A 143,142-nucleotide genomic window follows, 5' to 3' on the forward strand; every position below is an offset into this window, starting at 1 on the left:
CATAATTAGTTATCGACCTATATTCGTGACCAAAGAACCTCGACCTATATTCGTGACCAAAGAGAGCAAAAGTAGCGAGCTAATGGAGTTCTGTTGTCACGGCCGCCGTTTCAAGCAGCGCCGGCTACACTAGTACTATATTTTTGTATGGCCGCAGTAAATACACAAAAAAATAAACGAAAAATTAGTGTTCGCCAGCCTAATAAAAATGTTCGGAACTACCGTATAAACGCGTGTAAGGGCCCGCGCCAGTGTATGCGCCGCTCTCCGTTTTCCCGAATGAAATGTTTAAAAAAAAATAAATCCTTGTAAGTGCCGCACCCGAACTTTCCATGACCCTGCGGAAATACCCTTCTAAAAGCACGCGCCGTGTCCTCTGCGATCAGCTTCGGCTCCGAGCAACGGTGCGCTTGATCGCGGAGGCCACGTAGCGCGCAGGAGCTTCCAAGTGCCTTCTATGGATGGCACCGCCCGAAGTCGCGGCATTCATCATCATCATTCGGGTGCACTCAGCAATTCGCTGTGTTAGCTGTGAGCACCCGCATTGCTCTTTCGCTCATTTCTGTGGTCTTATCGGGGTAGACAGCTTAGGAAGCAGTATATTTTGGCGTTTAAATAGGTACCAAAGCCAGTGTATTATAGTTTATAGAGGGGTCGTGATCAAAACAAAAGCTCCGGCATGCGCCTCACACGAGCACTCTCGTTAGAGTGCTCTTTATGACCGTCTTGACTCTGCTTTGCATTCGCGATCCACATGGTATCTCTTCAAATCCCTCCTTGGCACTAAGCCTCTCCCACTCTAGCTAAAGCCCTCACTCAAGGGACTCCCTCCGAAGTTTTAAGGCGGAAGCCTTTAATGTCTCATCGCTGTAAGCAGCAGTTGTCGACAGAAAATGTCACGCTTTTCAATTGGTGGAAACGGTCGTGACGTCACAGTGCGCGAATTTCAAACGGGGCCAACTGCACTTTGGCTAGTAACCATACAACCAATTGAAGGGATCGTATAGTGATGCTCCAAGTAAGTGGGACTGAGCTTAGTTAATTGCTTAATTACCCAATTAGCCTAATTAGCTTTACTAGTCAGGCCATATAAATAAATAAAAGTGATTACGAAATTGGTCGAGCTCAGGAATCGAACCCCGGTCTTCGGCGTGAGAGACGAGCACGCTATCCACTCCGCCATGCCAGCTCGATGGTTTGGAATGAACAAAGGCGCGTCTAGTGAATACGCTGTCTTCACATACTGCCATCCTCCTCCCTTCCCTTCCGGCGAGGTTTAGGTGTCCACCGAGATATGAGAGACAGATACATTTCCTTTCCTCAAAAACCAATTTACCGACGAGTGAGGCGTAGAACCGAATGGGCGATGGCGTTCTATGGACTCCTTGGCAGCGTTGCAAGACGCTGTCGCGTTCCACTCTTAGGGGCGAAGCTTAACATCTTAACCACACATCAGTGACCACACATTAGGTCAAAAAAGTGCCCCCCTGAATTTTGACGGGTGTCCACCGAGATATGTGAGACAGTTACTGCGTAATTTCCTTTCCTCAAATACAATTTTCATTTTCTTCATTACGGCTCCTCTTTATCTATCTTCTTTCACTCCCACCTCCCTTCCTGTACGGTGCGGTTCAGGTGTCCACCGAGATGACAGAGAATTACTGCGCCACTTCCTTTCCTCAAAAACCATTGCGTTCAAAGGGCAAGGCATCGCGCCGAACGGGTGGTGGCGTTCCGTGGACTCCCTGGCAGCGCTACAACGCGCTGTCGCGTTCCACTCCTAAAGGCGAAGCTTGAGCGTCATTAATTAGCAGTTAATTAGTATTCAGGCATTAATCAGTAATTAACAATTAATTAGTGCTTTGGCATCACTTAGTAATTAGTACTCAAATATATGTGACGCCACCAGTGCCACAGAAACAGCGAAGGTGGTGCGGAAAACGCTTCCGCCTCTACCCACTTTAGACAGTCAAAGTGCCCCCTGAATTTTTTTGATCAGCTCGCCTCTCTCTACCTCCCTCCCCTTCTGGCACCCTCCTACCCGATGTACTCGGGCGGACCTAACACCGATATGGACCACTCCTTCATTCACTCTCCGAGAGCTCGAATCGGCTCTGGCTGCTAATGCTACACGCTCGGCTCCCGGTGGGGATGCCATTACATATACCACACTTCGCAACCTTCCTGATTGCGCCAAAGAATTCCTCCTTCAAACCTACAATGAGGCCTGGAACAGCGGCTGCCTGCCGAGCTCCTGGACCTCCTCCCTCATTTCTATGATTCCAAAGCCGGGCAAACCTCCCTCTCTCTCTAACCTCCGCCCAATCTCCCTGACATCGTGTGTTGGTAAGACCCTTGAGCGAATGGCCTTGACTCGCCTCTCTAATTTTCTCGAGGCGAGGGAGTTCTTCCCCCATTCTCTCACCGGCTTCCGACGCCGCGTCTGTGCACAGGACATGTTTCTGATTCTCCAGCACACCTTTCTGTCACCTACCCCCACTCAAATTCACGCACTTGCGACTGTCGATGTTCGCAAGGCCTTCGACAGTGTTTGCCACGACCACATCCTTTCCCAACTCGACTGTGGCCCCCGCATGTACTCTTATATCCGTTCATTTCTCTCTAAACGTGTGGCTCGCTTTCGAGTAGACACCCATCTGTCCGACCCCCACCACCTCACCCGTGGCACTCCTCAAGGTGCTTTTCTCTCTCCTACCCTTTTCAATCTTACTATGGCCCCTCTCGCCTCCCAGCTAGCTGAAATTCCCGACCTGCATCATATATTTTACGCCGATGACATCACCCTGTGGTGTGCGTCGGGCTCTCCCGGTCACGTACAGGACACCCTGCAACGTGGCCTAGATCTCATTGACTCCTTTCTCACCACCGCTGGCCTCTCTCCTGCTCCTGAAAAATCCGAGCTTCTCCTTCTCAACCATTCCTCCTACCAGCGCTCACACAACCACTTCGTCTCTCTCCACCTTTCTGGCTCTCCCATTTCTGTCGTCACACAGTGCAAAGTTCTTGGCTTTCCTTTGCATGCGGCCAAGAACGTGCAAGCCCTCCACCACGCTGTCACCACCTGCCACTCCGTAACTCACCTCCTGCGGCGCGTGGTCACTCGGCTTACAGGTCTCCACGAGGCTCATGCGTGCCGAGTTGCCCACGCGCTGGCCCTCAACAAGGTCTTGTACTTTGCACCCTACATTTCCTTCAATCAGACTCAACTTAACACTCTCGAGACTGCCCTTGTGGGCCTCTACAAAGCAGCTCTCAACCTCCCTATCACTACCTCTACCGCTAAAATCTCTGCCACAGGCCCCTTTCATCCTCTCCGTTCTCTTCTCTCTCTCCATCGTGACTCGCAGCTTGCCCGGCTTTCTCTCACCCGTCAGGGTCAGTGGTTACTGACTCAAGCGGGTATCTCGCCCATTCCCATCGCCCCTTTTACCTCTCCTATTCCAACCCCGGCTCCCAATCTTCGTATCCTCCCCCTCCCGACCAACATGTCCCCCGTCCTGCACGCCGGCCGTCGTCATGCGGCCGCGCAGCACCATTCCCCTCTCTTTGATACCCAGGGTGTAGCCTACACGGATGCCCCTTCGTGGCTCCTCGAGGTTCCTGCGGCTACGCCCTGTACCATCCCCACCTCCCATCTCCTGAAATCCACACCAGCGGGCCGTATCTACACCCTCCGGATGCACTGTCCCTCGAGGTCCTCGCCATTGCGCATGCCCTTCAGTCATTTGCTCTCCTTCCCTCTCTTCAAGAGTACACAGTCTATTCAGACTCACAATCCGCTATATACCACATACAGAAACGCACCCTAACCCCTTCTCTCCAACAGGAGGTCGAACGAGCGGTCTCCGCATTTCAGCCTTCCATCGTTTTCCTCCGCTGGGTCCCTGGGCATTCAGGGATTGACGGCAATGAGCTGGCTCATCAGCTCGCCCGCGACACACTTTTCCGGGCACCGTTGATCCCCTGGCCCAAGCCCTCGGAGGGCGGTTGGAGACTCACCCTTCGCTGCACCATAAAAGAGGTCTACCTCGAGCTCCGCCTAGACAAACGCCTTTACCCTCCCCCACATCCATCGCTCACGGTGCCGGAGGCTCGCCTTCTTCGGCACATCCAAATGAATGCAGTTATCACCCCGTCTCGCCTCTTTCTCTATCGCTATTATATATTCTAGGCACTATACTATCGCTATCGATCAGATCCTTCCGGTCGACTTATATTCGAATAACTTTTTTTTTATTTCTCGGCGAGCCCAATCTATAGGGGTCGACCTATATGCGAGTAAATACGGTACCTAGATGTGCGAGTTTGTTTTTCCTGTACTGCGTGCGCCTCTATTGGCAAGGCGTGATCACGTGACTGAAAAGCATCAATACCCTGCAGAAGGGTTGAAATGCGGGCCAGTTGGTGCATTGTAAACGAAAAAAAAAAACCAGTCACACAAGACGAGGGACAAGAGTGTACACACCACAACGACTGGAACCCTGGTAGGGTCCCTAGAAATACTTCTAGGGACCCTAACCCTGGGGAGCAGCCAACTCCTTTGTATCGTTTAGCACTAGACCTTTGCTGGCAGTCCATTCGTACACCTACCGTTCTCATGCTTTGCGACATTTCATTTTGTCCGAGTGCACATGTTCACTAAAAATGATGTTTTCTTATTAATAACACGAAATTTTCGCCGATTATTAAAAGGGAAATGTTTGTGATTTGTGCCGTTTAAAAGAGACGGCGCCACCACATTTTTTCTTCTTCCCTTTTTCTCTGTATCCGGGCGCAACACTTTTTTTTTTTTTAGACAGGAGCTTTCCCTTATAAACTGGATGCTTGGGGGAGCAATATGGCGGATCTATGCGCAACTCTGGGTACTACACAGCAATTCTTGCACGTACTGTAGTCCGAAGTTCATCGGACTTGCGAGGAAACTAAGCCCCAGTCACGTGTTTTTTCGCGTGAACTTACCAGACAGAAATAATTCACGATAACATGTTATACTTAATCACCTGAAATGTGTTCCTTATCGCTATCACGTTAAATTTCGATCTACCGGAATTTAGTAGTCTGGTTCAACTATCAGGCTGGGTCACATTTTTCGTTTTTTTTCTTTAGTCCCAATATAATCTATGTAGCTCGCGGTATATATTCAGGTCAGCCAACACACAATACACAGTTTGCTGTGCAAGTTTTTATTTTTCTGCACAAAAAAAAAAAACTTACAATGGTGAGGAAGCTCCCCGAGAAAGAACCCATTCCAAAATTACTCAAAAGTGCCTTTACATGAGATACAAGATGATGCCATAAATGCTTTTGCTACAGGCACACATCTGGCATTGACAGAAAAGCTTCATTCTTCACCACACAAACATATAAACACAATCTTCCACTCAAGACAAAGCAATACTAACACATGCAAATATAAACAAGTGCACAGCGGATGTTGTCGCTTTATTTTTCCAGCCATGATTGAATAGAGCGGTCAAAATGAATTGGAAGTCCGTATACTTCACATGATTTGTTCGGCAAAAAAATCTGCACCACACTTCTGCTTCCCCACTTAAAGACTGGCACAAGCCCAGTATCCTTTCGGGTACACGGAAAGCGACAGTATTCGTCAAAAGTTTTCAGCCCATCGTTCACCAAGACAGAGCTCAGCCGAGCCGAGACAATACAATCGGCGGTACTTGCCGGCACTGAGCATGTCCCGGGTGAAAAAAAACACGACTTTGTTGCTCACAAAGACGTCTCTCTCGTGACAGCACGACAGGTATGCCTCCTCTCCCGGCGCAACTTTGGTGCCAACAAATCCAGCTGCACAAACTACAGCCATCAAGGCCTGCAAACTTTTGACAAAGACTGAACCACAAAACCATCTCAAAATGCTGGACAAGAAAGGGCGCGCAAAAAACTAACTGACACGATTCTACCGCAGCGGACACCACTGCCCTGCAATTTAAGCTCTGAAATTTGATGGCAAGATAAGACTGTACGCGAGGATAAAAAAAATTATACAAAAATGAAGTTTACACAATGTGTACATGACAATGTTGCACCTCCCTTGCCGCAAAGACAAATCGGCACCATTTCGCACACGTGTATGCGGAGACATCGAAATTCTCCCATGATTGTGATGAAATTTGCAGAGAAAATGAAAAACAGACAATTCATGTGCTGGCAGAGACTGCTGCCCTGCATTCTTGCAGCAGGAAAGTGGGAAGGGGTGGGGGGCAAGGGAAGACCATGTGCATGAGCCCCTCACTCAGTTATCATCGGGACTCTGCTGCCGCTTGTTGGGAGGCGGCGAGTTGGAGACTGAGCGGCGCTGCTGGGGCGAGTTGCTCCTGCTCCTGGAACGCGAGCGGTTGCGAGGGCTGTCAGATCGGCTCTTCCTGCGGATCGGCGTCTTGGACGCTGACCGGGAGCGAGAGCGGGACCTTGAGCGAGAGCGGGAACGGGAGTCCGAGGATGAACGACGAGACCTTGAGCGGGAACGCGAGCGGGACCGAGACCTTGAGCGGGACCTGAAAGCAGACAGAAGGCCGGCGCTTGCATCCAAGCTTGGCACTGGGATTCCTTGGCCAATGTGCGAGCAGGCAAAGGAACATTCGCACACTTTTGTTGCTGCATGGGCCCCAAGCACCTCCTCCCAAGATGCCCCCCCCCCCCCCCCCCCCCCCCACCACATACCTTTTCCTCTCCCCTAGCCTGGTATGATGAGCAAACGCAAGTGACCCCAAAAATGAACTTATTAAAGGATTTAATAAACGTTTATTAAACGTTCTTTATCTCTCTCTCTCTCTCCCTGTTATTTGCTACACTGGCCTTTTCAACAATCGTGCAGTAACGAGCAGCTGATCAACATTACAGGGTAGCAGTCAACAGTCCCACTTCACGAGCCAACTTGCTACTAGTGCCATCATTTATTTTTTAACTGCACAAGCCACCATTCAAGGCTAGTGAGAAACACAGTAGCTAATGCCCCACAAGGGAGCCCCTCCAAACAATGGCACAGGCCTATTGTCGCGCATCGCTGTGAACCGCCTCGCTGCAGTTGAGTCACATGACAACAAGTCACTATATTTTGGTACAAGGGCTGTCCTTGAGGGGCATCTGCTGCTTTGTTCTCCTTTGATAGGTTCCATGAAAACTGCCCTGAAAACACAGCCGGCCATTAACAGTTCAACTTCAGTTGGAACGCTAAACTACTGACCACTTGCATCACAATTAAAGCTGCTGACGCAACAGAAGGTTATCAGTATGGTTCCACATTACACAGCGACCAATGCACTCAAGAAGAACCCTGAGCTTGTGGACCCACCGGTTATTTGAAGGTCGGTTCTTCTTGGCTTCGTACAGCTTGATCCGGCGGCCGCTCAGGTCTGTGTTGTCCAGCTTGTTGAGGGCGTTTCTCATATCCGCATAGTTGGAGAACTCAACAATCCTGCACACAGTAAGGAGGAGGGTATGAACTCGTTATTACATTCATCTCTTCTCGTTACTCAGAGAGAAAGAAGAAGCCTGCAAGTGTCCAATGACCTATCACCGCAGACTTCCTAACCTCACCTGCGCATCTGGCATTCTGCCACCTACATTTTCCCCTCCTCTTGTAATCCAGTAACCCCAAGGGACCGTCTACAAACTGTTCTTCGCATCACATGCTCTGCTAATGTCCATTTCCAATCTTGTTATCCCTGCCAGCATGCCCTGAACTCGCATCTTTTCACCTATCGTCACACTGATCTCATCCCTGGTTTATGGAGATTTAATGTCTGAAAGCTACTCAAGCTATGAAGAACACCGTATTGAAGGACTCCGGAAGCTTCAACCACCTAGGGGTCCTTTAACGAGCACAGATATTGTACAGGACACGAGCCTCGCGAATTTCGCCTCCGTTGAAATGCGACTGCCATGGCCAGGATTGAACCCGCATCTTTCAGGTCAGCAGCCGAGCACCATAACCCAACTGAACCACAGCGGCATTTACATCTCTGATGTTACTCTCAACATTTTTCTTTTCATAGCAAGCTGCATTCTCCATAACTTAGTTCCAAGCTTTTTTCATAACCTGCCACTTTTCTGCCTTATAGGCAAATACTGGTAAGATGCAGCTGTTTTACAATTTCCTCCTGCGGGATACTGTAAGGTGCCTTTTATTATAACAAGGCAAGACTCCGGAATATATTAACGACCTCAAGAGTACCTGCCAAGTTCACTCCACCTCATTCTTGTTTTCCCAGTTGTTGAGCAAAGCAGAAATTTGGGCAAGTTGGTATGTATTCATTTTTGAAACAGCGCTACAAAGACAGGACGTAGAAACTGAGGGGTAAAGACAAACAGGCGCTGACTAACAACTGGGTTTATTGAAAAAAACACAAATATATAGACAGAGTTAGGAAAGATTAATCGCCACCATAGTCAACTCATGCCACATGTGACGCCAGATACCCAATCTCCCCTTCGGAAAGGGCGACCGATGGGCAACTAATGCACATTGCGCCCTTCTCACATATAAGAAAAGCTTCAATAACTTCTCGTGTCATCTTATCACTATGGCGGAACACGATGTTGGTGTTCTTATAGTCGGGGGTACATTTGCATTTCTTGCAACGGAATGCACATTTAGCGAGAGGGTCTCCTTCTGATTTTCTTTTTTTCGTAATCTTTTTCATGTTTACATTTGCACTTCCTGCAGTGGACCGCCACGTGTGACAGGGGGTCTTTTTTTCTGGTGTTCTCATGTTCCATGAGTCGCTTGTTGATGCATCTTCCTGTTTGGCCAATATATGTGGCGCCACACGAGAAGGGAATTTGGTATACTACCCCTACCTCGCAAGGTACATTTGTGTGTTTTTTTTTTTCAATAAACCCAGTTGTTAGTCAGCGCCTGTCTGTCTTTACCCCACAGTTTCCACGTCCTGTCTTTGTAGCGCTGTTTCAAAAATGAATACCTCCCAGTTGTTCACTTTGCGACAAGCTACCAATGTGCCACCCACGCCGAAAACCGGTACCCTAAAAGCATCCGGTATGTAGCCCTGAAAAACAAGTGAAGTTCTCATTGAACACACAGCGCAGCTGCCCGAGACGTACCCCTGGTTGGGCCGGTTGCTGTGCGCGTCCGTGAAGGTCACCTCACCCGCCTGGCGCATGTAGTCTTTCAGGTCCTACGAGAGAGAGGGGGGAAGGGGGCCACCACGGAAGGAAATGGCAGAAGGAGGAGGAGGGAGGGAGGGCAGGCAGGGCAAGAGACTCACTTCAGCACAGGACCACACAAGTAAGACCGCATGCTTCTACGCCGAGACCGATAGGTGGAAAGGCTAGTTAGAACAAGGCTAAAATGCGCTGAGCTGTGCTCTCCGGACATTCTACGCTAACCAGTTACGTCCGGACATTTCAACATGCAATACTAAATACCGCTACGGTGTGACCAGCGACTTTGTCCAGCCTGGACACAATCCTTGCTGCAAGCATACCTTTTGACGCCCACTAAATCGGCTACAGCCTGACTGCACAAAGTATACAAGCACGTCTCCGTGTTGACAGCAGGCTGAAAACAATTAAGTGTGCATAGAACCAAACTACAGGTAAAAAAAGCTTGTTGTGAGGTTATAACGAAACTAGTAATATGAACGTCAAGAGAATGCATCAGATGACAGTGTCATCTATGCACTTCGAGGAATTTATTAGCATGGCATGTAGAGGGGCCGGTGTACAACAGTATACAGCATAGCAAGGAACCCTTGGCGCTAAAGAAACACCGTTTCTACTGAGGTAGTACTGCAAGGCTTATTCTTCAGCAGCAGTGGCACTAAACGGCAGAGAGGAAGCAATCACGAAACCAAAACCAGCGAACTACAGCTGAAGAACTGACTACGCGTTGCCAGACACAGTAATCTACACTGCAAGTCTCTCAAAATTAACGTTCCGATAATTAACCGAGCATAAATAGCACTGACGGCACACAAGGCCCAAGGGGCACACGGACGGTGTACTGCCAGGGGTAAATAATTTTTTTTTTTAAAAAGCAGCGTTCTCTTTTTCTCAGTGGATCAAGCTGTTTCTGGATTACCTCCGCTTTACCTTTAAAAGAGGAACCTCTCTTGGCCAGAGAGTAACTCGGGGGCTGCACTGTACCTAGCTTTTGCTGGGACGCCGATCACTGTAGCTGCCCCAATTCCCAAACTAGGCTATTAACCACTTTTTTTTTTTACCTTTCATGTAATATTACCAAGCAGGAAGACAAAGGCTACGATTAAAACCGCTTTTTCCGTCCCGACATCAAGAAGCATCATAGCCTTAGTGGCATGTATTCTCTCTCGGGCTTTGTAGAGCTTAATGCCTAGCTTTGCACACAAAGCATTCAAGGCGTACACCTGATGCACTGGCATATTGAGGTATAATAGAATGAACTTCCTGAAAGAAAAAAAAAATGTACTGAGATTTCGCTTTCTCCTAATCCAAAAAAATGAACTCCAAGATTGAAAACCAATTCATTACGTTGCCATAGCACAGTTTAGTCAAGGACGGCGCACCTACATGCCCATACGCTTTCTCATACCGATGCTTCATAATACGAAAAAAATCTAGCTTCAATTCAAGGCACGCATTGGTACGCTACAATACAGAAAACTGTGCAAGAAAGGAACAGAGAAAAGAAGCGAACGATACGAGTGTTCGGCTTTCACTCCTTCCTCGGCTGAGCTCCTGCACAGTTTTCCGCATTGACGTGCGTACCCAGTGGTGTCCTTGACGGCGCGCCTCAACTAAGCCGCTTTTGGCCCCCGGCCTGCAAAAGCCACGGCCCAGCGCAGCCCCACGCACAAAGAGAGCACAGCCCTCGCCGCCGCAGACCGTGGCGGTCGCCGGCGAAGAGGGAGGCGCAGGCGTCCAGTGGGCGATTTACCTTTTGTGGGGGGGAGAGGGGGCGCCGGGGGTGGTCACGATCCTCAGACCACCCCCACACCGACCAGACCAAGAGAGCACACCCATTGAGAGAGAGACCACCCTTGCGCACAGAGACCACCCAAGACAGACACCGCCAGCGAGAGGAGGACGAGACAGCGCCGCCGCCCGCAAGACGGCGTGCTACGGCCGGTTGTCAAGCCACAGAGAGAGGGGGGCGCTTCCTTCCTTCCTTCCTTCGCACATCCATCCATCCATTGAGTGGATCCGTGAGGAGGACGCCCTTTTCCTGACCCCTAGACCAAGACGGGGAGGGAGGCGGGGCAAAGACACCACCCGGTGCTTGCCACGCCTAAGCGCCGCTTGAGAGTAACGGAGTAGCCGCCTTATCCCTGGGCCGAGCGCAGAGTAGCCACTCGGGGGCTTGCGGTGGGTAGCCGCATCCACAAACCACCTTCGCTGGTGCGTGTGCTAGACACAACCTCCTCGCCTCAGTCAGACGGCGACCTTCTTTATGGTGGGGGGAGGGGGGTGTTGGTGGGAGAGAGTGATGCAGCAGAGAGAGAGAGAAACAAGGTTGTCACTCAAGAGGGCAAAGAGAGCTGGAACACGGTGCAGCACACCTCTCGGCAAACGACACATCAAGAGTTGCCGCCGATTTCAGGTCCTATCAGGTCACTACAAACGAGTGTCCATAAATTGTGAACATCTGTGTTCATGTCACACCCGAGTGGCTTGTCCGAAAGCCTAGGCCTGACCAGAGGGACTGCGTCGTGCTCCAGCTCACCACAGCAAATAATGAGAAGCTCCCGCCATCTCCACCAGCTGAAGCTCCCAACGATTTTGTGACCAATTGCCGAGGTGTAGCCGCCATTTTAAAAATAACAAAGATACATGCGCAGAATCTCCAGCAAACCATGTGTGGCTGTAAAGTTGTCACTTTAATAATGTCCCCTTAGTACAGCTGTTACATTTAAGACTCCTCTTGCAAGCAACTCACTAGATAATAGTACTTTGGAGTGAAGTAAGCCACAAACAAAAAAAGCGTTCGCAAAATAGACCCTTCCAAACACTGCCCCCCCACCCCCTTTTTATTTTTCTGCAGCAGAATAGCACATTTCAAAGACTTTCGCCAAGACTGGAGACTGTTTTCACCAAGGCAGAGAACTTTGGAGGTGGGAACTAGAGAGTTCTTCAATTACCAACAACGTCCCATCATCACCACCATCCTGACTGTGCCCACTGCAGGGCAAATGCCTCTCCCATGTCTCTCCAATTAACCCCGTCCTTGGCCAGTTGCGGCCACCATATCTCCGCAAACTTTTTAATCCCGTACGCCGACCTAACTTTCGGCCGCCCCCTGCTACGCTTGCTTTCTCTTGGAATCCACTCTGTTACCCTTGAGGACCGCCAGTTATCTTGCCTTCGCATTACATGCCCTGCTTGAGCCCATTTCTGCTTCCTATCTCTTAACGTTACACCTATCATTTTTCTTTCCACAGCTCGCTGTGTTGTCCTCAACTTAAGCTGGACCTTTTCAAAATGGCGAGAAAATGCCAGTTTTCCCATCTCCCTTCCAAACGGACCAAGCTTTCCAATGGGATAAAATAACAGCCACGTACCGGGCCTCTAAGCCACTGTGCTCACCCGACAAACAACACAGCCACACACCACGTTTGCCGCAAACCTCTGCAGGCATTCAAAGTTTGGCAGCTGCGAACATTTTTCCCCCCTCCTTGCTTACCACGGCACCCAAAGTTTAAAATTTTTTTGACAGTTTAGAATGTGCGTTGGGATGCATGCAGTAACAAGAGAATGATGAACATGCATGATTCCCGGTGGCATGACAGCGCGAGTGTTGAGACAGCGCGTGGCTCCTACTATTTTACCTGCCAGCTGACGTGGCTGCTCAGGTTCTCGACGACCAGCTGGTAGTTTGTTCTCACAGGAGGCCCAAACCTACTGTTGGCACAAAGAAAGAAAAGAAGGAAGGAAGAAAGCATAGATGTAAGCGTCTCCCAATGTTACAAAAGTGCCCCACAAACTTGCTTCACCCAGGCAAATTTGTTAAAAAACCTGTAGGTAAACCCAAATTTTATTGTGTGTTCTTTTGAACGATGCGCAACAGATTAGTAGACAGGGTTTCAACAGGTGAAATTAGGTCAAATGTTTAGGGGAATCCCCCTAGGTGGAGTAAATTTGTAATAAGGGAGTAATTACTCATTGGCATCTACTCCCTTAATTACTCCCTTATTACAAATTTACTCCACCTAGGGGGATTCCCCTAAACATTTGACCAACACTGTTCCCACTTCAAGTTATTGATCAATTCGCTCTCGCCCTACCATAAGCTTGCCGTCCCGGTTAGCCCAGTTGGTAGAGCGACTGCTCCGGTGTAGCGGTGGTCCCGGGTTCGAACCCCGGACCAGGACAAATTTTCCTTTAACTACGAAGTTTCTGAGAAAGCTGTATAGCTTTCCTTTGTAGCCGTATGGCTGCGCTTGGGTGGATGCCAATGAGTAATTACTCCCTTATTAGGTGAAATTAGCCCATGTGCAGTAAATAACCTACGACTGAATTTGTTCTGCCTTATCTTAGTTTCAGTTTCAGCGACCAAATGGTGGATGTGACGGCACAAGTGGATTTAACATCATGACAGGCATATAAAGACTGCTATAAAAGCACAGCTTTATCAGTTCAGTTCACTCCTACCCTTATGCTACCCTGCCCCAAGAGCTCAGATGACAGCGAGTGAACAAACAGCAGTTATTCTCCGTTTCTGAATGCCTCACAGGATCTCACACTTGTGACATCACAGCCACCGTTCAGCTGCTGAAACCAAAACTGAAATTACGCAGAAGAAGAAACTAAAATCTGAACTGTAAAGAGTCGACTGCACCAGACAAGACCTTTCAAAAGAGCTGCCCCCACCAAAAGTGCCTCAGACAGTCCATACTCCATTTCATACACAGCGTTTAACACTGCGAAAGCTAGTCACTCACAACCGAAAAGTATTTTGAGATAAGTAATACAGGCATCTTTCATCGCGACCAAGCTCAAGTGCCACTATTCGCAACATCCTCCACTTCCATATTTCCTTTTGCCTCGCTTTCGTTCTTTCGAGGGCTCGAGAATAGTGACTTGCAGTGCATAGTGACATAGCTGCATAGATGAAAAAAATTTGTTCACCTTCAATAACTACAACCAAAGGGCTCAGTAGCTAACACCTGGCTGCCTTGCCCATAATTTGCAAGCCAAGCACGCCCTTTTACACCGCTCCACGTTTCCGTATCAAAACCTTCACCGAGGATTAGGGAAGTACCATTTATATGCAATGCAGTGATTTTTTTTTTTTTTGCAGGCGCATTAGTGAAACGGAGTATAACCCTTCCAGTCAGAGGTTAAGCCTCAATAGATCGCAGTGTGGTGGCTGCTCTACTACTTACAGCACCACGACAGGTACCCAAGTCGTCGTCGTAGACGGGAAGCGCGATGGCTCGTCGCGCTCAACCCAGCACTAATCTTACCCGCTTTCACCACAAGCACACACGATGTCGTTGCAGAGCTTAGACAAGTTTTCTGACTTAAAGGCTATAGAGAGATGGCTGCCGTGATGATAGCTACTTGGCAACACCGCTCTAGACTACACTAGCCAGGACTAACCTCTCTCTGGGTGCATTGAAACGTCCGGGAGGAGACCTCCAGTCTCGTGAGCCTGGTGCAACGATCCTGCCCCCAGGGCCGCGCCGACTTCCGTGCGCCAGTTCCACAGAAACCCTGCACAAAACGAAAGCGCATGAGACACAAGAGGCTGCGAATCGTGGGATTAAGTCAGCCCCACCATTCTAAATGCAAAGACAGCAACACTTGTAGGTGCAAAAAATATGCCGTTATGTACCTTCCCAGTGGCTGAGCGGATATGATGTTCCGAGGACGTCGAATAAAATCCTGCATTTCGATGGGGTGAGACGCAAACATGCCCTTCACTATAACGCCCTCTCACGGCCCATATGCAACCTTGGGACATCACATCGCACGTATCAGCAGTAAAAAGAAATTCCAGGGGTGCATTTCAGTCCGCTTAGGTGCAGTAATGTGAAAGAATTTTTCTTGATGATGCCGATTATGTTGCCGCGTGCTCATTTCTTTATGCCTTTGCCTTTTCTAAGTCTCGCTTTCGCTCTGAATTCGGTTCGATCACATCCGAAGACATGGGTCCCGTTGCTAAAGCGTCTAGCAAGCACACCACAGTAATACTTATTCACTCAAATTGATTAACAAATTAACCAATTTGGTTAATTACCCAGCAATGTGGGAATTTGCTAATTGAATTAACTAGGTCATTTATATCACCTCAATTGAATGCAATCAAATTATGTTTATTTACTCACGTCATTAACCAATTCGTCAATTTCGTTTCATTACCAATGAATCTATGATGCAATTTGATTAATAAATTCATAACTCAATACCCATTCATTCTAATTATATATTTAGTCCACTATCCTATTTATTACCCCTCTAATGGATGATTTACAGTCTGTGCGGATACGCTCTGACAACAAGTCCTATACACGCCACTCATGAGACAAGATATGCTTTTGCATTGTGTCACGTACTGTTTCAAATCAGAACTGTTAAAAATATTACTCAGAGAGATTTCAACACTAAAGTACAACTACACAAAATTTTCTTTTATTATCTCACTGATTTTTATATGAGTAGTTCAGACATGGTTGATTTGGTTTTATGGGGTTTAACATCCCAAAGCGGCTCAGGCTATGAGGGACGCTGTAGTGGACGGCTCTGGATAAGTTCAACCACCAGCGGGTTCTTTAACCTGCACCGACATCGCACAGTACATGTGCTCTAGAATTTCACCTCCTTCAAAATATGACTGCCGCTATCGGGATTGAACCCTCATCTTTCAGCTCAGCAGCCTAGCACCATAACCACTGAGCGCCCACGGCGGCCCAGACATTCCCGAGTACTTTGTTGGAAATTTCAGGACACACAACGGGCGGAAGGAAAGACGACTGAAGACGCGCAAACAATGTTCAGTGACAATGCAATGCCGAATACGCCCTGTTGCGGGCATCCCTACCACTTCTGGCAATTCGCAGTGCGCTTTTACTGTGCTGCTCTGTGCTGTGTACAGAAACCGTGGCCTCGATACTGCCCCAAGAATTCACCAGCCAGAATGTGGCGGCAAGCTTGACATCAGTATTCGTTGAGCTTCACAGAAGTCATTCACTACACAGAGACGTCTCATCAACCCCCCTCCACCCTCCACAACACAAAGGAATGCAAGTGCTTGCTTCCTGGCATACCTTTCTCCAAGCAGCTCCTTTCCGTTAAGGTCTTTGATGGCATCATCTGCATCCCTGTGGTCTTCAAACTCCTGCAAATGGCAAATCACTTAGCAGAGCCCATGGACTTGGCAAATATTGCCCCAGCAATGCACAGCCTCCAATGTTCATGCCTACTGGCCGACACTACAGGATGTTACAACAAACTGGCAAACCGATGATGTGGTCACTGTCCACAATAGAACAAAATTTAACTTATGGCACTGCACTACATATTTTCTATTTAAATATCCTGTATTTGTACATAATGTATATTACCACCCCACCCCACCCCTTCTTACTATTGCTTCTCCTTTTCTTTCCCTGCCCCTGTCCTTTTATTCCCGCTAGCCAAAGCTCAGGTTTCAATGGCAGCTGACGGGGCTCGCAACATCTGTTCCTCCCACACACACATATATATATATATATATATATATATATATATATATATACTGCAGACTAGGACTAGGATATAAAATACTGCAGACTAGGACACGCGACTGTCAACAACCCTCAGTTGGTCTCACTGGGCTAGGGAACATCCTCCTTTTTAAAAGCTTGGTTACCTTTAGCTGGGACCCAGTGAGACCAACTGAGGGTTGTTGACAGTCGCGTGTCCTAGTCTGCAGTATTTTTTATTATGCAAACGTGATTAATTAGCAGATACTAATTAGCTAACTTTTTAATTAATGCCTTCAGGAAGAAAGTGTCAAAGCAGGAGTTGTAGATCCCATAAAAAAAATAACTGACTGCCGTGTTTGCAGCCAAGTACCACTGATACAGCTTCTTTTATTTGCCTTAAAAGAAAGCCCGCGAAATACAAAAAGAACCACGTGATAGGGAAGCAGTTGCAGCTCTCCCAAACGACCGGTCAAGCAACGACATCCGTTTATGTTTGCAACGCTGTCCCGAAAAGGGTTCGGCGTTTTGGGGGTGGTGGCTAGATATGCGCCAGGAACTGTTTGAGTCATTGAAAGTGAGCGGGCACTGCTTTTCGAGGAAGTGAAGCGCGGCTCGCATGGAGCGCTTTTTAACGCGAAACCTCGCCTCGAGTGAGAGGCTTGTGGCCGTGCCGCGAACTTGAACCGTCACGAGCTGAAAAGACGGTCGCCCTGGCGCCGATGCGAGAGTTGCTGGCGTATATCTCGCAACGATCGCAAACCGCCGAACCCTATTCGGGACAGCGTTGCAAAGATAAGCGAATGTCGTTGCTTGGCCAGTCGTTTGGGAGCGCTGAAACCGGTTTCCTATCCCGTGGTTCTTTTTGTATTCGCGGGCTTTCTTTTAAGCCAAATAAAAGAAGCTCTATCAGTGGTACTTGGCTGCAAACACGGCAACTGGTTATTTTGCTATGGGATCTACAATTCCTGCATTGACACTTTCTTCCTGAAGGCAATAATTAAAAAGTTAGCTAATTAGTCTCAGCTAATTAATCATGTTTGCCTAAAAAAAAAAATACTGCAGACTAGGACACGCGACTGGCAACAACCCTCAGTTGGTCTCACTGGGGCTAGGGCACTTCGTCTTTTTTAAAAGCTTGGTTACATTTCGCTTGGACACCCTGTGTATATATATATATATATATATATATATATATATATATATATATATATATTCTAACTTGGACAAGATTTAAAAAAACATAAGCATTCTTCAGAATTGAAATCACATGGATGTTGTCAGGGGTTACCTAAAGTTACAGAACCATTTTTTCGCTCGTCCTATTTGAATAATTAGTAGAGATAAATAAATTAACTTTTTAAATATAGCTTCAAACGTTCAGGCGTCTATAGGAAAGTTGTGGAGCTCCAGAAATAATGTGCAACCCAGGCACTTACTGTGGCCGTTTTTATTAGAGAAAAACGAAAGCCCGCCGAGTTTAAAAAATACCCTATGACAGCGCGCTTGGATGTGCCGCGATTATAGCGCTTTCATCCGTGCTTTCTAAAAAACATCGCTCACTTTGTGCCTTTCATACTGCCCAAGACAGAGCGCTTTGTGCTGGGTTCCAAGATAAGCGCCAGTGGGTTCGGGCGACAGTTGAAAAAAAAGCGTGGCTCCCGTTCTTCAGCGTAATTCACACGACATTATCAAGCTTGTTATATGCATCTGCTTGCTGGGATCTTGCTCCCAAATTCGGACTCATGAGATTGTCATCGTTCCTCCGCATGCATTCTGCAAATGTGAGAAGGCAATTATCGCCACAGAAACGGGAGCCGCGCTTTCTTTCAACTGCCACCCGAACCCACTGGCGCTTATCTTGGAACCAAGCACAACGCTAAGCTCTGTCTTGGTCAGCACGAAAGGCGCGAAACGAGTGCTGGTTTTTACAAAGCACGAATGAGAGCGCTGTAATCGCGGCGCATTCGGGTGCACGGAGTGCACTGTCACGTAGTACTTTTTAAACTCCGCGGGCTTTCATTCTTCCTGAATAAAAACAGCCACGCTAAGTCTATCTCATTGGAAGTGCCTGGGTTGGACAATATTTGTGGAGCTCCACAACTTTCCTATAGACGCCTGAACGTTTCAAGTTATATTTAGAAAGTTAATTTATTTATCTTGACTAATTATTCAAATAGGATGAGCGAAAAAAATGGTTCTGTAACTTTAGATAAACCCTAATAACATCCACGTGATTTCAATTGTGAAGAACGCTTAGGTTTTTTTCAAATCTTGGTCCAAGTAGATGGGACACCCTGTGTATATATATATATATATATATATATATAGATATATATATATATATATATATATATAAATAGCCACTAGCAACATCGCAATATCCCCCATGTGGCTAAGAGAAAGAAGGCAGGACGGCATCTGCCATAACGGCCTCCCACAAAAATGTCCACAGCAAGCTGTAGTCCACACCATGCAAACTTCAGAATGAACTGCTTAAAACATCAAACCGAAGATACAGAAGGATCAGAGCAGATCGGCAGCGCATGCGCAAAGCCGCGTCCAACATGCGCAATGGCGCTGAAGAATTCCCCGTAAAATTCAACTCTCCAATCTCGATAAGCGCAGCAAACCGGTAACCCCGGAAAAAAGCGGAGCTTCTTACCACAAAGCCGAAGCCATTCTTGAGATGTATGTCTCCGACGCGCCCGTAGCCTTTGAAGAATCGGTCCACGTCCCTCTCTCGGACTTGATAGCTGAGATGCCCGATAAACACCCGGGTCGTCATGGCTTCCTAATCTTGAAATCGAAAGAGTAAAAGGCGGGGCGAAGTGGCGCCCAATCAGCCGTAAAGGAAGTAAAAAAGCGATGTGGCACAGCCAAAGAGCCAACTGAGTCGCTGAGCGTTCAACCGAACCACAGGCGAAGTCTGGTTGCTCTCGCGCGGTTAGGCCACCTACTATTTCAGGAACGCGCGCAAACAACACCTGTGGCCTTCGCTTTGAGTGCTTTGTGAGCCGCAAGTCCGTTTACCTCAAGCGAACGGGGCTCGCAATGAAAACAGGACGAGATTTTCCTTTTCACTTTTTTGTTTGTTTCTTTTGTTCCAGCTATTCCGCAGCTGCCGCGCTGTTTGTCAGGTCCGCTGCTTTATTTGGCGCGCCCACCCAATCTAGATAAAGTACTAGCATCCCAACGTATGAAAATGTAGATACTATAACGGTGCACAGAGAAGAATCGCCATACTATTAACGATCGTCGTGAACGAAATCCAGTCAACTCTGAAATACAACACAAGCACACACTAGCGCCATTAAAGGGCACCGTCAGCGCGACATGCACACATATGCTCACTGTAGACAAACAATAAAACGAGAAGAGGGATGCTCTGCTCGAAGCATGCAGTCTTATTAAATGCGGATTCCACGGCGCAAACAAGAGGCCGATCTGATCCCGTGTGAGCACGAAGGCACATAAGCGTGAACCCGGCTTCATAAAAATCTGTGATAAGAGCGGCGTCCCTACTAGGCCTTTCACATTTGCGCGTTCCGCTTTCCACAGGGCCGCTATACTCGTAAAAAGCTGACTAGCCTCAAAACGAGCCAATGAACAGTTAGCGTTGCAGTACAGACGTGCTTCCACTTACCAGATGCGCGCAGAAGGAAATGGTTACGTCGCGGTTAGTTTCTCATAGGATCTCTCGTACACAACCAACCGCAGCAGCTTCTTCGCCGAAACTGGCTCGACACAAACAAGTACCGACGAGTGACGTCACCCAGCAGAATTGTCCCCGCTGTTGCCAGCTGCTGCAAGGTCTATTGAAATAGGTCGCGAAGCCGGAGCCCGAATGCGGTCCAGAACCAAGTGCTAGCGACATCAAATTATGGGTGGAACTAAAGCGCCAAAATGAAATGAGTGGACAAACAACTAGAAGAGGAAAATAATTAGGACATATTTTGTGTTTCAAAAGCATTCAAAAACAATTGCAGTGATTCCTTTTTAAAATATTTTAGTTGTGTGCATTTTGTTAGAAAGTATAGCGCTTGCTTAGTAAAAATTTATGACAGCGTTCGCTCAGAGTAGCGGCAATGGCAGCGGGACGATGCCAAGGTTGACGGTGCTCTGATGCAATACCCTGGTCATATCTTTTGACCATTCTGCTTGCTTTTGTTTGAAATTCGATTCTGCTAGCCCTACTTTTTCCTCGTTGCTTGTTGCTCGAGTTCTTGGTGTGCATCGTTCGTGTACAGTTTCCGCTTTTGCCTTTTGCCAGCGCTTCTGTTTAGTTTCGTTCCGCTGGGTGCGGTTCTGTCGCTTTTGCCCCCAAAGGGCATCGTCTGTGGCCATGGCGCCGCCGTACGCAAAAAAGAGGTGTGCGGTTGCACGATGTGCGAGCGATAACCTGTCTGGCGGCGTCACATTTCATCGCTTCAGCGCGACACCTGCGACATTCAGCGCGACACCTGAGGTGAGGACGAAGGAAAAAGGCACAACGAGAACTGACTACCTAAAAATAGCGTTGGTGGTCGGCACTCGTGTCTTCTTTCTTCGTTCTCGTGTCGGGTGTCGCGCTGAAGCGTCGCGGCGTTCAGCAGTTTATTTTTCCCGCCAAGCAACACCTGACGCTGACGTCACGTATATGACGTCACTAAAACACGTGACTTTGACGTCGCGTTTTTGTTTTAATTATGACGTCAGTTTTTAGTTGTCCACGCATTTCGAAGACGGCGCTGGCTGCGCACCACAAGCCGCCATGTTTTGAACGTATGGGCTTCTATGGAGCCTACGCTACCATAGTACATCTACCTTGGCTGCTGCGCCGTAGTACAGGATGTGCGCGCAATGGGCCTGCGACGCACGGTGAAAGATATAGCTTTACACCGTGCTGCGACGTATGCAGCGAACCAACATTTACATGACTGTTTATTCAATGCATGAACGGCGCAAGGCTGAAACAATGCACACGTATGACTCTAGACATGCAGTTTCTATTATTCATTTGTCAGAACAACGTTCTTTTCTCTTGCATAGAACCGGTAGAATGTGGCTGTAAAACAACATAAAAATTAAAACCTTTTGGGGTTTCACCGTTTATCCATTAATTATAGAGAAAGTACTTTCTGTTTGCTTTAATGTTTCAACCACCACCACGACCGCAGTGAAAGCAGCTATATTTTCAGTTCAGCCGCCGCGGTGGCTCAGTGGTTATAGCGTTCGGCTGCTGGCCCGAAAGACGCGGGTTCGATCCCGGCCGCGGCGGTCGAATTTCGATGGAGGCGAAATTCTAAAGGCCCGTGTACTGTGCGATGTCAGTGCAGGTGGTCGAAATTTCCTGAGCCTTTCACTACAGCGTCCCTCATAGCCTGAGTAGCATTGGGACGTTAAACCCCAATAAACCAACCAATATTTTCACATCAATAAAGAAGCAATCAGTTTACACGCTGAGGTTTCAAGTATACATTTACCTGCTCCTGGTAAATATTGTATAGTTTAGCTCAACTGCACGTGCCATATGTAAAAAAAATCTCATAAAATTTTATCATTAGTACCGAGTGAGACATGACAAATGCAGCACATTCGACATGTCCGAAGGAAGGCTCTGGGTCAGGCAGGCCGCAGTACGACAGTGGTAAGGAGGGTTATTTCCTTGGGGGTTATGAGGAAAGAAATAGTGTGGTGAGGGATGAAAGGAGCTAGGGATAATAATGTGACCGCAGGACAGGCTACAGGCTCACGTACCGTCTTGGATGAGGATTAGGGCTCTTGCCTTACAAAAATTTAAAGCGTATAAGGGGCGCCATAAGTGCTCCACTACAAGGTGAACAAACAAGCACCTTTACTTGGTGCGAGCAGTGCGGTTGCGATGAAACGATCGGGCACCTCCTCTGTGACTGTCGTCGTTTTGAGCGAGAGCGCGGTTTCCTGACTGCTACTCTCTACCGCTTGGACTCGCGTCCTCTAGCAGAGTCCAACGTTCTGGGGCCTTGGACTCAACCTTCCTCACAAAGGAAAATGGTGAAAACACTCCTAAGATTCTTAAATGACTCGGAGTTGTATTCCAGTCTATAACCTTGAAGTTTTCAGTGCGCGCCCTCTGTCCCCTTGACATAGTGGTCGATGGACACTTGAAAAACTCCTTTTTTCCCCTTTGTTCTCCTCCCCAAGTGTAGGGTAGTCTACTGTGCATCGCCTGGTTAACCTCCCTTTCCTCTCGCTACCCAGAAAAAAAAAAAGGTAAAAGTGTGCATTTCACCCACAGGGCAGATAGAGAACTAGTAAAATTAATTTTTGATGCCACAAAGATACGACTATATCACAAAAGTCCAGCCGCGGCAGCAACCTCCTGCGCAGCGGCCCAGGAACTGGCGACCAGGCAAGCGGTGGAACAGCAAATTTTGCTCATCGATCATTCCCTTTCAAATTGCTGCTATACCAGTACTACACTGCGTACCTTTCCTCAAACACCTCACAGCCCTGAAAAAAACCAGTACATTATGCACCCCATACCTCAGTTTCCCTGGCACATAAGATGTGCACACCCAGAGCTACCCTTGTCCACGTTCAACCACAAAACCCCCCTTCCCCTTGTCTTCAGGAGAGGCAGGCCACTGCAGGACTTGCAAACCCTCTGTGCACGCCTTTGTGTGGACCCTTTCCCACCCGGGCAGAACTCTTCATAAAGAGAGTCATCCATAATAACGAATTGTGAAGATAAACAAAGGATGCCGAGAAAACGCATCATAAGAATTATGATTAAGGTCACCTCTAGACATATTTACAAACACCAATCCTTGAGTGATATTGAGGATGGATTTTATTACAGGAAGATAAATGAAATTATACAGCCACAAGGTTACTATATACAGAATCGAGGACTTTGTGTGCATGTCCCGACATGAATGGGTGAGACAATGGCAAGGGGCAGCATAATCCATTGTGCGCCGCGCTCTCAACTGTGCAGAGCTACTTCAGCTGTCATTGGAGTTGTCGTCGTTGTTCTTGACTGGAGACTTGGACCGCGAACGAGAACGCGACCTAGATCGGGAGCGTGACGCCGAATGATGGCGGTTGTTGGTCTCGGGGGACTTGCTGCGGCTCCTTGACTTGCTCTTAGACTTGGATTTTGACTTTGAACGGGATCTGGACCGCGAACGACTAGCAGACCGGCTCGAGGCGCGTCGCTTGGGAGGCGGGCTCCTGGAGCGAGAGCGCGAGCGCGACTGTGATCGCGAACGCCGTTTCACGGGTGTGCGCGAGTGGCTTCGTCGCTTGGGACTCCTGGACCTGTGTAGGAAAAACAGCAAATTCCCGAGTTACAACACAAGCTTCCAAGACCGGCATTAATGATAGCCTACTGCTAACACTGTGGAAAGAATTCTTTCAGTTCGTTGGCACCAATATCCGCAGCACGTAGTTGGACCCGAAAGAAAGTCATCACTGAATTCTGCATACCACAGTTGAGACAGGCACAAACACTTGCCACTGCAGACTTGCATCGCAATGCCAATCACAATTTACTATATCCTTGATGAATGAGAAGTCTGCTCAGCCAGTCTGAGGAAGTTGACTTTAAGGGGGGACACTGGTCTTGAAAAATTTTTTTTTTATTAATGAAGTCACAGTTACGAAATCTCCAGGGAATATGTATTTTTTTGTGCTGACTCTAAATATGTCATTTAATTTTATGTAAAACAATTCCTTGAGCACTTATGCACTTTTTATGTTAGTATTTTGCGGAGAGTTTTGAAGAAAATTTGCTGCGGGAAACTCGCTGAAATGTATGCCATTGGGTTCTCTTAACACCAAGGAATACAATAAGGGTGAAATTGTCTTCCTGCTTATCATAGAACTTAAGTTATAGAATTTTGAAGTTGCCGCTTCAGAAATGAGAAGGAAAGTGTGTATTCCTGTGTCTGAAGTGGCAGCTTCAGTACCCTATAACTCAAGTTCTATGAGAGCCAGGATGATAATTTTACCCTTATTGCATTCCTTGGTGTGAAGAGAACCCAATGGCATACATTTCAGTGAGTTTCCTGCAGCAAATTTTCTTCAAAACTCTCCGCAAAATACTTGCGTAAAAAGTGCATAAGTGCTCAAGCAATTGTTTTACATGAAATTAAATGACATATCTAGAATCAGTGCACAAAAATACATGTGCCCTGAAAATTTCATAACTATGACCAGATTAATAAAATTCTTTTCAAGACCAGTGTCCCCCCTTAAGGAGCAGCCTGCAAGCTTGTCAGCATGAAACACACACCTGGAGCGACTGCGTCCTCGGCGAGTGCCGCTTCGAGATCTGGAGCGTGATCGTGACCTGCGCTTGGCAGGGCTTCGGGATCGGCTGCGACGGCGGCTACGCGAACGTGACCGAGATGCACTTCGACGGCGACGTGCAGAACGAGAGCGGGAACGTGACCGAGAACGAGACCGGCTGCGCCTGTAAGCCAAAAACAAGAACGCGTACACTCAGTGAGCAATAGCAGCTAGGCCGGAAGCAAAATTTGCCCAAGAGCAACACCCACGATTTGCGCAGCCTCTTCTCTTCGATGAGGCGGATGCGCCGTCCACTCAAGTCTGTGTTGTCCAATTTCTCCAAAGCATTCTTCATGTCGGAGTATGTCGCAAACTCCACCACCCTGGAGGAGAAGGAACCACACAGAGCTCAGACCGAGCACCGACAACACAATTATCTGCGCGGGAGAAGAGACACCTACCCTTCGTTGCGACGCAGGCGATGTGCATCAGCATAGGTCACCTCGCCAGCCTGCCGCATGTAATCTTTCAAGTCCTTTGTGACGAGAGAGAAAAAAAACGGGAAAGAAAAAAGTATGGTTACACAATGCCTAACAAAAGAAGCCTTCACACACTACTCCACCCAAAAACGACGTTAGAACCCTCATGGGTGCACCAGGCAGCAAGAAGACTTGCAGCACACACTTTATAAAGAACGCAACCACTGCAACCTGGCGGACATTGGCTGCATGCACAACCAAGTGCTGTGACTGCTCTGATATGCATTAAAAGCAGCTTGACGCCCAACGTTATGAGCCTACACCTTGCCAATGCCCCCGTTTTGCCAGAGTAATCAATTGTTGTTGTTTATGGGGTTTAACGTCCCAAAGCGACTCAGGCTATGAGAGACGCCGTAGTGGAGGGCTGCGGAAATTTCGACCACCTGGGGTTCTTTAACGTGCACTGACATCGCACAGTACACGGGCCTCTTGAATTTCTCCTCCAAAGAAATTCTAGCCGCCGCGGCCGGGATCGAACCCGCGTCTTTTGGGTCAGCAGCCGAGCACCATAACCGCTGAGCCACCGCGGCGGCCCCAGAGTAATCAATGAAACAGCACCCAGCCTTGTGAATGCAGCCTATGGCAGCAGGAAAGCTAGATGCACACTGGCTTCAGTTGAACGGAAGGCTGCATATTTGCCGCTGTGGGCAATCTGGAACGCCATCCAGGTCCGAGCCAGGGAGAGAGCTGCAAGAGACGACGACGACGAAGCTGCCCCGACGACGGCCACGCAGAGAGAAGGCGGAGGCTGTTCGCGGCACAAAGTGGAAGACGTGTTGTGTAAAGTGAGGCGTCGTGCGTGATTTACCTGGCTCCGCCCCAAGACCCAGGCCCAGACAACCAAGGTGGGGGTGGGGGCGCAGCCAAGAACCGAGCCAAGCCCTTCACGAGGGGAAACACCACCAGGGCCGCAGCAGGCCTAAAGGCTCCATCATCCACGGTGGGGAGGTGGTCCATGGGCCGGGCCCCCGCGCAGTCGCCCCATCACGAGAAAGCCCCTCATGGCGGAGAGAGAAGGCCGTTGCGAGCGCTGCCTTCATCGTCATCTCTCTAGGTAGGCAGGCGTTGCCCTCTCATCTCTCTTAGGGAGCAGGCGAGCATCTCTCTCTCTCGCAGGCCTTAGTGGGGGAAGCCTCGGGTCCCTCCAAGCGGTTGGTCCACCGCAAACCTTAGGGTCGCCACGCCACGCTCTCTAGTGGGTCCTCCACACCAGGGGGGGCACAAGGAGGAGAAGCCATCATCGCAAGGGGGGACGTAAAGGAAGGAAGCCTGCCGCACCAATCCGCGGGTAGGCGGCGCGCAAAGGCTCGCTCCCCCTCTGAGCAGTGCGAGAACAGAACACACACACGGCCCGTTATTTTGTGGCGAAACTTACGAGCTACCCACACAGATCCTACCTTCCATTACTGCCCGTATGAAACCAAAACCAACCAATGAAGTAGCAAGTATTATTCAGACGGAATTCCCCCTGCCTGTTGCACGAGGTTGTACTGTCAGCTCTTTAATGCAAGCTCACAAGCCTTGACAAGGCAATGCATCCTCATTAGAGCCTAGCGTGCTCTAGCAGCAAACTTCGACATTACGTCACTTGAACTGCACTAGACCAAATTACTAAAATTATCGATGCCGTGAGAAGCCCCGAGATGGGACAAAGGGAACGTCTTTGTCCAGTCTTAAAAGTGCTGTTACACTGTCTCCGTCGATATCTACCAATCAGCCTGCATCATCCCTCGTCTAGCACCATACATTCAGTTCAGCCGTGTTTCAATACTTTGCTCACCGCAGCAAGGACTCTAGCAAAGTAGAACTGTAACTGCTAAGCACCAGACGCTAAGCTGTCTTCGCAGGATGAGCTCCAAGTAGTAGTTATAAGATGGATACATTCACCTATAATAATCATTCGTCCAGCGCAAAAGCGAAAGCTGCCAGTTCGAAGCGTAACATTGGTAGCCTAACAGCCAGTGCTAAAAAGGATTAAAGCAGGCAAGACAGACAGGGAGCGGTACTGAACCTCTCACGAAGACAACCGTACAATAAAACTACCAGAGCCAACAGAATGCCTTACCTGCCAGCTCACACGGCTGCTCAGATTCTCGACAGTCAGCTGGTACTCTGTTCTTGTCGGTGGGCCATACCTGGGGAAGGGCAGGACAAACAAGGATTGCAGAGAAAGCAAAAACACACATGCTTTGCCAGGTTACCGCAAGGAGTTATCACGAATCATGGCTTGCATGCTCTTAATAGCAAGATGATCTCAAAGCCTTGCTCCTATTGGTCAGCCCTGACCACTCCTAAATGTGGTCAGGGCCAATCAACACAGTGTAGTCACAGTGAGCGCCATCTGGCTGTTTTCCCAATGCGCTTGTCGCCAACCGGTAACTTCTTACGTCAATGCAGCAGAGGCCAGGCAGGAAAGAGATGACTGTCCTTTGTTCCCGTGCTGTGGGCAGTGGGGTGATTAAGTTAAAGGTGCACTGAAGAGGAATCTGAACTTGTCTTTTTGCCGCGGGAACTCGATCTACACGTTCCTAGCATTCTTAGAAACTGCGACCTATTGCCCTGTGTGGCCAATTTCCCTAATGAAATCGAATTAACGCCCGGCTCCCGCCTTTCTTTTTTTAATTCTCCCTCGTACGGTGGGTGGAGTCAACCAACGCGGGGAGTGCCTTTCAGCCAGCTCCGTGGAGGCTTTGCTTTCGCTTCATTTTGTTTTTTAGGTTTCCGCGAATTAACAGTTTCATTTGCAGATAATATAACCGCAAAATAAGCCCGCAGCAATAAAAATACGCGCAAACTATTTGCTTCTACGGACTACTACGTATTACTCCGCCGATGGCAGAGCGGCAAGCCACCACGGGACTGGGTGAAAGGCACTCCCCGCGTTGGTTGACTCCGCTCACCGTATGAGGGAGAATTAAAAAAAAAGGCGGGAGCCGGGCGTTAATTCGATTTAACTAAAAAAATCGGCCACACAGGGCAAAAAATCGAAGTTTCTAAGAATGCTAGGAACGTGTAGATCGAGTTCTCGCGGCAAAAAGACGAGTTCAGATTCCTCTTCAGTGCACCTTTAAAGGGGGGAGTTGGAGAGAGGAAGCGGTGTAACTGGTGCCCCCTTCTCGCCACAAGGATGAAGCATCGTTAGCTGATGGCGCCTGTGATGTCATGTGAAAACTACACATCTATACACCGTTCCAACCTGGGCGCTGCCATATTGTTCCCTGGACTGCAGTGGGCCCTCCGCTAGCACGGTGGAAGCGGCGGCGGAACCGGTTTCCAGCAGTCCAGAGAGGAGGCGTTTCGCCGCTTCCACCATGCTAGTGCGAGGTGCCCACTGCAGTCCAGGGAACAATATGGCAGCGCCCAGGGAGCCCTTCCTGGAAAGGTCTATAGGGAAATAACTAGAAGAATAAGAATGTGGAGCACATATGGCAGGTTCTCTCAGATCATGAATGGTAGCTTACCAATATCCCTCAAGAGAAAAGTATACAACAGCTGTATCCTACCGGTACTCACCTATGGGGCAGAAACGTGGAGGCTAACAAAGAGGGTTCAGCTTAAGTTAAGAACAACGCAGCGAGCTATGGAAAGGAAAATGATAGGTGCAACATTAAGAGATCGGAAGAGGGCGGAGTGGGTGAGGGAACAAACGCGGGTTAATGACATCTTAGTTGAAATCAAGAGGAAGAAATGGGCTTGGGCAGGGCATGTAATGCGAAGGCAAGATAACCGCTGGTCCTTAAGGGTAACGGAGTGGATTCCAAGAGAAAGCAAACATAGCAGGGGACGGCAGAAAGTTAGGTGGGCGGATGAGATTAAGAAGTTTGCGGGGATACATTGGCGGCAACTGACAAAGGACAGGGTTAATTGGAGAGACATGGGAGAGGCCTTTGCCCTGCAGTGGGTGTAGTCAGGCTGATGATGATGATGGGAACCAGGTTTTGAGACTTTAGCAAGAACACAGAATATACACAAACCGGCGCCTTGGAGGAGACCTCGATGCAGCACGCGACCGATAGTAGTCTGCTCCACGTCGGATTCCTCGAGCCAGCTCCACAGAGACCCTGCACAGCAGAACAAGTCAACACCATTATATACAGCAAACCAGTGCCACTAGAACACAGCACGAACCTTCGTACAGCAATTTGTTTTGCAGCAGAACTGCAGTCAACCAAATGTGACAGAACTCAACCGTTAGTTTGAAAATACTACTACTACTACTGCTACTAACACCTATCAAGAACGCGATGCATTACTGCAGACGATAAGAAAATGGAGGACAGACTAGACTGCGTATATGACTGCTCCACCTCGATGCATTACTCATCTGCTTCACTTACCGATCGCCAAGCAGCTCCTTTCCGTTCAACTCGTACACTGCATCATCTGCATCTCTGTGGTCATCAAATTCCTGGAAGAGGAAAAAAGCAACGCAGCCAGTAAGAAACAAAGCCTTCACATGCTGCACCTGAATGCTCAGACACTACAGAACCAAACTACACAATAGATGTTATAGTTGTACAACTGCCAAATGTATCCTGGCTGCAACAAATGGCTGGACCAGAGTCATTTAAAACACCTCATTCATCTATATTTCTTTATTAATTTACTGCTTTCTGTATGTTTAGCCTATGCAATGTGGCAAACTATAGCCAGTGAGTGCAGTGCCTGTAATGTTGCACCAGTTCCCATTAATTTGCAATTATACCGTCTCACCGAGCCACCATATGGTGGCACGAGCTTCTACCCCGCCCCACAAGGTTTACTTCTTCAGCACTATTCATAGATACTATTGCATATAACTTTTCACGAGAGATAATACTTGGGTCGATTGAAAATTCGCCCCCTTTATGCAAAGCTGGTCAAGAGGTGTCGTTACGGTATTACCCCACTTGGGAAAGAGCACAGGAGAGGGTCAGAGGGCGAGACAGACCGCCGTGCAGGCACCGGCCATCCACGTGCTCAGCGATGCTAGTCGCAAGGCGTCGACATCGAGGCCCAGGCAGTATAGACGCTTTACAGCGCCGTATCATGGGGGCTGCCATCTTTGATCACGTGATCACGCCGCCATTACTCGCCTCCTGACCGCTCGGCCCGCGCCTCGTCGCGAAGGCTGCTGCGTCTGACGGTTCGGTTCCGACAGGCAGTGTTTCGGTTGATACTGTTGTAAAGGAGGGGTAAGACGACACTATAGTTTGGCCAAAGCTTTGAGAACCCTAATTTGATCACGAATTCAGGCGTGAAAACGCGATAGGACTTCATGTCGCCTAGAGCCGCTGAGCTCTCCGCCTCTTCGAGCCAACGGACGGATCGCCTGAATGCTTGTCTTTGCATGCGCTGAAGGCTCTGCTTAATGTTTTTTTTATTGTTATTATATAAAACGGCAAGGTTGAATGTTCCTGCGGCCTTACAGGTCATTGTCCTATCGAGTACCTGCATGCAGACACTGCTGTAAAACGCTCACATGCACATAGTATGCATTTGTTTACAACCTGTTAACGGTGCTTATTAAGCCTGAAATATTTCCTACTGGTTGGATAAACATAGAAAGGCGACAAATATAAATAGACACACAAAGGTTGACGATCATGGTAGCAGTACCATCAAGCAGCCGTCACAAGCTGGCGTGCAATCATTTCGAAGGAGTCCGCGATATAATTGTTATAACGCGCGCATGGCAACACGTTCACGCTAGACGAATTTCATAATAACGTCAGCCTCGTATAAAAAATTTTGGTACGCTCGACGCTCGATATGCGGGCATGGAAACGCTCGTGGTCTCTTTGGTTGTAATTAATCAGCTTCACTCTGAGCGTGCGGAGTCACTTTTAGTGACTGTCTCACATGGACCGCGAGCAAGTGACAACCGCCCAGCACAGCAGCCGTAAACCAAATGCTGTAATCCGAATACGCTCCACGGAAACCGCGCTACTTGGAGCGAAATTGAACAGTAGCGCCAAGACGGCGTGTAATACACGGATTGACGGTAAGCGTTGTCGCATGGCAGTGCGGTGCATAATAAACAGCAGCAGCATGTAGGAGCGCAAGTCGTCTTTTTTTTTCGTTCCTAATTCGGCTTCGGGCGCTCCTTTTACTAATGGCCAAACACCATCACTAACGATCAATGGGGTCTCAGCACAGTGCACAACAACTGAATGCACGCCGTCATGGTTTCGGTGGCGGAACAGCTTCTTCATGCGGCTGTGTTGTGCACTTACCCTCGCATTTTTTTCAAGATCAAAACCTTTCTTTATTAGCTATCTAGCGCTGGCGAACGTGTTTGTTGCGTTCGCCAGCTCGGAAACGGTGCGTGTCGAACGGGCGTGAACATTGCCATTACCTACTTGTGCAGTTCGGTTCCGTGAAGCTCGCAAACGGCCACATCCCGCACCTTTAACTCTCTGTCGCAATTCTTGCAATCCACAACATTGCACGTGTTTCCTCTGCCTTTTCACATCGTAGAAAGAACACATTCGGCAACCACCCGCGAAATTTCCACTGCTGCGACGAGGCGTACACGCCGGCGACTTACGAGGCCAGTAATGGTGCCGTGTTCCCAGCGCACGTGTGGCGCCATCTGGTCTCAAACGGAAGAACTGCGCGCTGTAAACGGTCTATACCACAAGGGCTGCTCTGCTATTGCGAACGTCGTCGAAACCCAATACTCACCACAAAGCCGAAGCCATTCTTGATGCTGATCTCGCGGATGCGACCGAAGCCCTTGAAGAAGCGCTCCAAGTCACGCTCCCGGACCTCGTAGTTGAGACGCCCGACGTAAACGCGTGACGTCATCTCCGTCTGCGCATGATACAAAAGGGAGGGGAACAGGCAGCGTCACTTTTCGGTACGCAAAGGCACAGGAAACGCTCTTGGTTCGAAGTATTGAGAATTCATCAGTAGAACGTTTTCCGCAGCAAGCAGTTGGTCCCGAAAGATGGACATCACGGAATTCTCAATCGCAAGACGCAGATCGGCGCAGAAAAGCACTAGAACACGTTGTACGGAAGCCGACCACACAACACGCCGCCCATGCAGTTTGCCAAAGGAAACACGAGTGCTAATTCTTATCGAACTATTCTCTCTCAAATCCGGCATGACCAGAAGCTTATTTTATCTGCATTTTTTACCCCCGATCTCAAAGATCTGGCTCTAACGACATATCAGTCCAAACAGGATACGCGCCTACAGGCAGACAAAGGCCTCACCTCACTTCTGTGTTACCGATGTCTCGAACTATAAAAATTGAGATCTTGGTTGCTTACAACTACTATTAGCCTATTTCGAAGGATGAATCTAAGCCGGTACAAAGTGGGCGCCAAAATGAACTCGGAACAAGACATTTCCTAATAGGCCTAGCCTGAACACGCGACATTAGTGCTACAGCCTGTTGCGCGGGGTTTTAGCGTTAAGTGAACGGCGTCGTACTCACCCTAACCGTTGTTCCTGCTGTATGCTGCGCTTGAATGCGAGATTTGAGCCTTCTCGATGAAGTATTTTTTCCCTATTAATGAACCGTGCTCGAAGCACGATTCCACGGAAGGTCACCTTCCCCAAGGACTGCAACCTTCACTACGCCTTGACAAAACAACGGGGTCTCCACGCCTGGCTTCACGAGGCGCACATTTTTGTTGCAAGTATACTCTCGCCCCCAATCTTTTCCAAGCGCAGGAAGCGCAGTGGGCGCAAGTTTTAAGTTAAACTTGCAATTTAACAATCAAAAATGACAAAAATAATAAAATTTATGTTAAATATTTTGGCTTGACAGCTTTATTGCACTAAAATAAAATTAGTCATTTGCAGAGTGCAGTACAGTCTTAACAGATTGCGCAATTTCTCTACACCAAGAAAAAGAAATGAAAACAAGAATAAAAACCTTGATGCTAGGCTATAAACTACATTAAAAATTTTCCTGAGGAACTGTAGAAGTTGTGTACTTTTAATGTGACACTACTACATTGTGCATTATGTGTTCGAGGCTACACCAAAGGTTGCTGCTGAGCGCTACCTGTTAAAAGTGCGTCTGCTCAAAAGGAAAATTTAATTGACAGTGTAAAGCTTTTATAGAGCAATAATAATAGTGCTTGCTTGAATGCGTAAACATCTGCATTAAAGCCAAGTCGGGGAACGACCATTTTTGAATTTTTGCAGGGTTCGAGGCTAGAATGGATATGGCGTGTGCTCGGTCCGCTGCTGCGAAGGCGAGGGGAGTCATGGGACCCTTTTTGCCCCGCATCTGCGAATCAGCCGCAGCATTCGAAGATCGCCATTTTGTGCGCAACGCCAGTCGTCGGTCGCGATTCCATGGCTCCTTGGGCGGCATCCCGGCTCCGAGGCAGCAAGTAAGGCCTCGCTCGGCGCTCGGACCCCGACCCCGGGGCGGCGAAACTAAACCGCGATTATCGGCACACTCAAAACCGGGCACCCCCCCACTACCTTGGCGCTTCGATTTCGGCGCCGGGCTCGCCGAAACGTTACAAACGCTTCGCGCGGCCTGGCTCGCTTTTTGCTGCCCGTCGATTGCCCCAGAGCTCTCGGTCGGCGCGGGTTTGGCGTCGAAAGGGGCTCGCTTCGGCCGCGCCGTAGGCTTAGACGACGCGAATCTAACGCGTTCGGCTCACGTACTACAGCCTCTAGTCGAGTTTCTCTTGTTGTGAACATGGTGAGGGGAAACTGAACATGTGCTCTCTCGAGAATGCTGTGTGGTATGGTTGCGTGGGCCGAGCGAGCCCGTAAGCAAAGCCAGCCCAACCCCTCCTTAACGTTTCTCCTTGCTTTCTCTTTTCTTCTCTTTACCTCCGGTGCCGCTCCGTTTTGCCTGCCGTGTTTAGCAAAGCCGGTTGTGCGGTGTTGTACTATTCTGAGGGTCACCTTTGGAGAGCCGGCGAGACATATCTGCGGCACGGATCGTTGCTGTGGCGAGGTCTCGAAGGTTTCCGGCAAATGCCGGCTGCTCTATCCGGGCGTGTTTTTATTTTCTTGCTCGCTCACATCACGCTGTGTGTGCTGAATCGCCTTTCGGAGCTCGAGCGTAAGGGGCTCCCACGTTGCTGGTGTGGGTCTGTCGGGGGATTTCCCCGCAGTTTCCTCCTGTCGATCGGCGGAAAATGCAGTCTTGTGGGTGCTGCTGTCCCGACGTCGCGGCTGTTAAAGTCAGCCTGACGGTAAACCGGCAATCAGTGACATGACGCGACGGCCGGCGTGGTACTTTCTGTTAGCTCGGCCTTACAGGCGTGTTTAGAGGATACGTCGGAAAGTTCTGAGCTGGCGCGTTGTCGGTCTGCACTTTTCAACGTGCGTCTTAGCAAATACAACACCTAGTACGTTTATCTGAATTAAAACTTGAAACACAGCCTGGAGTTGATGATGGTTTAGCATTGACAGTTAACACCTTCTTGTCCTGAAAAGATGAATGAAAAAGTGATCTCACTGTTACATTTGATTGTCCGGCTTAGGAAATGTTACTTTTACTAGATTTTCTTGTTGTAATCACTCGGTGTTTACGGGGGGATGAAAGCCATGTCTTCAGTGGCACTTAGTGAACAGTTTGTAGTTGCACGTCTAACCGTGTGCTGTTATTTTAAAGAGCAAGTGGTACAGGTGTTTTCTTCTAAGCTAATCGCACACAGCAGGCACGTCTAAAAGCGAATTCATCTGCTGTTGACGTTAGAAGAGCCTCAACCACGAACGGCGTCTAAAATGCAGTGTGGGGTTGGCGTAGTGTCTCCCTGAGTGTTCATACCTGCTGCTGTTGGTGCTGTTCACAATTGCGGAATTATTACATCACACTTGTTGAATTACGTGTGGTGTAAACTTCTCTGATGTGACTACTAAAAGCTCAGTGCATTTTGTGTTGCTTTAGCATAAGACTGATTCACACACAAGCAGCTGAACAAATTGAGTAATTGAGCCGTGAAAAATCTCCATTTTGTTGGAACCTTGTTGCTAGAGGTGCTGCGACAACTTGAAACAAGTTCTTGTGCCGTGGCAGCTGGAATAGCTAGCGTTTTCGCTTGCATATGAAACAGGCTTAATACTAGTTTACAAAACTTCGCTTAGCACCGTTGCTGTTTATTCAGTCTAAACCATTTTGCTATCTGCTGCCCAACAATTTTAATAGGCTGTTGTTTTTTGTCAGTATGATTTTTAAAATGCGTTTATGACATCTCTTTTCGGGTAGCAAAGATAGCGTTAATGCTGGCAGGAAAAGACACAAGACCTGTAGGCACATCATAGTGGAGCGCTTTGTAGTAATTTAAACCATTTGGAATACTTTGCACCGGACTGCAAATTTAGGCACACAGACCTGTTTACATTTCACCTACATCGAAATGCTGCCGCGGTGGCTCAGTGGCTATGGTGCTCGCTGCTGTCCCGAAAGACGCGGGTTCGATCCCGGCTGCGGCGATTGAATTTCTTTGGAGGAGAAATTCTAGAGGACAGTGTACTGTGCGATGTCAGTGCACGTTAAAGAACCCCAGGTGGTCGAAATCTCCGGAGCCCTCCACTACGGCGTCTCTCTTAGCCTTAGTCGCTTTGGGACGTTAAACCCCATAAACCAAACCAAACCAAACCTACATCAAAATAACGAACTTACAAATTCATGTTCAACAACCGAAGGCTGTAGAAATGGTTTCGAGGGAGTGATTCTTGCTCATTGGCATCCACTCAAGTGTAGCCATTCAACTACAAAAGAAAACGCCCTAAAACACGTTGGAATAGCCACGTTTTTGACACTGAAAACTGGCAAAACCGAATGGCAGTGTCTAACTAGTTCAAGGCTGTCTTAGCAAGCCAACTTTCTATGACACGTCTTACATTGGTATAATGCCATTGCCTACTGTGGCAGTTATCAGTGCAGTACAGAGAAAGTGTGGCACTTTTCGAGAGTGAAATTCAAATAGGAATGTATAGCATAATATTTTATTTCTAGCTAAGAACAACATCAGTTTGCAGCAGACATTATTTGCATGAATAATGCATGTACTGCACATAATTTCTCAATGTATCTATGACTTGTTTACTGTGTAACGAAAACTGGCACATGCTCAAGGATTGCACATAGTGAAGTACATAGGGTCATGGTCATAGCTACGGGTCACCTGTCTAGATAAACAGAAATGTTGAGGTCTGATAACAGGCTCTGCTTTTCCTGGTCTTAGTGCACTGTATTCAGGCAAGTGTGAAACACTGAGAGTACTAGTTTGAAAGCATAAATCTATTAGTGTACTAAGCTGTTTGGTAACATAGCAGTATCTGTCATTCTCCTGTAACTAAAAATAAGGAAAGCTAACTTGTGCCCTGTCCTTCTTTTTTTGTGAATTGAACTAATATATGAATCCCCCCCCCCCCTTTTTCTTAGTAATCAATAAGGTACTCCTGATGGATTATAATTACTCATGGTGATTAGGAAGTTTGGAATAATATCCAGCATAGATTTTCGCCTTCATTTATTGTATAAAATTAAGTACATGTCGTTTTTACTATACTCCGTTTCGTGCATCCGGTGCAAAGATGTCAAAGCTAGTGCTCTTGTTTGTGCTGCCTGCATACGCAATCAAAAAGTGGTGTGTTCATGTTGAGGGAAAAATAATTAATGCCTCGGCTGCAGGCTTATTCCATGGTACATTTGTCACGTGCTTGATTAAATGTGCTCTTATTGCTGATGACACGCTGGCGCTTTCTCATGCCTTAGACCACTCGGCCACAAAACAAGCACTGAGTGACACGCCTCCCTTTATTTTTTCATTCCGGACCTTTCACAGCGTTGCATCTGATTTATGAAGCGGAGTATAGTTACTGCTGTTTATCCTGACATCTGATGCACAGGTCATTTGGGAGTTGTGTAGCCAGAACTTCACTGGCAGTTTTCCAAGAACAACAGAGATTCTTGGCATCTCATTTAGTTTGAGAAACTCGGTCTCAGAGAGGAGTGAGTTGGAGGCCCTTATGGTTCCGTTCAAAACAACTCAAAGGAGGATACATAGCAGTATTGGCGGAATAGCACTTGAAAATCGTTTTATCCTGTGGTGTGCGTGCAGTGCACGAATTCATTGCCTTCCCCCATCGTGATCCTTTGCATCTGAAAATGTGCACTTAAGAAATACACGCAATGCATTGTGGGTGCGGTTATAGTTAGCTGAAGTTTGCTATGTGTACTGTCATATTTCATCCTTGATCATGTGTTCACTCTAGTCTGTGCCCCGCTTTGTATGCCTTTTACCTTTCAATGACTGGAAGAGGTTCGAGCAGTTTGCTGTTATAGAGTGGTCATAACCTTGATGAGTGGTCATAACTCGCGCATGAGTGGTCATAACCTGTGCATGCCAAGGGGGTTCTAAAGTTCTGGAAGAAGCCTTTGTTTTTCTGTGGACTTGAACCTGGCCGATGATGGTGACAGTCTGTCAGATACAGCACTGCATTACTCGACCACTGGTATGCTTTATCACACGCTTATTCTGAGGTCTTACTTGAGATCGCTGCATAAACGATCCTTTTGCTGGTGTCTTGAATGTACTTCGTGGTCTCGACAAAGGATGAGAAAGCGTAAAAAAGAAGAACGTTGGGGGACAGAAGGCTAGAATAGAGCATGGTTGTTAGCCCTAGGTTATCTGCGTAGCATTTTTTTTTTTTGTGCTGATTTGCCTTTGTTGAGACTATGAGCGAGCCATTTAACTGGTTACTTCAATAAATATCAGATAGGAGTTATGAACTCTGATCAATTCGTCATTACATTACATATATGTGAAAAGCTTTTTGATTTTTAAGAAAGATAGATTACTGCACACTTAAAATTGGCAAAGGTATTATTTTTGATTTAGTAAGAAAGATATGATTACTATGCTCTTATAATTAGCAAATAGTGATCATTTGTGTGCAACTAGGAGCAATAAAATTGTACACATATACTCAAGTGCATATAGTGAACTAATATCAGAATTCAGAATTGTCTTGTTACCTGCCAAAGAAGTAGTAAGCCACAGAAATCATAAGTTGTTTCACTATTAAGGTTAGTAGGCCGCCGCGGTGGCTCAGTGATTATGGTGCTCGGCTGCTGACCCGAAAGACGCGGGTTCTATCCCGGCCGCGGCGGTTGAATTCCTTTGGAGGAGAAATTCTGGAGGCCCGTGTACTGTGCGATGTCAGTGCACGTTAAAGAACCCCGGGTGGTCGAAATTTCCGGAGCCCTCCACTACGGCGTCTCTCATAGCCTTAGTCGCTTTGGGACATTAAACCCCCATAAACCAAACCAAACCTATTAAGGTTAGCTGAAATGTTGATACTAGTTGGGAGAGTTTTGTTACTGTGGGTAGGGGGCGTGGTATGTACGCTTATGCCATGTTGCGCACATTATTGTCATGGGTAGGCTCTAGTGCAGGCGGTAAACTGAGCGGTGCAGGTTTTAATGACCACTCTTCTCGTGGTTTTTGTTAACTGCGTGCTTTTGCAACATCTACTCGTGTATGGAATGCACTCCCTACTTTGGCTTTCAAAGAGCACAATTTTCCCTATTACCTCACATAAGATGTATTGGGAAAAAACGTGCACTCATTCTGTATGCTTGCATGTTTACTTAAGTATTTACTTATATGGTAATAATTGTTGTGTTCTCTCGTTCTACGCTATAAGCACAGGAGGTCGGGCTCAAGGTTGCATAACTCTGGGACGTTCTCTACATTATTGTTCAGTAATTTATTAGCATTTTGTAAAGTAAAGGATATAAAATTTGAACTTATTTCGTGTTTATGTCTGTCTCTGCAGGCTGAGCCATGGCCACTAGTCGAGGCACAGTGGTTGGCAGCAGTAGCAGTGGCGGCGGGGACGAGCCGTCGACTTCGGAAGAGCGGCCCACTAAGCTGGCCAAGCCACTACACCTGCAGCGGATTGAGCGGGCCGTTCGGCTCGACAACTTCATCAACTTCATCCACAACTACTTCTCGACGCCACTCAACGACGGCGAGGAGGAGGACGACACGGAGGCCGAGAGCCTCTCGGACATCGATGAGGATGGCGACGTGCTCAACGGCGGCAGTGCTGCTCCGTCGGACGCCGTTGACCGGCGCGCCGAGAAGATGAAGCTGTACAACTTCGACAACGTGCGCAAGAGCCGGCGCTGGCTCAAGAACGTGCTGCTGAGTGACACATCTTCCTCGGAGGAGGACAACTCGCCCACTGAGGACGACCTCCAGGACTGGCTCCGCTTTCACAAGCTGCGGCAGATGGCACGCGCTGAGCTCAACACGGACCCAGAGGTGAGAAGCTCCTGTCTTCATCTCTCTACTAGCTTTGTGCAAACATGCCTTCGTCTTTTTTTGCTGCGTTCATGGACTTATGTATTGAGAGACCCGTGAACAAGCCGTTTAAAAATGCCGGTTCTTTGGCATTATCATCAGCTAAATTATGTCTGTTGCCTGCCAAAAGGTCTCTCCCAACGCTCTGTATTTTTTCTTGTCCCGTGCCAATCGTGGCTGCACTCTCCGAGCTTTTAAAACTTCCTTGTGTCGCTCGGCTTCCAGTAGCCCGCGCCAAACTTTGCCTTTCCTTTAGTACCTACTCTATTACTTCAAGAAACCATCAGTTTTCTGTCATCTGTAGTGCATGTACCATCAGAGTCCATTTTTTCCCTCTTGGATTTCCACTACAATGTCATTAACTCACTTCATGGTGAACCTTGTAGAGCTGGTGTTTCAAGTGTTAAAGGAACACAGACACCTAACTTTTGGGTGCGTGTTTTCTTCTTTTTAATGATGCGTAAGGCATTATTATACATTTATTACCACATGTGGTATTCTCCTGCGAGTGCTAAATAATTTACAGTCAGATTTATTTGTCGTGTTGTTTCGGGTTCAATTTCAGCAGCCGAACTATGAGTGTGACGTCAGAGTGTGGTTATAGGTCATGTGAGGCATGAAAAAAACTGTAGTACAATCGCTGCTTCCACATTCGTTGTCATTCCGGCTCTAGAGGAAGGCTGGTTTCAGCACTGCAGTGAATTAAACGATGAAGCAGCAATTATATCGAAGTTCTTCCATGCCTCACGTGATTTATAACCACACTTTGGCATTACAGCTATCGTTTGGCTGTTGAAAACTGAAACCGAAACAGCATGACAGAAAAACGTGATTATAAATTATTTAGCGGCCGTAGGCGAATACCACATCGTGATTCATGCATAGTAGTATCTTCGGCATCATTATAGAGAAGAAAACATGCCACCAAAATTAGGTGTCTATACGTCTTTAATGTAAAGGGGCATTCAAGTTGGAAGTAAATAACAAAACAAAACTGTTGTCTGCCGGTTTTCTTCTTAGCCCTGTTCCTGAGCTGTTATTGTGCTTGAGATGATAACTGGCTGGTAACTGCTTTGATAGAGCTTCTCTCTCTCTGCTTGTTTTTAGCACACTAGCTTTTATAGTGGCCATTCCCCACATTTAGCCGTTGCATGTTTTTCGGTGCTTCGCTTCACCACTGCACCACTGTGCCACGAGTGGTCGCAAGATTGCCAGGGGTGTATGAATGGAGAGAATGACTAATTCCGCATATACGGACATTTACCCGTTATCGCTATCCGAACAACTGCCATCCGAGAACACTGGATGTGAACACCGGAACCGAAGTGGTAGCGCACCTAGTTCACATTTGGTCTAACTATGCTTATCGATAGTCATTTTTTTGTTTGTTTTCCCCTCTCGCAGCTGCGCCAGTACCAGTACTACGGGGTGGGCATGCTATCCCAGCACGACCCCTTCCCCGAACACCAGAAGGTGCTGCTCGGCAGCAAGAAGAAGGCCAGGGAGAAGCGGGCCATGGAGCGCAAGAAAGGTGGGAGGAGCAGGGATGCCGCTTCCGTGGACCTTTGCCCGTCCTGTTTTAGAATTAGACCGTCTTTGCCAGTTGCTGAACTCATTGAAAGGTGTGAACACTTGTTTGCATGGAAGACGAAAAAATTCTCCACCAAGACTGCCTAAGTGTTTGACTTAAAGGTGCACTGAAGAGGAATCTGAACTTGTCTTTTTGCCACGGGAACTCGATCTACACGTTCCGAGCATTCTTAGAAGCTTCGATTTACTGCCCTGTGTGGCCGATTTCCCCAATTAAATCGAATTAACGTCCGGCTCCCGCTTTTTTTTTAAAATTCTGCCTCGTACGGTGGGCGGAGTCGACCAATGCGTGGAGCGCCTTTCACCCAGTCCTGTGGCGGCTTGCCGCTCTGCCTTCGGCGGAGTAATACGTAGTAGTCCGTAGTAGCTAATAGTTCGCGCGTATTTTTATTTCTTCGGGCTTATTTTGCGGCTATATTATCTGCGAATGAAATTATTTATTCATGGAAACCTAAAAAACTAAATAAAGTGAAAGCAAAGCCTCCATGGGACTGGGTGAAAGGCGCTCCACGCGTTGGTCGACTCCGCCCACCGTACGGGGCAGAATTTAAAAAAAAAGGCGGGAGCCGGACGTTAATTCATTTTAATTGGAGAAATCGGCCTCACAGGGCAATAAGTCACTGTTTCTAAGAATGCTAGGAACGTGTAGATCGAGTTCCCGCGGCAAAAAGACATGTTCAGAATCCTCTTCAGTGCACCTTTAAGAGCGTTAGATACGGGAGCTTCAAGTGTTTGCATCGGTGTGCTCAGAAAACGTGGAGGAGACCAAATCCAAACAGGCGCGGATGTTTCCTTTCCGAAAACATCCCTTCTACGCCACAAGCAGCGCCATCTACCTCATCAATTTCACACTACTATTGCGATTTACAGCCACCTTCGCTATGTCCGGTATATTTTCTCGTTATGTCAGTTAATAAATTTTGTAAACATGTGCATCACAACACGACGAATAAATCATTTAACACCATCCGGAACCCGCTGCGACAAACGGTTTGGCCGATACGGCTGTAATAGCCGTCTGAAGGTACTTGGAATGCACGGTGTGGGGGAGAAAAGGTCGTTGTTGCGAATCCCACACATATTTTGGGTTTCATCTCGATTAGTAATTTTATCCTCAGGCACATGCCAAGTCATTTGACACCACTTAGAACATACTGCGTCAAACGGGTGGCCCCCAAATTTTATGCAAATGATGGTCTGGGGGGTCCCACTTCGATGGCCACTATACTGGCAAATATATAACGGATCGAAAGTACAGGTATCAACTGAGGCGCTACATGCCCACTGTTGCTATATGATATAGTGTGGTCAAGGGGTAACTGTTTGGTCAATTTGACCTTCATTGCAGACAGACGCGACCTTGACAAACGTAAGTAGTAAGAGCTCACGCTCTTAAAACACATTCAATATACTCTCTGCAAGTAGCTGCCGGTGAACATTGTTGTATGTGCACGTGCGCATGTAGTGTAGCATTCAAATTGTTTTATGTTCAGAAAGCAGTCGCTTGCAAATGGGGAGAGGATTAGGTCGGAGGAACACAAAAGCACTCTGGACGAAGTACTTTGCGGAGGAAGAGGTCTTGCGTGTTCTTCCCACCTGCTCCTGTCCTCGCTTGCAAGCAAGTGCTTTCTGAACGGAAGATGAAATACCAACAAGCCCAGCCCCACGTAGCTAAATTGCTACATGTGTTGTAATTGCTGCATGCATTCTGGGGAATCCTTTTCTGTGCTGCTGGCTCAGAAACCATGGATTCTTTGTAGTCGTTGTGCTTCTTTGCTGATCAGGCTTAAAACAGATTAAGCTGTGCGCTTATAGAAATTATAATTGGATTTTGATTGTGGCCTGAATATGTTGGCACTTGCTGTTTGTTTTTAGTAGGAGTCATCGTTCCGTTCTGGTAGCCCATCGTGGGCTGCCTAATTCTCGTATAGTCAGCTGCAAGTGTTTGAGTAGGCTACATCCTGCAGAAAGGCTGATTTTTTTCTCTCAAATGCTTGTGCTGAAGTATTGAATGCACAATGTCGCCCTCAAAGAACTGCAGGAGAGTTGCATGAGTTAGGGAGCAGACACGAATGAGCGATATCCGCGCCGAAGTCAAGGACGAAGTGGACGTGGTTAAGGCATGTGATGCGGAGAAGAGATAACTGGGACACTGGGGGCCAATTAAAGTTGGCCTGTATCGGTAGATTACCACGTTGAAGTGGACGTGGTTAAGGCATGTGATGCGAAGAAGAGATAACTGGGACACTGGGGGCCATTTCAAGTTGGCCTGTATCGGTAGATTACCACGTTGTAAATGATTTTCAGTGAAGACGTAGATTTTATGACCTAGAAAAGGTGAAAAATGAAATGCAGGTGTTGCCATCCCTGGACGATTTAGCAAGCTAACTGCACTCGACACAGCTTTTTGGGCGTGGATCCCAGAGAGCAGGCTTCACTGCCATTGGCTTAAAAACATTGGTCGTGGAGTGGTTTCTGGTACAGATGTCACGAGTGTGAGTCGCATGGCGGGGAAATCTTTCAATTAGATTTTCTGAGCAATGAATGAGTCCTTTGATTGAAGACAAACGTCGGCAAGCACGAATGAGCCATAGAATCTGTTGTTACCAAGAACAGAAAATGAATGGAGCATTTTTTTGTGGTTCCTTAAGGTAGTGTCGTGTGTTCACGAAGAAGCAGTGCGTAGTTGTGTGCAGCAGGGATTCAGTTATGGCACCGAGACAAAGGAAATCGATGGGGATAGGGTGGCTGCAGCTGCAGGCATGCTCGAATAGTGGTTTCTTGGCGGTCAAGAACTTTGCCCATAGTTGTAGCAGCCAGGGTAACAGTGACAACCTGGACCTTGCAGCCGATGCAATATCAGTTCGTAGCATTGTGTCAGGGCTGTGGAACAAATGGATGTTTTTTTTTGCTAGAATTTTGTGTTTCGTAAAATTTTCCAGCTAGCTTTTCTTGCAAACAAAAAAAGTTGCATTTAACTTTTACTTTTTTTGTATTGCAGCCAAGCTGAAAAGGATTAAGATTGAGCCGGATTATGACGACGACTCGTTCAACCAGGTGAGTGTTGGGCCATCGCATTTGGTCGTTGCGGTGGTTCCGGTCGCTTGCTGTGCCATGAAGCAGTCTGTAGGGTTCAGCTTAAGTTAAAGGGGCCCAGAAACACAATCTTAGTTAACTGTTTTGCCTGTTGATTGCATACAGTGAGTTATAATGGTGCTATTAGCGTCGGTAATACCGCATACATTCCGTTTTTTAATATCTTAATGTCCTCCCAAAAACAACTTCATGGCTCTGATGGTGTCGCCACACAGTGGCGGGTTTTTAGCAGCGGATATGACATCACCTGGCGCAAGCTTGATGACCGGACAAACAGTAAATATACTGCAAATTGTGTGAATAAATAGAGACACATTTTGTCACCTGTCTGCATTTTATATTAGATCAACAAAAACAACTTGCTTGTCTTAGATAAAAGCCCTGCAAAGCAATTGAAATAAAAATACACCACCAGGGTACTCTGGCGTGGAAACAACGCTGCCAGTCTCAGCAAGAACGAGTTACAGAGAGCAGGCAACCATGGAGTACAGACTTCCGCGCCGTGCTCTGGCTGGCTGTTTTGATTGGTTGCGCCAGGTGCCGTCATTGGGAGAGCGAAATAGGAGTGGGAAGCCCCGCCAAAATCGAGTTGAGGGCAGCGTTTTGTTTGCTTGTATTTTGAAATTTCTTCACTGACTAACTCCCGTTCCTGTGCATCGATTCCTGTAATTCTTTTTAAGTCAGCATCTGTGTGACATAAAGAACCCACCTGAAGTATAGCCGGTATTCCCCCAGGCAGTGTTTCGCAGCCCCTTTAAGAACAACGCAGCAAGCTATGGAAAGAAAACTGATAGGTGTAACGTTGAGAGACCAGAAGCAGGCATAGTGGGTGAGGAAACAAACGCAGGTTAATGACGTCGTAGTCGAAAGCAAGATGAAGAAATGGGCTTGGGCAGGGCATGTAATGCTAAAGGAATGTAACCGCTGGTCCTTAAAGGTGCTCTGAAGAGGATTCTGAACTTGTCTTTTTGCCGTGGGAACTCTATCTGCACGTTCCTAGCATTCTTAGAAACTGCGACTTATTGCCCTGTGTGGCCATTTCCCTAATTAAATCGAATTAACGTCCGGCTCCCGCCTTTATTTTTTGGATTCTCCCCGTACGGTGGGCGGAGTCAACCAACGCGTGAAGTGCCTTTCAGCCAGCTCCGTGGAGGCTTTGCATTCGCTTTATTTTGTTTTTTAGGTTTCCATGAATAAATATTTTCATTTGGAGATAATATAGCCGCAAAATAAGCTCGCAGAAATAAAAATACGCGTGGACTATTTGCTACTACGCACTACTACGTATTACTCCGCCGATGGCAGCCGCCACGGGACTGGGTGAAAGGCACTCACTCCACGCATTGGTCGACTCCGCCCACCGTACAGGGGAGAATTAAAAAAAAAAGGCAGGAGCCGGACGTTAATTCGATTTAATTAGGGAAATCGGCCACGCAGGGCAATCAATCGAAGTTTCTAAGAAAGCTTGGAACGTGTAGATCGAGTTCCCGCGGCAAAAAGACAAGTTCAGATTCCTCTTCACTGCATTTTTAAGGGTAACGGAGTGGATTCCAAGAGACTGCAAGCGTAGTAGGGGGCGGCAGAAAGTTAGGTGGGCAGATGAGATTAAAAGTTTGCGGGGGTACGGTGGCTACAGCCAGCAAAGGACAGGGTTAATTGGAGAGACAGGGGAGAGTCCTTTGCCCTGCAGTGGGTGTAGGCGGGCTGATGATGGTGATAATGTAGGTAAGGTGCCTCTCAGCCTTTCTCTGAAAGCTTTCTCTCTTCTGCCTGCTAGCCACAGGTGCAGTGTTATGATGGTGTCACCCTCACATTGTTGCAGATTAAGTGCTTTGGCTGCAGCAAACCCGCTGCAGTGGCTCGGTGGCTCGATGGCGTTCAGCTGCTGAGTGCGAGGCTGTAGGACCAAATCTGGCTACGGTGGCCACATTTCGATGTAGGCAAAGCTCTTAAAATGCCCATATGCTATGTGATGTCAGTGCACAGTAAAGAACCATGGATGGGGATCGTCAAAATCAGTTCAGGTCTCTGCATTATGGATGGTGCCACGCATTCGGGTGCCTACTATCAGTGTGACAAGTACTGTGCTTTTCCTTTGCACATAAAACGTTCACATTTGCGTTTTATGTTGTGGCATCACCACACGTGTAGTGCCCACCAAGAGCTCGCTCTAATCCTTTCGTTTCTTGTCATGGCAGGACAACTCTGAGGGTGAAGGTGGCAGCTTCGACGACTCTCGGCGGAGCCCGGACAGCATGTGTGGGGACGGACCGTCAGGACCGAACAGTGTGGCCGGTAGTGGGAGCTCACGGGCCCATGGTGGAGGCCGCAAGAAGAGTGCAGCCGCCCACGAGGCGTCCATGAACCTCAAACGACGGCGGCTCTGGGTTGCTCTCGCCAAGAAGGAGATCGCCAGGGTGAGTTGGGGGTCAGTCATGTTGGAATGCTAAAGGCAGACTGAAGAGCAATCGGTGCTGTGGCTCAGTGGTTAGGGCACTGGGCTACTGAGCTGGAGTACCCGGGTTCGATCCTGGCTGCGGTGACCACATTTCGATGAAGGCGAAATGGCCGCCCATGCAAGTTAACGATCACAGGTGGTGGAAATTGTTGGAGCTCTCCAGTACGACACTTTTTTCTTCCTTTCTTCTCTCACTACCTCCTTTATCCCTTCTCTAACAGGGCAGTTCAGGTGTCCACCGAGATGTGAGACAGATACTGTGCCATTTCCTTTCCTCAAAAACCAAAACCAAAAAACAAAACTGACCAACCAAAGAGGGTTTCATGCATTGTTTATGTACTTCAGGAAGCAATAGTTAGCAATTTCTGGATCCAGGCTTTCAAATAAGGGTCTGCGAAGCCTTCGGTCATGGTCGGTGTCAGATGACAAATGTTTTAGAGACACGGAAAGCACAAGCAGAAAAACACAGAAAATAAGGAGAACAAATCTACTTTTGTATTCTTTAGTAGTTCTTTTCATGATTCATTCTTTTGGCCTTCCACTGCTGTTAGTTGCAGTTGCGACTTGTGGCACTATGACTTACAGCAAAACATTTTCACTACCACGACTAAGTCTAAGGATTCGCTGGCTCCGATATCAAAGGGAGCACTTACCAATGGCACTAACAAACGAACAGCTAAAAGAATTGCCATGAAATGCAATCCAGTAGTAAAAAGACGAGTTCAGAATCCTCTTTAGTGCACCTTTAAAGGTCTTTTTGCGCCCGCTCTTTTTGTCATGCTTCACAGTCACAAAAAAGCCAGTGCCTGTGCTGGCTTGAAAGCAGACAACTTATCCTGTCTTTCTCTTGCAGGGCCAGAAGCAGAAGGTGAATGCCCACAAGGAGATGCTGACGAATGCCAAGAAGGTTGGTGTGCCTTTTGTCCCATGTAGGATGTCCAGTGGCCCTGGAAGCTGGGAGTTGTTCAGAAGGGCATCAAGATGTTTTAACATGCTAGTTGGTTATGAAGCATCATGAAGTGAACAGCGCAATCTGAGACACACATACAGTGATAGGAAGAATGAGTTGATAGTGCTGTGTTTGTTCTCATTCTTTGTCTCTCTCTGTGTGTGTCATGTCAGATTGCTCTGTTCACTTCATGATGTTAGAAGGTTAGAAGTGTGGTCTTTTGAAATGCCAAGGGTACCCACCTATGGGGCGAAAACAAAAAGGGTTCTTAAGGACCGCAGCGAGCTATGGAAAGAAAAATGATAGATATAAAACAAAAATGATAGCTGTAAAATGATGGAGATTGGAAGCTTGCGGAGTGGGTGAGGGAACAAACGCGGGTTAATGACATCCTAGTTGAAATCAAGAGGAAGAAGTGGGCTTGGGCAGGGCATGCAATGCGAAGGCACGATAACTGACAGTTCTTAAGGGTAACGGAGTGGATTCCAAGAGACTGCAAGCATAGCAGGGGGCGGCAGGAAGTTAGGTGGGTGGATGAGATTAAGAAGTTTGCGGGGATATGGTGGCCGCAACTGGCAAGGGACAGGGTTAATTGGAGAGACATGGGAGAGGCCTTTGCCCTGCAATGGGCGTAGTCAGGCTGCTGCTGATGGTGATGAAGGCAGTGCCCATGCTGATCAGTTCACCCGTGATGTCATAAAATGCGTCCTCGTCTGTTCACAGCTGGCGGTGGCGTGCCAGCGAGAGGTCCGTCGCTCAACGCTGGGCCAGCAGAAGACCGGCCGGGATGTGGCGGGGGGCCGGGGCCGGCGGCTGGCCCGGGAGATGGCGCTCTACTGGAAGCGCTACGAGAAGGTGGAGAAGGAGCATCGGCGGAGGGCCGAGCGGGAGGCCCAGGAGCAGCTGCGCATGGACATTGAGCTCCGTGAGGCCAAGCGGCAGCAGCGCAAGCTCAACTTCCTCATCACACAGGTGGGCGAGCGGAATTGGTAGGTGGCACAGTCAAAGGGGATTTTGCGCTCACCTTTTTACTGCGGGAATTCGGTCTACTTGCTCCAAGCATTCTGAGAAACTTCGGATTAGTGCTCTGTGCGGCTGATTTTCTTATTAAACCTGGTTAAAAGTCCTGTCTCCCACCTTTTTTTTTTGAACTCTCCTTTGAAAAGAGGAGTCGGCTAACGCGTGGAGTGCCTTTCACCCAGTTGCATGGTGGCTTGCAGTCTGCCATTGGCGGAGCGACATATAGTAATACGTGGAGTGATCTGTGAAAGCAAAGAGTACACATGTATTTTAATTTCCGTAGGCCTAATTTGCAGCTATGTTGTCTGCGGCTGAAACTATTTAGTTGCGGAAATGTGACAAACAAAAACGAAAGCAAGGCCACTATGCGACTTGCTGGAAGGCTCTACATGCGTTGCTTGACTACTACTCTAAGAGGTCAGTTAAGAAAAAGGGTGGGAGCCAAGACGTTTAATCTGATCAATAGGGAAGTTGGCCACGCAGAACAATTATTTAAAGTTTCTCAGTTTGAAGTTTCTCAGAATGCTTGGAGCAAGTAGACCGTTCCTGCAGTAAAAAGGCGAGCTCAGAATCTTCTTTAGTGTGCCTTTAAGCATTAGTCCAGGTGGGTAATCTTTGAGGACGTTAAGACGGAACCTATTGAGGTAAATTGGCTGCAGCTGCTACAAGACGGGAGAGAGGCCTTCATTGTGCACTGACTCGAGGGGTGGAATTTTAGGAGGTCTCTAGAGGATGGGAAGAGGCAGGAGTGAAGGCTCTATTGGTTTGATCATGTGGTGATGACGAAAGGAGGGTTTTGGAGAAAGGTAGGGAAAAGGGCACGGGGGCATCCAAGGAGGGTAGATATTCTGCACAAGAAGCTACCCATGGCGACAGCCCAGGACAGGAAAGGGTAGAGGAGACCCATTTGAAATAGTCACCCCACGTGAAGAAGTGGGATAAATTCATAATGAGACAGGAATGTACAGTCTTTGTCAAAAGTTTAGAGCCCAGGGGGTTTGCTTCTAAGCCTCGCAGTGGGACTCCTGAAGCATCTGTGGCAGCCCTACCCATTGGAGGAGGCAGGACCAGAAATCTTTTTACCTTCAGGAAATTTGGAGCGCTGGAGATGCATTACGGACCACACAGTGTGGCTCAGAAGCAAACCCCCTGGGCTCCAAACTTTTGACAAAGGCTGTACCTTTGTGGTACATCACTCCACTGCATAGTTTCATTGTCGAAGCCATCTTAGTGTCATTGCTTCAAGTGCAGAAGGTTGGTGATTAAGCGCAATTTAAACAACCGAGACCAGAGAGCATGCAGCCGAGGCTTTCAACTTACAGCTACCCCTTTTTATTGCATGAACAGGCTACATAAAAACAAAGACAGTGCAAAGAATATTTTCAGAAGCATAAGCAGGACTGAGACTAAGGAAGAGGGCATATATATAACCTGCCACCTGACGAAGACGCATGTTGGTGTCCCACCCATGCTTTAATTGGACTACGAAATTCTCCCTTCTATGTGTGGTTTTGTTGCAGTGTCTGGTGGTTTAAGCAGCCTGTTGACGCAGTAGGAAGCTTAGTTGTAAGTCAGTGCCCATCATTAGGTTGATCTGCACTCACTGCTTCATTTGGCGATGAACGAACTGCTTTCAGAAGACTGTGTGAATGACTCCAGGTGATGGTGACCATTGCAAGTGGGCCAAAATATCAAACATGTTAGTTGTATGAGATATGTCCCCTCTACACTACCAGCCCTATGTAAACCTTTGATATATGTGCAGTCAACTGCTTCAAATGGTTGCAGGCTAAATTTGAGGTAGAGATGCCTTGACTTCTCAGAGGTGTCTTGATTTCCGAGATTGCACTGCAGTGACAGTGTTTAAAGGGACTATGCGATGAATTAAAAGTCACTTGTAAATGCTTTCAATACTTAGAAATGATGCTAAGAAGCATTCACACCAAGTATGAATCTTCAGGGCTGAGCCGGCAATTTATTGTGAACTTTTAAAAACCGCGTTTTTCAAAATTTGCGGGTCGATTGGTGTCTTCATAGAGACCAACTTTGAAACCAAAATAGGAAAATAGACATCACTAGTCTCGTGACGTCGGCAGGCCACCACACGTTGTCATTCGCTGGAGCCGCGGCAGCCACGACGTCACGGACACGCTTCCGGCAGCCGTGAAAATCGTCTGCTCGAGCCGCCGCGCGACCCCCTCAAGCAAGCGCGAGCCAGGGCGTTGCCTTCACGCACATGTTTTAAATTTACCTCTGCCGCCTCCTTCTGTCGGGAGTTCGGGAGTCACTCGTAATGCCTTTGTCGCAGTGACACGCAAAGAAATCCGACGTGCGCCGCAATCCAGGAATGCAAAGAGAGACCGGAGAGACGCTGCTGCTGGGGTGCTGGATGCGGCAACCGGAAGTCGCAAACCGAACGTCAGCCAATGACGTATTCATGGGCGGGAGAGGAGGAGCGTGATTTTTAATCGTCTATAACTTCATTGTTATTGATGCTAGCTCAAAAATTCTTGCGCTGGGGTGACGAGTGATGGAATGCCTATCTCTCACCTGCTTTACGTAATCGCAATTAACTTACTGCATAGTCCCTTTAATCTAATGCAGTTACTGCATGAATAATACAATGCCTCCAAACATTACCTGGTAGCTTTTTCATGCTCTGGCATTACAGAATGAAAAGAGGAGGAAAAATTGGGCATTTTTCTCACCTGAACCAGGAAAGGACATGAAAAACAAGAATGCTGCAATTTAAATTTTGACAGAGTTGGGATTTTTGGTTTTCTTCTTGCCAGAATTTATTCCAGACTTCGCATCTAATGTGCACAATCTGCCGTGTTGCTGTTTTTTTTTTCCCCCTTCCCTCAGACGGAGTTGTATGCGCACTTTATGAGCCGCAAGATGGCGGGTGGTGGTCCAGACCTCCGCCAAGAAGAGATCCTGCAGAACCTGGATGAGTCGGCATCATGTTCGCGCTCCAGCTCACTTCTCGACGCGGAGGATGATGACTACGGTAAGTTTGGAATCCACTGCGCATGTCTTCGTGGTGCATGGTGTTGATTAGAGCTAACTGGACTGCTTCATACTGGCTTTCCTGTTTGGTTTTTACCCCAGTGGCTTTCCAGGCCAGACTCTGTTATAATGAAATTTATGAAGGGTGCAAAGAACTTCGTTGTTGTGACAGCAATTTTGTCATCGTAAAACGTGTTCAGATATGACATCGTTGTACAGTAGACTCTCGTTAAGACAAACTCGATTAAGATGAATTCTCAAATAAGATGAGCAATGCAAGACTATGTGGTTGGTTTCCCATAGGGGGCTAAGACGGAACTTCCGCAGTGACCATGAATCATGGCAACCCCGTGCAACGGCACTCATGGGGCTTCCTCACGGCTTGCCAAGGAAACAAGAAAAAAAATTTATAAAATACTGTTGTGCATTCTGTGCAAGACTGCTCTCCAGTACATGTCTCTTATAAAGGGGTTTACTATAGTTGAACTCAAAGGGGAGCACTGAAGATTTGTTCAAAATTGATGAGATTCCACCGCCGTCAGATTACGGTGGAATCTCGGTAATTCGAACCCATTTATTCCGAACAGGCGGTTTATTTGTATTGACACTCTGTCCTCATCACCATCAAGTGAATTGAAATGCCTGCCAGTAATTCCTACGCATGCCCCGAGGAAATTTCCTGTTTCTTCTGAGTTCGAATTGTCAAGAGCCGGCGATGCTGGTTTCCTTTTATATTGCTATCTCTATTACTGCTGGTTCTTCCCAAACTTCCATCCTCTGTTTACACCAGCAGACTGAAGCAGCAATGGAATTCCCCTGCCTGCATTCTTGTGCTTTGCAGACAAGGAGGTTGTGAAGGCCCAGGCCCTGAGGAACGCCGAGGAAGCCTACAGGCAACACCAAGCCAAGGTGAGCCAATCCAGCAGTCAGAAATCACAGTGGAGTCGCATGTGGTAGGGACTTTGGTCTTTTGAGTTCTCTGTGCCCGAAAAAGCATTGGGAAAGTGGTGATCTGTGTTTCTTGACCTCGATAAATGTAATGATTAACAAATGACAACATTGAAGGAGCATAGACGTCTAACTTTTGCGTGCAAGTTTTCTTCTTTGTAATGATGCGTAAGGCATTGTTATACATGGATTACCGCTTGGTATTCTCCTATGGGTGCTAAGTAATTTATGATTCAATTTATTTCTCGTTTTGGTTTCAACAGCCGAACGATGAGTGTGACGTCAGAGCTTGGTTGTCGGTCACATGAGGCATGAAAAAACTGTAGTACAAGTGCTGCTTCTACATTCATTGTCATTCCAGCTCTTGAGAAAGGCTGGCTTCAGCCCTGCAGTGAATTGAACCGATGAAGCAGCGATTATATCGTAGTTTTTCCGCACTTTGACGTCACAGCCATCTTTCGGTCGTTGAAACCGAAACAGCATGACAGTAAAAGTGTATTTATTTAGTGGTCATATAGGCAAATACCGCATCGTGATTCATGCATAATAGTGTCTTCCGTGCCATTGTAGAGAAAAAAAGCGTGCCACAGAAATAAGGTATCCATCCTACTGTAAAATTTTGAGGCTGGCATGGTTTCTTCACAATCCATGGCTATCACTGGCTGTAGTTTGTAATGCTTATTGTTTTGTGGGTTAACATTTGTAAATGTAAGTTGACAAACCTTTTTAATTCAACATTTTTAACTTGTAACGCTTTCACCTTTTCTTCACTTTCGTCACCAAATCAACTTTAGTTTAGACTACTGCTGATTTGTGGAAGCTTGGACCCACGAGAGCATGGAATCAATTTTCGGGATAGAGTGTTGCCAGGTTAATGTGAAATCGGTATTATAGGTGGCTTTGGCAAGTATTTTGGGAGCTGAGAGATGATTCGGTATACCGTTAATCTTGGGAAGAAGACCTATCATCATGAAGTGTACAGCTAAACAACTCTTGCTGAAAAATGCCTGACCTGCACTCCATTGCAGACCGAAGGGTTTGATGCCGAGGTGAAGATCCTGAAGAGCCCGAAAAAGGGGGCGGCACCACAGAATGACCGTGAGTTCTCCGTGCCACTTCCCGTGGCTCTCGTTTTTAATCCAGCAGCTGAAACTTTTTTTTTTGAAAGTTGAATGAAAGAATATATAGGTTTCTCTCGTGCTTTAACCATTTGCTCTTCACAAAAAATGGCCGCCACCATCTGGAAGACGTTTAAGTGACGAGCGTGAGCTTTTTGATTTGCTGTGAGATCTGCTGTTTTCTAGTTGCTGCCACAGATGGCGCTGTGATCTCAGTGTGGTAGCAGACCCCACGAAATCTCGAAATGTGATGAGTAGTTGCTGCCACAATTGGGGCTGTGATATTAGGGTGGTAGCAGACCCTGTGAAATGAGTAAGAGCTAATGCTCTTAAAAGGAAAGGAGCCGTTGTGCTGTCTTGCTGATGAAGGCTGGATTTTTTTTTGTTTCAGTGAATGAGGACTTCAGGGTGACGGCTGACCCTAGCCTGGCCACAGAGGACCTCTCCCAACCGCAGATGTTTGTGGGAAAGCTGAAGACGTACCAGCTCAAGGTATGTATGTTTTGAAAAACATTAGTTTTGCAACCTTCTGGAAAATTGAGCAGATCAGCACTGGCTAATCTAGTAAGCACAGCAAAGGCGCAGCTACTGTTGAGTTAATTTTTATTGAGACTCAACTATGTGTGCATCGCTAACGAAGATGAAAATATGTGTGGACGCACTTGAGTGAAACGCACATTTTCATGGCAGAGCCTATATTTGGGAATTGCACACAGTAGGTTCCTGTTTATTTAAACTGTTGCTTTATTCTCACCATTGCTATGTGTATTTAAAAAAAAAAGGCTTCTAATAATTCAACCACTGCATAATTTGAACTAGTTTTTCGTGTTTGTAAAAATACCATCTCACCCACTTAAAAAACATGATTGGTTAGGAATAGTACATGTTAGCTCAGATGTTAGCTTGGCACATTTTTTGTGCTAAAAAAAGCTGCGGTGAAAACCAATTTAGTAAGCATACTACTTTTAAGGCGAAAGCCTTTAATGGCTCATACTCGCTGCCATGACTCTGTCTGTCTGTCGGTTACATCTGAAGTGAAAGTCATAACTAGTCATGACTAACTAGTCTTTAATCAGTCAGCTAATTAGTCATTGCTAACTAGTCATTAACCAGTCATCAAATAATTAGCCATGACTAGTTAGTCATTAACCAATCATGACTAGTTAGTTATGACTAGTTATTCATGGGTCATGACTAATTAGTCGCGTGGAAAGGCTTTCGCCTCGTGCACTTCAGACCGTCAAAGTGTCCCCTGGATTTTTTCCGAACTTTGTTGTTTTATCCTGCTGATATTGGTATTTTTGCTTGTTTCAGGGCATGAACTGGTTGTACAGCTTGTACGACAAGGGCATCAACGGGATCCTCGCCGATGAGATGGGCCTGGGCAAGACCGTCCAAACCATCGCCTTCCTGGCTGCGTTGGCTGAGGTATGAGTCATGCCTGAGTCCCGCTGCAATATTTCTGCGGGTGGAGGTGTGACTGTGTTCACCTCGACTATATGCTTGCAGGTTCAGAACATCTGGGGCCCTTTCCTGGTCATTGCCCCGGCATCCACATTGCACAACTGGCAACAGGAGCTCACCAAGTTTGTCCCGAAATTCAGGGTGGGCGAACATTCCTTGTTGAAACCAATGCAAATTTTGGTAGAGAGGGGAAATGATGAGGGGCTCATTTGTTCTTTTTTTACCCCCCCCCCCCCCCCCCCCCCCCCCCCCTCTCATTGAAAGGTGGTCCCTTACTGGGGCAACACGAGCGACCGCAAGGTTCTGCGGCAGTTCTGGAACGGCCAGCACCTCGGAGGGGAGCGGGCCTCCTTCCACGTGGTGGTCACCTCGTACCAGCTGGTGGTGCAGGACGTCAAGTACTTCCAGCGCATCCACTGGCAGTACATGGTGCTCGACGAGGCACAGGCCATCAAGAGCACCTCCAGGTACCACGAAAAAAAAGCCCTCCATGGGAGGTTGTGCATCGCACAGTCTAGGCTGGGAGTTTCCGAGCACTCTTTGGCCTGTCTGGAAACTGCAGTCGAGCCTCATTATCACGAACGTGTTCAAGAATCGTGAAATAGTTTGATATAGCTGAAATTCATAATGTACAATTTCATCAGAAACACGCGCAAGGGAAGCTCAATTTATTCAGTGACCGAAGTGGTGGCCTAGTTGTTTGAGCATTCGCCTTGTATACGGGAGGTGTGGCATTCGATCCCCAGTGTCGCTTTCTCCCGGCCTCGTACTTGGCTTCTCTGGGGTGAAGTGCTTGGGAATTGGACCTCTGAGCCTTCTTATGTAGACAGAAATACTTCGGCCAAAGCTGTCCTTTGCGCCATAAGCATGAATCATCATCATCATCATCCATTTAGTCAGTGAAGGGACAGCAACGCATGCTACCCTTACTAGAGACCATAGAGAGACCTTTTCTGAATTTGCAGCGCTGTTTTGATGGATGGGTCGTTACGCTGCTAGTACTAGTTTCCCCGAGCTGCATTTCCAAATAGTAAAACATGTGGCGGGGCTAGTTGGTGATGCGTTTTCTTTTCTTGAAATTTAAACAGCGCTGACTTTTCAGACGAATACTCAGATAGACATGACAGGACAGGCGCTGACAGGTGTCGGCTGCGATGGCACTCACAATCTTCAAAGGGTCAGGCTTAACAGAAGAAACACAAAAGAAAGGGCCCACAGTAGAAGAAAGTTCACTTAGTAAAATACGTTGCGGGGCTAGTTGGTGATGCGTTTTCTTTTCTCATGTCATGTCTATCTGAGTATTCGTCTGAAAAGTTAGCGCTGTTTAAATTTCAAGAAAAGAAAATGCATTTCCAATGTCTGTGAGAAGGTGACCTCTTTCTTCTGTGTGCACAGCGTCCGGTGGAAGATCCTGCTCTCGTTTCACTGTCGCAACCGGCTCCTCCTGACGGGCACCCCCATCCAGAACACCATGGCTGAGGTAGGCAGCTTTGGTGGGCTGGGCTTGGTGTTGTTCCCTGGCCAAGTTCATTTCATGACCATAGTTATGTTGCGGTTCAATGGAGGTGAAATGCCAAAGTAAAGAACCCCATGTGGTCAAAATTAAGCCAGTGCCCTCCAGTACTATTGTCACGACCAGAGGGGCCGTGGAGATAGGCGTCAGGAAGAGCCCAAGACTGGGAGCCTTCTTTTAATTATAGAGCTAGCTTCCACGACACCAAACAGAACAAGCACGCCGCGAGAGTCCACCGCCGCTTCGTCGTCGTCTTCGACTCAGCGCGGAGGCCGCGCGGCACGTTAGGCGCGTGGCACTATATACCTCGTAGCCCATTGTGTTGCTTTGGCTCATAGAAATCTATCCATTGGTACTCGCAATTCGATTTCCTTGCCTGTCCTTTTTGGTTTTGTGGTGCTTGTACATAGTCGATCACACTTGTCTAGAGTGCTCGGACGGTGTGCTGCGGAGCAAATGGACTGAAATCTTTTCGCAGCTGCTTTGCTAGTAGTAAGGCGCTGGTGCCTGTGCGTTCACGCCTCTATTCAGCTGCTCTCCAGAGCAAGCATTACCAATGAAAGTCAATAGCTGCTTCATAATTTCTCTGATTTCCCCCCGAACGGCACCTTTCCAGCGCTCTGGACAAGTGTGATCGAATCTGTACAGTATGAATCGATATGAAGGGAGTCACTTTAGGCCTAACCTACCCTGATAAAGTGTCCTACCACAATTCATACCTTCAAGGAGGTTAAGCAAAATACTGCATAAGCATAGCTGGCTGCTTGGATCGTTGATCTCTTGTTGCCACTTTTTTTTGTGGAGAGTGAGCTGTGGTAACACCAGGAAAAATTTATTGAATAAGCTCGTTCAACCAGTGTGAAAAATGATGAGCTTCATTGGTGATCAGTGAGAGAGTGGCCAATTGACGCTGACTGTACGCTGCTTCTCTGGGCTCTGCAGTTGCGTTCAAAAGGGTTCAACCACTCATTGATTCGGTTGACAGATTCAGTCAGCGGACAGAAACCACTAATGTGGAGAGTTGTTCCCATTGGGCTGTGCTTATCAGTGTGCCCTATCAATGGGCTTATCAGTGATGTGCGCTGCCGCCGCGGTGGCTCAGTGGTTATGGTGCTCGGCTGCTGACCCGAAAGACGCGGGTTCGATCCCGGCCGCGGCGGCTGGAATTTCTTTCGGGGAGATATTCTAGAGGCCCGTGTACTGTGCGATGTCAGTGCACGTCAAAGAACCCCAGGTGGTCGAAATTTCCGGAGCCCTCCACTACGGCGTCTCTCATAGCCTTAGTCGCTTTGGGACGTTAAACCCCACAAACCAAACCAAACCAGTGATGTGCGCTCATGCAATGCTCGCATTGCAGCTCTGGGCCCTGCTGCACTTTATCATGCCGACGCTGTTCGACTCGCACGAGGAGTTCAACGAGTGGTTCTCGCGGGACATCGAGAGCCACGCCGAGAACAAGTCGACCATCGACGAGAAGCACCTGTCGCGGCTGCACATGATCCTCAAGCCCTTCATGCTGCGCCGCATCAAGAAGGACGTCGAGAACGAGCTCTCCGACAAGGTAGTCCGACAGACGACACTCGTACCGTGTCTCTCTGTTACGGTTAGTTCTCAAGTAGGAGGAACACCTGCCGTTAGTTGTACTTGGCGACAGCTTTCTTTGGCAATGAAGATGAAGATACAGGAGCAGAGCCTCTATAAGTGCCACTTCGCTGTTAGTTTGGCAGCAAGACAGCCACCTCGCACGCTACTCAGTTCCTTCGCTGGTTGCTGGAGCAGGTGGCGCCATCTATGAAAGTGTATTAGAACTGGATGCACCTAACAGCCTGTTATAAGGGAGTAATTACTCATTGGCATCCACCCGAGCGCAGCCATACGGCTACAAAGGAAAGCTATACAGCTTTCTCAGAAACTTCGTAGTTAAAGAAAAATTCGTCCTGGTCCGGGGTTCGAACCCAGGACCACCGCTTCACCGGAGCAGTCGCTCTACCAACTGAGCTAACCAGAACGGCAAGCTTATGGTAGGACGAGAGCGAATTGATCAGTAACTCGAGTTATTGATCAATTCGCTCTCGTCCTACCATAAGCTTGCCGTCCTGGTTAGCTCAATTGGTAGAGCGACTGCTCCGGTGTAGCGGTGGTCCTGGGTTCGAACCCCGGACCAGGACAAATTTTTCTTTAACTACGAAGTTTCTGAGAAAGCTGTATAGCTTTCCTTTGTAGCCGTATGGCTGCACTCGGGTGGATGCCAATGAGTAATTACTCCCTTATTACAAATCTACTCCACCTTGGGGGATTCCCCTAAACATTTGACTTAACAGCCTGTTGCAGTCAAAAGAGATTCCTTTTTCTGTGACCATCCAACACTTAAAACTTATAACATACATTTATGCTAGAAACATGTCTTAAATAATGACTATTGAAGCTATGCTTTGTTTTAAGAGAAAACTAATAGCTCCTACCGCGGTCTGTTTTCTTTGCGTAGGAAAAGAGGGTGTCTTTTGGCTCCCTAACTTTGGGTGCATTGCCAAGAAATGTTGTTATGGAGTATAGTGATGAGCTTGGTCATGCCTATGTTTTATGTTTGTTGAGCATTGTGCCCTTTGACGGCAGAGAGTGATGTAAGTGTAAAAACCAATCAGTTTAGTTAATGTGACATGTGAGACTAATGCACCTGTTCAAAGGGCAAAGCAGGTCACTAGCATGAGATAGAAGAAAGTGTGATGGAGATTGGAGCTCTGAATTGAACTGCCTGGAAGCGAGCGACACAAGATGGAGCGACGTCGTTCCAACCCTTTTCAGATCGAGGTCCAGGTGTACTGCTGGCTGGCGCAGCGACAGAAGGCCCTCTACCAGGGGCTTCGCAACAAGATCTCCATCGAGGACCTGATGCAGTCGTCGGGCGCTGCCTCCTCGCAGGCACAGTCAGCCACCTCCAGCCTCATGAACCTCGTCATGCAGTTCCGAAAGGTCGGTCTCACATTTGGGGAGCAGTTTTTGATGTGTGGAAGAATGGGTTGCCACTGTGCTGTCTGCTTCCATGAATTTGGCGGTTTTGTTAATTGAAGTTGCTTAATTGTTTCTTTCTCTTTAAATTAGCAATCAGAAGTCCAACTCCGTGCTTTTACAGAGAAAAAAAAAAAAGCTTGGCATTTTGACCTTAAAGGTGCACTGAAGAGGATTCTGAACATGTCTTTTTTCTGTGGGAACTCGATCCACACGTTCCTAGCATTCTTAGAAACAGTGACTTATTGCCCTGTGTGGCTGATTTCCCCAATTAAAACGAATTAACGTCCGGCTCCCGCCCTTTTTTTTTTTTATTCTGCCTCGTACGGTGGGCGGAGTCGACCAATGCGGGAGCGCCTTTCAGCCAGCTCCGTGGAGGCTTTGCTTTCGCTTCATTTTGTTTTTTAGGTTTCCGCGAATAAATAGTTTCATTCGTAGATAATATAGCCGCAAAATAAGCCCGAAGAAATAAAAATACGCGCGGACTATTTGCTACTACGGACTACTACGTATTACTCCGCCGATGGCAGAGCGGCAAGCTGCCATGGGACTGGGTGAAAGGCACTCCACGCGATGGTCGACTCCGCCCACCGTACGAGGCAGAATTTTAAAAAAAAAGGCGGGAGCCGGACGTTAATTCGATTTAATTGGGGAAATCGGCCACACAGGGCAGTAAATCGCAGTTTCTAAGAAAGCTCGGAACGTGTAGATCGAGTTCCCGCGGCAAAAAGACAAGTTCAAATTCCTCTTCAGGGCACCTTTAAGAGTTTTGGATGTCATACGATTAGAACTAAGGAGAGTTGCCATCAGGTAGACTTAAACAAGACCTTGAGATGGACAAGAAAAAAAAAGTATGGTGCTATTTGTGAAAAGGGCATAAAGTGTCAGTATGCTGAAGTTTTTTTTTTTTGCTCACTTTTTTTTATTTTGAGGACAATGTCAAATGCAGGAGGAAGAGTGAAATGAACAGTGGGAGGAATTGACTACACTTTGTGCAGATTCACTAGCAAAGAAGTCATTTTGTTGTTTTCAACTTTAAACTCAAAGTTCATGTCATCTTAAAGTGAGTGTGTCTTCAGTCTCTCGCCTGGCTGGCATCGACGCAGTGGGACGATTAGCTAGCTTCGATCCAACTAGGCACTGAGGCACTGATCTGTACAGCGCTTAAAGGGACACTGAGGAGAGCTCTACCAATATTTTTTTTTACAGCAAAATCGGATAGTTTGGCATTTCATGGCTTTGTTGGCACTTGGCCGGCAGCGAAAGAAGCATTTATTTCTAAGAAATTTGGATTTGAAGTTGACAAAGTTTTTCCCGCCGCTCTGATTCAAACTTGGGATTCTCTTATGACGACACAGGACTAAGTGACGTGAAACATGACGTGCACATGACGTAATGCAGACTCCGTGATTTCTGGCCTCCAGCAGTGCGGCCTAGCAGCAGCCGAAAACAAAGCTACCGCCGGCCGCACGTTGAAGGCATCTATCAGCTATTGCGGTCGTCGCTACTGACGCTTCGTTTATGTTTGCACCGGCGTTTTGCCAGCGCTACGAAGGATCCCGCTCTTGAAGTCGTCAATGAAGTTCTCGCAAATAGACACCTTTAGCATACCATGTACCTTGTTACTGTTAGCGGAATACCGGGAGCCCGCCTACCGCCAGTGAGCACGCACTGATTGGTTCCGATGCTGCAGGCGCGGGCGTAGCTGTCGGGTACGTGGCACCATCTGGCGACGTCAAGGAGATTTGCGCGTGCATTGACTGCACCTCAGTGATTCGTGGCTTCTCGTGTCCTAGTGTTGCTAGAACCATTGGTTCTAGCAACATTGTTTTGTCCTATGACGTCATCACGCTTGTACTTGTGAGTTTGGCCTGTGGCGGCGATACCTGTATTTTGGTTCTTGCTCTTTTCTACGTTACAAGAGCTTTGTTGTCAGTATGAGTGGCGTTTTTGTAATCAGGAGCTGGTATTCTGTCGATACAAGCCAACTTCAATTTCTCCTCAGTGTCCCTTTAATATTGTACTTGCTGGCAGTAAAAGGTTTCTCTCTGGGTCCATCCAGGTCTGCAACCACCCGGACCTGTTTGAGAGGAGGGAGGTCCGTTCGCCGTTCCACATGAAGGGGTCCACGTTCGAGCTGTCCCGCTTCCTCTTCTCCCAAGGTCAGTCACTCCGCCCTCACTAGTGATTGCTTTCTCTGCATCGCTCCACATTCAGCAGGCACATTTGTGGGGAAAGTAGAACTGTATTCAACCCCATTGAGCTTTAGTTCGTTACATAATCACTGCCAGCAATCTTTTATGGGGATAAAAACTTTGATGGGAATGAAAATGTTTAAAACTAGAGTAATGTAATGACAGTGGAGTGAGCTGTGGTAGCATTGAGAGGCAGAAAGAAGCCAGCATGGGTTGGAAAACGGGTGTGAGTTATTATGCAGTAGCCGATAAGAGAAAGTGGACTTTGCTGGAGCAGGTGTTGTGCAAATCAGATAATCTGTTAGAGTTCATCTTTTTTAGGGAAAGAAAATGCAGCTGCGTGTGGCCGAAGGGCTGATGGTTAGGTGTAGTTAAAAAAGATTGGCTCTGTTAGAGGAGAATGAAAATTTAGCGGCAGGTGGCGGAAGGGCTTATGGGGAGATGGAGTTAGGTTTGGTTTATGGGGTTTAACGTCCCAAAGCGACTAAGGCTATGAGAGACGCCGTAGTGGAGGGCTCCGGAAATTTCGACCACCTGTGGTTCTTTAACATGCACTGACATCGCACAGTACACGGGCCTCTAGAATTTTGCCTCCAAAGAAATTCTAGCTGCCGCGGCCGGGGTCGAACCCGCGTCTTTTGGGTCAGCAGCCGAGCACCATAACCACTGAGCCACCGCGGTGGCTAGATGGAGTTAAATGAGATCGTTGTGTGGGGCCTTTCTTCTATGAAGGGTGGGACAATGAACCTGATTGAGTAAAATTTTACTACATGGTTAGTGTACCTCTTTTGGCGACACGTTTTGTTTGATATTCAGCGGCTGAGTCTAAAGTCGTGGGATCAAATCACAGCCATGGTAGCCATGTTTCGATGGAGGAAAAATGATGGACTCCCATGGACTGCGTGATGTCAGTCTACATTAGAGATGCACTGGTGGCTGAAGTTAATCATCGCCTTAGTGGCACTTTGAGGCTTGAGGCAGTTGACTCGCAACATATAGTTAGTGTAGTTAATCAATGGCCTCTCTTATTGTCAGTTAGCCACACTGGCAGTTGGTATCGTGGCTGTCCACTGCAGGGAGTTATGCTCACTCGCGAGAGAAGCCCAGAGCAATCTTTGTGTGGTTGCGTGACAGTTTGTGCTGTGTGTTTCTGCTCAGGTGTCCTGAGTGGGTGGAACGACCACCACAGCCGGTGGCCCAACATTTTCCACCCGAGCCACGTGCACCACTCCATCTTCAAGCAGGGTGAGTGTGCTGCAGTGAAGTGCTCTGTCCTTTTTGTAGCGTCTGTGGACTGCATCAGATTGGAAAGACTGCATATTGTGCCATTTTTCCAGTGGATGGTCGGCCCGCGAGCAGCTTCTCCTTCTGCCGATTCGTGGGTCTCTCGCCTGCAGAGCTTGCCAAGATCATGCTGTGTGGTCTGCTGGAAAGGTGCGCTATCTTTTGTGCGTCTTTTTTGGGGTGGAGTGGTTCTGGTTTACTTTAATTCACGCGTAGGGCTTGTCAGCATCAGGGGGATTGTTAAGAAGGCTCCGCTTGATTCAGGCTCTGCATAATTTGAACAAGCTTTCTGTCCCCCATGAATTAAAATTATCAAGAGTTGAGTATACTTGTCTATTGTTATTGCTTTGTATTTGTGCACATATGTAGACAGAAAAGAAGACTTGCCATAGTGAGCCTGTCTATTACTGCTCTGATAAATGGGAAGAAATGTTAATTGAGAAGGCTTTGTTGCCTAAAATAATGCCAGTTGTATCTGTATGCGGTAGGCTGTTAAACAAGAAGCTGAGATTTGCAGCGGTGGATGTCATTTCTTTTTTATTTTACTGAAAAATGCAAAAATGTTGCTGTTTAAAAGCCATCTTGAACACCAACGCAACAGAAGTTTGTGTCATCTACACTGGTTCTAGCTACAAAATGTAGTGTTTCATGACGGCTGCATGCTTGCCGCAGTATGATATCTGTCTGTAGCTTAGCCACCAATTTAGCCCTTTTGTTCCATCGAAACTGCTTTTGATGATGGAATGTGAAGCAATTAGCTTTTCATATGGCTTCTTATCTAGCTACCTGTCCCCCGTGTGTAATCCATGTCTAAACTACATTCTATCCATATTCTGTTCATGGCACAGGGCTCATTTTGTGCTTGCACTGGCTCTCGCTTTCTTGGTGCATAATTAGTACCATCGATGTGACTTGCATTGGCAGAAACTTAGTCAATACTTTAATTCGCACTACTCTGTGCACTTTGTGTGTAGTTTTTCTGTTGCAAATGTATAATAGCAACAGAGCAGTTGACCAGTGTAGCAGCAGCAAACACCGCCTTGCCATCACCGCCAAGTGCAAAATGGGGCTGTAGTACATGATCCAGTCTGGAAAATATTCCGCTCGTTCGCCCGTTGCAGGTTAGTTCAGAGTTTAACAGTGCTGCATATCTGACCACTAGCACTCTTGCCGTCTGTCAGGGCACTGTAATTGGATCAAGGGAAGCATGTGCATGCTGTAGTGCTGTTGTTAGTAAACGAAACTCCACCAAATGCATTTCGGTATTGACTGTGCTCAATGACGACTGGCAGGTTCCTGGCCATTGTGAAGGAGCTGAGGGAGGCCCAGAGGAGGCACCACTCCTACGTCTGGCACAGGGGAGAGGAGGAAAGGGGATCCTCAAGGTGAGGAGGGCATCTCCACCAACTGGGCACAGATAACTGGACAATTGCCAGCAGCAGATCAGATAGTGGGAAGAAGCTGCAGTTGACAGTGTGTGGAAAACAATATCAGCAAGGTGCGAAACTCTGCAGAAAAGGGGCATAATTGACCATGTTCAGCACCTGTGCATAGTTAATTCTAGCGCCTGCAGGTGGTATGGCACTCTGCAAACTTCCAGTGAAATCGATGCCAAGTTTTGAAATGCGGGAGAGGGGGAGTCCAAAGTTTTTAAACTGGCATAATTGAGACCTCTGTCTGTCCAGCCATTGGTGAGGGACCACGACTGGTTTCGCAACCTCTTCTACGTCAAAAACTGGAAAATACAGATGCCGACAAAGAAAAACAAAGTTTAAAAACATCTTGTTTTTAATTTCCTTTATATCTTGGTTGGCGTCCGTATTTTTTACATTTTGATATTCACTAGAACATCGCTAAATCAAAGCCTCTGGGACCACGTAAAATATTCTAATTAAATGGATTTTCAAATTGCCCAAATTGAAGCAGAGCATTTGCTCCGAAACTGTGGACCCATCAAGTGCCGTTTGTATGTTGTGCAGTGAAGCCTCCTCATAAGTGATCTCAGAAGAACCAGCGCAAAACGACAACGGACAAGAATGAAGGAGGATGACATGGACATCAGCACTTCTGTCCGTGTAATCCTCCTTCATTCTTGTCCGTTGTTCTTTTTGTGCTGCATGGTTCTTCTGAGATCATGGCTTACCAACTAGCCCAACAATAAGTGTCGCTCTCAAGTGATGCATCCGCTTGTGGGAAGTCCGCCACTACTGCATTGAACCGTGAAGGATGCGGGGGGGGGTCTTTACCATTTTGGAGCAGTTCAGCTTTGATGCTCCCCATAACGTGCATGCTGTAAAGCATTGATGGGAATGTGCAAAATAGTCGCTCTCGCACTGTTCTCTTCCGGAAAACAGGCGACTGTTGCTCAGTTTTCCACCCGATAAATTTACATAGATGCAAGCGGTTCTTGTCAGTTTTTTGGGGTCGTTCATTAACTCAAACGTTTTCCCCAGTCCATTAAACTTACAATTAACGAGCTTTTTACTGTACACTCAATTTAGCCTCACTGTCCTTTGAACTTGTGGTCCTTTGACTTTCGTTCCTGTTTTTCTTATCTTTGAAAATTTTTCTATTTCGTAAAAACAGGAGTGCTCAGCAGAGTCTGTCGTCACCCCAAGACCTGCTGGTGTGCCGGCACGCGGCGACGAGCGCCGCCTCCTTGGCGCAGGGTGGTCCGCTGAGCCGGCTGGTGTTTGCCACCGACCGGCGCTGCTACGGCTTTGCCGACCACCGCATACACGCCATGGCGGAGACGACGGCCCACCGGGAGATGCGGCGCCACAAGCTGCGCAACCCGCGCCACTCTCACTCTCACCACCACCACCATCACCACCACCACCACCATCACCACCACCCGCCGGCCACCCCGCATGGTGACGGGACACCACCCGCTGGTGGAAGCTCGGCAGAGGCCGGAGCTACTACACCCGGCTCACCTCTGGTGCAGTCTCACACGGCACCTACAGTGAGTGCGGATTCCCAGGCCAAGGTGTGTGTGTGTGTGGCTGCTGGGCATTGTTTGCACGAAGGTGTCTCTATTGCACTGATAGCCGAACCGCATGGTCCCCTTGGTCGTGCCTTTTGGGTCCCCTAATCATCGAAATCTTTAAGCAAGCGTAACCCTTATCTTTCCTTTATGCGTTATTTTGGGGATAATCATAGTGTTACATTAGGCGGTGCATGCACTGATATGCACATAAGGAAGGAAGAAGAAGAAGCTCGTGAGTTTTTGGAGAAGACGACGGTCGAGCAGCGTTGGCTGGTGCCCACAGTAAACGCCTGTCGTTTGAAAGCCCTGTCTTCCGTGTCCGCTCTCTGCAGTCCCAAGCGGAACTACCCCGTAACAATATTGTAACTGGTTATAGCTGTCGTTCTGCCAGACAGCTAGTGACTGTTATTTACTGCTTTTTTTTAAGGCTGTTTTAACATGAGCCGCCGCGGTGGCTTAGTGGTTATGGTGCTGGGCTGCTAACTCAAAAGACGAGAGTTCGAACCCGGCCGCGGCAGTCGAATTTCGATGGAGGCGAAATTGTAGAGGCCCGTGTGTACTGTGCGATGTCAGTGCACGTTGAAGAACCCCAGGTGGTCGAAATTTCTGGAGCCCTCCACTACGGCGTCCCTCATAGCCTGAGACGCTACCTTAAATTCCTATAAACCAAACCTTTTTACGTGTATGTTAGGCAGACAGGAACAGAAAACAAGACATGCAGTGTTCCTTGAGGCTTTTTGGAAGCTGTTCGGGTTCATCAAGATTAAAAAGCTTAAGAACCCCTGGCGCAGATTAAGCTTCTCAGACTGGGTTCTCAGGGGTCGTAAAGATTGAGAACTCCTGGCAAAGGCATCTGCACGGTGGCACGATGCAAGAGGGCACAGTGCAACAGCTCTCACTGGGTTCTCACTGAGTTCTCACATTGCACAGCATTGCATAAATGCTTGTCAGCATTTTTTTTTTTTACTGAATTGAATTTTGTGAGATTTTTGTCCAACTCTTGTGTGTAATCTAAAGTTTCGTTTTATGTGCCGCTCGAGGCGTAGTAAATGCAGTAAACTGCTGTTGAGACAAACTCAGTTAAGAGGAATTCTTGGATAAGATGAGCAGTGCGAGACCATTTGGTTGGTTTCCCATAGAAGAGAATGTAAAAAAGAAAAAAAGCATCCGCGTAAGACGAACTCTGTACAGCGAAACACTGTTCATCCTTTCCGATGGTTCCTTGCGTGCCTTCTCAATGATGCGTAGTTGTGCCATGCTGGTATGTAAGCAATGCCAAGTCTTTGGAATGAAACTTAAAACACTAAGTTCCCAGGGCACAACTCTACACACACGCACGCACGCACGCACGCACACACACACACACACACACACACACACACACACACACACACACACAAAGAAGTCAAATTTGTGAGTTTTAAAACTTGAGAGCAAACTTAAATGAGAGGCAGGTAGGGTGAATGCTCATTACAATTGTCGGCTAGTCTGCTAGAAGCGAGCCAAGTCTGCCACTTTGGTTGAGAAAGTCTGCGATAATTGGGGAACTGAACGTCAGTGCAAAGGGCGAAAAGGAATATTTGCTTCAAGTATATAAATAATTGTGTTCCTGCAGTTTGCTGCCTGTGAAGGGAAGAGAAAAGCAGGATTGGCTGTAAGCCAACCAATTGTCTCTTCTCACTGTTTTGCTGTTAGCTGCTGTGGCAAACCCTTACGAGAAGGTGTGCTAGCTTTCAACAATGTGAGAAAACAGATTTACCGTTGTCTGCTGTTTTCTCTTTGAAGAAGAGGCTGAACACTGCTCTCGCTTTACTGTGGTACGCTGTGTTGAGGAAGGTTTTCAACAGCAGTGAAACCCATTTCGTCTCTCTCGTTTCAGAAGCCATCGCACCCACCACCAGCGAGTCCCCCGCCACTGCCAGAGTTCCCACACCGGCAAAGACCGGTACAGGTTCGAGAGTGCATCCCAGCAGACATGCCCCGGTTTCTGGTATCCTGCCTGGCACCACGGGTAAGTGTGTGCGAGTACATGTTCTGACTGAAAAATGCCATATGCTTCTCTGTTTAACAAAAGGCACAGTGCATTTTACTGTAAGATAGGTAATAGTGCTCTGACCAGTCGAGTCACATTGTGCAACTGTGCTTTCAGCTCTGAACTCAATGTGGCTGCTTCTGTCTGTTTTTGCATGACATTTTTTTCCAGCTTAGACTTGCTCATTGAAGTGTCAAATTGACCAACGGAATTTTGTCATTAGTGTTGGTTATTATAACTATACCTAGAAATGCTGAAGAAGTGCCGAGGCTATAAAACGTGCTGTTACGGAACGCTTCAGATCAATTCAAGCAATGTGAGGTTCTTAACGTGCACTGAAACCTTGGTACCGTTGACTCTCGGTGGTTTGAACTCAAAAGGAGACCAACCGGACATCTGTTTTAAAATACGTGGAGCTTTGAATAAGCACAGCCTTTTTGTTGCAAATGACGGTGTAAGTTAAATTCGGTCAGGACAAGATCTTTTCGTTTCCAATGTGATTATGCTGTGCATCCTGATCTGCCGTTGTTCAGTAAACCCTGCTCTTGTTATCACAACCGCCACGGTGGCTCAATGGTTATAGCACTTGGCTGCTGACCCGAAAGATGCGGGTTCCATCCCGGCCGCGGCGGTTAAATATCGATGGAGGCGAAATTCCAGAGGCCTGTGTACTGTGCGATGTCAGTGCACGTTACAGAACCCCAGATGGTCGAAATTTCCGGAGCCCTTCACTACGGCGTCCCTCATAGCCTGAGTTTTTTTGGGATGTGAAACCCCCTTAAACCTAAACTCTGCCCTTGTCGTCACACCCTGGCCCCACAGGTGACAGCGGAGCCCAGGCGTCTGGAGAGCCTGTCGAGCCGTGCCCTGTGGTGGTGGCGAGGCGTGCAGGCCTGTGGGAGCGCCGATGCCCAGCGATGGTGGCGCACGGGGTCAACGAGCCTGGAGCCCCCGTTGCCAGGGTTTGAACCCCGGGATCCACCAAAAGGGGGCATCGGATCGGCCAGGCCTCTCCATGGGTGGTCGCACGTATCAATACCAGGTGAGGGTCCGCTTGCTACCACCACTTCACTAGTTTAGCAATGCTTTTGCACCCATTGCTGTTGGTTTACAGACCACATCTTGTGCAAAGGTTGTAGAGTAATTATTGAAGAAAGCTATCTGGCTTGAACAGGGGTTGAACCTTTTTGTTGATTCAAGTATGTCAAAGTCTCCTTTTCGGAGTATTTTGTGAGGGGGGACGTACATGAGCATACATGAGTTCTCCAGCCTCCCTGCAGTTGGTGCCTATGAGTCGCATTGTGTGCGGATGAAAGCTTTTTTTCCGTTTTTGCTATCCAAATTACACCTCATATTATATGCAGGTCAGTAGGGTCAGTATTATACGGGGGTTTTTATGGTAAGCCTTCTGATGTAGCCATGGTTGCCTTATCAAGCTCGCCGCGGCGGTTGAATTTCTTTGGAGGAGAAATTCTAGAGGCCCGTGTGCTCTGTGATGTCAGTGCATGTTTACAGAACCCCAGGTGGTCGAAATTATCCGGAGCCCTTCACTACGGCATCTCTCGTAGCCTTAGTCGCTTTGGGATGTTAAACCCCCATAAACCAAACCAAACCTTATCAAGCTCGCATTCCCAAAGCAGGCGCGCTTTTCTTCGTCGACAGTGTACCGTATGGTACGGTACCACTACATGGGGCTCCTTTTGAGTGCCTGGTTTGCGTTACAGAGTTCGCTGTGCGAAATAACGTTTAAGAGATGCTTGAGTTTTTGCAGTGGTACGCTGAAAATTTCGCTGCTTTCTGGAAAAACTTGCAAAGTGGGTTCATTAAGGGAGTAAATGCAGTACCTTCTGCAGTAAATTAGTGTAATAAGCTTGTCAACTTCTTTTTTTTTTCTTTCTGAAATAGTGTTGCCAGAAGGGGCTTCTCATAGTTGCTGCACTGGCCACTGACTTCCATTTGTCGTGTCCTCAAGCTTGGGGTGCTGTCTGGCCAAACTTCGTTGACGTTCCCCCTCTTTGGTCATTACCGTATAAACGCGTGTAAGGGCCGCACTTTTTTTTCGAGATTCGGGGGCCAATTTTTGGGGTGCGGCCCATACACGCGACGTACGAAAAAAAAAAACTTTTTTTAAAGCAAAAACACACCAGTCAGGGAACGAGCGGCATTTATTTTACATTCAATCGTCACTCGCGAAGTATTTCGACTCTGAGCTGGTGCTGTGCCCTGGTGCACGCTCATCCCAAAGAAGCCGCGCAGCATGTCCGCCGTCAACGCGTAGCCATTGCTCTGCATTTCCATCACATAGCAGAGCAGCTCTTCTTACAGTTCGGGAAACTCGCACGGCTCACCTCGGAAAGAGCGCTTTTTGCAGCTTGTGTTACTCAATGCACCCTTTTGATAGCACGATCATCGGACGCACTTCTCGACCACGTCGAATTCCCTGTCCGTCGCACGCTTGCCGCGTTCGAGAGCTAACTCCCAGCCATGTAGCTGATAACGTGCTTGCCCATTGTGCTAAAACTACATTACTAGGCGGCAGCATGCGAAAGCCACAACTACGGAGAACGCGCTAACACGCCATAAAAGGCTGGAGCTGGCGATACTGATGCCGATGTAGATAGCGGGAAGACACGGAAGGGGGGGGGAAGGAGGGGGAAGGGGGAGGGGGAATGACGATGATGATGATGGCTGCGGCCTCGTGCGCCATCCATGGACGGTTTTTGGAAGCTCTTGTGCGCGCTCTTGGCCTCTACGATCAAGCGCTCCACGATCAAGCGCGCCGTTGTTCGCAGCCGGAGCCGATCGCGGAGGCCACGGCGCGTGCATTTAGAAGGCTATACCCGCCTGGGTCATGGAAAGTTCGGGTGCGGCCCTTACACTGATTTATTTTTTTTTTTAACATTTCCTTCGGGAAAACGGGGTGCGGCCCATACACGCGTTTATACGGTATTCGCCTGTGCAGACAAGGAGACCCTGGTGACGGACTCTGGGAAGCTGCAGGTGTTGGACCAGCTGCTGAGGAAGCTCAAGGCCGGGGGCCACCGGGTGCTCATCTACTCACAGATGACGCGCATGATCGACCTGCTCGAGGCAAGTCCCCTGCACCTGCCACCTCCTGTCTTTGTGTGGACTTGCCTGTTGTTCAGTCTGTACGCTTCCTGAAGGTCGCATGTCAAGGACACAGTGCGGTTCGCATATCGACTCCTTTATCTCAGCAGTCCCCAAAGTGAATTCTGCGGAGCCTTTTTGATCCACGGACTGCTCTCTCAGTTCATTGAGCAGCTGAAGTCATGCATGCGTCACCTTTTCTTTGCCCATTTTATTTTAGGACTAATCCTGTGGTAATTGCTTCTAGCTGACTGATTCCCTATATAACCAGTCGTTATGATTTGAACTGGGGCATCCTTTGTGGGACCGTGTGTCTGCGAACCGCGAAGCCACACCGGGCTCTCCAGCATATTTTTGAAAGCCGCTCAGGGCTAAACTCAGAGCTTCGTGCCGTGCCTTGTGAAAAATATGCACAGTGCTTTGGGAATGGCTGAACTCTAATATGTGAGGAATTTCAGCAAACATTACCAGTAAATATAGAAACAGTGAGTCTAACTTCTGACATCTGCCATCTACATTCTCTTCTCTGCCTAGTACTGTGAACTCTCAAATTTTTGCTTGCTTAATTGTAACAATCAGTTCATTCAAACTGACAGGTTGGTCTTGTCTGCGGCAAATGTGTACTGAGAGCTTATTTTAAATGTGAACTCTGTGTAATTCAAACAAGTTCCAGCTCTCAGACTTGAATTACTGAACTACCGCATAAACGCGTGTAAGGGCCGCACTTTTTTTTCTTCCAAATTCGAGGGCCAATTTTCGGGGTGCGGCTCATACACACAATCTGCGAAAAAAAATTCAAGTAAAAACACACCAATCAGGGAATGAGTGACATTTATTCTACATTCAGTTGTCACTCGCGGAGTATTTCAACTTTGAGCTGGTGCTGTGCTTTGGTGCACGCTATGTCCGCTGTCAAACGCCTAGCTGTTGTTCTGCACTTCCCTCACATAGCAGAGCAGCTGTGCCTCCAGTTCGGGAAACTCGCACGGCTTGCCTCGGAAAGCGCGCTTTTTGCAGCTTGTGTTTCTCTTCTGGTTGCACCATCATCGGACGCACTTCTCGGCCATGTCGAATTTCCTGCCCCCGCCCCGCACGCTTGCCGTGTTCGAGAGCTAACTTCCAGCCGCCTAGCTCTTAAAGTGCTTGCCCATCGTGCAAAAACTTCAACGCTCAGCGGCACCGCCACAACTACTACGGTGAACGCACAGCGCAACACGCCCGAAAAGGCAAGAGCTGGAGATACTCATGCCGATGTGGATAGCGGGAGGTCGCGGCGGAGAAAAAAGTTGACGATGATGGTGATGACCGTACTCTGGTGCCATCCATGAATGGCACTTGGAAGCTCCTGTGCGCGTGTGTGTCCTCCGCGACCAAGCGCACCATTGCATGCAGCCCGAGCTGATCGCGGAGGCCACGGCGCGTGCATTTAGAAGGTTATTCTCACCCGTGTCATGGAAGGTTCGGGTGTGGCCCATACACGGGTGCCGCCCATACACGGGTGTGGCCCTTACACGGGTGCGGCCCTTACACGGGTGCGGCCCTTACACGGGTGCGGCCCATACACGGGTGCGGCCCTTACATTGGGTGCGGCCTTTACACGGGTTTATACAGTATTCATTGTGGTGTCTGTCATGTATCCTAACATTGTTTGATGTCTGCACCATGGGCTTGGTGAGCTATGCTCGGTCAAACCATTGCTACATCACCACCTTTTGTGTTGAAGTCAGCTTTGTTTCTTTCTTTACAATGAAGGCAAGTACCCAGATAACATCTCTGACTATCTGGTATCTGACTGTATTGAGATGCCGTTCGGACTTTTTCAGAGCCTCTCGAGTTTTTGTCATTTATTGCGGATGCAGAATGGGAATTGGTTGGTCAAATGTTTAGGGGAATCCCCCAAGGTGGAGTAAATTTGTAAAAAGGGAGTAATTACTCATTGGCATCCACCCAAGCGCAGCCATACGGCTACAAAGGAAAGCTATACAGCTTTCTCAGAAACTTCGCAGTTAAGGAAAAATTTGTCCTGGTCCGGGGTACGAACCCGTATGGCTGCGCTTGGGTGGATGCCAATGAGTAATTACTCCCTTATTACAGAATGGGAATTGGGTTCTGCGTTGTTTCCAGATTTCTTTTTGTCCATACGGTTGTTTCAAAGTCTCAGGTTCCACTACCATTGGAGGAGTGGAGGTGTGCGTTAAAAAAAAAAAAAAGCGAACGCATTCACATGTGGCCGTCTCTCTCTTTGTGTGCAGGAGTACATGTGGCACAGGAAGCACACGTACATGAGGCTGGACGGTTCCTCCAAGATCTCCGACCGAAGGGACATGGTGGCCGACTTCCAGAACAGGTGATGTTTGTTTTTTTTAAGCATGAAATGCTTTTAGATCCCGTTGTCGGCATTGTGGTGACGTCACGCCGAGACCGAGGGCCAACATCCGGGCACTGAATTCCACTCATCCGGGCTCTGAAACGAGAACATCCGGGCACCGTACAAGACTTACCGAGATTCAACGAGACTCTCTAAGCTTTCCTACGGGACCGGCATACAAGCGCCAGTTGCTCTCCAAACGAGTCACAAAAAATAACTGCTGCCAGTGTCTTCTCAATGTTTATCAAGATATCAGTCGAGCTGTGCATTTGATAATGCACGGAATTATAATTTCCGATTTCTAATAACGCGTGCAAAAAGCACATACATGCGACAATACACTTCGTTGTCATACGTGATCTGGTAGGGGCTTTGAGAGAAGAAGGCCGCTTAGAGAAAGAGGGCGAGAAGGGCTTTCGGCGGAAAACTTTCGCTCCCTCCCCAAGGATGGCGCTGCGGTCCCACACTCACGCATGTAAAGACCGGCCGCTTGGCCTTCAAGCCCTTTCCCCCTCTGGCAGGCAGATGTATACACGCTCGCGGAGTATTCGAACGCGCTGCATATACATTCTTGTCAGGCCTGCGTCTCGTCGTGGCCGCTGACGCTTCTGCATCGTCCTGGATTTCAATGCCGCCATCGTCACAGCTGCTTAAGCCGAGCAATGGAGCCTGTGTTAGGCCCGTAAACATTTCATGATTACTCTACTCTCAGTTACGGGAGAGGCGCAATTTTTTTTTCTACAAGCAGTAGACTACTCATCGGCTCACGCAGTTGTGCAGACTTTGTGCACACCGTTCACATGAAATGGCATTGCAGTAGAATCTCATTAATACACACCCTGTTAATTAGAAAATCCGGATAATTCAAACTGCCGGAACAGTCCCGGCCAATGCCCACGTAAGTCTATGACATTGCACATTCACTAATTGGAACGCTGCAGGTCTTGTACCGGTTACACGCAACGCATGCCTGAAATTGATGACCCCCCCCCCCCCCCCCCCCCCCCCCTCTCGTCTTGCAGGTCGGACATCTTTGTGTTCCTTCTGAGTACCCGAGCTGGTGGTTTGGGCATCAACCTCACCGCAGCAGACACTGTGAGTGGTGCTATTATGTTCTCGCGCTGCGGAAACATAACACTGTGTTCATTCCCTGTTTCTTTTAGTGTTTTGTTGGGTTAATACTGTTATAGTCACTTAGCATTGCTTGCGCTAAGCGACAAAACCGGCGACCGTGTTTTGACCTTTGTGGTTAAGCTTGGCATCCATTGGTGCATCAGGTACTCAGCAATCAGTGGTAACTTGTCATGATGATTCATCACTATGTCTCGTGCTTTTCTGTCTTTGTCTGAAAACCAGTGAGAGGCGTCATCCTCCCTCTCTGAGGCTGTCATACTTGGCCTGCCACTGTAATTGCAGTGTGAAGTCACTTGCAAAGCAGGGTTGTGTTGTAGGCCAATTAGTGATTCATTTGAAGAAAAATGCTTTGGCATGGCAAGACAGAGAAGAAAAACGTAATGTACTCTGTACTCTTGTGTTTTTCCTCTCTCGTCCATGTTGTCTCATTGAAGCACCTGTCTTCATGTGAAAGTGTTTAGCAATTTGGTTTGCTGGGATGAGCAGCTTTAGACGTGTGGAAACATTGACAGAAGCCTTGTCTGTTTTGTTTTGTCGCCTTTCTTTTGTCATTTGTGAGCACTTCTGGGCGTTGAACTAAGAGTACACCTTGCATGTTGGAGGTCATTTCAAGTGTGGGGGTAATACTGTAAAAGCTCGTTAATTCGACCCCAGTTAATTCATAAATCAGGATAGTTTGGGCTTCCAGCTCAGTCTCAGCTAATGCCCATCTAAGACTGTGCTTCGCACGCTTGCTAATTCGGACGCTACAGTCTCACAGCGGTTATTCGAAGGGCTCCGAACGCAGGCTGTGTCCAGGTATGACTGGCGTGGCTGGAGATTGTCGATATGACCTGACTCAAAGCCTGGATTCCATGCTGCATAGCCACTCACGTACTTCTCATGTGTGCACGTTGGCAGATGTGATGACGAGCGGGTGGTCTCGTTTCGGTTTGGTTTTCTGCGAGCTTCGCTTCAGCCAACCTAAACCAACTGAACACCGTTTCGAATGCTGACTGGCACATCACTAGTGGTCTAACCCCCCCCCCACACACACACTTTTTTTTCCTCACCGCTTTGATTCTGTTTCATTCTTCCAGTGTCCTAAACTGAGTGCTCATCGCGTGCCGTTTTCTGTTCATGCGATGAAGCCTCCTCGCACATGACGGTACCGCTAATGATAACTGTGGTGCGGTAGTGGCGGAGCTCCACCACGTTGAATTGTGAAGGATGCGAGAGGCCCTTACGGCTTTGGAGTAGCTCTGCTTTTATGTATCCACACAATAAAGGATTGATGGAGACGTGAAAAGCAGTCACCAGCACGCAGTTCTCATATTAAAATCGGGCTACCGTTGCAGAGTCTTTTACCAAATAAATTTACCGTGCTGCCGGCAGTCCTTGACAGTTTTTTCAGAGGCATTCAATAATTCGAACTTTCAGTTATGTTGACCTTCTTTCCCGGTTCCCTGAAGTTCGACTTAACGAGCTCGTACTGTACCACTGGATCACCTATGCTTCTATGAATGGACTTCTCCCTAGTCACACAATTCTCTTAAGTTCAGTGCAGTCCACGGGTGGTGTGCGTGCAGGTCCTCACTGTTGCTTTCCTAAGAGGATGTGCCCCTTCTGTTCTCTGCAGGTGATCTTCTACGACAGTGACTGGAACCCCACGGTGGACCAGCAGGCCATGGACCGGGCCCACCGGCTGGGCCAGACCAAGCAGGTCACCGTCTACCGGCTGCTCTGCAAGGGCTCCATCGAGGAGCGCATCCTGCAGAGGGCCCGCGAGAAGAGCGAGGTACGATGGGCACCATCTTACTTGAAAGGACGGGGGGTTGGAGGTCATTACCTTCATTTAGTGCAGCCATTTGCATAGAGATGAGTCTTGATTGGGGTTGGCATGGGACAGCATCAAGACATGATGTCTTGTGGTGCTGTCTTACCAGTTGTTATCTGGATTGAGACCTGGCTTGCTGCAGCATATGTAGAATTGCTGTGTGGAATGCAGTTAGTTTAATGAGTAGCATGAAAAGTTCGGTGAGTTGGTATACGTTCGTTTTCGGTGGAAAAAAACAGCGCGAAAGGGACGGAAGACAAAGATAAAGGAAACCACACGGACGAGCGCTGACTCACAACTATTTTTTATTGAGAAAAAACACATTAATAGTTAAATAAATGTTGTACTGTTGTTGTGACTGTTGTACTCTGGGTATGTGCAGGGGTGACGTCAGGTCATGTGGCTTTTTAACTATAAATGTCTGTTTTTTCTCAGTAAAAAATAGTTGTGAGTCAGCGCTCGTCCGTGTGGTTCCCTTCATCTTTGTCTTCCGTCCCTTTCGTGCTGTTTTTTTCACCCAAAATGAAAATAATTTAATGAGGGCAAAGAGAATCACGACAACAATAACCACAGCCTGTGGGAGGCAACCTCAAATTCAACCTCGGCTTTTCTCTGAGCATACAGTGATTTTGATGATGACAGTGATACGCACCACCAGTGAGTGCAGCTTGTATCAGTTGTCAAATTGTCTGCATAGTATGAAAGTATGTTGCTTATTCTCGGCGTGGAAATTAATTTTTTTTCCTTGCTTCGTGTCGTGCATGCAGATCCAGCGCATGGTGATCAGTGGGGGCAACTTCAAGCCCGACACACTCAAGCCCAAGGAGGTGGTCTCGCTGCTCCTGGACGATGCTGAGCTGGAGCGCAAATGTGGGTGGAATGCAGTGTGAATCTGTAGAGTATTGCCATCATAGGGTGCAAAGGCGCTCGCACACGTTTCTGCAGTCGCTATCAGTAAAGTTTCACAGGTTCTTTATCTTCCTCGCACCAGGGGTGCCCCGCCAGAGACGGTTTGTTCACTCGAAGACTGAAGCGTTCCTTCGCACCAGGGGTGCCCCGTCAGAGACGGTCTTGCGATGAGTTGAGATGCAGGGATAAAAAAGGGAATAACTGAAGATTTATATACGAATATTTACAGAATATACAAGTTAGATACAACGGCAAAGAGACAAACAACCAAAAGGCGGAACTGGCTAATACTAGGGGAGGCCCCTACTCGGCGTAGCCGAAGATGCGTAGCATCTCACCTTAGCCCAGAGCCCCGCTTCCGGCTCCGGGGCCCAGTTTTAAAGCCCTAAAGGCCCGGCCCACATTTCGTAGCTTCCAATCATGTTGCGGTCTTGACATCATTGGTTCATCCAGGGCATGGCCAGCTCTGCAGCTTCCGTAAGGTAGAGCACTCTCTCCACCACAAAATAAAAACAAACACAAATAGTCATCCGTGCCAGCATGTGCCAGCACGTGCGCAAATCAGTACTGCGGGGCGGGGTGGACACCCGTACTTCTTGGCGCGTTCCCGAGCGGCCGCGCTCCAAATAGGAGACGCTTCGCTTTGAGCGCCCCCAGCCGCGTTCCGATGACCCCGTGTACACTAACGATCCCTTACATTATCTGTGTTTGATTTGTCCATGACTACATCATTTTGTTGTTCGTCACAATGTATGCCCCCCCCCTTCATGTACTGGTACCCTCCCCATGAGGGATTCTAGGGTAACAGGTATGAACATGCATCTCAGTGGTATCTAGTCATGCAGTTCTGTGTATAAGTGAGTGAATGAATAGGTGGCTGTGTCAGTAAGGTATATGGCGTGCGCATCTTGTCGTAATTGCGAGGGTGTCACACCGCAAATGCTGACTGCTTTCTCGTCCTTTTCTTTGGTGGTGCGCGTGAATGTCCAGTCCGGCAGCGTCAGGAAGAGAGGAAGCAGCTGGAGGACACCCTGGAGAAGCCCAAGGAGCGCAAGAGGCGGAGCGACAAGGGCGAGAAGGTTGGTGTTGCATATCCCACGCATCATAATGACCCAGTCACTTGTGTAGCCTGTTCATCCTCTCAGTTTTGTTCTGTGATAAGATTCATGTGAGTCACCTGGCTTCTGGAAGTTTGATGGGAAGTCTGCAGTTTGCTTTGAACAGGTGCTCAGGCACCCTGCATGTCTTGGCTTCCATTCCTTCGTGTCTGGTATGCATGTGGATTCATGTCGCTTCAATAAATGCCCCAGTTCAGTTAATAGTCATTGGCTGCATTGTGAATTAGTTCTGTATGAGTAATTATGGTACAATTACTCCCAAAATAAAATGTGTAAAGGAAAGGGATGGTTGAGGTATCTGTGGATTTAGCTGCTCAGAGAGCCTAGAAACCACTGCTTGTAATAAGTTCCAGAGAACTCAGTTGGGAAAGCCTGGTTGAAAGCAGTGTTGGCCGTCTATTTTCATTACCCTGCACATTTTTGTTTGTTTTGCTAGCATTTCATTTTGTTTTTATTGTAGAAGTGTGTAACCCCTCCCATTAGTTGCCCTATTCGGCGTCCTGGATGCAAGAAATAAATTACCCTACTGCTTGTCTCGCTCGCTCCTGTAAACCTAGCCAGTTTTTTTGATAACCATTTCCATTCACTGGTAGCTGTCTGGCCTTTACTGTGCAGCCGCCCTAGTTTGCAGGCTTTTCGGATTTGTTTTACAACACGCATGTTTGGAAATGGTTGTTGTGTTCGTCCACATTCCTTGCATGTGATGTGTTTGCATGTTCTTTTCTGTGAGTGATTTCTGTTTTCATGTATTATATCTTGGTAAAGAATCTTGTCTGTATGTATCAGACAGCCAACCGCTGTTATGTGGTCTTGCTTCCGAATGATGCACTGGAAGCTCCATATTGCAGCGAGCAACTCATGTATAGAGGTCGTGGTTACTGTCATCACTATGGGCCAAGTTTAGTTCATAAAAGGAGAGTCACTGCGGTGGCTCAGTGGTTATGGCGCTCACCTGCTGACCCGAAAGACGATCCCAGTTGCGGCGATCAAATTTCAATGGAGGTGAAATTCCAGAGGCCCGTGTGCTGTGCGATGTCAGTGCGCGTTAAAGAGCCCCAGGTGGTCGAAATTTCCGGAGCCCTCCACTACAGCGTCCCTCATAGCCTGAGTCGCTTTGGGACGTTAAACCCCCATAAACCAAACCAGTTCAGGAAAGGGCAAAAACCTCACCCAAAGGCCTGCAGTTATTTCTGCCTTGAGCTGGCTCTGGCCACATTGTCCCTGCAAAGTTCCCACGCTGACCCTCCCTTGTCTGTGCCCTTGCTACCCACTTTGTCAGCATTATGTCACAATGTGCAGAAGTGGCTGGCTGTTGTTTTCATTTTGCGATGCTTGCTGAGCCGGCCTTGTTGCTCTTTCCCCTCTGCCAGCGTGGGCCCCGTAAGAAGAAGCTGGTGGAGCACAACGTGACGACGAGCGCCCCACCGCCAGTGGTGACGGCGCCGACGCCACCCCCGCTGCTGCCATCCTCCCAGCAGGACTCCGAGTCGGTCGTCAGCCTCGACTCGATCCCACCAAGCCCCTACAGCGAGGTGGGTGCAGTTCCAGGCACTGGAAAGGGTGTACCGGACAGAAAGAGTGTGTCCGGCGGAAAGGGTGTATCAGGCAGAAAGGGTGTATCACATAGAAAGGGTGTATTACAGAGAAAAGGTGTATCACGCAGAGACAGTATATCATACAGAAAGACAGAAAGGGTGTATCACAGAGAAAGGTGTATCACACAGAGAGGGTGTGTCACACAGAAAGGGTGTATCACACAGAAAAGATGTGTCACACAGAAAGGGTGTACCATATGGAAAAGGGTATATCACACAGAAAGACAGAAAGGGTGTATCACAGAAAAAGTTGTATCACACAGAGAGGGTGTACCAAACAGAAAAGATGTACCACACAAAAAGGGTGTAGCACACAGAAAGGGTGTATCACACAGAAAGGGTGTATCACTGAAAAAGGTGTATCACAGAGAGAGGGTGTACCACACAGAAAAGATGTACCACACAAAAAAGGGTGTACCACAAAGAAAGGGTGTATCACAGAAAAAGGTGTATCACAAAGAGAGAGCATGTCACACAGAAAGGGTGTATCACAAAGAAAGGATGTGTGTAAAGTAATTGCAATGGCACTGGCGTTTCTAATGTTATTTTTTATTTATACATATTGCAATCCCATGGAGGGATTTTAGCAGGGCGGGAATACATCGAAAAAGATAACAAATAGAAGAACGAGAAGGGGGTACAGTGAAACCTCGTTAAACCGTAGTTGGCCGGAACCCGGAAAAAATACGTACTAAACGGTAGTACCGCTTAACAGGAGTAGCATAAAATCGCCCACTTACCTACCAAAAAACTAAACCAGAGATCAGTAGTAGTTGAAAGAAGGAAAAAAAAACATGCAGCCTTTATATTGCACTGAAAAAGTCGGCAAACTCATTTAGGCCGCGAGTCAGCTTCTCGGCCAGTCCCCTTTTTTCAGCAAACAGCCGCATCACGTTTACAGCGCGCGCAGCCTCTGCCACTGTTGGGCCCAAATCACCCTCTCTTTCCACGTCGTCCTCATCACTGTCCGGTGCGCAGGCACTGCGCGCTACCCACTCGAAAGTAGCGCGGGGAGGAGGTGAAGCGAGCGCGGCTTTGGCCGCTTATCTGTTCTTTCAGCCAGCGTCGGCTTCGCGGTTGTTGCTGCCACACACGTCTTATCTTTTCTCTTTATCTTTCCTCTGATCTTTTAACTCACCTCTATCTGCACTAGGCAGCGGTGGTGGCTCGGCTGAGCCAGTAGGCAGGGTGCAATTTCCTTTCACCCTTCTCTCAGTCGCAACAAAACAGCAACAAGCAGCGCACGACTGCTGCGACACAACAAAGCACACAAAAAAAGACGCCAGCCGCTTCGGCCGCCGCTAACCTCGCTTCCCTCGCCCTTTCTCACGCTGCTGATGACGATGACCATACCGATCGCCTATGAGCAGTACAGTAGCGCCGCTCGTGGCAGTATTTTTTTCTTTTTGCTCTCGGCGCACCGGTTTTGCGGGCTGCGGAGTGAAGTCGAATTAACCGACGCACGACAAAATTTGTTCGAATTAACGAGAGTTTCGCCCCATAGACTCTTATGTATAATTGTAGGGACCTCGCGTGCGCGTCGAGTTATCCGATTTTCCGAATTATGGCCTCTGCGATCGGCTCCGACGGCGAGCGTCGCGGAGGCCACGGGTAGTTATTGCTGCCGCGGCAATAAAACCCCCAAAGATGGCGCTAGTTGTATGGTTACCAACTTTGGCTCCAATTTGTCATTAGAACCGTCCTTTGGGTCGGTGCTACCGGCGTGAATTCGTCACGCGCGAGTGCGACGAAAAGTGAAAATGGTACGTGCTAACCGATACGACCGCGATAAGCTGGTACAGTTTATGCGGATGCAAAATGCATTATGTTCAATGGGTGCTCAGTCGGGGACTTGACTTCACTACTTTTAAAACGAAAGTACTGTTTAAGCGGGTACGTTTTAACGAGGTTTTACTGTACTAAATGAAAAGAGTGACATGTTTGAAGAATGCAACCAGCAACACAGTAACCAGTCAGCAGAAGCAACAGTCACACTAAAACTTATTATGACACACTTACAGGCAGATAGCTACAAATGGCATTCAAATAACTTCAAGGATGGCTGAAGGACTTCATCATTTGGGAGTGCATTCCATTCACTAGCAGGTCTTGGAAAAAATGGGTATATAAAGGTGTTTGGTTTGGTTTTGTGAGGTTTAACGTCCCAAAGCGACTAAGGCTATGAGAGACGCCGTAGTGAAGGGCTCCGGAAATTTCGACCACCTGGGGTTCTTTAACGTGCACTGACATCGCACAGTACATGGGCCTCTAGAATTTCTCCTCCAAAGAAATTCAACCGCTGCGGCCGGGATCGAACCCGCGTCTTTTGTTATTATTTGTGCGAAAAGGGGTTATTGTTAGATTATGACGCTGTCTTGTTGCATACCCAGATGAAAAAGATATGCTGTTAGCAAAATCAACCTTGCAATGACTGTTCACTATTTGATACAAGAATTTAAGACGAGACGCTTGATTTCTTTGAACTAATCATCGCTGTAGGTCTGGCCCATTCATTTCATTTTTTCACAGTTGTGTGTTGTGGCAGTGCTCTTCAAAACTTTGTTCTCCGTACTTTTCTGCACCTGTGCAGCGGTCCCTGAGCAGTGTGGCCGTGGCGCAGGACGACGACAGCAGCGACGGTCCTCTCATCGTAGACGATGGCAGCCCGTCGAGCACTCCTGTGCCACCTCTGAACACGGCTGGTGAGGCTCTCGGTCTTCTCTCTCGCTGCACAATGCACCCTGTTAGTGCGAAAATCGTTCGCCAGTCATCTTCAGAAAACACACTTGACAGATGTCGGAAACCAGTTTTGAACCAGTCAGTTTCCAGTTAGTTCCGAGCACATTCTTAAAGGGGTCGAATGTTTGAAACTTGCAGGTAAAGAATGTGAAGTCCTTTTGGGCTAGCATTAGAAATATTGATGTAATAGGGGATATTCAAAATTCCGCAAGTGCGCTTTCCCGCATAACAATGTTGCCCCAAACAAGATGGCCGACTTTGCTATAAAGGAACTACGTGGGCTACAGGACAGGCGCTAAAGGTGTGGATAGAATGTAAGAACCGTATTTTGGAAGAATCGAACAAAAAACCAGTCTTTCTTGCTTTGTTTCAGCTGGAAACGCATGGTCCGCCATCTTGTTGGGGGCAACATTGTTATGCGGGAAAGCACACTTGCGGAATTTTGAATATCCCCTATTGCCGATTGAAATTGAGACGACCATCAAGCTTCTCTACATTGCACAGCTCGAAGTGGGGGGTGCATCATGACGTCATCGAAGGTACCAGTACATTTCCAACGCATAGACGCTTGCTTTCAAGGAAAAAGAAGCCAACGCCACTGAAAGCAAAGACTTACGAGTGTTGTTTGGCAGCATCCAACGAGGCATGGCAGGGTGTGGCTGATGGCAGCACTAATTTGAAATCTTACCTTCCCTGCCGTCACACTGAACTTCCCCGCACTGCTTGTTGCTTTGAGAAGAAGCGTAAAGTTAAATCGTTGATTACGTCAGTATTTTAAATGCTTGCACAAAACTACTTGGCATGCTTTATCTACAGCCTGTATGGATTTGATTCCTCTGTTATTGCGGAATTCACAAAAAGTGGTGCAGTTGCCCTTTAAATTTCAAAATCAATTTCAAAATCATCTTTATTTTTTCACTTGGCTTTCACGGTGCTTTCCTACATATCCATTAGTTTTTTTCATATCCATAATTAGCGCTGTAACGTTTCTTACAAACATCGTACAAACATCATACAGTCGCTACTGTACGAGTGTAAGAGTGAAGTCAACATCACACTGACATCTTTGCTTTCTTTTGTTTGTTTTTTTTCCCTTTCCTCGTGTTCAGTGGACAGTCCCGGAGCGCCATCTCCGGGCAGCAAGAAGAGTAGGGGAACGGGTCGGAGTAGGGGTCGGCCGCGGGGGTCAACACGGAGGGGTGGGGCAGCGCTCCGGGGTCGGGGGTCCATGCTGGCAGCCGCCGAGCGAGCAGGGGCCCAAGCTGGGGCCCAGGCTGGCTTCGCGGCCTACGGCTACAGCGTCCCCTGGAACGGAGCCTCATCAACTGGTGAGTTTTCCGAAAAGTTGCACCGTAGTTCATTTTCCGTGTTGAGCCTCCACGGTGGCTCAGTTGTTGCTATGGGCTCGCTTGATTTTAGGAAGGGGGGGGGGGGGGGGGGGGGGGGTCTTAAAACTAACCGTTTTATTTATGGCTAGAATCTCATGAAATTTCTCACACAGATGCGTTTTTCCCTTTTGACTCCAAAAATGTAATCATAATTGAGCTGGTAGTCTTTGATCAAAAGTTATCTTAAATTCTGTAATTAGGTAATTAGGTAATTTCCCGCCGCGGTGGCTCAGTGGTTACGGCGCTCGGCTGCTGACCCGAAAGACGCGGGTTCGATCCCGGCCACGGCAACTGAATTTCTTGAAGGCGAAATTCTAGAGGCCCGTGTGCTGTGCGATGTCAGTGCACGTAAAAGAACCCCAGGTGGTCGAAATTTCCGGAGCCCTCCACTACGGCGTCTCTCATAGCCTCAGTCGCTTTTGGACGTTAAACCCCAATAAACCAAACCAAGCAAATTTCATACGCAGCTTTAATGAACTTTCTCATTGCATTTTGTTGCTTTTAATTACATGAATTGATCACCAGAGAGTTCCCATACCGGTGACATTCTTCGCCTTTTTTTGCTTAGGCCACGTATAGCTAGCAATTTACAATTAGCTTAATGAGTTGCAGTGTCAATACTGCGACCTTTTACTCTTGACGTGGTATATCAGGATATGCCTTTATAGAAAAGTGAAGAATTTCACCAGGTATGCAAACTCTCTGGTGATCAGTTCATGTAATTAAAATCAACAAAATGCTCTGAGAAAGTGTATTAAAGCTATGTAAGAAATTACCTAATTACATTCTACACTTTAAGATTTAGGACCACCATCTCAATTATTATTACATATTTGGAATCAGAAGAGAAAAACGCATCAGTGTGCAAAATTTCATGAGATTCTAGCCATAAATAAAAAAGTTACTTTCAAGACCCTCGTCCCCCCTTAACATACAATTTCTTCACACTGGCACTTCGGTTTCTTGGTCATCATCAGGTGTGTTAAAAAAAAAGCTGCCTGTAATTCAAACTCCACACAATTCAGGCACGGTCTTCGTCTCTTTCTAGTTCGAATTATCAAGAGTTGACTGCGTAAAGCTTGGCTGCTGAGAACAAGGTCGCAGGTTTGAACCCAGCCATGGTGGTTGCGCTTTGGTGCAGGCAGATAGTAGCAAGAAATTTCAGTGTGTCAAGACCTTCCACTGGTTCAGCTAGTTGATGAGCGTCTCCAGCAGTAAGTGCTCGCGAAAATAAAATCCAGAACGAGCTCTCAAGCAGTCTTAATCTATTGTCGTATTGTTGAGATCGTTCTGAGCGTTGGCAGAGTTTGAGGTGGGTCAAAGGCTGGTCTGGGACACACCAGTTGGCAGAAGTCCTTGATATTTTTAAATCTCGCAAAATGTTAACACATTAGTTTGATTTTGAAGCACTTCAGTCTTTTTGTATTCTCTCGATTCATGCCTGTAACAATGACTTAATCAACAACTACACCATATTGGCAAGCTAAACTATTTTAAGGTACGCAGAGGAGTGGGGTTCTGTCATGGGTGTTGTGGTTACAGCTGTCGTTGCTGCTGCTTTGCTAAGTGCATGGGTGAAAGCTCAAAGAATTCTGTTCTTATTTTTGTGCTGTTGCATTATAGTGTTTACAAAAAAAAAGTTGTGGGGCATGAAAGCCAGTGCCTACGATTTGTAAATAGTGACAGCTGTGAACCAATCCAATGCAGCACTATGCGATGTGCGACACTTGGAGACCATGGCTTGTGCGAATGAAGCACTGAGAACTGCACCGACACCCAGCTGACCATCATCCACTCACAAGAAACAGTTAATTAAATAGAAATGCTGCCGAAAGTGCAGTGTGCACTGAGCATTTGTCAACTCTTTTTCTCGGCAATCTTTGGTGGACATCGTCCAGATAGGGCAGTCATAATGCCCTAGTGACACTGTGGGTATTGTAGGAATAAATATAGTAATGCTGAGCCAATGCCAAGTTTGCTTTTTAAATGCGTTCCATATGCAGTAAAATGACAAGTTTGCAGTCTGTCTAGCAGTCGAGAGAATGCTTAAGCATGAAATGGAATTGAAGGGAAGGTCTAGTACAATCTATGGTGGCTCACAGATGGTGGTAGCCCAGTTCTTTTGGATGCTGGACTTGCTGCTTCCCTGCCCTCGCCCACTTCTCTTCTTCAAGCTGAACAGCGCTCTTGGTCTCTTTGCTGTGTTTGCGACTTAAAGGTGCACTGAAGAGGAATCTGAACTCGTCTTTTTGCCACGGGAACTCGACCTACACGTTCCGAGCATTCTTAGAAACTTCGATTTATTGCCCTCTGTGGCCGATTTCCCTAATTAAATCGAATTAACGTCTGGCTCCCGCCTTTTTTTTTTAATTCTGCCTCGTACGGTGGGCGGAGTCGACCAACGCGGGGAGTGCCTTTCACCCAGTCCCGTGGCGGCTTGCCACTCTGCCATCGGCGGAGTAATACGTGGTAGTCCGTAGAAGCAAATATTCCGCGCGTATTTTTATTTTTGCGGGCTTATTTTGCGGTTATATTATCTGCAAATGAAACTATTTATTCACGGAAACCTAAAAAACAAAATGAAGCGAAAGCAAAGCCTCCACGGAGCTGGCTGAAGGGCACTCCACGCGTTGGTCGACTCCGCCCAGGAGGAGAATTTAAAAAAAAGGCGGGAGCCGGACGTTAGTTCGATTTAATTAGGGAAATCGGCCACATAGGGCAATAAATCGAAGTTTCTAAGAATGCTAGGAACGTGTAGATCGAGTTCCCGCGACAAAAAGACGAGTTCAGATTCCTCTTCAGTGCACCTTTAAGGAGCCGCCTGCTGTCGGTCAAATCTCTTCCAGCTGGGCAGCACGCTTGGCATCCCTCGCTGCTTTTGTGCTCTTCGGTCTTAGCGATGCATTCAGCTGCTCTGACCACCTTGTCACCTTGGTATGCGGCTGCATAAAGTTCGCATTGGTGGCATAGGCGAGCCTTACTGCCTCTCGACTCCTCCGGCTCCACTGCACCAGGTGGAATCACTACTGCTACGAAGTATTTCGAAGCACAGAACATACGGATGAAAGATGATGATTTTTGTAGCCAGGAAGTGTCATGGCTGAGTGGGGTGAGGCGTCAGTAAACAAAGCTTCTCTTTTGGTGCCGGCATTAGATGGGGATGCAAAACTTTTTTTTTTGTTGGTTACCATTAGAACTGAAAATTTGGGGTTGTTTTGGAAAGTTCCTGTTTCAGCTTCGGCTTCGATCACTGCTGCTTCAGGATAATGCTCGCCTTTGTTTTCCGAGCACTGAAGCTAAAAGTACGTCATGGTTGGGATATATTCACTACTCTGAGCTTGGATTCAAATAGATGCTGGCACAGAGTAAACAGTTCCAAGGCCGTGGTCCACTTGGCTTTTGCCGCAGCAATAGGCGCAGCGTTAGCAACTGGTATATGTACCGCAAAGTCACTGAGTACCATGAGCCACTGGCGAGGGGCAAGATGCATGCACTGATAAACAGATGGCAGCACTTGAAGGGCTGCGTGAGGGCACAGGTGTCACTGGTGACGCTACGTAGCTGATGTTTTTTGTGGCGGACGCATGCCGGGATCGGTTGTTTAAGTGGCACCAACATCTGTCTCCAGTCTGTAAACAGTGTTAACGTAATGACTGCCACCAAGGCTAGCAAGAACGTGAAGGGGTGCGCATGGGATTGCGGCTGCTGCTTTCGATCCAGGGCTTCCAGGCTTCGTTTTGAGCCAAAACTCGGGAATCCACCAATATTAGAGAGTTTTAGTATAGTGGGGTTTGCGTTATTGCACGTTTAGCAGAATAGCGGGCCCCAAGCATGCATGCGCAGAAGGATAAAATAGCATTAGTGTTTGCGTGCAATTTTCAGAAGTTAGCATTGCGGCAGTTGCGAGTTTTGCGCACTTAGTGTGAAAACATGGCAGTGTCCATCCAAGCGGGAGCCATCCGCTTCTGCCTAATAAGCAGTCATTGTGGTTCTGGTCTGCACGTTTATTGGTAACTACTGGTTTTGTTACCTTTTGTTATGAGTGACCTTGCTGCGATGATGAATTTTAAGCTGCAATTCAGCCCAGTTTTTAAGAAGGCTCTGGAAGAGGCTCTCAATATTGTTGCGCTATGCGTAGATGTTCAATGACGCCGCTTCATAAATGTCCCCGGCAAGAATTTTTTTAATGTGTTTTGTAGTTATAATTTGAATTTCTGCATTTTTGTGCCTTTCTCGGCCGGTGCGGAGTCCCCCATTAGAGGTCCAGGGTTCATCATGAGACAGTTTTAGCTTGGCCAGACAGCCGTCCAGTAAATGCGGCAATGCATTGCCATTGCTGCCGTTGCCAGGCTTGCCCAGCCACATATGCCGTAGAGTAGCAGTTGCTGTAGTTACCGTGTTTACCGTACGATGGGGCTAAAACTCTCATTGACTCGTTTCCACGCCTACAAGGGCGTACTAGTTAAACACTATAGAGCAAGGCATCCGCAGAACTTTTTCCGGGGGGGGGGGGGGGGGGGGGGGGGCGGTAGGTTTGTAGTTGTTTTCTACTAGGGCATAAATAATATCCGTAATTCCAGGGAGGGGGGGGGGGGGGCCACCCGCCCCCCTTGCCCCCCCCCCCCCCTCCTGACGCCCTTGCACTAGAGTGTTTTAGTCCCATCGGGCGGCAAACACGGCAACTACGACAACTGCTACCGTACGGCAAATGTGTATAGGCAACCCTGGCAACGGTAGCAAAGGCAACGGGTTACCGTATTTGCCGTACGGCAAACAGGCTGCGCTAAAACTGTCTACTGTTGCCAAAGGCTTCGTACCGGCAGCGCTTGTCATCCGCTGTTCATTATGACGCACCTTAAAAAGGTTTTGTTGGGCCTTTTTTAAAGCGCGTAGTAATGGAGAAGAACGTTGGGGCCCGCCTCCTACCTTGAAGAAAAGTTGGAGGCCTCGATGCCGGTGCCAGCCATTCTGCGCATGCACTTGTTTCGAGGTGCCGGGCGGCTGGCAGCGAGCAGACTAAGCACTCGCGGCAGAATAAGTGCTACCCGCGCGCCTTCATTTGACCTCGTCAACTTGCGGTCCTCTTTTTTCCCACCCTGCTCCGGCACTCGCGCTTTCTTCATTTATTCACTTTGTTTATCCGTTTCCCCTCCGTCGCAAGAGAGGAGGCGAGGCGCGCGAGGCGCGCCGTCAGCGTCGAGTGCTTGTTTACCTTCTTCGAACGCTCCCGTTTGTCCCGGAGATGGCGGCGTTTTGAAATGGATGCGATTCGACCGTCCGCCCTGTACAGGGACTCTGAAGAAACTCGGTTCAATAATTTCTCTCTGTAAAAATTGCTTCTTTGGCTTTTTCTGGGTATACTGACGTTTGTTCGCCAGCGAAAGGCGCATCTATCGCCGAGAAAGTCGTTATTCAAAATCTTCCCGCCAGTCGATTCAACCTTGTGACGCCCTCGCCGTCAAGGACGAGTGGCCGCCGCCTTGAAGTGAATGGCGAAGTAGCGTAGCCTCTGTGATCCGCGCAGCCAGAATTGGTGGCGACGTACACATTTTACTTGCGAAATCAGTCGGTGATGGCGACACCTCTGTTTCGTTTTTTTTTTCTTTTTTTAAACTTCGTTTTCGATTATAGTGGTCTTTTTGGGAGTAAAACTCGATACGCTATCTACACAGGCCACCTTCTATCGACTGTTGCGTCGATCAGAGAAAATCGAAAATGAATTCCTTCGGCCTAACCGCTTCCTTGTTCATGCTCTAATTTCGCACCAAAGTGGCATTTGGCAGTCAGTTTTGTTTTACACTTCGTTTGGATGGGTACTTTTCCGATTCGGTCAGAATTAATCGAAAATCTCCATCGTATGCGGTGAAGGCGGACCGAAACTGCAAGCTTTCGCAGCAGCTGTACCCGTAGCGCCATCTGTGCCCGCGGGAGGAACGAGTGGTCTACCATTGAGGCTGCGGCGAAACGCAGGAGGGTTGAAAGCGGCTGCGCGGTTGGTTTGAAGGTGCTTTCTCGGCTTTTTTTAAAATCAAAATTAGACGCAGAAAACATTGTTGCGCGTAACTGCCCCCCTCCCCGCACCTTTCGTTTCTCACATGAGTGTCCCTGCGGCCGCCCTGCACGGTAGAGTGCTCGTTCATCTGGAGGGCGCATGATGGCGCTACCGGTATCATTACTGCGAAAGCTCGCAGTTTTGGTTCTCCGTCGCCACAGACGATGAAGATTTCCGATTATCTTTGACCGAATAGGGCAAGTACACCACCCAAACGTAATATAAGACGAAACTGGCTGCCAAATGCCACCTTTGTGCAAATTTTAGCCCTAACAAACGGGCGGTTAGGCCAAGGGAATGTTTTTCGATTTTCTTTGATTGATGCACCTATTTGATGCCCTGTTCTCCTCAGTGCCCCTTTAAAAATGTACCGACTCTTGCGTCGCTCTGAAATACCCGAAAAATACTTCTCTCGGCTAAACTGCTGGCTTGTTTGCGCTGAAATTTCGCGCAGAGGTGGTATTTGGTGGTGCTATTTTTGTTTCGGGCCGAGCTTGCGAAAAGTGGATGCCTGGTTCGGTGTGAATTAACCGGTAGTCCGCGTCGTATGCGCCGATGCCGGACCAACGAAGACTTTCCCAAAAACTTTACCTGAAGCGCCATCTCTCGCCCGCGAGGGGCTAGGATTTCTTTCGCGTGACCCGTCGTCTGCTTTCTTCGTTCTGCCGCCGACGAGAGAGGGCGCTACCGGTACAACTGACGCGAAAGCGTCTGTTTCGGTCCGTCTTCGCACATGCGGTGAGGACTTCTGGCTAATTCTCACCGAGCGAAATAAGAGGCTGACACTAATTTGGTATAAAACAAAACTGGCATCCAGATGTCGTTTGAGCGTATACATCCTTCGGGTCTCTCCGAGCGACGCGACAGTCGGTACAACGAAAAGCGCAGGAGCAGGCGGAAAGCTGGCAATGAAATTCTCTCCCCTGGTGGCGAAGGGGAGTGACTGAACACAAAAGTTGTGTCCGCCATCCCCTCCCTCTGTATCGCCGTTTACTCGCCTAATTGGCCGCACGCTTACGTGAGTTTGTACGTTACGCCTCGCTCGTCCTTTATCGCGCGTCTCTCTTTCCTCTTTCGTCGTTTTGATTGCTCACACAGTCCTCTCTCGTCTGTGCGTAGCGTTCTTTCTCTTGTTTCTGTGTAACCTTCTACAATTGCGGTCCTGCTTTCAGAATGGGCAAGCGTTAAACGGTGCACTTTTGCGTTAACGAGCCGTCGCGACGTTTGACACCACGAGTCGCCCGAAGCGCGATGACGCAGGACGGTGTCATTATGTTATGTATGCAAATACTCGCGTGCGTAGCGTCGCGGTTTTCTCGGGGGTTTTCTGGGAGGGGTTAGTCGACCTCCCCTGCCTTCCCCTTCTTGGCACGGCTTACGTCGTAAACAGAATTTTCAGAATGGGTGGTTGTGGGTTCCTTCGTTTGTAACGACGTCATAGCGGCCTCCACGTTTGGGACCAGAAAACGCGGCGAAAACTGGGTCTTTCTTTCTTTTTTTTTTTCTGGCTACTTATTGCCGCCTGCTCCTTGGAAGCTGTAGTCGGATGCAACTTAAGTCTGCAGTTAAGTCTGTAGGATGCATAAGTCTGCAACTAAAATATTAAAAAGCTCATTTCGTTTACTGTTGTGATTGGCTAGCGGAGTAATACAGGACGCCGCGTGGTCTACGGTCCGCGGCGTGTTAACAACTGCTGTTTTCTTAAGTTGTTTCCTACTATATAGCTTCCGTGTTCAAAGATGGCTCCTGTGACGTCACGTGAAAACTACCTATTGTGCGTTCGGCGCTCGTGACTTCTTACGCCGGTAATAGAAGTTTCGCCTTTTTTTTTATCAGTCAGGTCGACCCAGGCTTCACTTGTTCCGTATTTAACTGTGGGAATAACGGAACCAAGGGCGGCGCCTGTACGTGTCAAAAGATCAAACCTCCGTTACTGCCCGTACAAGGTCGTGTCGTTAGTGGTTTCCTGATAGCCTGACGGGGCCCCGCAAAGGCATTTAGCGTCTGACTGAGCATCGCGATTGCGTAAAATCGCAGGTGGCTACAGCGTTGGCAATTCACCGGTCATTGTGAGGCAGAAAGGTTTTAGGAACAAATGAAAGGCCTTTAAAGCAGTATCCCTTATTCAATCTCGAGAGGAAGTGCTCAAGGTTGGGCGAATGTCCTGGGTAGCTGTTTATTCTAACGTTATTAACGGCGATGCTGTTTAAGCCGGAGGTTGTTCTCATGAGCAGCGGTGGCTGTGTTCGCAGTAATGAGGTCACCCACGGACGCCTGACGCCCCCTGTCGGAGCGGACAACTATTATATTAGTTGTCCGCTCCGACAGGGGTCGTCAGGCGTCCGTGAGTGGTATAGTCACTGGAAATAAACACTTGTACGTAGTGTTCGTTGATCTTGGAAGGGGGGGGGGGGGGGGGGGGGTAGGTGCTATAGACGACAACAGATAGAAATGAGTATAGTCACGGTTGACAGTCGAACCAAGCTCAAACAGCATCGCTGTGTCATCAGTCTTACACGAGAGAGTAATCAGCCCTACAATTTTTTATATAAATCTTCACAGTTCTTGGACGTCATTGAAAGAATATAGGCCCTGACTGCTGAAATGTTTACTCGAGCCTGGTATAAACTACTGATGAGTGTACAGAAACGGGTCCTGGTGGGAACTGCCTGTCTGCATAAATTATTTTAAGACGACCCTTTCTGGTTGTGTGGTTTCTACTTTGCAATAGCGCGTAAGACGTTAGTATCGTGGATCATTATGTGGGATTTGCGTGCGCTCGCTGAATAATCTGTTTTCAAATTAATTCTTTCCTGTTATCTGTTTCGACAGCTTAAATTCGGCTATTTCGTTCAAAATTAGTTCAGATTACAAGGCATTAAAAAAAAAACTGCGGTATAATTGTTGCTGCATCGCTTTGGAGCACTCTGGCTCTAAACAAAAGCCAGGATGACAACGAATGGAACAGCAGATGTAATATTGCTGTTTTTGTTTGACTCCTTCACGAAGATTGAATCAAACTTCAGTGTCATTCATATCCGCCGTTCGGCTGTTAAAACCGAAACAATATATCGGTAGAAATTCAGTTATAAATTTACTACTTGTTGAACTCCACATGCTGTTTGCCTATCTCTTGCGTGTCATTGCTAAGAAAGAATACACAACCCAGATTTGGTGTTTGTACTCCTTTAATTATCGAAGCCTAGTCTGAATTTTGGCTCTTTTATCAGTGATCTGCACTAAGTGAAGGGGCGATGTTCAGTGATCCTGTCACGACTGCATCGAACTTACTTTACGGCTGCTGTCGTCCACATTACTTCGTCCCTTTTTACGAGATCACATGACACTGCCAGCGCTACTTAGCAACTTCGCGCAGTAGCCTTTCTGTTCGTGTCCACTTCGCGGCGTGGTCTCAAGCTACGTTTCATAAGCTTGAGAGTCGCAGTTTTGGATAGCTGCTTGAGAACAGCACAGCGCACATTTATTAGTGCCTGTCTTGTCGAATGATCGATAATGGTAAACCTTTGCGAGCTTTTCCACTTGCAGCAAGCCTGCAGTGCATGCAGTAATCTTTTTCTAAATCGATCCAGCAAACGCTCGATGTGCACATTTTCGCTGCTTCTGCTCGAGCGACGAGAAACGCCGTGTTTTCCAAATTTGGTAAAACGCCGCGACCCGTAACGACGGGTCCTTCAGGAGCGACCTTTGACCTGTCTACTCCTTGGGTAAGAACTTCAGAAGCAAAAGAACAGAAACCTAAGCGAATCCCTCCGCGGCAACTTTTTGCTCATTTAGGGCACCGAGCGTTGCGGGGGAGGCGGCGTCTCGGGTTTCATCATCTCTACGTTGCGTACACATTCCTGATCCCGTGTCCGGGCTTAGCTTGGCTCGGCTCTTGGCAAGTGTTGTTCCGTGTGGTCGTCTGCGTACCGTCCGGGCGGGAGCTCCGTCCGGGGCCATAGCAGACGACGCCAGCACGTCGGTGTCGAAGGCAGCGGCGGGAAGTCGCTCACCGACGTCGCCCGGTGTGCGCCCCCTCGACGGCAAAAAGAAGTGAAAAAAAAAAGCAAAACTTTTTTTTTTTTCCTCATCCCCACCGGCCGGGACGAACCCGGCCGTGAGAAAAACGGAAGTTGCAGCGGCGGAGTCGAAACCGGGCTGCTTTCGCCTCTGCCCTGTTCCGGATCTTCTTCTATTCCCTTTTTCGGCGGCATGCAGGAGGAGAGGTGTGCGCACGGTAGTGCGCCTGCTACGTGCTGCAGATGTCGTCGTCGTCTGCTAAGTTGGTGTTGTCGTCTGCCAAGTCGCGCGCGCGCGCGAACGCGCGCTGCGCCACCGTGCGGGCGAGGGGGGCAGACGACGCGCGCGCTCGTTCGCGCATGCGCTTTGCACGGCGGAGCAGGAAGCAGACGACGATCTTCGTGCTTGATTGCAGACGATTCGTCGCGTGGTTCCTTCCGCTGCGGTCCGAGATATCTCGACCCCGAAAAGAAGGGCAGAAGAATTCGCGAAAGAAAAAAAAAAAAACCTTAAGCAGCGCGGTTTAGAGTCAGCGAAGGCGGAGGATGCGGTTGAATGGACGAGCTGTTGAAATGTTGCCTCTCTGTGGTGGCGCGATTTTAAAAGCAGAAATGGTGCCTCCGGTTTTTCTTGGGCGGATTTCCGTCCGTCCGTCCGTATTTTTTTGTCGCCGCGGAGTTTCCCACGACGGCATTTAATCAACCGATGCAAGTGCACGGTATACCCTCGTCACGTGTACGACTTGTGTGACCGACAGTTTTGGCAGGTTACTCCGCACCCGGTGACGTTTGGGCCGCAGTTTCCGAGGGAACCGTCTGCGTTTCCGCTAGCCAATCCATCCGAAGTTGTTTCTGGTCGAGCTGGCATCTCCCGCGAGCCGTAATTTTCGCGGACTTGTGAAAACGTATTATTAAACGAAAAAAAAAAAAATAACTACGCCAATGCGGCGTAAGTCGTGAAACTCGGCTAGAGCACGCAGAAACGTTCTTTTTTTTTGTTATCTCTGCTCCTTTCATCTCTCGCATAACCTCTTTCCATCACGGTACGGTCCATCTGCTATCGTGTCTTTCCTTTCCACTGCTTGTAACCCCTATGCAAATTCACACCCTTTTTTAAAGGGTGCTGTGCGCTAGAGGACAGCTTTACTCCCTCTTTACTCCCATACAGGTGTGTTCGTGTTAAGAGTGTGTAAACCTGCTGTGCATTCTCGTCGTTTAGCCCTGCGCTCCGGATCAAAACTGCGGTCAGCGCAGGAGTGTTCCGCGTGCGTTCATGAGCCAGTACCGACTGCCTCTAATGCCGTTCGAGCAATGATTCAAGTACAGGCGCGGCCATAAGTAAACGGAGCACGTATTGCGTTCGAAGTGCAATCGCGTTTTCTCCACTGGTAATGAAGAAGCGTTGTGTGTCTTCAAGAAAGCCCACCAACCTCATCTATCAGCATGCGCGTACCACTGCTGGAAATTTCATTTAGGTGACACGTGAAAAATATTCGAAGACAGTTCCGTGCTCCGTTTACTTTTGTCCGCGCCTGAACGCGACACCTCACCCTACTTGCTGCTGGCACGCCACGCCAAACAAACCTGCACGTGGTAGAATTAAAGGAGTATACAAACACCTAATTGTGGTGGCATGTTTTCTTCTGAGCAACACTTGTTGTTGGGCTAGTTGGTAATACATACTTCTGAAGGAACCAGCGCACAAAACACAACGGACAAGAAAAAGGTGGTACACGACGGACAGGAGCGCCCGTCCTGTCCGTCGTGTACCACCTTTTTCTCGTCCGTTGTGTTTTGTGCGCTGGTTCCTTCAGAAGTATGTTTTCTTCTGTGCAGTGATGCGGAGGACATTCCTAGACTTGAATCACCATGTGCTACTCTCCTACGACCGCTAAATAATTTATAATCGTGTGTTTCCGCCATGCTGTTTCGGTTTCGACAGCCGAATGAGAATTGTGACGTCAGAGTGTGGTTATACGTCACGTGAGGCACGGAAAGACCGCGATATAATCGCTGCTGCAACGTTTTATTTCACTAAAGTGCCGAAGCCAGCCTTCCTGACTAGCCGGAAAGACAACGAATGTTGTAGCGGCGATTATAGTGCAGTTTTTTTTCACGCCTCACGTGACTTACCGCCACACTGTGACGTCACACTCATCGTTCGGCTGTTGAAACCGAAACAGCGCGGGAAGGAAATTCGATTATAAATTATTTAGTGGTTGTAGGAGAATACCACGAGGTAATCCATGTATAATAATAACTTACGCATCATTACAGATCGTAACCATTCGCTATTGCCAACTGATCGCAACCTCGTCCTGGTGTTCTTGACGTAGAGCGAAAGTTGCTGAGACGTCTGCCCACTATCTCCGCTGTGTGAATGGAAGCGGTCCCAGCTTCTTCATTAAGCGCCGACCCGATTTGTTCTCTGGTTTCTTTTTTTTTTTTGTAGTAAAGTTTACCTTGGCCTTGTAAACCCCCTCTGCATGAGGTGCGGAAGGTGGGCGGGGCGACATGAGGGGATTATCGGCAGCCGGTCATTAAACGGTTGCAGCGGCGTCGTGCGCCAGGGGATTAGCGGAAACGGATTAGCGAAGCAGGGTGGGCGCACGCGAGGCAAGGAGCTGTAAAGAGTGCGGGGCGTCTTGAGAAAACAGCTGCGTCTCCCGTCTTCCTCGACGACGCCTGGCGGTGGGGAGGCTGTGAATGGATTTGTGCCGGCCGCGTTTCGCCTATTGGTCGGACTGAACTCTTTTTTTTTCTCGTGACGCCCTTTTTTTTTCTTGCTTTCTTTTTACCGCCGTGATGGTGAGTAGAATCGAAAAGAGGCCCCCCTCCCCTTTGCCCCCATCTTGGTTGAAGGTAGGCGCCCCGTTCTTGAAAAGGGTTTGACTGGGGCACCAACTCCCTGTAGTCTGTACCACAGTAAGTGAAATCCCTCTACCGAATCGGCTTTCCGGCTCAGTTAATTCATCGTTTCACACGCTTGAACAGCCCACGCGCGACCTTACACACGGGCATTTGTGCCCCGGCTGGCGTGGCGTGAATCGTTGTGTGTGCCCTGTAGCGGATTTTTGCGCAGGGCTTGATTTCGTCTGCTGGGACTTGCAATAGCAAACTGGAAAGGTTGAAGGGGAAAAAAAAAAACATCGCGATGTTAATTGAGTCGTGCGCTGAGAGCTGTCGTGTTCCTCTCGACTTCGGGGCTGGCTGTGTGAAGTCCGTGTGCAGCCTTGCTTCGAGGCTACGTCGCGCATTAATAACGTATGCGTTGGAGATTTTTTTCTCCTGTGTCATTTCTGGTGTTGCACAGATACACAGAGGGCATGACCTGATACCGCTCGCGTCACGGTTAGGCGATCCACTTATATGAACGGTCCGCCCCGCCGCGGTGGCTGAGTGGTTATGGCGCTCGGCTGCTGGCCCGAAAGACGCGGGTTCGATACCGGCCGCGGCGGTCACATTTCGATGGAGGCGAAATTCTAGAGGCCCGTGTACTGTGCGATGTCAGTGCACGTTAAAGAACCCCAGGTAGAGGAAAACTCCGGACCCCTTAACAACGGCGTCCCAATAGCCTGAGTTGCTTTAGGATGTTAAACCCCAATAAAACCATATAGGGGGTCCTTCCCGAAACGTAGACCAGTATTCCGTTGCTGTACGTTTGTTACGTTCATCATTGCCTTCAAGCGATTAATGTCTGGCTTCACATGATGGTGTATTGAAATGTTCAAAGTCTGATACTTTTGTATCAGCTGCAGCACGCTGAGCTCAGTTCTGAAGTTTGAGCGTTATTTAATAACGCATTTGTTATTTAATATTGTGAAAAACAGTTATTTAATGTTGTTTATCGTATTCTCGATGGTATCAACAAACGGTGGGAAATTTACGGCAAAATTTATTTCGCAAGCGTACATCGAGTTAGGAGGAAAGCAAGGCATTGCTTTCCCTGGGCACGCCGATGTTTGCTGCCAGGAACGAAAGCTAAAATTTCGTGATCGTCGTCGTAATCGTCGTGGTCAGCACCAAGGGCCCTTATAAAAATCTCTTTAGACAGTCTATAGACTGTCCATACATTTTTTCCTATAAAGTCTATAGACTTTCTATACACAGGTCTTATAGACTAGTCTATAGGCAATACAAATCTTTAGACAGTCTGTAGCTTCTACTGGGTGGAGGCTTTGTGGAGAGTCCCTTACAAAAATCTCTTTTGAAAATTTTCAGAGTGTCTATACACATTTGTCTAGAAAGTGTATGGACTGTTTTATACGCAAATCCTATAGACTAGCCTATAGGCAATACAAATCCTGTTGGCCATACACTTTTAGTCGATTTTTTCCTTTAGACAGTCTATAGACATTGGATTGGCGAAAGGAAATGTCTATAGCTAGACAATATATCATATAAGAAGTCTGTAGATTGTTTTCCTAAGCTTGGAGGTAGGTGGTGCATATGGACGGTAGAGGCTTCATACAGACGACGGCGACATTTTCGGCGCGTGCCACTGGTTACTGCGGGAAGTAAAAAAGAAAATAATATAGTTCCGTCCTTGTCGTTTTTCACGGAAACAGTCTTTCCCAACTGTGCGGCAAACGTGCGCGATGTTGCCTCAGCCCTACATACGTTCCGTTGTTCCAAGGATGGGCGATACGTCTTCGTCCACTCTAAACTCCAATGGGCCTTGGCCCCGACCTTCCCCGAGAGCAGTAGCACAATGGAGGGACACGAGCCTCCTCCTCTGCAGGAAGGTTTTCTTGAAAGCGGAAAAGGTAGAGAGCGGTCCCGGAGGGCAAGGTCAGGCCGCTCAGGTTTCTGTACTCCCCGCGCGTGTCTTTGAAGGCCTTCCTCTTTCTGTTTTCTCTCGTTTTTCGCTGCGGCCCTGATGACGAGACTGGGTCTCTTGGGTGCGGCTACCTTCGCAGTCTCTAACGATGCGAAGGTCATCGATTCCGCGCTCTAACACGGTCAGACTGGTGGAGGTACGACCGGGAGTGGCGGTCGCTTCATTTTTATGGGTAATACGCGGTGCGGTGTGGAGGAATTGAAAGGTGTGTCGTGGAACTAAAGATATACGTAGATTCATGCAACGTCCTGTTTCGCCTCTTCCACCTATCCTGAGCGTGTGTGTTTTTTTTTTTTTACGGCAGCGCAACCTTGCAAGAATCTATAAAGTACCGACTAGCCGACTGAGAAAGCTTACTAAATGTTTACGTGTACCATGCCATACCATACCATGACATACCATACCATACCATACCATACCATACCATACCATACCATACCATACCATACCATACCATACCATACCATACCATACCATACCATATCATATTGTACCACACTAAACTTCAGTCTGCGTCTTTTCTGTGGGCCATATCCTGAGGGTACACAGCTTCTTCGCAGCTGCTTTTTGCGCTTCAGAAAACATTTGCAGTGTTCACAGCAGCTTTCAGATTATACCACATGCAACACTCCCTGTGGGCCTCACGCTTCGAAATCTCCGAAGTTCAGCAGTCAGCCAAGTTCTGCGCCACTTGCGTTATTCAGGCGAACTCCTCAGCGCTACTCAGCACATCGATGTTTCAGGAAAAAGTTTTCGGATGCCATCGCTATTGTCGGATCGTGCCCATCAGTAGTTGTTGGACACGCGGATCGTGCCAATGTTTTAGAGCGCAGCTCTTTGGCGTCCGTTCCTGGGTTTCGCGTCGTCGTCGGCGTTGTCGTCGGCCTCGTAACCAGCTCCGCCCCCCTTTCATCCCCCCAGCGCTAGCAGCGACCGACTGATACCGCTGGATGCCGCTGACGCCGCTAGAGAGTCAAGATAACGTGACTGCATAGAACACCGTCGCTGCCATGCAGAAAGAGGAAGAAAGGGTCCCCCCCCCCCCCCCTGTTCTTGTGTGGCGGATAGGGTGCTCTTCAGTTGCCGACGCGCCGGTTATTTCACGTAGGCCCCGGCACGTCGACGAATACGTGACCACCTTCCCACGGCTAGACCTGGTTCTTAGCGCTGCGGAAGCGAGGGTATCATATTGTTTGTGTCGGCATCGGCGGCGTTGTCCCTGAAACAGCTTATTTGCTGCGCTCAAATTTCGCATTAGGAAGTAACGTAATCGTCGGTATTTTTTTTGTTAGAAGTTTCGTGTGGATATGCTCTAACAACGCTGGTGTTCTGTTAGAAGCTTGCATGCTTTCGCTAGGCGCATGTCAGTTCTTTCGAAGCGCCGAGGCTTTCACCGAATAGGTTTGTTCCTCACACTTTGGTTGGGCTACTCTGCTGGTCAACCGATGTTGCCTTGATCGAGACGTGGCCTCGCTCGACTTCCTCGGTGTCTGTCCTGTGTTTTTTGCCCGTTCGGAGCGCTGTATATGGCGAGCTTCAGGTTGGAGCACCCCAAAGCAGTACAGTACACCGTTTCATAGGCATGTTGATAAGACAGCGGGACCACTATACAATAGTCGGACGCCCAGCCACTTATTACGTGATGGCCAACCAGGAGCCGTATTGGCCGGGACTTATCGAGAACATGCGGGCGGCAGCTTCGTCGAAACGTGACTGACTTCGCGCCTATTTCTTTGGTTTGGTTTATAGGGCTTAACGTCTCAAAGCAACTCAGGCTATGAGAGACGCGGTAGTGGAGGGCTCCGGAAATTTCGACCACCTGGGTTTCTTTAACGTGCACTGACATCACACACCACACGGGCCTCTAGAATTTCGCCTTCATCGAAATTCGGCCGCCGCGGCCGGGATCGAACCCGCGTCCTTCGGGCCAGCAGCCGAGCGCCGTAACCACTGAGCCACCGCGGCGGGGCCCACCTACTCGCGCAGTGGCGCATCTCATAACTGCTGCGCCACTGCGCTGGTTGTGGTATATGAGGACTCGCCACCGTCTATGAATGTTAAGTAGAGAACGACCAATTCTGCATATATGGCCATTAACCACCTAAAGATATCACGTCATACCATTGTGGCCGAGCTTAGGTGTCCTCTGCAATTGAATTAACACCTGTTTTCGCACGTCTACTCGGTTTAACTACGTTAAACCCCTACCAGTTTTTCACTTCGCGGCTATTTCTTGTTTTAGAGGACAGAACATGTACGTAAGAACGAGGATGGCGCGCTACCTGGAATTCATTTGCGGCTCGTATGTAGGCCCCCAGCGCTTCTCTGCGCACTTGCTGTCCAACTTGTACCCTTTTTTGGCGTCGTGGACGTTAGCACGTACGAGACTTCTGCGCGGTCCGTCTGTCCACCGTGCGTCACACCGGGAAGCTGGTGGGCGCCAGTTTTTCTTTTACTCTCTCTCTCTCTCTCTAATCTCCACGGATTCGCGGGGCGAAACAATGGCACCGGGCTGACCGAAATGGCGTGACGGCCGCGGGCCGGACAGAACTGGTCTCGTACCTCGGCCGTTCCTCTTTTCTTCCATTTTAACGGTCGGACGCTCGGAGCAGCACCCGTCCGCTGATGACGTCATCGCGTGTCCGCCTTGGCTCGGCTCCGCTTGGCCGCCGCGTTGCACGAGCCGGCGCGTGCGAGTCGCGTCGCGTAAATTTGGCGCCTATCGTAGTCTTGTTTGCCGCGCGACGGGAAAGCGTCCGCCTTGGTGGAGAATTGGAAAATTGCCGGTCAGGGTGGACAGCGCGAGTGGTACGTCGGAAACGCTAAACACTTTCTCTGTGTCAGCGTCTGCAGCCTTCAGCCAGAACGGGCTGTGCTAGCAGAACGGCTTGGTACAACCTCTCGCTGACGTTGCTGCCTGCACGCCTAAAAATGAAAAAAAAAAAAAAAAAATATGGCGACAACCCGCCCGTAGTGTTTCCACCGGCTCATTCGCCACTCCATTCTCCACTCCATTAGTGTTCTTTGTGTTCTTTGGCGCGAAAGGGTAGCCTCACCCGACGAATTCCCTGCACACGCCCTTGTTTTTATGAAGCCACCCCCTTAATTCGTAAAGACTTTTTTTTCTTTTTACTCCCGACGGCGAATTTTGGTCAGCCGTGTATTGGTGTCATAAACGCCGCTAGTTCTCCGCGGCACACCAACTCCCCCCTCTCCTACCCCCCTCTAGAATTGTAGACACCTTGCTTAATTTCAGTTCTTGAGGGGAAGCCCCTGGCCTGATCTCAGCTCTGCAAACGACGTGCTTTCGTCAGTTACACGACTCGGCGTAATCGATGTCACGTTCACTCAAATGTGTGTCAGAGATTAATTGCGGAATGAACTGCGGAATGCTAGAGCTAGAGCTAGTTGGTAGTCTCTGTCGCTGGCTCGAGGCACTCCATTCATTATTACTACAAAGGACGTTATGACAGAACAGCAAAAGGAGGTAAACGGTGTGCATACAGCGAGCACGTTTTTCTCTTTGAACGTCCTGTTAATTGCGCTTTTTAAACTAAAACAGCGCGACTGCAGACAACCACAGAAACAAGAAAAATTAGGGGAAACTTAAGCTGCGCCTTTAAAAGTAGAATGCGATAGTCCCCGTGCAAATATAAAGCCCCGCTTAACTAAGCCATAATACCGTGCCTCCGTGGCATAGGAGGGTTCGATTCCCCTGAGCTCCCATCTGATTTGAGAAGCCCGAGTTGGCCGCTTCTCCCAAATTGGCCATGTCACGTGACGTCGCGCAACCCTAGGACCAATCTGTGCCAGTCTATGTCAACTGCCAGCTCTACCACCTGCCACAGCCACACCCGTGGTTTTTCGCTCACAACGCCGACGCCGGATTTTGTTGAGAGCGGGGCCGTTAACGCTATCGCAGTTACTAAAATCCTGTCATTTAGTCATCAGTACAGCTCGTTTTGCTAGAGTACCACAGTTCTTTTGTGCTTTACTCGGTAACGTTGATTAACCCCGTCGCGTTTATTTTTCGCAGGCGGGGCACCGTCGGCGCCGGCGACGCGAGGTGGCGCTGCGGGGAACCCGTTCCGTGGCGCCCTCCAGCAGCAGAGTGGGGCACCATCGAGGCACGGCTCTCCCCGGCAGGGCCTGGGCCAGGCGACGACGTCATCCGCGACGGCGTCTAGCACCGCCGCCGGCTCCCAGGCGGCGCTACAACAGCAGCAACACTCTCAGAGACAACTATAGCCGCACAATTGTGAAGACGGGAAATCAATAAACGGGGTAATACTTGGCGTGATGTGCGACTTATGCCAGTGAGACACTTGGTGATTAAGACTGTTGTGACGTCGCTGCTCGGTCATCGTGTTTGTGTAGGAGGTGTGTGATGGCCTCCAGCGCCCTCTGTGCATTGTCAAAAGTTTCAAGCCCAACACACATGGTGACTCTGACAGTGTGAAGCCCTTTGACCGAATTCTGTGACATCACTCTCTGTCCATGAGTCACAAGGATGTGACTGTGACCATCTTGATGGGACTAAACAATTGTGAGCAAAATAACAAAAAAATTGCCACTTTCAGTCGTGATTGATGTCTGTGACAGGACATTTTGTCAAATCGAGCTTTTATTGGCCTTTTTCACACATTGCCTGCCCGGTTAACTCATTAGTGGCACATCTAACTGTGGTGCGAGATCGTGCGTAGTCATACGAATAGCTCGTATTGCTCCTTCAAGCAAAAAGAACATTTCTTGTCTTTATTTTTTCCACCTGCTTGACGCACGTGATGTGTGGTGGACTGCTGAAGTCCTCTCAGGTTCGCCTAGTCACGGTGCTGTTTTGTGACAAGAATGTGGCCATGGTTTTGCTTAGCACACCTCTGCTTGCCTGCTCATTGTAGAAATTTGTACATAGCATTTACCAATAGCACATTAAAATGTGCTGCTGCTTCCCAGTGTACTGTTAACTTTTCTCAGCACAATACTGATCTTTAGCCAATGGAACCTTGAGCTTTAGCATGAATTGGTGACGTCATTTGAGTCTTTGCTTGTTCAAGAGTGGCCATGTGTGAAACCTCTGCTATGTCTACTTGTATCGTGTACGGTCATCAGAATGTCACTCACTTTTGAGGGTGCTCTGGTGGTTTTGATTACAGTCAGAACTTTGACGTTTGCTGAGCGTTGCATTGTCATTCAGGGACTTCTTGCCAAGGGATGCGATGCCAAGTAAAGTGGTGCCCCGGAAGAACTGTTTGCTTGGGAGCATGCTCCATAGGTAAGGGCGTCAGGGAACCACACCTGACTTTGTGCTGACCGGGGTTCATCCCAGAAAGTATGTTTGTCTCAAACTTAGCCACATAGTCTGAACATGATGTGAAGAGTGAAATTGAAATGTCACTGCAATCAGTAGGGGCCGTAGGAGGACTGTTGTCTTGCTGTCATCATCGTGACGCCATTTTCGGTGTTTTGTAATAGCAGAAGCACTGAGAACGCATTTCTTTTTTTTCTGTGATCATGACGCTTGAAGAGTGAACTTCTGCTGTGTTAATAAGTCATTGTTACGAGCGTTGTTATATGTGAATAAGCCTACATGATTGTGCTTTTTGGAAGCGCCCAGACACTGCATGTTATCTACTTGTTGTGGACGCTGTGAGTGTATAATTTTCTTGCCGTATTTGCTGCACGTGTGAAGTCTAGGCTGTTAGTTCTGTTTGGTAGAAAGTGCAAACTAGGGCATTTGTCACCGAAAACAAGTCACCACAGTGCAGATGGAAGAAACGAGGCGTGTCAGAATCTGGCCTGCAAGCTGAATACGTTGTCTACAAGTCTTTCTGACCGGCCAGGCGAGGATTGTTTGTGATTTGGTCATTTTTGGTTGCACAGCATCTGCTTTTGAAAAGCAGCATTGATGGCGTGTGAGCAAATGCAAAACTTATAATGTAAGATTGGCTGGGCATGAACTCTGGTAAGAAATTCATGATTGCATACAGTGGAACACTTGCCATCTCAAACCTCAAGTATTGTAAATAATAAAGCTAAATTTTCTCTTCTGATCCTGTATATATTAGTCTCCTTGTAAAAAAATTTGGTATCAGTTTTGAAGGCACGGTGTGGCTGTCACATGACAGCCACACTGTAGGTAATCTGCCTGTAGGTAATCTGTTTGGTCTCTCCTACCAGTTATTTTGCTTCCAATAAGTCGCAGCTCTAATGTGGAATTCGGGAATCAGTCAGCTTTTTCAAGTCCTCATCCAGCAAAGCACATAATCTCCACACTATCACAGAACTCCTGGTTTCCTGATGCTTACTACTATGCCATCTTTATTGCAAATCACCACCTCAAAGCCGTTGTTTTCTCGTCCCCTGTATGAAAGAATAATCGGTTTGCTACCCTACCCGGGAGGGGGGAAGGAGTGAGGAGATAAAAAAAAAGAAAGAGAAAGGAGAGTAACAGAAAATTGAAGTCACTCTAAAACCTCACTGTTCGTTAAAGTCACAGCCTATCGTGCAGGCCAGAAGTTATAAAGAAGCGGAGCAGTGCCTTGCAGGCCTTCTCCGCCGACGACCGCCGCGGCCACTGGCCGAGAATCTTCATTTCCGTGTGTGGGCGTGGATCTAGGCGCTCCAGCGCACTGCTGAGGGTCTGCCTTTCGGTGGTGTAGGCAGGGCAGTCACAAAGAATGTGGGTTATGGTCTCGTCATGCCCGCAGATGGCACATGCAGGACTATCAGCCATACCAATTAAGAATGAGTAGTGGTTGGTGAACGCTACACCAAGCCAGAGGCGACACAGCAAAATTTCTTCTCGTCGTGGTAGGCCTGATGGTAGCCGCAGCTTCAGATCTGGGTCCAAGGATTGTAAACGGGAATTGCAAAATTGGCCGGAATTCCACGCGGCAAGCGTGATGTCCCGCGCAAGTGCGCGAAGCCTGCTCGCTGCGTCTGATCTCGAAATGGGGATCGACACAAAATGGCCGTCGTCGTGAGCAGTTCGCGCGACCTCATCCGCGCGGTGATTGCCTGCTATTAATGGCTGCCCCAATTTTGCTCTGGGACAAAGGCCTCTGAAAGTCGAGGGGGGGGAGGCGGGCAGTGGGGGTTGCAGACCCATCTGAGTCATGTATTTCTTTTTTATTGGCTGAAAAATGCAGGTTTTCCTCTGTAAAATTTTCAACTTGGGGAAGGAGTCTGACCCCTTCCCATAAATCCGCCCCTGCTCAAAGTACCTCTTACTGGAGCCTCCAAAAATGCAGAGGGGAGCGGAACATTGTCGCGTACAGCAGCTTTCATGAATTTGAGATGACACCTCAATCGAAAAAATATAACAGCTGCATAGAGCTGTGTGAATAAGGTGGCTTAGCGAGGAGCTTAAGTCTATTAGTGCTCGGTCTTGAACTGTATGACTGACTCGAGCTGTCACCGTAGCGGCGGTTTAATCGTCCAAACTTCCGCCTCGTATGCAGGAGGTGCGGTGTTCGATCCCCGGTGCCGCCGGGTACCCACCGGTGATAAATGGGTACAAGCTTCCCCTTGCCTGGTGCTCGGCTCCTTTGGTGTGAAATACAGGGTCTGTTCTGAAAGTAGTAGGACTCATTTTTTAAAATAAAATTTATTCATGAGAGTAGTAAAAACGATTAGAATTTTTCAAAGTAGCACCCTTCCGCACCTACACGCTGCTGCTAATGAGTCTTCCATTTTTTGTGCGCCTCCAGGAACGCCTGGACTGGAATGCTGTTTAGCTCCCTCGTCACGGCCTGTTGAACCGCCTCTACCGATCCGTGATGCTTCCTCTTGAGCGTCGATTTTATTCCCGGGAATAGAAAAAAGTCTGGCGGGGCCAAGTCGGGGCTGTAGGGGGGCTGGGGCAGCGTTGCCGCCTTGTGCTGGGCAAAAAATCGGGGTCCTCATTCACGTGATGAAGAAGATCGTGGCAGATGGCTTTCCGGTTGGCCTTTTGCTCCTCTGACAACACTCCCGGCACCAACTTCGCGCACACTTTTCTCGTGGCTACGTTTTCTGTAACGATCTCAATAACTTGGGTTTGGGGAATTCGCAAGTCATCAGCCATCATTCTGATACTCATCCTACCATCACTGTTCAGTAAATGTTTCACTCGCGACACATTTTCGTTGGTCTTGCTGGTCGAAGGGCGTCCTGAGTGGTCGTCGTCTTCCACTCTTTCCTTACCTTCTCGGAGCAGCTTGCGCCACTCAAAAAATACCTAGTCTACCGATGACAGCGTCACCGTAGGCCTCATTAATCATGTCGTGAGTCTCTTTGCCTGTTTTACCTAGATTTACACAAAATTTGATCGCGTAACGCTGATCCGGTAAACACTCCATGATTTTGCGTGACGAGACGTTTCGACAAAGATTCACAGTACAAGCGACCTGCTCTCTTCAACGGCTGAGAGCCGACTGGCGATTTTCCCCAGCATTCCCAATATCCCCCTTCAACGATCCTGCGCGCGCACACAACCTTTCGTCCGCCCGTTCGCGCAGGAAAAAACCAGTCCTACTACTTTCAGAACAGACCCTGTATGCTCCGAAAATGAGTCCACCTTGCATAGACGAAAAATACCTTGTGCCATGGTGCTCTTTAGTCAAAAGCTTACTCGAGCTGACTGGTCGGTAGGGAACGCCCCTGTCAGCCGTACACCGGTTTATATAAGGCGTCAGCGAGTGAACTGCAGACGAGAAAAACTTGTTTCTGCACGTGGAGCGGCGGACGCTTAGCTTAGCGTGGATTTCAGAGCTAATTCGCAACAATGCCGTCACTGATGAATTGTAGAACCGCCGAGTGAGAAAAGTGAAAAAGGCACTTTTTGCACTTTGGAGTGTTAAAGGTAAGCGAGACTTTTCTATTTTTATTGCACTTTCGTTGAAAACAAGATGGAACGTTTAAGCACTTCCAGGTGACGGAATTTCAATTCATACAGCTGTTTTCTTTCACGTTTAGATGTGCCCATCAACCTCGATAAGCAAGCTTGTTTTGGAAGGTTATTACAGATTTTAAATGTGCACCGGTGAAAGTGTGCTAGCAGAGTTTTTTTCTGCCGCGCCCTGTTTCTCGTAGGAACTGCGTTTGCACGTACGAAGTTGGCTTGCTTTTATCTTATCTGTAAGCACCGGAGTGAAGGCATTGACTAGAGAACATCCATGGATACTGAAAACATGAGGGTAGCGCAAAAAACGACACACAATACAGAAATAACACTGAAGACGGGACGGGCGCTGAAGACTGGACAACGCCCGTCCTGTCTTGAGAGTTATTTCTGTATTGTGTGTCGTTTTTTGCGCTACCCTTTGTTCGATTCCGGCCGCGGCGGTCGAATTTCGATGCAGGCGAAATTCTAGGGGCCCGTGTACTGTCCGATGTCAGTGCACGTTAAAGACCCCCAGGTGGTAGAAATTTCCGGAGCCCTTCACTACGGCGTCCCTCAGCCTGAGTCGCTTTGGGACGTTAAACCCTCATAAACCAGACCTTATGCTTTTAATATGAACCAACTAACCCGAACACAAATTTTAATCTGGATAACAGAGCAAATATTTTCCTCAACTGTGCTTATTATTTTCTGCTCTGAGAGGCCGATCCCGGCCCGCTACGGCTATAACGGTGGTGTGACTTTACCTCGGGTTGTGATGAGGAGACCGAAGAAATAAAATTGTTATGCTACACCAGCCAAACTTTACCTATACCGGTACACTTCCACACTTCAGTGCCCAAACTGTCCACACACATATGCAGACATAGAACACTGCCTTACACAGTGCCACGCAGCCTTCCAGTCCCTCGCCTATCCCTTCCCCCTACCTCCACCATGGCCCATCTGTCTCGCCTCCCTGGTTCTGAGACTGCAACGTGCCCTCGTCGCCTTGGCCCAGGAAGTACTGAACGCCTAATAGAAAGGATGTTCGAATAAAAAATGTTACACCACCACCATCCTGGCTAAAGACAACCTGCCGTTTCACCGTACGGGAACGTCGTGAGGCAATCGTTAGTGCAATAATGCAGGGACGGTGTCGACAGAAGCATACAGACAGGGGGCCGAAGTAATCAGCGGGAATTCGGCGCCTGTGATTCAGCACCCTCTCCATACTGCGTGCTTAAGACCAACTCGGCCTAGCGTGCACTTTGAGACAGGCGCGTATGAAAATCCCGCTACCAGCCGTGTGTTCGTGTTTCAAAATCTGCCCATTCGCTATTCGGGACGGCTTCCGTTTGTTTATTTATTTTTATAAATATATGTCCGCAGAAATGACTTTTACATAGAGACTTGGCGCCTGTCGTTCTCTCTTGCTTTTTGCTTGATCTCTGCGTTTGCGCTACGTGGTTTTTTTCTTTTCCCCGTGAAATACTTTCAGCTCCAAATCTCGGCAAGTTGAATCGGACATCGTCCGGGAACTGCGGCGAATCTGACGTCTAACATATGATGCCGAACCTGAAGTCGAACCTGCCATCTCGTAAACATCCTGGATAGATCAGTTGGTAGAGCGTCCATTCCAGCCCGGAAGTTTTGTCTTCACGACCTTCCCTCGGTGTAACACAGCGCCGTGTACCTCTCTGTTCCGTTATTCCGTCCTGTGTCCGTCTTGTACGCCTTGTTTCAGATAGACGCGAAATAATTCGCCCACCAGTCAACTCTGTGGAAGTGTGGTGCGGACCGCACCACACTTCCCCACAACTGCGTAGTGATGCCCCGCTTTCCTTTACCTGGATAATAAATTAAAAAAAGCCGCGACGTTACGCTCCCGTCAGCATATCTAAAGCCATTCAAGGCGCGTAGAGTCACTGGAAAGGCGCCAAGCAGACGGCGTCCCGAACGAATACTAAAATGGCGGCTTCGCGAAATAGGTCAATTCAGGCACATGGTTAAGCAGTCGGTTCCTCTTGACTCAGTAAAGAAGAGGTTGTCTGATCTTACTAAGAGCAGCACCTCGTTCAACGAAGCCTAGGCGTTCGCACTGGATGACAGCATCGGCAAATCTGTGTACTATTCCACGAGAAAAGTGGATGACTGAGAGAGTTGCACACCGGCCCGATTAAAGAAAGGCTAGGGGAAGTGGTAGACGCCGCATCTCGAGAAAGAAAAAAAATACCCTCGGCGGGATTCGAACCCGCAATCCCCGGTTTAGGAGACCGATGCCTTATCCATTAGGCCACGAGGGCGCATGCTGAGGTTAACCGCGCAGATAGTTTTGCCAGTAGGGGCATGCAGAGAACTGGAAGAATGTGGTACAGAGTACAGCACAGGGTAAGGAAATTGGTTAGATATTCATTGCTGCCGCAATACACAGGACTGGAATCTGCACGCCCCGGTTCCAAAAAGAGGTGTTTTCTCTAGTACGATACCGAGGCTAACATTTAATTTATTTTAATTTGTTCCATAAAAAGATATTTCAAACTAAGTAAAAGAAAAAAATTGTAGGGCAGTTTACACTCTCGTGTAAGACTGATGACACAGCAATGCTGTTTGAGTTTGGTTCGACTGAGTTAACCGTGATTATTCTCGTCATTTCTATATGTTGTCCATTGTACCCCTCCCCAAGATCAACGAACACTCAGTCATCGGTACTTACAAGTGTTTATTTCAGTGCCACCCAGAGTACCGCAGAGGTGTTAGTTCAGAAGCGTTTGCGGGACGGCAGGCTGGAAACGCTGATTGGTCGATGGGATGCGCTTCTCCGTGACGTTTTTTGACTTCGCCCTCGTTCTCAACCGGACGTGGCGTCAGCGCGCCTTTCTCGACCTCTCCCTAGAGCGCCTGGGGAATCGCTAGGTGCACCCGCCGCGCCGCGCGTGCGTGGTGAGCGGGCATGCCGCATTCGTTTCGTGATCCTCGGCGCGCTCGTTTCGAGGCGTGTGCAGCTATGGCGTTCGTGCGTGGTGCGCTCGGCGGCGACAGCCAGCTGAAATTTCTGTGCAGTTTTTGCTTGCGGCTTTCGCCGTTTCCCCAGGAGCACGTGGCTAGTGTCGTGCTCGTATTTAAAGTTTTTGCCGCGGCACTACAAGGATCCGCATCAGGCGCGCTTTGAGGACCGCCGTTTGACAGCTACGCTGACGCGCTTGTCGGGGGTGCGCATTCTCAACCCTGAGGTAAGGACTGAACTACATTGTCGCAAGTTTTCTCGTGCATTGAGGACTCGCCAAATTGCGATGCTTGTAACGAAACTTTTTTTTTTTTTTTTTTGCAGCGTCGTTCCCTGGATATGCGTCTCGGAAGCCGATGTCATTGTTCGCCGCGGACGCTGGGCCTACTGCTCGCCGCCACGCCGCTGTAGGTTGACGTTGAAGAGCTGCTCCAAACGGCCCTTTTCAGGGCCGCTTCATTGCTTCCTGGAAGATTGCGGGAATCAATCTCGCGGCCGTGTTCCCTCTCTTTGTCGAAATCGGCGCCAGACATCAGAACCCGCGCTAGGCCTCGTTGCAGGGTTAAACGAGTGCAGTGTGGCTTTAGAGAAGTTATGACTTGCGCTTAGTCTATCTATATCATTCATTCAGTGCAGTGTGCCTTTGCTTCTTTAGCGACTTCTCACGCCTTGTCGAAATCGGATTTAAAGCTCACGCCACGCCTCGTTGAATGGGTTAACCGAGTGCAGCGCCTAGCTTTGTTTTTGTGTTCTAACCTGTAAGCAGTGCACCTTTCTTCGCTCCTTACTTTTGTTCTTTTCAGTCGTTTCCTGAATCCGTCGAAAGAGCCAGGCTTGCCGGATGGTTGTTCGCCGTGAATGGAACCACGAGGCGATCGCATCTGCATACACAGCACGACTTTGTTCCCTCGTGTTTTTTTTTACCAAGGATTGCTTCGACAGCTCGTGCAAAACGAGGACTGCGCACGCCGTGTCGTCGCTGCTTAGTGAAGAGGCACAAAACGGATGTCGTCCTTACTAAAGGCCCTTCTCGGGGCCACCTCAGTGTTTCCTGGCAGACCACGCGCTTTCCGCCCTGTGCACATGTTCCCCTCATTTCCAATCATTTGTAAGTTGCATATCAATGAATTAATAAATCAGTCAATGCACTTTATTTACCAGAAAAATCTCGCTGGTCACCCTGGGCTAAAAGCTGTGCACACAGCTTGACAAGGCCCAGGGGACCATTAGATGACAGTTTTGAACGTAGGAAAAACAAGTTGGTACTTTAAAAGAACATGGAAAGTACACCAAACAATATAAGAGATAAACATTACAATCGCGCATTACAGTAAAGAAAAAGAAAACACTTTGACAGCAGACATACAGTATCAATTTACACTATAATACATACAAAAATCACGACATTCAGCATTATGGCACGAAATATAAGAACAGCACATAAAGCAAAAAAGAATGCAAGTTACAATAGTACAGATAGATTAGCTGTTTACATTTGCATATGCATAAAATTAGTCCTCGTCTCCTTGGGCCTCCTTCAAATCCTGCAGAAGGCTTGAATTTGCAACTGCTAATATCAAAGAAGATTTAGAAGAACTTCAGTTTGGGATACACGGTGCATAGTACTTGAGAAAACAAACAATAGCGCCTACAATGACACACACAGAAGAATAACTATGCAGCACAAGCGCTATCCTGCGCTCTAAGTATGGAACTGTGACTGAAAAATGAACCTTCACGTGAGTGAAATATGAGCCTTTAGGCTGTCTACAAATTGTTATTACAGAAAGAAAGAAATATTAGTGAATGTTGTGTGAGAGGCTTGCATATTACTCTGTTTATTTATTTATTTACCCCTCAAGGCCAGTGGCATTACACAGATGTTAGGGTGGGCTTGTCTAAAAGGAAAGTAAAATAATAGAGCCCGGCCCGCACCGCTTAGAGCACAACGGGCTAGTGGCATTACACAGAGGGAATGGTAAATATACTAAAACAGAGAAAAATACAGTTGATTACATGAACATTAAACAGCGCCTGAATATACAATGTTAGCTAGTGCTACGCGGAACTGCTCGTAATTTTCAGTGCCGGCAACTTCTGCGGTAAGGTGGTTCCAGTCGCATGAGGTTCGCGGCAGGAATGACTGCGAGCAGCATTTTCTGTTGCATGACATACTTCCAACTTTGTGATCATGATCAATGCGGCGGGATACAGAAATTGTACGGGGGATGAGGTGATCACGAAGAGCGGGATGATGGTACAGCTTGTGGAACAGGGTGATACGAAACACTTTTCTACGCGATGTCAGTTATGGGAGGCAGATATTAGACTTCATAGCTGTGCGGTTGTAGTTAACAAGGATTAAACGCACAGAGTTATTTTGCACCAGCTCAAGATCATTAATGAAGTCATGAGCAGGGTGCCATACACGTGTTGCATGCTCGAGTTTTTATCGTATTAGTGTTTGATAAAGCAGTAGTTTCAAATTGGAAGGAACGTTAAAGAAGTTGCGACGTAAGTAGCAAAGCATGCGATTAGCATTTTCAATTATGTTCTCGGTATGAAGAGACCAGTTAAGATAATAAGTAATGTGGACGCCGATGCACTTATATGATGAGGCTGATTCCAACGAAATGTTATCGATGTAGTAGTGAGGTGGGACGGAAGTTTTTCTAGATACACGCATGACTTTGCATTTGTTCATATATAGCTGCATTCACCATTCTTCGCACTGAAGTCAGTGGCGGTCTCGTCAAGTAGTCCCCTGCTTTGTACGTTCACCTTGTTAGCGGCTGTCTTATTTCACACAATTCCACGTTCTACACGTTGATAGGTATCGTGTTCCTGCCTTGGCGGTAGTGGTTTATTTTTTAAAAAAAAAGGAAGCAAAAGAGTGTTGCCGGCTGCGGCAATTGCTATCTAATATCTTAAGCACCCGAGCTGCAGCCGGCGGAAACGACAGGGAAAGGGAGAGGATAGTAAGGAGAAGTATAGAGGGGAGCGACAGTAAGAAAGGACAGGGGAGAGCTTTGTACACTATTTACAAAATACAAAAGTAATCAAGTTCCCGCCACCGTTGTCTTGCCATGCCGCCGGCGCGGCGGCGACGGCGGTGCCATTTACCTGCGGTTGCGGTGGCCAACAACCTCGTCGGCGGGAGGGGGGGGGGGGGGGGGGAGCCACCCATTCATGTCTTTATCCCACCAGGGACACAGCGACGCAAGCGAGGGGACCATCCCTTTCTGGCTTGACAAGGAGCGCCGACCAGCCGCCTTGGGGACTGAGGGCAGAACAAATTAAGCCACTTCCCAGAACTGATAAATGAAGGCCGCTAACCCCACTGGTGAAATGTCCGGGCAGGTGCTTTGACCTTAGTGGACATGTCGTGGCAATTATCTCAGACGTCGACTCGTTTCGCCTGGTATCGAAATGAATATTGCTCGCGTAAGCGTTAACATTCAAAGATTGAGTAATGGTATAACGTCTATACCTTTCGCCATTTATTTTTCAATAACAAAGCGCAAAAAAATTTTTGTGCAAATAAAATGAAAAATCGTTGTTTCTATTTTTTCTTTTTTTATATACAGCAGTCTGTCCGCTCCCCCTAAAACCACTCTCTGTGACCGCCACTGACTGAAGTAATGTAAGGTTGTTAGTGTTGGTTATTTCTCTAAAAATGACGCAAACATCAGCGAATAGGTGAATATGAGAATCCATAAGAGAGCGGGGATCATTAATGTTAGATCAGGAACAGTAGCTAGGGTCCAAGAACTGAACCTTGTGGAACTCCGGAAGACACCTCTGTAAAACAGGTGTTATAACCGTAAGCAATAACTAATTGTGAGCGATTAAGTAGACATTCAATCCATTTCAATAAGTTACAGTCAATATTAAGATGTTTTAGTTTGTGAGCCAAAAGGTTGTGACATACATCGTCGAAAGCCTGAAAAATTCAGAAATATACAGCCAGTTAGTGATGATAGGTCTAGAATACAGTGCAATGCATGTGTAAACTATATTAACTGTGTTTCGCAAGAGTAAAGTTTTCGAAAACAATGTTGCGCTGACATAAAAAGTTGTTCAATGAAAGGAAGTTAACAAGGTTGGTGAATATTATATGTTTGAACATTTTGGGTCAAGTATTGGTAAGGGATATGGGACGATAATTAATAGGGGATGCTTTGCTGCCGGATTTGTAGACTGTAACCACCTTTCCGATCTTCCACTCAGTAGCAGCGTTGACTGGTCAATGCTGGAAAAGTTTGGTTAGTATAATGGGCGAATAAGCTGCAGTGCTTTTTAAGTAACGCAGTCATAACCCGGAGCGGAATGAACACTGAGTCCATCAATAAGCTTATTCACACCAGTAGGAGCAACAGTTATAGGTGGCATGAAAACATAGCTGAAGTGGTGAGTTGTATAGCATATGTATACATCAGATATGGGTGTAAAGTTGTCAGTGATTACGCGGTTAAGAATCGTGACGCGAACGTCGGAAGGGATGAGGTCGCCTAACGGGTCAGATAACGCAAAACTATCGTCGGTGGAAGGATTAATGACCCGCCAGAATTTTTGACATTGGTGGTTACATGTGAGTGGAAGTGCTTTTAGCGCTTTTGAGCGCCTGAACATACATGTTGGAAGCCGCTGAATACGAAGTCCGATCGCTCACTAGTTGGCGAGAACTTTGCGATGCGGTAGAGGCTTTCTTTTTGTTAGATAAACGTTTAATGTGATTATTACACTAGGGAGCTATTGAGTGGGTGGTAGCAGTGCGTTCAGGAGTGTATTGTTCTGTGAGTTGGGTGATTATAGCTGTGAACATGCTCCAGTTGGTTTGAATGCTGCGGACACCAAAGCTATGGGAAAGCATCGATAAAAAAAAAATAGTTCATTATTTATCGCCTGAAAATTTGCTCCATTGTAGTCTCGTATTATTATTTTTTTTTTCTTTTTGTTAGTGTTCGGAGTGGCTAGATTAATGTCATAGTGCATTAGCAAGTGGTCGCTGATGCCTGGCAGGTATGTAATAGGTGAGACTATGTCAGATCGATTTGTCAGGATTAAATCTAGCGTATTAGCCGCGTTGGCTGTTATAGTCCCTTGTGAGCACAAATGCACTAACGAGAATACTGAGCGCACATCTAAAAATTCGCGACTTCGAGACGAGAACGGGGACATTAAAGGGGAGTTGGTATCCCATGTTATCTTCGAAAAAATCAGATCGGCAAATAAAACAATACTGAAATAGATCATGGTGCTTTGTTTTTAAGTGTTTCCATAAAAAAGTATGGCAACAGATAAGGAAAGGCTTAGGTGATCGTGATCGAGGAGGTTAGACTGAATTATAGTGCAACAGCTTGAAACAGGTCTTCACATCATTCATATATACTTTTGCATCTGAGCCTTGTATTTATTGCTGTATTTTGTGTTACAACTTGTATTTAACATTTTTCAATTTTGCTAAACCTGTTCTTTTTTGCATATATTATGTATTCGCCCCTCCTGCTTGGGCCTACTGTAGGCCTGCAGTATGTTCTAAATAAAATAAAAATAAAAAGAACATTGCAGGAGCCCGGACAAAGCAAAATTACACAAATTACGTTTGAATAGAGATTATGGCAGGAAAGTGGATGAAATATAGCTAAAAGAAGAATTGTGAACCGAAGCAAAGTATGTAATGAGCCAGAAATATGCATATCAAAGAAAACACTGCACTGAGAAAATGGACAGCATGAAATAAATGAGCAGCACAAGTGCAGCGTACAGGCCTTTATCAAAGAATTTATTTTTTGTTTATTTACCACGTCCTGGTAGTGTTAGCTCCATAAAGCATTATCAAAATTATCACAATTTTCAGTTTTATTTGCTTAGGAGAACGTTAGAGCATTAAGAACTTGGCTCATAAATGCACCTCAAATATTGCCATAAATCATCGTACTCTTCGTCCTGGGCCACAAGAGCTGGGGCTTCATGAGATAATTATTACGGTGCATTAACGAAAATTTCAACATGCCGTCAGCATGCAAAGATTTTATACTGGCGCTGAAAAAACCGCATTTTTTAATTTTCGCTGGCAGGAGGGAGTAACTTTCTTGACTGCGCTGCTTTCTTCCTAAGCAAATGAAAGACGTGTATGCCGAGCAAAAACAATTCGAAAATATGTAGCGTAAGATATAACACTAATGCACTGTGAAGCTTGATGCCTTATTGGTCCAGTAGAGTGGAGAGCTGGGCGAGTTAATTGGTTCACGATTGTAGAAAGAAAACCAGCGCAAAAGACGGGGACACAGAACTCGGAACACAGAATACAGCGTCGTCCTGTGTTCCTGTTGTGCGTCTCCGTCCTTTGCCCTTGTTTTTTTTTTTCCTTAATTGGCCATGCACTTGTGGCAATTTAAGTGCACTTCCTGTGAATTTTGCACAAAAGTAGTGTATTTTTGCATTCACCTTTTTTACACGCTGAGTTGTTTTATCTTTTGGTCACTTCAGAAGGGAGGAGTTAGTATAGAAGTAATTTACTTGGAGAATACAAGGAAATATATCTTGCGATGAATTTTCTCATATTTTAATTCTGCCTGATGGGAATGCATTACGCGCCATACGGTGTTACTCACAACCAAACGCCCAAGGCTCTAAGTTGGGCAAAGCATGTATCATATATGTGGAAGTGCGAATATGGCTGTGGTGCGCTGGGCGTCTTGCATGCACAGCAGGAAGTGATTTGTGTCTAGACCATCCAGGAGGGCATGTACAAGGACGGGAAGATAGTACAAACGCTAAAAAAAAAAAAAGCTAGCTGGGGCTAGAAACGCATTTTTCGTTCTAGCAAGTACCAACTTTGGGGCAAAGCAACCAGTTTTGGGCGCCTTGTAAGAAGAAAGGATGGTTCTGGGAAGCGGAGGCAGGGCTGCGTACGGCGCACGCGAGGTCGCGGGGTCACGGAGTAGCGCTGCAGCAGCACATCGGGAAAAGGTTAAATTCTTCCACTCGCCACTCGCAGCGCACCGCAGAGCCGGCAGCCTTCTCTCTTGTCCGCCTACCCGGCAGGTTCCGGCAGGGGAGACGGACAATAGTCGCGGGCGAGAGCGAAGGAGGGGGGGGGGGGGGGGGCACCACATGAAAAGCATTAGAAGAATGTCACTGGCGCCTCCACTACGGCTCAGCTTGTACTATTCTGGCGCAGTGCTGCGTTTCGCCGTAATCGCTTGTCAGCAAAGTGAACACAGCACCGTGCCTTCCCGTGAATAGTACAAGCAGGGACGTCGCGGCCACATCGGCATTCGCAGTATAGCGCCGCCCTGTCGCTTATTTGCTCGCTTATCCTCTAACAAGTCAAAAAGTCTTCCTGTTGTGGCACGCCATCCATGGCTTACGACACCACGTCTGTCATTCCCCTTCATACTTCAAGCGTTTCTCTTGCTATGGAAGTATTAGCCGTTGCGGCCACCAATTCAAGCAGCGAGAAAAATTTCAGCGCCGCAGGATTCGTAAAGAGCGCCGCTCTTGTTTCGATCAAGCCATCATCAATGAACAACTTGCATATTTAGAGTGATAAATCTATACCTTTATGCGTTGTGTCTTGTGTATAATCCCAAACTGTGATCTGAAATGCGAGGTCAAAATTTGAATGTCATTGAAATAAACTCATTTTCCTGAAATTCTCTTTTTGTGTCGTCGCCGCTTTGCAGGTCGGGCCGAGCACGAGCGTGCTCAGCCTCGGTCCTTCAGTGTCGGGCCGGGCTTCCTGTCGGTAGGTTAAGTCCCGGGCCGGGCGCGGGTTCGAAATTGCGGCCCGTGCACAGCTCTATTCAGAAACCTAATCACATTTCCTTTTGTGAAAAAAGAGCTATGTGCAGAGTTTAAATGGTGCAAGTATGAAGCTACAATGAAGTCAATTACCAAACACATCGAAACATCAGTTGTGATGCCTGAAAAAAGATGTACTGCAACATATAAATACTCAAGTCTCGATAAGCAGGAATACTGAAGGGGAATAAAAACAGTTTTCTTTTGTTCGGGCTCACGCACCTGCTACAAACATATTCTTTATACATAGCAATAAAACTTGAAATAACTGTTTAAGAAGCCTTTTGGTCAAAGTATAGCTAAGTATGACTGAAAGGAGTCCGCAAGAAATGCACGGAAGCAGGCATGCAGTGTGACAGCGCAGCGCGACACGTGCGCTTTTTAATCTCGCGCGCGCACTGAAGAACATGGGTTTATGGTTTATTGGGGTTTTAACGTCGCAAAACGAGTCAGGCTATGAGGGACGCCGTAGTGAAAGGGGTTCGGAAATTTCGACCACCTGGGGTTCTTTAACGTGCACTGACATCGCACAGTACACGGGCCTCTAGAATTTAGCCTCCATCGAAATTCGACCACCCCGACCGGGATCGAACCCGCGTCTTTCGGATCAGCGGCCGAGCGCCATAGCCACTGAGCCACCGCGGCGGGTCGAAAGAGATGACGGGGACACGCCGAGGAGGCAACGCTGCAGTGCACGCTGCCTCCTCGCCTCTCGGCTCCTCGCGAGCAGCCCCGTCCGCTGACGAGCGGTGGCGGGGGAAAATCTAGGGAAAACATGCCTGTCCCCAACCGGACATGACGTCATTAACTATCACGTGACCTATGACGTCACGCGTATGACGTCATATTTTTTTGACCAATCAGCGTTTCCAGCCTGCCGTCCCGCAAACGCTTGTGTTAGTTCTGCTGGCAATAACAGCCGGCAGGCGCCATTTTCCTTCCAGGCCGGCGGACCGACGCCGTCGGAATAGCAAGTGACCGCCGCGGTCGGCTTGGAACTAGTTTTAAGTTCAGCTAAACTGGAAGATTTCGTAATTTTTGTTCACAACAGTACCAGCAGTTATCGTGTGATGAGCGGAAAGTGAGAAAGTGTGTTGGTGAAGCAGCGAAAATTGCAAGGCGCCTACACTCGCACATCCTCGTTTCGATCGCCTCGTCTTCTACCTGGAGTGGTGTTTACACGTGACTGCCTGTGAAAAGCAAAAGAGGCCGTGCGGCCTGCCGGTAAACAGTAGGGGCGAGGATACGGTGCCTTCCGTTGGGTCTTTGGTTTCTGAAGTGCAAAGATGCTTGGAACTGCACTCGATTTCAGTTTCTTTTTAACATCGACCCTGGGCTTCTCATAATCACTCGCCACGAAATGTTTCTGCGTTCATGAACAAAAATAAGTAGAAGGCATTCATGCAAAATACATCGCTAATACTTGGTGTTCATAATTTTTAAAGGAAGTGAGGTGTTTGCAAAGGATGCGTAGTCACGAACACAAAACAAATCTATACTTGGCCAGTTATTCTAGTCAAAAACGGCATTGACCACTGTTTAACAAGTCTGCTAGGAACTCCAAGAACAGTTAACTACAATAAGTAATGTTTAAAATGTGTCGCTTCGGGTCGTTGAACCCCGATGAACCTACAAACCCATGAAATGCGCAGTTAAATTTCAGGTATATCCACATTCACAATAAAAAGCCACCAGTGAAGAAGAGCGGTCGCACACTCGCGCGGACATGCAAGCACGCGCGTGCACACTGTACGTATTTTTGCATAACTGAACACAGACGGATCTGTTACCGGCTGGCTACATAAGGACGGGCGGTAGGGTGAGCCCGTCCTTGACCGTCGTGTCGGAAGGTCGCAACACAGAATGCCCCAGAACAGCAGTATCGCGACGCACAGTACAACAATCGTCAGTGGTTTAAGGATGACTATACCGATACTAGTTAGGTGGGCGGATGAGATTAAGAAGTTTGCGGGGATACGGTGGCCGCAACTAGCAAAGGACAGTGTTCAGTGGAGAGACATGGGAGAGGCCTTTGCCCCGCAGTGGGCGTAATTAGGCCGATGATGATGATACCTATGCACAGATGGCAGTCCAAGAACGCATGCACGTGCAAAGGTTACGAGACCCATCTGTGAGGATTTCAGGAGTCGGCGTATAGATTTCTGTGCCATTGATCGACAAGGCCAAGGTCTCAGTACCTCTACCTCCACAGCGTCAGATAAATATCCAGAACCTGCCACCCCGAGATCTTGAGGATGTCTTCCGCATGAAATAACGTCATCAAATAGCAAGGTCACATAACCCATTGTCATCGGTCGCTTGAATGGTTCGTCACATCTGACGTTGCAGTCACAGGAAATTAATGGGGCACACATCATCAATGGTTACACGAAAGATGTGTCTTGACCATTGATTATGTGCCGCGTTAATTCCATGTGACTTAATTTACATGGTTAATGTCGCCAATAAACCCCTTACAGCTGATCATGACCGCCTCACATGTACAGCTCACGATAAAACTCGGTCCACGTTATGCTAACGCCGATTTAATTTGTTTTCTTTAATTTCGGTCCCATACATTGCTTGGAAGCACACCTTGGTATTCGCATATACGACCGTCAAATAATTTAAAATTCTTCTTGATGCTATTTCAATTTCGGCTTCACCACCTGAACAATGGCTGTGACGTGATGTTTAGGTCACTTGAGACATAAATGAAACTAGAGTATACTAGCTGATACGTGATTTTAATTCGTTACAACACTTAGGCTAGCCTGCTTCGAGAGCTGTAATGACAATAAACGTTGCGTAAACAGTTACACTGCTAAACGTCACCTATACGTCACAGCCATCCTTCGATTGATGAAACAGAAACCGAAACAGCACGAGGGAGGAAATTCAGTTATAAATCATTCAGCTGTCGTAGGCGGATACCAAGCGGTGTTCCATGCCTAAAGAATCGTTTGAAGGAAGAAAACACGCAGATAATATTTTGCGTCTATAGACCTTTAGAGCAAGTCTCAAATACGCTGCCTGTGCGTCGAATGTGGCCTGCTGGGATTCGTAAAAGTACTGCTTGCTGGCCCTAATGACGTGAGTCTTTATTTTGGACACGCCATGTCCGTAGCATCTTCGTTTCTTTTCCATACATGCAACGCCATTCCTTTATCGCTGCTCCTGTTTCAACACCGGCCGGTTGCTCGCCGTACCAAGGTAGGTCCCCCAGTGTGCGATATCTTTGCGGGGTAATCAACTTTCGGACTGTTGTAAGCCACCGTTCAGTTCAAGCTGCGTGCGTGCCCGTAGCGTGATGTGTACGTTGCCATCTTCCATTTCCTGCTGCTGGTCTGAGGCATGCGGACCGCACGATAAGGTGAGCTGTAGGCCCCCGCCAGTTTAGAGAGTAAAGAATGAAAATTGGCCAATTATAAGACTTGACTTTGCACCGCTTGATGCTTGATGGGCAAAAAAGTATTCGTTTCTGGTCACATTTCGAAATGCTGCGACTGTCTCAAAAATGGTTTTGGCACGGTCGATGCCAAGGCACACAAGCTTACAGCGCTGTTGACATGCGTTTCTGTTATGTCTATACTGATTCGCGTACATATAGGCTGGTGAGAAGGCTGCCCTGAAAAGCGGTGCAAGATTGGCGGTAATGGCAAAAGGATTGCTTTGTAGATGATGTGCGGTTTTAAGTGTTTGGTTTCGGGAAAGTGTTGTGAGGATTCTTTTGTCTTGTCAGTCTCACGACTGAGTCCGTACAATTCGCTAACAGAATTTTCAATCCATGTCGAGGGGCTGCTCGTGATCTCGACGCACGACAAAGGCCAACCAGGCCTAATATGCAGCGGCGGCCAATTTTCCACGACCTAAGCGGGAATTAACACGATCATAACCGATGAATACTGCAATCAATCAATCAATCAATCAATCAATCAATCAATCAATCAATCAATCAATCAATCAATCAATCAATCAATCAATCAATCAATCAATCAATTAATTTTATTTTGGCGTGTTCCCAAATGTGCTAGCTGAAACGTTCTACAGGTCATGAACGTCCTTGTTCATAAAGCTTTTATAAGGTCCGGATAACTCAGGTCTCTCAGGCAGTAACCCACCAATATTTTCTGTCAGTTCAAAACTAAAATTAACGTGGCGTTATATTACTGATTTCAATTACTGTTTTACTAATATCGCTTACATTACCGTTTTACGTTTTGGTCTGTCTCGTATGAAGTGCCATGCTCATCTTCATTTTGACTTCCAGTTTTGTAACGGCGTCGATTCTATTGTGTCAGCATTTCAAGCGCATTTTTCTTTGCGCTTGCGTGGCTTGCACTGAGAATGTTTCAAAGCACGGGCTGGTAAGGGGGGTATGGAGGCGGACGGGAGTGGTATGTATACATATATTATGACGGCGGCTTGCCTGAACCAGGAAAGGGCGAAAAAAAAAAAACTTACTTCTGCAAACGATAAACGTACCCACGAAATACTGGCCTCCGGTCCTCGGTTGCCACATCTCATATGAATGAATCCAGACCGTAAGGATAAGCCTTTGCTCCAGGTTGCAGATTCCGTATGGTCAATGCGCAACTAGGATGATAAGTTGCTTGGGACATAATTATTATCTCCGTGAATCACCTGCGTCATTGTGCGCGCGTGGTTCAACTTCCGCGTGAGTTGCGCAGAGTGAGCATTGCACCGGCAATGCGAAAATCGGCGCCAGACACTTGCCCGTTCCTCCCTTTCCACAGCCTGACGCTGACTTGTCGCTTTCAACATTTCAGGCAATGCGCGTAGAGCTCTCGCCTTCTCGTGTGTGCTCTGTTAGTCTCAAACCATGCAATGTTGCGTAAGGTCGCGCTCATCGTCTATGGATGGCTCACTTTCAAGGTCATGCCCGCAGAAACTGCACCATGTGACGTCACGAGTCAACGAGTCACGTGAAGAAGGTGATTACATCAAGTCGTTAATTCGCGGTAATTAACGTACGATAATTATCATATCTAATTAATGTAGTTCTTTAACGTCTACTAATTAGTGTAATTAGTCGACGAGTATAATTAATAACATGATTGCGACGTCATACCAAGTCACGTGACAACGCTGTAATGTACAGCCTTTATCAAAAGTTTAGAGCCCAGGGGGTTTGCTTCTGAAGCACACTGTCTGGTTCGTAATGCATCTCCAGCGCTCCAAATTTGCTGAAGGTAAGATTTCTGCTCCTGCCTCCTCCAATGGGTAGGACTACCACGAATGTTACAGGAGTCCCGCTGCGAGGCTTAGAAGCAAACCCCCTGGGCTCTAAACTTTTGAAAAAGACTGTACGTCCCCACCGACTCCCCACACTAGTGGCGTAGCCAGAAATATTTTTCGGGAGTGTTATACGCCGCCGGTAAAAAAAAAAAAAATCAGGGGGCGCTTTGCCTGTCTAAAGTGCTGCAAGGCGAAAGCCTTTCCTGGCGCACTGTTTGGCATTGACTGCGAGACTGTTTGTGCTGTACTAGTGCTTTATTTGACTACACTTTACAACTACACACTTTGACTGCCGACTTTGACTGCTTCTTTAGCACGACTCTCTCTCTGCTTCGATGAGTTCGGTTGTATCCATGGCTCTGTTCGCAGTGATGATGTATGTAATGTGGTCACCCACGGACGCCTTACGCCCCCTGTCGGAGCGGACGACAACTATTTTATTAGTTGTCGTCTGCTCCAGAAGGGGGCGTCAGGCATCCGTGGGTGACCTCATTACTTCGAATCAGCGCACTCTGACGTCATAACCATTTCGACCAACCGAAAAGCGTGACACCTCTGCTGACAGCCTTCTGTCGACAACGATGAGGCATTAAAGGCTTTCGCCTTAAAAACAAATTGCTGACGATTACGTTACTTCCTAATGGAAAACTTGAGCTCAGCACATCAGCTGTTTCACCTTTTCGATAGATTGAGGCAAATAATTCGAGCAAGACACGTATGCAGAATTACAGACAACTGGTTATTTTTCACACATTTTCCTTCTTCAAGAAACACTCTACTAACAGTTCTTGGTTGTCAAGAAGGAAGCTTTGTGGTCGGAGAAAGAGATGGACATATGCTCCACTTGCTGCCCCAATGCAAGGTCTGCGCAAGTATTTCTGGAGGTTGTCACAGCTGTGGGAGGCGTTACGAGTGAGAGGAACGGGATGTTCTCCCTCATAAGTGGTAAGAAATTCGGGTTTTCTTTATATCTACATTCAAGTCCCCTACTACTAACATTGATGTGGGTCGATGGGAGGTCGTACGAAAACTCGCGGCTATTTAGAATATTTTCACATAAATATACAACAACACAGAAGCTTCTGCTCTACAACAAAGGCACCAACTGTGAACGAATGGCATTTGCCAAAACTTCTATCCCATTGATGTGAACCCGGGCGCAGAGGCGCTTTAAAAAAAGTATTTTATTATTTTCGTGATAGTTTTACGATCATTTGAGGACAATGCAAAGGATGAAAAAGTAGGCTGACCTGAAAAGTTGTGTTTAATTGAGTGAACCATGCCTAGAATTAAAAGGAGTGCCATGTACGTCGTGCGATGACGAAGAAGAGTGATTCTTTTCTGCAATAACATCCTCTTCTCATTATAGAGCCCCGACAACGTACGCCAATCTATTCGAGAATAAACCGACACTCCTCTTATTTCGGTTTTTACGTTTTAATAAATCGATGCGGTGTGTAAATAGCATGGGCAAATAAAAAGGCCGAGAGGAGAGGAATGCAGCGCTCTGAAAATTTCGGGGGGTGTTGATTCGATTAGTAATATTATTTTCCATAACGCGCTGAATCACTTGATTCCACTCCCAACATTCTACGCCAATTAGGTGGTACACAATCTGTGCACCAGGGGTACCACCCACTGGTTCCACTTGAATGACCTTGTGTTTTTTCATACTAACGCGACCTTGAGTAATGCGAGTATTAAAGCTGACGCTTTAAAATAATGACAAAATTTAAGCACGTTCCAATGTGGATAACCCCTGCCTGCGGCTACTTCCCTGTAGACAATTAATTAGGTTCGCAATCACGCACCGCTTAGACAATTAACGTATATGACACATCATGCAAGGTAAAGAGCTAAGCGTGGTTGCGTTGCTTTTCGCATGCAAGAAAGTGCGCTATTCCAACCATACTAACCTAACCACGCGAGAATCACAATTTAGCAGACTTCTCTCTACATGAACCAGCAACGTGTGTCGCATTAAGAAACTGTACCAAGTAAATAGTAAAGACCGTGAACGCGGCCTTGTAAGTTTGCATGACCTCAACACACGTTAAAATATGCTATCCTACCAACAAAAGAAAGCATTCCTTCGTCGCGAGTGAGCCGATCGGCGCACCGTCCGTACCAAAATGGCTCCAGGCGATAAACACATCACTCAACTCGTTGCTGATACATCAAAAACACTGGGTTTTTTTAGAAGGTCACTTTCACTGTCTCCGCAATCAATCCGTAAACTAGCATACGAGACTTTCATTCGCACTAAACTTGAGTACGCATCAGCAATTTGGTCTCCTCACCAGGCTTACTTAATTAACACCATTGAATCCATTCAGAATCGTGCGCCACGCTTCATTACTTCAGATTACGATTTTCACCACAGCATTACCGCTATCAAGTCATCCATCGCTATCAGCCCACTAGCCTTTAGACGCAAAGTTTCTCGCTTATGTTTATTGCACAAATTATATCACAATTTTCCTAACCTACGCGAGTCCCTTCTAGTCCCTCCTGTGCGCACGTCATCCCGTTTATTCAACTCCATGAGCATCCAATGTTTACACGGATCAACTAATGCCTTTAACAAATCTTTTTTGCCAGCCGCTATTCAAGACTGGAATCGGCTTCCAGAATCGGTTGTCATTGAAAGCGATCCAGTAAGGTTTAAAGAACGTCTGATGTGTTATCTTGCTGTATAAATTGTTTCATTTCCCTTTCGTGACTTTATTTCTCTTTATGCTTTTGTTGTGTGTGTGTTTTCTTGTTTGTTCTTTTTTTTAATTCTTTTTTTTTTAATTCTTTTTTTTTCCCGCCAATGTGAGTCATGTTGAATGTACTACTCCCCCCCCCCTTATGTAATACCCCCCCCAGGGGCCTTTAAGGGTCAAATAAATGATGATGATGATGATGATGATGATGATGGTTACGCGCGCAGGAAAGACTTATTTTTTTTAGTTCGCTATTTTAAGCAAGCTTTGCTAGTGTGCAGTGGTAAGGGAATATGTCCACTTAGGGCAGGTAGTGGCCGCTGATTTGGATCTTGAGAGGAAAACAGCTAGAAGGATAAGAATGGGGTGGAGTGCATATGGAAGGTTTTCTCAGATCATGAATGGCAGTTTACCAGTGTCCCTCAAGGGAAAAGTATACAACAGCTGTATCTTACCGGTACTCACCTATGGGGCAGAAACGTGGAGGCTAACGAAAAGGGTTAAGTTTAAGTGTACGACAACGCAGCGAGTTATGGAAAGAAAAATGATAGGTGTAACGTTGAGAGATCGGAAGCGGGCAGAGTGGGTGAGGAAACAAACGCGGGTTAATGACATCCTGGTCGAAATCAAGAGGAAGAAATGGGCTTGGGCAGGGCATGTAATGCGAAGGCAAGATAACCGCTGGTCCTTAAGGGTAACGGAATGGATTCCAAGAGAAAGCTTCCGTAGAAGGGGGCGGCAGAAAGCTAGGTGGGTGGGGATGAGATCAAGAAGTTTGAGGGGATACGGTGGCCGCAACTGGCAAAGGACAGGGTTAATTGGAGAGACATGGGAGAAACCTTTACCCTGCACTGGGCGTAATCAAGCTGATGGTGATGATGATGAGTGGCTACTGTGCTCGGCTACTGACCTGAAAGACGCGTGTTCGATCCCGGCCGAGGACGTTAAAGAACCCCAGGTGATCTAAATTGCTCCGGAGCCCCTCCACTACGGCATCCCTAATATAGCCTTAGTCGCTTTGGGACGTTAAACCCTCTAAAACAAACAAACAATTTTCAGTTTTCTTTGTGGAAGATGGAAGAAAAGAAGTCTTTGACATCCACAGATAAAACGCTACCTATCGGCCCGTTGTAGTCTGAATAAAACCGATTATTTGCGTCATGTACCGAGAGATATGTGAGAAAAATTATAAAGATCGTGGAAGCTCTCTGGCTTTCACCCCATTTAATCCTTCAAGTTTTAACCCCAAAGCCTTCTACCTCACTTCTGATCCTGGTCTTCCAACTCATCCTCATCGTCTTCGCAAACAGGGAATAATGGATCACTACAAAAAAGTTTTGTGAATAGAGATACGTCTCTAAACAAATATCTGCTATAGGTCACTGAGTTCCCGTGAAGGCCTTCTGATTAACGGTAATTGATCTTTCTTCAGCAAATTCCGTCACTCCTTCTGGTCAATAGCAATAATTCTGGTCAGTGTACAGCCTGCAGGTAGCTCCTTCCTTGTGTTGGGAAGGGCGTGGTGGTGAGTGGGGGTTAACGTCCTGAAGCAATACATGGGCTATATGGGACGCCGTATTAGAGGAACGTAACTGCGCACTGAATGCAAAGAAATAAAAGAGGCCAGTAGTTTGATTTTTATGGTAAGCAGGTATTATCATCCTAAAACTTGACGACCTTTCAGATTTACTATTATGTCAACGTTTTTAACTTGTTTACCACAGCTTGATTAACCGTTTGCTGTCGACAGTGTTTGATGGTCAGGGGCTAAAGCTAGAGCTAGTTTGTATGATGTTTGTAGGAAGTCTTTGTGATGCGTCGTGTTGAATCCCAAAAACATAGTTGAACTGAACTGAAACCTTTCCAGTGTAATTTTCTCTCTCAATTTTTCGTAGGTTACAGGAAATAATTTAAAGCAAACTCCATGATCTTTCAGATTTACCATAATGTCAACGCTTTTACCTTGTTTACTAAAGTTTTATTAACAGTTTGACGCCGACAGTGTTTGGTGGTCACGGGCCAAAGCTAGCAGTAGTTTGTGCGATGTTTGTAGGAAGTCTGTGTGATGTGTCATGCTGAATGCCTAAAACGTAGTTGAACTGAACTGAAACTTTTCCAGTGTAATTTTCTCTCTAAATTTTTCATAGGTTACAGTTAAGAATTTAAAGCAAACTGCATGATCTTTCAGATTTACCATTATGCCAACGCTTTTACCTTGTTTACTACAGTTTGATTAACAGTTTGACGCCGAGAGTGTTTGGCGGTCACGGGCCAAAGCTAGCAGTAGTTTATGCGATGTTTGTAGGGACTCTGTGTGATGTGTCATGCTGAATACCAAAAACGTAGTTGAACTGAACTGAAACATTTTCCAGTGTAATTTTCTCTCTCAATTTTTTTATACCTTACAGCAAAGAATTTAAAGCACGTAATGAGAAACCTCTGCATGGCGACTGCAGGCTGGCACCAGCCCCGGCTTCTGAAATCACGTCGCAAGGTTCCTCGGCGAGCCGGTAAGTGTGCGCGTGTCTCTGCACCTATCTACGCATGTGCCTGGAAAGCCTAGTTAGGTCTAAGTGGTCTCCGCAGTGACGCCACGGGCGCCAGCGCTGTTTTTCAATTGTCTTTTTTTTTTTTCATTGGGGCCGCTACTCCTGCGGTTCTCGTCAAGGCCAGGCGGCATTTATATAAGGAGGCGTGAAAAACAATACCGCCAGCCGCTTCCTCATCACGCGTTTCTACTCGGGACTTTTCTTCCTCGGACATTTGCTTTCTCCCTCTCTCTTTTAAACTTTCTTTTCGTTAGGAATCCACAGCACCCCAGTCCTTGGGGCTAAATGCTTTAAAGACTTTACTGCGCACACGCTCCTGCGACTTCTTGTTAGTTTCAAGATTGGTTTCAAGCGGTTTTTCCTTGAATGCTATACTTTCGCGAACAAACTCGAACAGACTGCGGCTGTCGGAACAACGTCCATTCTACGATATCCCAACAGAAATGAAGAAGAGGAAATATGCATTTTCAGGGAACGTAATGCGAAGGGAAGATAACCGCTGGTCCCTTACATTCCCAACAATTATGGACAGATGCATTTTTTGGCCAGGAAAGAGTTTATGAACGCAATGTTTTTCATACATTATAAGATTTCACTATAACAATCAATATATCCGCAGATCTCCCGTCGACAGGCTTGAATTTTTTTTTTGCTATTTATGTTTTTGTTATCGTAAAAAGCGTTCCCCATTAGTTTTCTATGGCAGTCCTAACTGCTCGATGAAAGCAATGGAAAAACTTAAAAAAAAAATGTTTTGCAATACGTCGGAAGTATGGACCAGTACCTTCAATATTTCCATAACAGTACCTTACAATATTTTTAATATTCAAAATTACTGCCCAAGAATGTTGGAAGTGAGGTAAAGAGGTGGATTTCAACGGAAGGCAAGCGTAGCATGGGGCGAGTCAGATGAAGAGATAAGATTTGCTGCGGAGGCTGCAGTCGGCGCAGGACGCGATTAATTGGAAATCATTGGAAAATTGACTTGCCCTGCAGTGGATCTGAGTGGTGTGTTTCGCACAAGTGTGTTCTTAGACTGCCCAGGATACTTTTTCTTGCAACCCTTGATGCTGGATGCAGTGGCACGTATAAGATTAAGTCACAGCATTAGAGGGTTACAGCTATGCGCCATTCACAGAGGCAAAAGAATTGCTTTGCGTTCGGTTTACTCATTTATTTATTTCAAGGTACCCTCTTGGCCCAGAGGGCATTACAGAGGGAGAGTGATGCAGTAAAAAAAAAAAAAAAACAGTGCAACATACGCAACAAACAGTGCGATAAAAATGTAACAGAGACAAAAATCTAACACAGGCTAATGTTATGATACAGTATTTCGGGAAAGCGAGATAAACAATAATATTAATAAAAAAACGACATATAAAAAAAGATAGGCAAAACTGAATACAGGTGTGAATTTCGTTTAACAGTACCTTTTGCTGGGCTAATTGGTGTGAAATTGTGTTCAGGAAAGTAGAAACCGTAAAGTTTTTAGTAAAGTAAACTGTAAAGTAAACAGTTAGTAAAGTAAACTGTAAACAGTAAAAGAAAGTAAAGGTTGTGTAAAATTTAGCGCTGTTTTTACTTTCCTGAACACAGGTGTGAACAGGGCATTATTCTCGGGTCTCGCATGAAAAGCAGGCGGTAACGTGGGGTAACAATCTAAGAACTAAACAAAAAGCACTGACATCGCATGGGAAACATAGCTAATAAGTAAAACACATTTTTAGGCAAGTTGGTAACATTCTTGATTCATATTGCAGCGAAGAAGCACACACACACAGAGAAGGAACACGCAGCACTCGTTAATGTTGCTGGTTAAAAAAGGAAGAAAAAAATACCCTCGGCGGGATTCGAACCCGCAATCCCCGGTTTAGGAGACCGATGCCTTATCCATTAGGCCACGAGGGCACACACTGGCGTAAGCAACCGAGGCTCCTCATCACAGTCGTAATCATCATCATCATCAGCCCGACTACGTCCACTGCAGGACAAAGGCCGAAACTAGGGTGAAAAGGAATATTTTGCAATTTATAAGACCGTCAAGAAAATGTCTTATCCTTGATCTCACACAAATAACGTTTTCTGCATGAAAATGAATTGTTTACTTTGGCGAGGCTTCCACAATTATATATGTGCTGTTCTGTTTGGAGGGCTGTATATTATGTGTGTGTCCTCTCAACTAATCAACTCGATCAACTGAATACTGCATGTGTGCTTGAACTTTGCGCCACTTCGTACATCGCACTGAACCGACAGCAGTGACAGACAGTGTCTCAGTGCCGTTTCACCTGTCGTGATCTTTGTCCGGAGTGAACCGTGGGAAACACACCACGGCAGGTCTTTGCAACAAAAACTCGCACAGCGTTTGACATCCAAGCAGGTGACTGCAATCCGTGTGGTCTCGATAGAGGACGGAATGCGCTGACAGATCTACGTGTTTACGTGTACTCCGTGCCCGGAAGATCTGATTGATCGCTGAGCTTCAAGAAGTCACTCCAGCCTATAGTCTCCCACTCGAGCACTCGAAGAAGTCAACTTTAAGCGTGACCGTCTCCAAAAGACAGTTTGCTTCTCTAAAATCGTCAAGCGTGACGATACGAAACCGAATCGTCACGGTTGGCTGGGAGTTTCGTGGAGCCGTACAGCTTGTATACAATGTGGTATACAGAGTAGGACACGTCCCGCCCTAAGGCCTTCACAAGCGCATCCATCCTTCAACGGTGCCAGTTTTTCTCAAAAGAGAAGTGGGTTTTTGGGAGGGAGACAGGGCATCCCAGTAGCTACATCTAAGAACACGAGCCCTTCGGCATTCCTTTTCTGGGCCACCGCTGCGTAAAACGCGGGGAACTTGCGTGCGAAGCTTCTGCGTTTTCGGCCGCCGCCAGCCCGCTGTACCTTTGAGATGACCCGCCGTCCCTACCAAGTTCCACAGAAACGGACTCGCTCGCGCCTTCCTGACCCAGTGGGCGCATTGAGAGGGAGATCGGCGAACACGTCTTCTCGTCGCCGCCGCGAGAAAGAAGCGTGCGGAACTGGTCGACACAGTTTGTACTCTGACGCTCCACAAAGCTCTCAAGCGGCGATAAACGTCGTTCGAAGCGGCGGGACGTCGCCGCCGAAAGAACGGAAGAGGAGGAAATGAGGGGGACACGCTCTCCTGTCGCACTTTCTTATTTTTTCGGCAGCGAATTCCTAAGAAAGCTGGCAACAGAGAGCGGAGGCGCGCGCTCGCTCGCGTTCGTCAGCTTCAAGCACCTATCGCTGGAGCAGTCGGAAAACCCGTTTTCGGCGCGCTTTTCAGTTTCTTTCACAGTTTTTTTTTTATTTCTCTCGTAGTTGAATGGCTGGCTTCTTTGCGGTTTCGCCGATTGTTGCGGCCGGGACGTGGAGGAGTTCAGCGCGTAGTGGTTCCGGCATGTTTTGTGAGGGTAGGGTGTGGGCGAACACAGGAGGGCGGTTCTTTTGAACGCGCGTCAACGGGTGCAAACGGGCCATTAGGGGAATTAGCGTTAAATCCTCGTGCCAATAAATCACGCCCAGTAAAAGGGCGAGGAGGGAAGAGGTGAAAGGGAAGGGGAGGGTCGCGAGTTTCTGCCCAAAAGCGCATGCTTTTTGACGGTCGACGACAACGACTTTGATGGATGCGGCGGTGCGGCGACGATGCTCTAGGGTGGTCGTCGTCTGCGTCTTTTCCATCTTCGAGGCGTGGACGTCTTTCTTCTTTATTTATTTCCTTCACTATTTCTTTTTGCTTTTTCTGTAGTCCCCCATCGCTCTCCTGTCATATGGAGCTATGTTCACACAGAGGCGCAAGTTCTTGAAGATCTGTGGTATTCCTTTCTTTCTCAGCATCTTTGGAACTTCCAACTTTCAGGTGTCAACGCATTCCTTAGTGAACAGCGCTGTCTTTGTCCCGTTGATTTTGTTCTTTCATTCGGCATTGTGTGAGACGGTTACTAGTGATCAGTACTGCACGCTCGGAGGTTGTTGATCACTTCCTTCGTCTGATATACCCGATGGGTCTCTGGAACCAGTTACGAGTCCGACTGAGTACGGCCGTGGGATACGACACTGATTTCGCGAGGAGTAGTGTTTGGAAGCCATCACTGATTGCCCACTGTGGACAACCTATACTTATGTCGGGTATCTTGGCGCGATTCGTTCACGAGTGGTGACTGCCATATGAGAATAGCCTATGCTTTAATAGTCCACAAGCTTACGCGATCTACGTAAGATGGCGCCACTGTTTAAGATCTCATGGGTCGAAATGCACCAGTTCGAAAGCTTCGGACATTTGAATGTTGCAGACAAATTCGTTTGTACTGCGCTCCTGTTAATTCACTTAGCTCACAGCGAAAAGAGCTGAATATTACAAACAAAAGGAAGGAAACGGAAACTTAATCAGCGGCACTCAACAGCATTAACATTACGCTGTTCTTTAAACGATACAAAGTCAGAACACCCAGTGCTTCTCAACAACGCTGAAGGCCATCCTAATTGTCTTATGCGCAACGGTGTCCAGAAAACAGCCATGCTAATTTGCAAATTATGACGCAGAGCAATATATGCGCACTGGGGCTTGGCAAAACCCACTCCCTAGTCGCAATCACCCCATCTTGGTCCTCGCAAACAAAGCGCGTCTGTGAGCTCAGCATACATATTAGAATAGCTAAGTATATGACCTGCTTCCCCGCTGACCGTGAAAGCTCACATCTCGAGGAGGCGATAATTTGTTTGAGCGGCTGTGTGCGGCATCACGTTCGCGACGATAAGTCCTGGCCGACATCTCCACCAACCGTATGCTGATACGAGCCAGAATAGTGGTGCATGCTAGAAATGAGTTGATATAAGCTTATTGTGTTTTTCACGAACCAAAGGCTGCAGTATAACAAACAAAAACTTGTCGTTGGATCTCCAAGAAGATACAGCGTACGCCAACAAGAAGCATATAAAAGGAAACAACCAAGAAATATGAAGTCGAGAAAATCAGGTTATTTTGTGTCCAACGGTCCTTACGCTATTATCGACGGACCACACAACCACATGTGCCCGCTATTCGTCTTTGTTTACCGCGCTTTGATGATTTCGGTTTTCGCTGGATAACCTCCTTTAGTCGTTAATCGAAAATGAGTTAGCAGGCTTTATTTTAGGAAAGGACCAACAAGAATGGCCACACAGCTGGCGACCCTCTCAGAGAACGCTCATTCACTGTTCGCCTATAACGCGTAACAACGCCCTCAGCTGCAAAGATATGTCGCGGTGCATTCGAACTGACAGACCATGCTGCTAACAAATTGGCTGGAACAAGTCTCGAAGCGCTGTCTGGCTTGCAAAAACACAAATGATAGATGCGGTGCAATTTGTCGGGCGTTGTTTCAACTGCTCGTTCTTGCTATAGACAAGTGGACGTATCTAATGCATCAATGATTGCTTCGATTGCGATCGGTGCGAGAGTCATTCTTCCGAACGATTGGCTTCGAGAAGCAACGTCGTTGTCTGCTATGGTGGTCGACGCGAACCTCTATATCCACTCTAAAGTATTGATAAGCTATCAGGAGGTCGTTGCCAAATGCGGGCGTCTGAGATACGGCGCGATGGGATAATTTGTCATCGAGAAGGAGCGTGCGCCTTTGATCGTGCCTCCAAATCCTTACATGTGAAGGAAGTTGTCCGTGACTAATCTTTAGCGCCATCTGGTATTCTGCGGATGCACTGCAGGGTGCGCTGCTGACGAATCAATTAATATCGATCTCGAGAAATGAAAGCAGCCATGCGAATTGACAGTTGCGCGCTGTAAGACTGCTTTGCGATAGTGTTGTAACGAGGATATAGAAGTGATCACGCTTTGGGCTTTGATGTGAACCAATTTCGACCTGTGACCTGACTTACCTGACCTGATTTTAGAAAGTTCACGCCTTTTGTGAATCTGCTGACGCCTTACCTCAAATGTTAGTTCGAAAGGGCACGTTTGTTACCTCTCAGTTCGCTGTGTATACACTCTAAACACAAAGGAATAAAAAGGAAATGGAGAGCACGTGGCAGCGGCGGCGGCCCCTTCACGCTAGCTATGCGCTGCCACTGCGTATGCGCAACTGGCGAGCGCGGCGGCGGCGGCACCTCTTGAGTCACCCGCGCAGCGACGGCGGCGGCGCGCCTGCTGTGCGCCGTGTGACGACACTGCTCCTCGCGCATACGCAGTGTGGCCTTTCGTGAGCTCCGCGAAATGGCTCGGCGACTCGCGTAGTGTTGCTTTCGCAACAAAAAGTAATGCACTAGAGGACAGTTAACTCTTTCTTTACTCCCATATAGGGGTATTCGTGATTGAAGTATAGGGAGGAAATAAGTCCTGCGTGAATTGTCGTTCTCCGAATTTACACGCCCGCAAAATGTCCGGTAGGAAACATTGTTCAGCGCGAGATTTAAATTTATGCATTGCGTCATACAGCGTAGCATTTGTCATAAACTACTGTGTACTATTCATATATAGAACATCTTATGTCGTCATCCACCAACTATGCACATCAAAGATTAAGCTGTCAGAAAGCGGATTTAATAAACAGCTATCCATCATTCAGGACCTGTTAACCAAAAATCTTTCACTAAACAGGTTTAAGAAAACACTAAAGGGATTGTTCTTAAAGGAAGACTACTGTTTCATGTTTTCATGTTTTTCTTCATGCGTTTCAAGTTCGATAGTGTACATGTTTTTGTGTTTGGAAGTGTTATGTAAACATGCATTGCTAGTAGAAGTCGTGTACTTATTCTTGTATTCCGTTCCTGTACAGATTCTTGCACTGTAAAAAAATAATAAAATAATAAGAGGGTGAGGGATACAGTTTCATCTTGGATATTTCTCTGCAAAGATCTAACGCTGCTGTAAACTCTGCATGAGTGTCAAACCGCTGCTTGCCACAGGGTGGCATGACCTCGTCGGGCACTTTTCCGCCTTTTGTCACGTCCCCCAAGACAACAGTTTTTGTATTATTGTCCTGAATAAAAATGATTGATTGATTGATTGATATCACAAGTGAGCCAATCAATTAAGCGCTTCTAATTTTTCGCACAAGCAGCCTTTAAATGTCGACCGCTTACTATAAATGACCTTTGGTGACAATGAAGAGACAATTTCGGTGGCACCGATGCACATCGGTAGCGTTGGATGCCGATGTTACTAGGTGGTGCCTGCGAATGTGTGTTTATCACTTGGGAAATAGTTTCACAGTTCATTAGGTGTGCCTAAGAGATGGCTCTATAGCTGTCGTTGTTGCCCTGCCACGAATCACTCATCCCAAGAAGGTCCTGGTTTGTGTCTGGCTGGCGTCGCAACGTTGCGAGCGGCTGCACTCTAAACACTATACGGAGTAAGAAGGGACTAAGATGTAATCTCACCCCCTTTCACTGTCCACAGACATCTGTCTATAAAGTATATAGGCTCTCTATAGACAAATCCTAGAGAACGGTCTATAGGCAGTACAAATGCTATAGACAAACTATAGACGATCTATACATTTATAGCCATACACTTTTAGTACTCTTTTGTCCATATATAGACGCTCAGTATGAATAGACAAAATGAAATATCTAAAGAAAGGCAATAGAGTCTATAAGAAGTCTATGGACTGTCTAGATAACCGCTGGTCCTTAAGGGTAACGGAGTGGATTCCAAGAGAAAGCAAACGTAGCAGGGGACGGCAGAAAGTTAGGTGGGCGGATGAGATTAAGAAATTTGCGGGGATACAGTAGCTGCAACTGACAAAGGACAGGGTTAATTGGAGAGACATGGGAGAGGCCTTTGTCCTGCAGTGGGTGTAGTCAGGCTGATGATGATGATGATGATGATGGACTGTCTATAGACCATTTTCATAAGGGTAGAGGCCAGCTTATTTTGTGTTTACTCCTATATAGGTGTATTTGTGTTTAAAGTGCTATATAGAGTAGGTGGGGCAAGCTAGAGTAGGTGGGGCAAGCTCCTTACACGTTACTCACACTGCTTACTACCTCGTGGTAGCAAATTAATGAGGTCAACATAGGTCTTTCGTGCCAGTCCTTGATACGATGGCCGATAAATTAATCGGATGTCTGATTTAGGCGGCACAGCCAGAACCGATAAGATGCCCGTGAAAGAAAAAGCGTGGGTTATAATGCGGAAAAAACGGTGGTGCCTGTGCTTACTCGTCGTTGCGCGGCTGCTTACGTAATTCCTCGTTGTTTTGTGGCGCTGTGCGCGTGAGGCGCATAATCGCGAGGTCACCGGCAAAGCACACAAACACACATACGGTCGGCGATTAAGGAGGGGGCCTTGCACCGTTGTCTCACCATGCTTCAATTAACTGACGACAGGTGGCGTGCGCGAGTCACCTTGGCACATAAAGTTTAAGTGACTCACACTATAGTAGGATTCAACTTTAAAAAAGAGCAGTTGCGAACACTGGGCCGCGGTCTGCGGCGTCCTCTATTACTCCGCTATGGCCAATCGCAACAGTAAACGAAATCAGCCTTTTAATGTTGGACTATATCAAACAGTCCTTGTGTAAAAATTCTAGAGCTCATATTCTTTTTCTTGTGATAAGTTTCTTGTTTAGGTAACAGGAAACATTTAAAAAGCGGACTACTGTGCGCGGAGGCTGAATGTGGGCGGAGCTTCACTGCAAACTTAAGTTGTATCCGACTTTAATACGCTTGCTCGCGGAATGTGAAACTACTACGTTACAGTTCGTTTTTACATTTTTTTTTTCGTTTTGGACTGTTCCGACTATGAAGCTAAACTGCAGGCGGAAAAGATCAGAATGTTTTCAAGTAAATAGCACAACGTCTCTTAGTGAATCAGCACAGTAGCAGCTCCACACCTGCGTTGGGTAGACTCTAAACACGAATACGCCTATAGGGGAGTAAAAAGGGACTAAGTTTTCCTCTAGTGCACTCCCTTCTATAAAAGTGAGTGCACTAGAGGGCAGCTTACTCTTTTTTTTTTTTACTTCTATAATTTTAACGTGCACGCCACTTCGAAGGAGGCCGAGCGATGGAGTAAATAAATAGCCCTACAGTTGACAGAGTATAAGCGCTGGACTGTAGAGACCTTTGCATCGGGCGAGAGGGTTGTCGATACGCCTCCCCTCTGGACTGTCCGAAACCGGTTCCACTGCCACTTCCACTGTGCTAGCGCGAGGGGCACACGGCAGTCCAGTGAACGATATGGCAGCGTCCAGGGAGCCCTTAGTGCAAAGGTTTACACAGCGATATTTTGGGCGCACTACACTGTGACTACTAATAATATTAATGACGGAATTCTAGAGGCCCGTGTACTGTGCGATCTGAACGAACAAACGTAGCGTTTAAACAGGACACAGAAAGATGAGGACAGGACGGGGCTACAAAGCCCCGTCCTGTCCTCATCTTTCTGTGTCCTGTAGCCCCGTCCTGTCCTCATCTTTCTGTGTCCTGTTTAAACGCTACGTTTGTTCGTTCATGTAGCCCCGTCCTGTCCTCATCTTTCTGTGTCCTGTTTAAACGCTACGTTTGTTCGTTCATGTAGCCCCGTCCTGTCCTCATCTTTCTGTGTCCTGTTTAAACGCTACGTTTGTTCGTTCAGATTATGTATGACCAACTGGCCCCACAGAGTACTCTGTTAAACTTCATTACTGTGCGATGTCAGTGCACATTAAAACACCCCAGTTGGTCGAAATTTCCGGAGCCCTTCACTACGGCGTCTCTCATAGCCTGAGTCGCTTTGAGACATTAAACCCCTATAAAACAAACCAAATCACCCCTCTGGACGCTTCTATAGATTTCTGATATTTATTGTCAAAAACGCACACCACTGGGTTTCTATGGCAGCCTTAACTACTCGGTAAAAGCGTGTAGGACAAACTTTATAGACGCACGATTGTGCTACGCGGCGGAAGATGAGACCATTCCCATGAATATGTTCATAACAGTATCTTACAACATTCCGCAGTTTCCTTACAATTAAAGGTGATATCTAAGAAAGGTGGACTTCAACCCTGACTGGAACTAATATTTTCTGATTCAGAGGTATTGTGTATGGCGCGTAACGCAATTGAACAATCAAGGGCACAACTCCGTGACCACAGGACCGAACTGAAAGTCACAAACCAGGGCAGGACATTTTAAAACAACCGTTTGCTATAAAAATTAAGCGGCTGCTCCTTTTTTTCTACTCACGGTAGTTAAAGAAGGAGGGTAAATCGGGACACGAAGACTTTGACATTGGCGTAATTTAGCTTTTTTTTTACACATACTTTGCAAAAAGAAAAATCATTTCAGTTCATTCATTTTCGCAATATTTCAGCACGCTATATTAAGATGAAGCCAGGTTGGACAGAAGCTCATATAATCATTAGCGATTCATTTTTTCAGCTAATTATAGAACCTAGTCAGCCTGTCGTCTATCTTCCAGGTTTTGAGACAACGAGGCTGGCGAATTTCATTATCCAACTGGTATAATCGAACAGCTTCGACGTATAGAGGCGGACGCATCGTGTTTCTTTTTTCCTTTGCTTTTAACTGATGTCACGTATATGCAGGTCATTCATGTAGCGGAGTTCCTTCGAAGGATGCTAAATGTAGAAGAGGCGGCCCTCAGCCAGTCATAAGAGCGGATGGGACTAGGAACTTTACTTTTATTATTTATTATTATCATTTTACAAGTACTACCAGCCTTGTTAAGAGGCCTTATGCAGGAGTGGGCATTTAAATCTGAAACAAACAAGCAAACAAACAAGCAAGCAAGCAAGCAAACAAAAAACAAACACACAAAACAAACAAACAAACAAGATATCAGACACTGGACTAAACTGCAGAATAAACAACACGGGAAACTGTTTCAAACGGAATGATTCGGCAGGGAGAGGTCGGCTATGAAGTTATGGTTAGTTAGCAAGCGCGCAGAGGAATGATGAAACCGTTGTGCAATCAACAGCGTTGGCGGTAATATTTTCCATCCGGATACGGGGACAATGTGATTGCAACTGGCTCAGATCAGGGTTATAGTCTGAGATCTATGGAAAGCAGTGGCGTAGCCATAAATATTATACAGGGGTGTTAACAAAACAGCTTAGTGCCGCCATCTGGCTTTTAGAGCAGGAACCATTTATGTCAACAAACCGACACTCTTCTTAGTTTAGTTTTTACATTTTAATATATTGATGCAGTGCGTAAATAGCATGGGCGAAAAAAGCCAAAAGGAGGGGGGATGACGGGATGCAGCTTTCGGGAAATTTCAGGGGGTGGTCTAACATTCCCCACCCCCTCCCCCCCTTGCTACGCCCATGTTGGGGAGGACATCACCCTGCAGAAGACGCACTTAGGCTGCTACTGATGATGATGCCTTAGTTGTAGTTGTTGTTGGACATCACCCTGCAGAAGACGCACTTAGACTGCTGATGATGATGATGCCTTCATTGTAGTTGTTGATGATGATGATGACAGAAAGTCAGTTTCCAGATGTATACGCTCTATCGAGCAGCGCCCGCGGCACGATGTTCGAGTTTGTTGCCGAGCGCACTGAGCAACCCCTGCATGAGTGTGGGAAAAAGAGTCGTCTGCAGCGTCGAGGCGTGCCCCAAGGTCGCCCGATGCTAAGCAGGCGCTGGCAAGAAAGAAGAGCGGCCCGTGCGTCCCGTCTCTCCGAAAACGGTGCAGCATTGCGAAAGGCGTAGGCGCAGGCTGCGCACAGCGGAATGCAAAGGCCTGGCGGCACGTGCAAGACCTTCCCTCTTATGGCGTTGCAGACAATTTTTGGGAATTTTGACAACGCCCGGATTCCGTAGCCCTTCACTACGTCGTCCCTCTGGGACTCGCTCTGGGACGTTAAACCCCAAAAATTAGAGACCACTGCGGTGACCCTCATTGGGAGAATGGGAAAGCACTGACGCCTCCTCGGCACTCGTCGCCTCTCTTTATAATTTTGTTTTTGTTTGTTAATTAATTTAACTATTGAATTAGAGTAATTATCTTATGCTTTAAAGATCGATTTATTAACTCTGATTATTCCTTCTTTTATCTCAATCAACCATATTGGTTTTTCAAATTTGAAGCTGTGGTGGCTTTCTCGTCAACTTACTGTATCCCCGTCCAGCCTATCCAACCGTCCAATGGTTTTTGCTCATAATTAATAAAATAATTAATCTTTCTCAATTAAAGTTTTTGTTATGATAATTAACTCTCATCAAATACATTTCAATTCATTTCCAACTTTATTTTCACTCCTTTGCCTATTTTTGCACTACTTTGCCATCCACGGCTGGTTTCCCGTCCACTCACTATATCGACGTCCGCGCTATTTCGACATTTTATCGACCTTTTTGGCTCTAATTAATTAACTAATCATCCTATCGATGTAATTTTCTTGCGAAACATCCTATTTCGATTACAATCACTCCTTTGATGCTATCTCTTCCGAGAACGTCACAACTGCTGCGGAAATGTTTTGCGGACACGACCCCGCCGACATATAGAGATGCTTCCCCATTAATAAACCAGTTGGTGAGAGCGCAGGAATCATTTTATAGGTCAGAGTTTGCAACGAGGAGGAAGAGTTCGCCATGGCAATCAGCATGTTCGCGAAGAAACTCTCCAGACTCTGTAGCTTTGTAAAGATTACAGGTTTATAAAATATCCTTATTGAATTACGCGGTGTTCGCTATAGGTGGCCGGAAGATGGCGCTACTTGTTAAATACCCGGGAAAGCTAGGCATGATATTCCAGCGTAATAGCTAAGTAAAAGAGCGATTGAGTGACGCATCGGTGGTCATCGCTGAAGGAAAGCACACATGTAGGGTAAAAAAAATTCGAGGTAGACTTTGCCAAAAAAAAAGGCAATCTTGAAAATTCAAAAGTAAAGTTGCCTATGTGCCTTTCATATACTGTTATAAACATACGGAACACTAAACAGGAAATGCAAATGTGAACGGAAAGGCAGGTAGTTGCATGATTAGGTGTTTTTATGGCGCAAGAACACATATGGTCAAAGAGCACCAAGGAAGAGTTTTGGTCGATGTCACTTAAATCCTTCTCTATCATCAGAAATTAGGCACATGTCAGGCGTGGAAGACAAAAAATAATTCGGCGGAAATTGCACCTTAGCACAAACTGCAGCACACCTGAACTGAATTATCTTTCTTAGAATGCAGATCTTCGGATAAATTTTTAATAATACGCAAGAAAAATGCTAACCCAATTTTTATGACCAGATAAGTAACTTTCGAGATGCTGTGACCCTAATCGTAAGTGTGAACTACATTCGTGACATTATTAATGGCGTAGCATCTAAGTTCTCGCCACCCGCCAAAATTCCGGTGTCCTGTCGCGGTGGCTCAGTGGTTATGGCGCTCGGCTGCTGACCCGAAAGACGCGGGTTCGATCCCGGCCGCGGCGGCCGAATTTCGATGAAGGCGAAATTCTAGCGGCCCGTGTGCTGTGCGATGTCAGTGC

At 47.5% G+C, this 143,142-nt stretch overlaps 3 protein-coding genes and 2 non-coding genes across 6 annotated transcripts; 1 reads left to right on the forward strand and 4 right to left on the reverse strand.

The window, feature by feature from the left end:
• Nucleotides 1–5,188: 5,188 nt before the first annotated feature.
• LOC149330760 (serine-arginine protein 55-like) lies at nt 5,189–20,462 on the reverse strand. The gene is made up of 8 exons (XM_089561415.1): nt 20,308–20,462; nt 19,327–19,460; nt 16,245–16,315; nt 14,578–14,691; nt 12,804–12,876; nt 9,103–9,176; nt 7,334–7,456; nt 5,189–6,536 (listed from the first exon to the last, which is right to left on the reverse strand). Exons 2-8 carry the CDS (start codon nt 19,447–19,449, stop codon nt 6,275–6,277), a joined length of 840 nt encoding a protein of 279 aa, XP_089417541.1. The 5' UTR covers nt 19,450–19,460; nt 20,308–20,462; the 3' UTR covers nt 5,189–6,274.
• Nucleotides 20,463–23,452: 2,990 nt separating this feature from the next.
• Nucleotides 23,453–33,066, reverse strand: LOC149330761 (serine/arginine-rich splicing factor 5-like). Its single transcript, XM_089561414.1, has 9 exons — nt 32,883–33,066; nt 32,123–32,251; nt 29,794–29,864; nt 29,431–29,517; nt 27,522–27,591; nt 25,379–25,452; nt 25,187–25,300; nt 24,922–25,101; nt 23,453–23,945 (listed from the first exon to the last, which is right to left on the reverse strand). The coding sequence occupies exons 2-9, from the start codon at nt 32,243–32,245 to the stop codon at nt 23,630–23,632; spliced, it is 1,035 nt and encodes a 344-aa protein (XP_089417540.1). The 5' UTR covers nt 32,246–32,251; nt 32,883–33,066; the 3' UTR covers nt 23,453–23,629.
• Nucleotides 33,067–33,612: 546 nt separating this feature from the next.
• On the forward strand, nt 33,613–105,548 carry Ino80 (chromatin-remodeling ATPase INO80). Of its 2 annotated transcripts, none has more exons than XM_089561417.1 (34): nt 33,613–33,792; nt 39,212–39,702; nt 41,146–41,272; nt 44,333–44,388; nt 46,626–46,844; nt 47,739–47,792; nt 48,558–48,806; nt 51,720–51,864; nt 52,705–52,772; nt 53,840–53,909; nt 54,321–54,421; nt 55,244–55,357; nt 55,439–55,534; nt 55,658–55,860; nt 56,789–56,873; nt 58,264–58,467; nt 59,709–59,876; nt 61,975–62,074; nt 63,266–63,352; nt 63,445–63,541; nt 64,684–64,776; nt 65,978–66,356; nt 68,260–68,391; nt 69,235–69,454; nt 71,375–71,502; nt 73,773–73,867; nt 74,911–74,983; nt 76,641–76,799; nt 77,606–77,708; nt 78,738–78,826; nt 80,236–80,397; nt 83,051–83,162; nt 84,309–84,527; nt 103,535–105,548. In XM_089561417.1, exons 2-34 carry the CDS (start codon nt 39,220–39,222, stop codon nt 103,744–103,746), a joined length of 4,902 nt encoding a protein of 1,633 aa, XP_089417543.1. In that variant the 5' UTR covers nt 33,613–33,792; nt 39,212–39,219; the 3' UTR covers nt 103,747–105,548. The 2 variants fall into 2 exon arrangements, with proteins under 2 accessions (XP_089417543.1, XP_089417542.1); XM_089561416.1 differs by having other exon boundaries at nt 33,614–33,792; nt 65,978–66,380.
• A 5,043-nt stretch (nt 105,549–110,591) lies between these two features.
• TRNAR-CCU (transfer RNA arginine (anticodon CCU)) lies at nt 110,592–110,664 on the reverse strand. Its single transcript has one exon. It is a non-coding gene; the product is annotated as a tRNA-Arg (tRNA).
• A 20,861-nt stretch (nt 110,665–131,525) lies between these two features.
• On the reverse strand, nt 131,526–131,598 carry TRNAR-CCU (transfer RNA arginine (anticodon CCU)). Its single transcript has one exon. It is a non-coding gene; the product is annotated as a tRNA-Arg (tRNA).
• Between the last annotated feature and the right edge of the window lie 11,544 nt (nt 131,599–143,142).

This window comes from Amblyomma mixtum, chromosome 9, assembly GCF_055824585.1.
Source record: "Amblyomma mixtum isolate Tamu chromosome 9, ASM5582458v1, whole genome shotgun sequence".
Taxonomy (NCBI): Eukaryota; Metazoa; Arthropoda; class Arachnida; order Ixodida; family Ixodidae; genus Amblyomma; species Amblyomma mixtum.

Coding starts and splice junctions, on each gene's coding strand:
- LOC149330760 (XM_089561415.1), bottom strand. CDS start 19,449: ATGACGACCCGGGTGTTTATCGGGCATCTCAGCTATCAAGTCCGAGAG. Junction 12,877..14,577: donor TTCAATGCACCCAGAGAGAG/GTTAGTCCTGGC, acceptor TTGTGCCAACAG/TAGGTTTGGGCCTCCTGTGA. Junction 6,537..7,333: donor AACCGACCTTCAAATAACCG/GTGGGTCCACAA, acceptor GTCTGCTTTCAG/GTCCCGCTCAAGGTCTCGGT.
- Ino80 (XM_089561416.1), top strand. CDS start 39,220: ATGGCCACTAGTCGAGGCACAGTGGTTGGCAGCAGTAGCAGTGGCGGC. Junction 41,273..44,332: donor GGCCATGGAGCGCAAGAAAG/GTGGGAGGAGCA, acceptor TTTGTATTGCAG/CCAAGCTGAAAAGGATTAAG. Junction 56,874..58,263: donor TCCAGAACACCATGGCTGAG/GTAGGCAGCTTT, acceptor CTCGCATTGCAG/CTCTGGGCCCTGCTGCACTT.
- LOC149330761 (XM_089561414.1), bottom strand. CDS start 32,245: ATGACGTCACGCGTTTACGTCGGGCGTCTCAACTACGAGGTCCGGGAG. Junction 29,518..29,793: donor AAGGAGCTGCTTGGCGATCG/GTAAGTGAAGCA, acceptor TCTGCTGTGCAG/GGTCTCTGTGGAGCTGGCTC. Junction 25,453..27,521: donor GCAGCCGTGTGAGCTGGCAG/GTAAGGCATTCT, acceptor CTCGTCACAAAG/GACTTGAAAGATTACATGCG.